At 35.6% G+C, this 144,179-nt stretch overlaps 1 protein-coding gene, 1 long non-coding RNA gene and 1 pseudogene across 2 annotated transcripts; all 3 read right to left on the reverse strand.

The window, feature by feature from the left end:
• Positions 1-35,020: 35,020 nt before the first annotated feature.
• Positions 35,021-68,297, reverse strand: Rgs21 (regulator of G protein signaling 21). The gene is made up of 4 exons (XM_048357307.1): positions 68,230-68,297; positions 63,648-63,724; positions 59,140-59,306; positions 35,021-35,224 (listed from the first exon to the last, which is right to left on the reverse strand). The coding sequence occupies exons 1-4, from the start codon at positions 68,238-68,240 to the stop codon at positions 35,021-35,023; spliced, it is 459 nt and encodes a 152-aa protein (XP_048213264.1). The 5' UTR covers positions 68,241-68,297.
• On the reverse strand, positions 39,554-49,657 carry LOC125359525. Its single transcript, XR_007212570.1, has 3 exons — positions 49,496-49,657; positions 44,874-44,880; positions 39,554-39,564 (listed from the first exon to the last, which is right to left on the reverse strand). It is a non-coding gene; the product is annotated as an uncharacterized LOC125359525 (long non-coding RNA).
• Positions 68,298-77,626: 9,329 nt separating the features above from the next.
• Positions 77,627-105,138, reverse strand: LOC125359882 (annotated as a pseudogene).
• Between the last annotated feature and the right edge of the window lie 39,041 nt (positions 105,139-144,179).

The raw sequence follows: 144,179 nt of genomic DNA on the forward strand, positions 1-144,179 counted from the left end.
CTGCAGAGATGACCATTCAGCAATATCTAAGCCTTGACCTTTCACACACAGGTGAAATCACAGATTATAATCACAGATTATAGAGTTTTCAAATTAAGATGTAGTGTCTACTTATTCTACCTACTCTATACAAACCTCAACAGCTCTCTATGTTTTGGGAATATTCTACATGGGCCATTAGCTAATCTTGAGAACATTTTATTTAAAAAAGTTCTAATCCACATGCTGGTGGCTCATGCATGCAACCCTAGTCACTGAGGAGGTTGAGATGTGAGGGTCTTCGGTTCATAGCCAGCCTAGGCAGGAAACTCTCTGAAGCAAATTAAGTACCAAATACCCAGCAGTGGAGTTGGGACTCAAGTGACAGTCTGCTAGCACTTGGCAAAAGAAGCTCCTGGAGTTCCCGAGGAAGACGGTGGAGGAGAAGCAGAGCCCTTGCAGAGCTCCCTCCGATATCGTAGTTTTCTCACCCCATAGAAACTGTTACTCCTAGAAAGACAGCCAAAGTAAGTTCTAACAGTACAGGGATTCTGAACAGGAAGGAAAAATCGACTTTGCTGGTCTGAAAACACATATTTGAGCTCCAGGCGGCGTCGGCGCCAGCGCTGGCTCCGGCACAGTGCCGGGCACAGCCCCCCCACACTCCGCACAGCTAAAGCGTTAAATACTCCATACGGCAGCTGAGCACGGAGGACCTGACATCGCAGAGACAACGTGAGTACCCCACAAAGTTATCCTCACTTGTGCCCACAGTTCAGCTTCTGGAAGGCATCCCTGTCCCCACCGCCAGAGCAAAGTGCCATCTTTGCTACTGGCATAGGTCAGACCAGACTGGAACTGAACCGGGCCTGGGGAAAGTGAGGTAAAAAAAGCCATCTTTGAAAAGGGCAGGAGGGGCGGAATCAGTGAGAACCAGCCCCGCCCAGAAGAACGCCCCCTGCCCTGGCGGGAGGCGAGTCCGGGGCTTAGCCAGAGGTGCCCCGCCCTGCCCGCCGGAATTTCTAAACTTAAAGCAAAAGCTGCAAGCAGGTACCAGGGGCACAGAAACACCAGATGGAGGAACAAACACTTCCTGGGACAGCTAAACGGGCCTGTCACAGAGAAAGCCCAATTCCCAGCCCTAAACGGAGCTGCATTCCATACCCACCTATGCCAAGGAGGCCGCCTCCCTCAGGCAAGCAACTCTTAGCGGAACAAAACAGGCCAGAGGCGCCCCGCCCTGCTGAGTTCACAGCCTAGTCAAGACCAGGCATCAAAGGCAGCGGCCCCACAGCAGACAGAGGAACCACAGTTCCTGAGACTGCTCAAGTCCCCATCTACAGAGGACGCCCAAGGCCTGCCTGCAAGCTGTGCGAACCTCAGAGACCGACGATTGCACCAACAGGGGAGAAGGTCAGAACAGAACCACCCCTTGCCAACTGAAATCAAGTCAAACCAGCCAATCAGGAAAATAGACTGCAGTCCATTGCAGGGAAACCAGAGACTGGGGAGAAACCACCCAAACAAGGAGGACCCTTTTTTTTTTTTCTCTCTCTCTTTTTCTTTTTCTTTTTCTTTTCAAACATTTTTTTAAACTTTTTTTTTTATTTTCTTTTTAATTTTTTCACATCTGAAACATCATTGGTTGTTTTTTTTTTTTTTTCGGTATGTTTGTTTTTTGTTTGTTTGTTTTCCATTTTTACCGGTTTGTTTTATCAAGTTTTTTTTTTGTGTTTGTTTATTTGTTTGTGTTATTCCTTTTCTGTTATTTTCCTTTTTATTTACGTATGCTTCCTTTTTAAATAATTTTTCTGTTTTTTTTTTTTTTTTTTTTTTTTTGGCCAGTCCTGGGCCTTGGACTCAGGGCCTGAGCACTGTCCCTGGCTTCTGCCCGCTCAAGGCTAGCACTCTGCCACTTGAGCCACAGCGCCACTTCTGGCCGTTTTCTGTATATGTGGTGCTGGGGAATCGAACCTAGGGCCTCGTGTATCCGAGGCAGGCACTCTTGCCACTAGGCTATATCCCAAGCCCAATTTTTCTCTGTTTTGTGTATCTGTCTTCCAGTATTTTTACTTTATTTCTCTCGTTGCATCCTCTTCCTTTAAAAATTACTTTCCTATAAATAACACCTCCACCCTTCTCTGCTAACTCTCCAGTGTCTGTCATTTTAACATTGTTCTTTCTACTGATTCTACTCTTCTCCACATTCCCACATCACTGAAACTAAACCAAAATCACCACCCCCCCCCAATACATTTTACTCTATTCTCTTTACTACCTCCAACTTACCCTCCTGACTTACTGCCTGGACCTCCAAGTTCCATTGACTCCTGGTTATTGGATAGAGGGTATCCCAGCTTAATACGAGTTAATCAAAGGGGTCCATAGAGAAAGCCAGTCCTAAAAGAACTTAATATAAAAACAAGAATTGCATATAGGGTTGTAACAGTAAATAAGTAACTACTGAATACAGGGCCCAGGATCGGTTGTTATATTGAAATTGTATTCTTTAGAAACACCAAATCTATCTTTATAGACAGGTATACAAGTTATCTGTATATAAAAATTGTGAAATTGTAAGATTTACACAACAGTGCTTGGTAAGGGCTGCTTTGGGTCTTAAACGGTGCTCACAGGTGCTGGTAGACTGGCATTCCCAATTCAAATGGGCAGAAGAAACACAAGAAAGATGGCAAACAGTGAAATCTTATCCCCCACTCAAAACAAGCAGGAAGCAGAGCAGTCAATCAAAAACATAGAAGAAAACCCCCAAAATGCTCTACAAAGTCTACTGATAAACATGATAAATGAAAAGTTTGAAACTCTTCAGTCAATTATGTTACAGCGTGAGGAGGCAAAGAAAAATTAATGGAGAATTTCATGGCATCCACAAATAGAAAGATAAATGAGCTTCAATAGTCAAATGAAAAGATAGCTACCCAGCTTAAAGATATGAGAGACAACACTCAAAACCAAAGTAATGAAGTTAATGAAGTAAAGAAGTCCATACAAGACCTAAGAAATGACATGGAAATCATCAGGAAAGACCAGTCAGAAGGAAAAGAGATTCGAAATCAAGTAGCTAGCCTACAGTCCAGACTAACTGAAGCAGAGGATCGAATCTCAGGAGCTGAAGATTCCTTAGATTCTATGGAGAAAGATCAAAAATCAAAACAAATCCAGTCCAAGCAACAAAACAGATCTCTACAGGAGATTCAAGACACGATCAGGAAGCCCAATTTAAGGATAATAGGTATTGAGGAAAACTTGGAGAAAGAGGTTAATGGGATAGACAACCTATTTAACAGAATATTAGCTGAGAACTTCCCAAACATCCAAAGGAAAGGCCTATACACATACAAGAAGCATTTAGAACCCCAAATCGACCAGACCAGAATAGGACTTCCCCCCGACACATTGTGATCAAAACAGCTTCAGCAGAGTGCAAGGAAAAAATACTCAAAGCTGTTAGGGCTAAGAAAACAATCACATATAAAGGAAAAGCAATCAGAATTACCCCAGACTTCTCAGCAGAGACCATGAAAGCAAGGAGAGCCTGGAATGAAGTATACCAAACTCTAAATAAAAATAACTACCAACCAAGAATTCTGTACCCAGCCAAACTCTCCTTCATAGCCGAAGGTCAAATAAAAGTCTTCCACAATAAGGAAAAATTGAAACAATATATCTCCACCAAACCAGCTTTACACAAAATCCTTAAAGATGTACTATACAGGGAAAATAATCAAGATCCCAACACAGACAGAGAAATGAACCCTAATTAGTAAACACTAGATCAAGAAATGGGAAGACACAGCTTTAAACAAGATAGTGATAATGAAAGGAACAAACGATCACCTCTCAATCCTAACTGTCAACATTAATGGACTTAATTCTCCAATCAAATGACATAGGCTCATAAGTTGGATCAAAAATCAAGATCCATCTTTCTGCTGCCTCCAAGAGACACATCTATCCAGCAAAAGTAAACATCTTCTAAAAGTGAAAGGCTGGAAACAAATCTATCAAGCAAATGGCCCCCATAAGCAGGCTGGAGTTGCAATCCTAGTATCAGACAAAATTGACTTCAAATTAAAAAAGGTAAGAAGAGACAAAGAAGGTTACTACATACTAGTAAAAAGATCTCTCCAACAGGAAGAAATAACCATCCTAAATATCTACACACCAAATGCAGGAGCACCCAACTTCATCAAACAAACACTACTGGCTCTAAAAACATTCATAGACCCAAAAACAATGATAGTGGGGGGACTTTAACACTCCACTATCACCTCTGGACAGATCAACACTCCAAAAACTGAACAAAGCAACCACAGAACTAAACAATTGCATAGACCAACTAGACTTAATCGACATCTACAGAATATTCCACCCAGCAAGGACAGAATACACATTCTTTTCGGCAGCACATGGAACATTCTCCAAAATAGATCACATCTTAGGGCACAAAGAAAATCTGTACAAATTCAGAAGTATCAAAATCATTCCCTGCATTCTCTCAGACCACAATGGAATAAAATTAGAGCTCAACTCATTCAGCCACCACAGAAAATCCCACAATTCATGGAGACTAAAGAACACACTGCTGAACCATCAGTGGATCATTGAAGAAATTAAAACGGAAATTCAAATGTTTATGGACTTCAACCAAGTTGAGGACACAAAGTACCAGCTCCTTTGGGACACAGCAAAGGCAGTACTCAGAGGAAAATTTATATCTCTGAGTACATACATCAACAAACTGGAGAAACAGCAACTCAGTAATTTAAGGAAGCACCTTAATTTTCTGGAGAGAGAACAGCAAGCCAAACCCCAAGTCAATAGATGGAAGCAAATAATTAAAATCAAATCAGAATTAAATCAATTAGAGATGAAAAAAAACATCGAAAGAATCAACAAAACAAAGAGTTGGTTCTTTGAAAAAATCAACAAGATAGACAGACCCCTGGCAAACCTGACCAAAAAACGAAGGCAGCACACTCAAATAAACAAGATAAGAGATGAAACAGGTAGCATCACCACAGAAATAACCGAAATTCAGAAAATAATAAGGGACTATTTTGCAAACCTTTATGCCAACAAATTCGAGAACTTGGAAGAAATGGATGATTTCCTAGAAAAAATTGATACCCCCAAACTCAACCATGAAAATTTAAACCTTCTAAACAGACCCATATTCAGTATTGAAATAGAAACAGCAATAAATGATCTCCCATCCAAGAAAAGCCCAGGTTCAGACGGATTCACTGCAGAATTCTACAAGGCCTTCAAAACAGAACTCACTCCAATATTTCTCAAACTCTTCAATGAAATTGAAAGAGAACATTCACTACCAGACTCATTTTATGAAGCCAGTATAACCCTCATCCCAAAACCAGGCAGAGACTCATCACGGAAAGAGGACTACAGACCAATCTCCTTGATGAACATAGATGCAAAAATTCTCAACAAAATTCTGGCCAATCGACTTCAACAGGTCATCAAAAAAATCATACACCACGATCAAACTGGATTCATCCCAGGGATGCAAAGCTGGTTTAATATACACAAGTCAATTAATGTAATCCACCACATCAACCAGAGCAAGGTAAAGAACCACATGGTTTTATCACTGGATGCGGAAAAAGCGTTCGATAAAATCCAGCACCCATTTATGCTAAAAGCCCTGGAAAAACTGGGATTCCAGGGAACATTCCTGAATATAATCAAGGCAGTTTATGAAAAACCAACAGCAAGCATAACTCTAAATGGTGAAAAACTAAAGCCATTCCCTTTAAAATCAGGAACAAGGCAGGGATGTCCACTCTCTCCCCTGCTCTTCAACATAGTACTAGAATTCCTAGCCAGAGCAATTAGGCAAGAAGAGAATATAAAGGGGATCCAAATAGGAAAAGATGAAGTTAAACTTTCTCTCTTCGCAGATGACATGATCCTATACCTAAAGAATCCCATAGACTCTACCCCCAAGCTACTAGAGCTGATACAAAACTTTGGCAAAGTTGCAGGTTACAAAATAAAACTTCAAAAATCAATGGCCTTTCTCTATGCTAACAACCCGAAGACCGAGGCTGAAATCAGGAAAGCAACTCCTTTTGCAATAGCCCCCCAAAACATAAAGTACCTAGGAATAACCTTAACCAAAGAAGTGAAAGACCTCTTTGATGAGAACTTTAAAATCTTGAAAAATGAAATTAAGTCAGAACTAAGAAAATGGAAAAACCTCCCATGCTCCTGGATTGGGAGGATTAATATAATCAAAATGGCAATATTGCCAAAGGCTATCTACAAATTCAATGCAATACCCATTAATATCCCAACACCATTCTTTAATGAAATAGAGGAAGCAATCCAGAAATTCATATGGAACAATAAAAGACCTAGAATAGCAAAAACAATCCTAAGCAGAAAGAACAGTGCTGGAGGAATTACAATACCCAACTTCAAGCTGTATTATAAAGCTATAGTAATAAAAACAGCTTGGTATTGGCACCGGAACAGGCCTGAAGACCAATGGAACAGAATTGAAGACCCAGAATTGAACCCACCGAACTACGCCTACTTAATCTTTGATAAAGGAGCTAAAACAATAGTATGGAAGAAAGATAGCCTCTTTAACAAGTGGTGCTGGCAAAACTGGCTCAACACATGCAACAAACTAAAACTAGATCCTTATAGATCACCCTGCACCAAAATCAATTCCAAATGGATTAAAGACCTTGAAATCAAATCAGGCACCCTGAAAACACTAAAGGAAGGAGTAGGAGAAACACTTGGGCTCCTTGGCACAGGACAGAACTTCCTTAACAAAGACCCTGAAAGGCTACAAATCAAAGAAAGGTTGGACAAATGGGACTGCATCAAACTGCAGAGCTTCTGCACAGCAAAGGACATAGCTCTCAAGATAAACAGAAAGCCCACAGACTGGGAGAAGATCTTTACCGGACATTCAACAGACAAAGGCCTCATCTCTAAAATATATGCAGAACTAAAAAAATTACCTTCTTCCAAAACAAAACCGCAAAGAACCAATAGCCCCCTCATCAAGTGGGCTAAAGACTTACAAAGAAACTTCTCTGATGAGGAAATGAGAATGGCCAATAGGCATATGAAAAAATGCTCTACATCACTGGCCATAAAGGAAATGCAAATCAAAACAACATTGAGATTCCATCTCACCCCAGCAAGAATGTCATATATCAAGAAAACTAATAATAACAATTGTTGGAGGGGATGTGGCCAAAAGGGAACCCTACTTCATTGTTGGTGGGAATGTAAACTGGTTCAGCCACTCTGGCAAGCAGTATGGAGATTCCTCAGAAGGCTCAATATAGAACTCCCCTATGACCCAGCAGCCCCACTGTTGGGTATCTATCCAAAAGACCACAAACAAAATCACAGTAATGCCACCAGCACAACAGTGTTCATCGCAGCACAATTTGTCATAGCGAGAATCTGGAACCAACCCAGATGCCCCTCCATAGATGAATGGATCACGAAAATGTGGTATATATAAACAATGGAATTTTATGCCTCTATCAGAAAGAATGACATTGTCCCATTTGTAAGGAAATGGAAGGACCTGGAAAAAGTTATACTAAGTGAAGTGAGCCAGACCCAAAGAAACATGGACTCTATGGTCTCCCTTATTGGGAATAATTAGTACAGGTTTAGGCAAGCCATAGCAGAGCATCACAAGGCCCAATAGCTATACCCTTATGAACACATAAGATGATGCTAAGTGAAATGAACTCCATGTTATGGAAAGAATTGTTATATCACAGTTGTAGCTACTTTCAACGTCCTATGTGTATGTGTAGTTTCTATTATTGATGATGTTCTTGTATCACCTACCTATGGTTGTACCTACACTATCTCTGTAATGTTATCTGAGTATATTGGAAACCATGTTTACTGGTATTGGAAGTAGGAAATTCAAAGGGAATACCAAATTTGAGAGACACAGGGTAAAAAAGGAGAAATAACTACAAAAGCAATACTTGCAAAACTGTTTGGTGTAAGTGAACTGAACACCTCGGGGGGGGGGAGGGAAAGGGGAGGTGGGAGGGGGGCTTGAGGGACAAGGTAACAAACAGTACACGAAATGTATCCAATGCCTAACGTATGAAACTGTAACCTCTCTGTACATCAGTTTGATAATAAAAATTTGAAAAAAAAGAAGCTCCTGGACATTGCCCAATTCCTATGTTCAAGGTCCAAGCAAGAAAGCAAGCAAGCACATACACAAAATCTATTTTCATAAATACATAATATTAAGACTGTTCTGAAACATCTTGGTAGACATGTTATTACTGAGTTTAGTTAGGCATATTTTCATGCTCATGATATGATTATCATTTATATCTACAAAAACATATGCAATAAAAAATAAATATGCAGTACTAATGAGTGAATAATGCAGCATTTCTGGGTAAGAAATCTCTAAAGCATTTCATGTGGGAAAACTGAAACTTTTTTGTTTGTTTGTTTTTGGTCAGCATCCCTTTTCTTCCTCCACCAGGCCTGGGTGGAGAAAGAAAGAAATTCTACCTCCCTTCAAAAGAGCATGATGGTTTCAGGTTACTCATGGGAACAGACTATGTAGTATTTACATTTGTGTGGTGAGCTTTCTCTTAATTATATCCTTCCCTGATGTTCATCTTTATTGTAACAAAAGACAAATGTTCTTTTATTTTTTTAAGGATTTAATTGTATGTATGTACTATGATTTTCTTTACCCACTCAATTCATTGATTAACCCTCAGGTGTTTTTCACTTCTCAGCTATGGTAAATGATGCTTCTTTGAACAGTAATGAATAAATGTGATTTTTTGTTGGTCATGGGGCTTGAATTCAGGGCCGGTGCACTGTGTTGTTTTTTTTTTGTTTGTTTGTTTTTTTAGCTGTCCTGGGGCTTGAGACTCAGCACCTGAGCTCTGTCCCTGGCTTCTTTTTGCTCAAGTCTAGCACTCTTAACTCTTGAGCCAAAGCACTCTACTGGCTTTTTCTGTTTATGTGGGGCTGAGGAATCAAAACCAGGGTCTTGTATGCTAGCAAGCACTCTACCAATAAGCCACATTTCTCCCACACCTCGCCTCTTTTTTTTTGCACCAGTCCTGGGGCTTGAACTCAGGGTCTGAGCAATGTCCCTGACTTCTTTTTTGCTCAAGGCTAGCACTCTACCACTTGAGTCACAGCATCCTTTTTAGCTTTTTCTATATGTGTTGCTGAACCGAACCCATGGCTTCCTGCATGTGAGGCAAACAATCTATAACTAGGCCATATTCCTAACCCTTTCTTATCTCTTGTACCCCTTTTTAAAATGATTTCTAAAATGCTCATAGTTTTAGTTTTACACATACACAAGAATTATTTTGACAAAAATCATCCCTTTTCATTCATTAGTGCAAACTCCTCCCTCATATTATTCACACTAAGGACAATATCTTCTTTTACATTTCTGTCATTTATGTTGCTTGATTATATGTAGTTGTTGAAAGAATGTTTAACCATGGTATTTCATACACGGCATATAATCGTTTAATAAGATTGAACTCTTCCTTTAGTGTCTCTTTCCCCATATATACCCGTCCATTATTCAACATCTCACAATGAGTTTCATTTTGTTATCTTCAATAACAAAAGAATGTCTTTCACTATATTCATCCATGCCATAACATACTTTTTCTATCCCCTTAGTCCTTCATATAGCATTACAATCTTTTTAATATAACCCATTTGTTTGTGTTCATATGTATGAAAATATATATATGAAAATATATTCATATATATTCACATATATATGAAAATCCTGTGTATGTTCACATATGCTTATCTATTAAGTGTAGCATATGAAAATAAGAGAAAACATGTACTGCTTGCTCTTCTCAATCATTTTTTTTAACATAAGCTTGAGAGAGGTATGGATTTATCCAACATCTAGGTTTACCACGGAAGCCACATGATTTATCTCTAGAGTGGAGGCTGTGTTTTTCTCATTCATTCCCATCTTTACAGGAGTATGTGAACTTGAGCCTTAAATAATTTCCTTGTTTCTTTCTGTCACCATTTTCTGTGGCCAAACATTCTACCTTTCCTATTTCACTCTATTGGTTTTAGGTGATTTCTCAGTTTATCTCATCTTGTTTTTTCTATTAAACAAACTCTTCTTCTTGATAGTTTTAAGTGTTGAAAATTTATATTCTACTATCCTTAGTTTCATGCTATTTTCAATTTCCTTTGTCTGATTTTTTAAACTGATATTTAGAGTTGAAGTTCTGAGGGGTTACAGTTACATGAATAAGGTAATAAGTAATGAGTACAATTCTTTTTGGATTATGTCTTCCCTTCCATTGTTCTCTCTGTCTGCCCCACTCACAAGATATACAGTTCATTTTCCACATAGTGTGTAGAGACCACCACAGTTTTATTTGTTCATCCTTGTTTCACTTTTAAAATACCCCCCTCCCTCCCAGTTGCAAACAAGCTATCAAAAAAGACAAAGGGGTAAAAACTCAACAATGACAACTAAAATATGTGTTTGGATTTTATTTCATTGAATATTATTTTATAAGATCATCTGCACATAGGTAATGAGTTTTTGTCTGCCACTCCTATGCATATCCTCTTTTGGCCTCAATATGTTAATAACTGCTGTTTAAGTGCATGAGTATGTGTGTGTGTGCGTACACACACTCGTGAATGATTTTAATAGCTTGATTTTACTAGGGCTTCTATGCTCTTCATTAACTTTGTTGATGGAGGGCACATCTCCACCATTTGAGGAATGATTTCAGTTTCAACTTTCTTCTGGTAAATTGGTGATAAAGAATGTCACCAATTTGTCTACCTGATTGGCTTTAAACTGGAGTCCTTAGATCTCAGCCTCCTGAGTAACTAATAATATTGATGAGCCACTAGTACTTGGTTTATATCAGCTTACTTCAGCTCTGTAGGTTTGATGTAGCTGGGAATAGTTGTATTTATATTTGATGGTCTATTTTCTCTCTGCCATAGATATCCCATAATCTTGATCTCTAGTAATTCACAATGCGACTTTGTTTAGAAATGAGATTTTTTAAAATTTAATTTTATTGGCAAGGTGATGTACAGAGGTGTTACAGTTACATGTATACAGTAGTGAGTACATTTCTTGGCAAACTTGTTACCCCCTCCCTCATTTTTGTCCCATTGTCCCTCCCCCTCCAGAACCCTCAATTTGTACAGTTAATTTCCAACATATTATCTTGTGAATTTCATTGTTTCATTGCTTCACCCTTTGCCCTTTTGTTGCCATTTTGATGTCCCTTCCCTTCCCTAATTCAGATAAACATATACACAATAACAAAGGTACCAAAATCAAATACAGTGACCACAGGGGATAAACCCTGGGAAAGAAGAAGGAAATAATTTCACATAGTACATTTAAAAATAACAACAACAAGGAAAAACTTCCTATTTCCATATCTTGGAGTTCAGGTTGTAAGGCTTGAACTCTGGGCCTAGGCACAGTTCCTGAGCCTATTCATCTCAAGGCTAGTGCTCTACCACTTGAGCTAAAGCACTACTTCTGGTTTTCTGGTAGTTAATTGGAGATAAATATCTCACAGACTTTCCTGCCCTGGCTGGCTTTAAACTGCAGATGCTTAGATCTCAGTCTCCTGAGTATGTAGGATTATGATAAGCAGATTGCTATTCTGGATTTTACAGATTCACTTCATTTAGAAATAAGGCTTCTTGTTTTTTTTGTTTTGTTTTGGTTTTTTTTTTTTTTTTTTTTTGCTTTTGATAATCAGATACCTATTCTGAATTTCGTAGGATTTTTTTTTTTTTTTTTTTGCCAGTCCTGGGCAGTGAACTCAGGGCCTGAGCAATGTCCCTGGCTTCTTTTTAGCTCAAGGCTAGCACTCTGCCACTTGAGCCACAGCACCACTTCTGGTAGTTTTCTGTATATGTGGTGCTGAGGAATCGAACCCAGGGCTTTGTGTATACGAGGCAAGCACTCTTTCCACTAGGCCATATTCCCAGCCCCGGATTTTTTTTTTTTTTTTTTTACTAGAGTTTTTTTGTTGACTAAAATTCTGGAGGCCTTGGCAAAATTTTAATGGGAAAATGTCCTCTCTGGACTTGCATATGCAGTTTCTCAATTAGAGTTATTTGCTGTGAGGCCTTTGTTTCCTCTGGAGTCTGCATGGCATGCTGAATTTTCCCAGGAATTGTGATTGCTTGTGTTCTTTTCTGTTCTCTGTAGCACTCAGGCTTCTAAAGTTTACCTAGTCCATTAATGCTCACAGAGAGTTGAGATAGAAACCATCCCTTTAAACAGACTTCAGAACATTTGGAATGCTATAGCCAAATTCTTCTCTTATTTTCCAGAGTATGATGCCATGATCTGGACCCCTTCCACCAATTATAGTAAAGCTGTCAACATTATTATGTTTCCTGTTGTCCCCCAAATCTGTTGACTTTGTTCTGTTGTCTGTGATCCCACATCTCTTTTTTTTTTTTTTTTTTTTTTTTTTTTGCCATTCCTGGGGCTTGAACTCAGGGCCTGAACACTGTCCCTGGCTTCTTTTTGCTCATGGCCAGCAATCTACCACTTGATCCACAGTGCCACTTCTGGCCTTTTCTATATACGTGGTGCTGAGGAATGGAACCTGGGGCTTCATGTATATGAGGAAAACACTTTACTACTAGGCCATATTCCCACAACATCGCTTATATGTGAATTCTTCTTCATCACTAAGTCATCTAAGGAAAAAAAAATCCTTATGTGTGGCAGGAGTCAAACAAACAAGATGTTGACTTTGTCTTTCCTTTTCTTTCCTATTCTAGACAGAAGATTAAAGTTGGACTTTTCCTCCCAACCTTGTTCAGTCTGGCTTGGAGAAGTGACTGATGAAGTGAATTTTCTTAACATTTTAATTTGGTTGGGCTTAAGATTTATCTTACCGGTTTATTGGAAGCTTCTGTCTGGGTACTAGAGTTCCTACTATGTTTGTGGAAATAATATATTATCAATAAATGAATTTTCTCTGGGACTAGTTTCCTATTCCATAATCTCCTATGATCACTGCCTTACATCTACTTTTGTATTTAAGCTTGAATTAGCTCTACATAGTAAAATGGTCATCTCCTATTTGAAATATTGGACCTAGATTTTTTTCATAGTTTAAATTTGAGGAGGGTAATGCAGTACACATTCCACGAACAATCTCATTTACTAAGAAGGGTAGAGTGCAGCCCTGAAATCAACTCAAATCAACTGAAATAAAGTTCAATTTCTAAGTTTGTGATACAAATTATAAATATTCATCTGTTAGATTAAGTCAATCTTTTCTATTATCATTTTTGTGAAAAAGCATTTCAAGAATGGAAATAGGATAAAAATTATGAACCAATAATATTTCATTCTCACTGACAAATGAGAAAATAAAAAAGTTCTGTTAATATATTACTATACATATAATAAGCATGTGTATCTGTACTATTCCTTTATGTAACATATAGTATATGGTTACATTCTTAAAAATTCATGTTACAAAATATATTTCTATAAATGCCATTTCTGCTTGGTACTTGGGGCTCACACCTGCAATCTCAGCTACTCAGTAGGCTGAGATCTGAGGATCACAGTTTGAAACTAGCCTGGGCAGGAAAGTCTATGAGACCCTTATCTCTAGTAAATTACCAAAAAAAGCCAGAGTGGCACTGTGGCTCTAGTGGTAGGGTACTAGCCTTGAACAAAAGTTCAAGTATTAGATTTGAACCTAGAGGTCAAGCCCCAGGACTAGCTAAAACAACAGCAACAAAAAGAAACACCTTTTGCAAGAGTAATAGTCATAATTAGTTGATGTTTAGTGGCTATAGGACATGTTGGCAGTATATTATCACTAAGAGCTTTCTGTGGGGTTAAAAACCTATGGATTTCCTATTCCACCATCTCACTTTATACCTACTTTTGTAGAAATAGGACTGAATTAGCTCTATATGGTAAGGTTGACAAACTCTTGTCTTAATACAGAGACACTCTAAATAAATATATTATCTAAGTAAAACCATTTTGTCCTATATGTGAAAATAATATTCTTTTCTTCATGCCTTTGATATTGAGACTTGGTCAATAAAAAGAACAATTTTTCAGGAGGCTATCAACATCAATACAACTTACATTGCTATTTTCTTGGGTGAATTCATTATGAAAGGTCTCTTGGTGAACTTCAATAGTTCCATTTGGGATTCAAATGATGACTACAATGATTTCTTTGTCACAAAATCCACCACAGATGCAGGTTTTATGTGTCAGTTAATGAGATTTATTCTTTAGCTACTCTCTGTCCCAAACATATAGGAAATGATTAAAATTGCTAGCTCAGTACTTTTAAATTTCTCTCTACTTCTTTCTATCAATATTTTGTTACTTCAGTCTCTTTCTGTAATTAATATTTCATGCTAAATGCTCCCTGCCCCCATGACCTGTCTTCTTCTTCTTCTTCTTCTTCTTCTTCTTCTTCTTCTTCTTCTTCTTCTTCTTCTTCTTCTTCTTCTTCTTTCTTTCTTTCTTTCTTTTTCTTCTTCTTCTTTCTCTTCTTCTTCCTCCTCTTCTTCTTCTTCTTCCTTCTCCTCCTCCTCCTCCTCCTCCTCCTCCTCCTCCTCCTCCTCCTCCTGCTCCTGCTCCTCCTCCTCCTCTTCTCCTTCTCTTTCCTTCCTTCCTTCCTTCCTTCCTTCCTTCCTTCCTTCCTTCCTTCCTTCCTTCCTTCCATCCTCTCCTCCTCCTCCTGCTCCTCCTCCTCTGGCTCCTCCTCCTCCTGTTCCTCCTTCTTTTTACTGAGCCAATCTGATACAGGAGACTTTTCATATAAATACTGATCTATACAAAACTCAGGGAAAATGACTTCTTTACTGAAGGCACAAGCATAATATGTTTCAATACTATAGCTGCCACAAGTGCATTCACATCCTGAGATTCAATGAAGTTGTTGGAAATGAAAATTCTATTACATTAAATTAACATTGTTACTTTAAATTTATCATAAAATGATGTTAATTGAAAAGAACTCCAAAATATGGAAATAAAAGGGCTTTACTTTCTTTTTAGTGCACTGTTTCAGTTATTAATTTTTCTTTTATTTTTTCCTTTGGTTTATTTTTGTCACTATTTTGATTTGGATATCCTTTGTCTTGTATGTGTTTGTCTGGTTTGGGGATGGGAAAGGGAATCACAGAAATGGTGAGACAAAGGACAAAGGGTGAATCAATGCAATAGCGATACTTACAAAATAATATGCTGGAAATGAACTTTATGACTTAGGGGGAAGGAAGGGGGAAGCAGGAAAAAATGAGGGAGGGGGTAAACTGCTCAACATGAAATGTACTCATTCCCCTACTTTATGCAACTATAACCCCTCTATACATAACCTCTATACTAAAATAATACAAAGGAAAAATACCTTATTTCTATGTAATATAGTGTTATCTACAAAATCATGTGAATTCTAAAAAATAGAAATTCATTTGATCATTTATGTAAAATTAAAATGAAACCAAATAACCATTATTTATGTTTATGAAAGGTGGTAGTTATTTAAATCCACCTTACCAATTTGTCTATCATTTCTGTCCTAAAGCAAAGAATAATAGAGCAAAGTCAAGAAAGAAATAATGCCCATTTCAAAGAGGAAAAGACCTGAGATCTGAGGTGAGGATGGTGGTTTTAAGCTCACCTGGGCAGAAAGTTTGTGACACATTTACCACAAATTTGTCACCAATTACCCCCCCCAAATACAGCAGTAGATCTGTGACTCAAGTAGTACAGCACTATCCTTGAGCACAAAAGCTCAGGATTAGTGTCAAGCTCCTGAGTTCAAACCCCAAGACTTCCTCCTCCCCCCAAAAATCCAAGGAAATAATAGCTTTAACTTAAATCAATCAGTTCATATAAATTTTATTTACTTATTTCTGTGACTAGTAAATGCAGTATGGAAATTATTAAAATCCCAGCCCAAAGCTGGATGCAGACTCCTTTGCAGCAGGTTTTCCACAAGAATATATTCTCATACCTATTTATTTTATATGCAAAGAGTCAAATCTGATTAGAACAGGATGGTCAGAATTAAATCTGTTTTTAGGTGTTGCAGAAAGCTGTCATGGTAACTAGGAGTATAGTATCTCAATTATTTATAAAAGTAAATCACATAAGTGGGAGTCAGTCACAGACTTACTATTTTACTCCTATCAATGTTGAAAAATATATCCTGGAACATCTTAGTTACCAAGATGTGGGGAAAAAATAGAGAAAGAATACAATAACATACCTTGCCATAACTTTTCAATTATGGAACCATAAAATACATTCATCTGAGGCCATTTGAGATTACTATATTTGAAAAAATGTTGAATATTGTCTAAATTTCAAACAAGAAGGAATTTTAGCATAAAATTATATATTCATATGTATATATGTATATATATATATATATATATATATGAGTTACAGGGTGTCATTTTTAATAAAAAAATTTTAAAAATGTAGCTCTAATTAGTTGTGCATTTATTACGTTGTATGTTTTAGGTTTCTTTATGATAATTCTAACACTAATATTTTTCCTGTGCATTTATTTTGATGATCAAAACCTTAAATAAATAGCAAAAATTAGGGAATGCATTGACATTTAGGAAATAAATTTTATTGGACATCAATCATAAGTGATACAGCCTCATTGTGAAGGCCAAATATGTCCTTTTTGGGCTCAAATTTATTAGGATAAACTGTCATCAAAATGAGTTTGAGAAGCTTGGGGCTGGAAACCTGCTCTGGGCAAAGAAGTCCCTGCAGCTACTGCTGAGCTTCCTGTTGGGATTGGACCCCAAGGCCCTGGTACTGAGCAATTAAACTTAATTGGCTAGCTGTCCTTCCTTGGGGCATTGTGGAGACATCTAATTAGCAGGAAATACTTGATTTTGCTCCAGAACACTCCCACATTCCCTGTTCCTAGCACATACATACTAACTGGATGAAAGTTTAGAAGTGATTTTTTTCTCTCTCCCTAATCATGTGAAATTTCATGTAAGATAACAGGTCAGAGGGACCTCACCCTATGATGGAAGCATTTGCTTATTCTAAAACACTTTTTGTTTCCCACTGGGAATTGCATTTGCAGATTAGCTGTGGAAATTTATGTATGACTGTACTCCCTAAGAAGTGTTTTTGTTTGTCATTTTGCCATCTCATTCTCCAAAGATTTTGGAACAAGCAAATGGGTAAAGAATAGGCTAAGCTGGTATTTCTGAAACAACCATCTAGAGAAATTTTGTCAGATGTTGGACTATTTTAAAAAATCAGTAGTATATATAATGAGAAAGAATGTAATAGTTTTTCGTCATTATAATAAGATACTTAAGCAATCTACTTCTAATGAAAGAAAAAATTGAGAGAATAGATGCACCATGCAACCTCATTCAAGGACATGCTCCTAATTATCTAAGGCATTCCTAGTTTTCCCCATCTCTCAAAAATTCCACAAGCACCACTGTACAGAGCAAGCCTTTAATCATAGTGCACCGCTGGGAGACATTGAGGATTTAGCAAAGTAAACAGCAAAATAAAGGATATTTTAACCTGTTTTCTCTAGTGGAAAACCACCTTTAGGGATTGTGATTATTTTATATACAATTTAGAGAAATCAAAAACCTTTCCAAATTCTTTGTTGTGTTTTCTGGTTCTGGATCAGACATTACAAAATTATTTAACACGTTTTAGCACTGTATAAATCTGTATGTCATGATTCTATGAAAGTGTTGGTTAATGAAGGATTTCATGCATTTCATATACAAAGGAAGTAAAAACAATGGAAAAATGTGGTGAAAATTCTGTGTGTATAAAATTATGCACAAAAATTGTAACTAACATCTGGAATCAGAAGTTTCATTCATTTTTGAGTCACTTCAGTACTACAGGCACTTATCCTTCTCAGAGACAATTTTGATCTTGTCATTGGAGTGCTTTATCTCCTTAAATAGCTTGCTGCTTCCCCTAGCTTAAGAAAGCTTTATCTGAGCTTTCTAATCACTATGTTGGAGCTTGACATATCCTTCCTTGAATTTTGCCTCTTCTTTTAAAATAATATATCTCTTGAGCTTGTTTGAGAGGTAAAATTATTTGTCTCTAATGCTAACCTGTATTTTACAAAGAAGCAGGCATCCTGTCTATGCTATTCATTTTTGTATCCCTTAGAAATGAGCTCATTTTGTGCTTTCTAGCTAGTGTTCAATAATGACTTAGGATTGGGTGAATACTAATTCTTTAACTGGTGGCAAATCTGCAGGCAAGAAAGTGAAGATGAAAGTAGAAGTTGCATTTCTATTTTGTATATACCCCCAAATCTTGGCCTATTATGGCTTACTTACAGAGAAGAGCAGTAAAACTTCTGGGAGCAATATTAGCCACTATTTTCAGTCAGCTATTTCAGAAAGGAAAGCAGTGAATGCTAATATAGAATATGTATATAATATATTATATATAATTATGTAATTATATATAATTACATGTATATTTTAGGTTCCATTTTAACTTATTTTTCTCAGTTTTACTTTCAAAATAAACTTCCTATTCCATGTGTGTGTGCACTCTCACACACATTTCTCTCTCAAAATATCTTCTAATATTGCACAATATTATATATTGTATATAAATGAATATTAAATATATGTGTCGGGGTCTTTAGCCCCCTGTGCTCTCCTGACCTGAGGGAGAGATGGGGAAGCATGCCCCGACTGGGTGAGCCAAACAGGGAAAGGGTCAACGGACTGCCCACACCCAGCCCTCCCTCACCCTAGGACAAACACGTACAGGAGCTAAGTCCAGTGCAAAGTCTCATTTATTGAGGTAGATCCCACTATTAAATAAGCCACAGGAGCCAGTCAGGTCAAAGATTGGCAGGAAGAAAAGGGGTGTACATTCACCTATCTAGGGACTGTGAGGGGAGGCTTGAGCTGTCCATCAAGGGTGGAGGGCCGAGGGACCAATCTTAAGAGGCAGCCTTATTTTACATCACAGCCCACAGGACTGCCTCTGGGTTCACCATCAGGGGCCATCTTGGCCACATGTGGTCTCAAGGCTGGGAGGCGGGACCAGCTAGAACCGCCTTTCTGAGTTCTGGTGTAATAGCCACGAGGCTCTAGGGCTAGGAAACAGGTGGGGCCAGCTAATTATCTCTTTCTGATGTAACATGCCACGGCACATCCCACATTTCCCCTTTTTTGTTTTATCATCAGGTGGCCACCCTACTCGAGAGTGTGCCTGTCTTAGGTTGCCCCCCTTTGAGGAACTTACCCGTCATTGACTACCGCTCTAGCTTTTCAGGCAATCCTACCTGCAGGGCCTGCCAGCCCAGTAGAAAGACTCGGGGGGAGGAATTGACACTCAAGTGGAGGCCCTGTTATTTTTGCCTCATGCCTGTACACCCTCGTGGGGTCCATAGCCAACCTCATAGGTTTCCCAATCAGCTAAAGGCAGCATATTGCTCTCGGACCACCATTAACTGGACAGCTCTGGCTCATTTCTTAAGAAACTGGAGAAGCCTATCAACCACGCAAGGGCCAAATGTAAACACAGGGCCAAATGTAAACACAAGAATCATGGTAACCAAGGAGCCCACAAGGGGGAGAAGGTAAGGGAGCCACCCATTTAGCCCAGTCCAAAGAAAATTGGAGTTCAGTCCATCTCATCGCCACTCTAGATAAAGGCAGGCAGAGTCTAACAAAGCAAGTAACATTCAGCAGAGAAAGGGTAGGGGTGGATATGCCTGAGCGAGGGGGTAGGGCTGGGCAACTGGAAGGAAGGGAGGCTGGCTGCCTCCATTGTTGCCCACAATTGCTGATACACACAGGCAAGTTTCAGAAAAAATCCACCACAGTCTTTTCATTCCTAGAGAGAAACAAACAAGAAATCATACCTCAAGAGGGGGTGCTCTTGGGTAGTTATTCTGGTGAACAATATTTTAGGTCTCTAGCAGGTACCCAAATTGAGCATGGTTCCCCAATCATGAAAATGCATCTAAAGCCCCTTCCCCACACTAATAAGCAGGCCAGGACCTCACCATGATCCAGTAAGGGGGTTCTTCCATCAGACGTCCACCTTTAAATAAGGTGTCTGATTTGACCAATGCCTCTGAAAAGCCATCAGAGGTTGGTCTTTGGAAAAATTTAAAATATTTAATGTAAGCATGGCTGTCCTTAACTGGTCATGGGGGTTGCTTCCCCCTTTTTGTTTTATTATTTGGTCCTTTAGGGTCTTATAATGCCTCTCGATTATAGCTTGACCGATTACCCTAGAGTTGGTAACAAATTGACTACATACAAATGATCAGAAAACAGGTTCATCAGTTTTTGAACATGTGTTAGTGCCAGGTCAACTGCATATAGCTCCTTAAACTGTGCAGACCCTGTAACTGGCTCAAAGTAATGGGTGCCCTCTTCTCTACTGGCAGGGGAGGAAGTAGAGTATATCATCGAGGCAGATCCCGCTTTTCCTCCATCAATAAAAACATTTACAGCTTTAATAAGGGATTTGGTAGAGAAAAGTATTGGGGGAGTCCACTGTAACCTTGAAAATGAGGTTACCCATCTTGAGTGCCATAATAGCAGTCCAACTTCCCCATGAAACCCTCTAAGGCATGGACACCCTATTATGTTTTGTGGTTTTTTTTTGACCCACTCAAAATATGACAGCCGGTAGGGAATTACTAGCACATCAGGATCCTGCCCATAATGTCTCAGGGAAGTATCCCTTCCCTTAATTACCAGGTCAGCTAGCTGGTCTAGCTGGGAGTAGACCCTGGGAGCCCCTCCTACTGATGCATGTACCCATTGGAGAGGCTCACCCGACTGAGTAATGGCAGCTGAGGAAAGCTCTGAGCCGGGAAGGATCCAAAGACAAATTAGGGCCTATAGCGAGCCAATTGTGCCATATTTAAGGCCATTTGACTTTTTTGAAATATTACTTGATGTGATGGAGTTATTGTAATATCAGTGGAGGCTTTATCCCTCAAAGAATCAAAAAGCAGAAGCAAATCTTTTGTTGGTAGGCGAAGCCAAGGCCTTAACCAGTTAATCTCACCTAACAGTTTTGTAGCTCCACCAAAGTATAGGTGCCATCAAATCAAATCATATATCATTTAACCTTACCGGCAGGTGTTAGAAAGCACAAATGATAACAATCAAGAGAGCAAAGGGTCAGGACAATGTAAAAGTCTCAGCTTCAGCGTATCAGAAGTGGCTGTGTCTTCCATCCCAAATCACCAGGCCTCCTTAGTTATGTGTGATGGAGGCAGGCAGGAGAGATGGGTTGGCTCTGCGCAAGGCTGTAGTAGCGTATCTCAGAGTCCCCTGGATAGATTGTCACAGCTCCTGCTGGGTTGCCTGCAAATTTCTACACAGACTGGTTAAAGATATTTGAAATCTCCCAGTATTCCCTGGTTGCTTACTCTGAGTACTATGGCTTTTGTAGGCTGGTACCCTACTGATTTAAGCAGAGTAACAACTTCTAACATATTTTAGAAGGCTTGTGCCTTTGACCATCTTCCTAGTCACAAAATCCACACAGACCAAAGGCCAACCAAGTCTGCTCTCTGCAGCAGTCATGACAGTTTCTGAGACATGGAGGGAGAAGACACCAATGCTACCCCAATGCAACCCTGTGGCCACCAAATACAACTATGATGCTTTTAACCTTGTAGTAAGTCTCAGTTGTAACTTTGTCATGATAGGCCTGCTATAAGCCCAACTCTAAGACAGAGAGAGAGAGAGAGAGAGAGAGAGAGAGAGAGAGAGAGAGAGAGAGAGAGAGAGAGAGAGTAAGGAATCACTAGTAGTGAAACCAGGCAGTTTGGGAGCAGACTGTAGACTGTGGAGGCAGCTTCCTGTAGCCACGGTATGCCACAGTCCACGCAGCTAGCACACATGTCAACCTGCATCCTATAAAGCAAAGTACAAATCCTGGGTCAGGAAAATCGAGGTTAGTAGCTACATTTGTGCACTAGTTCCAAAATAACTCTGGTCCTTTGATCTTATAGAGTTTATGAGAGCACAGGAGAGAAAAATGGAGAAGTAAAATCTTAGTCTATACCAAAGAATTGTCAGGATCAGATGTACACTTGACTTTTAGCATAGATAGACATAAACAATAACACACTGATTTTACATCATTATACTTATACCACATGCCGTATATTTGAACTTTTTGCTCAGAGCAAGACACCTTCGCCTTCCAGCATTTGAATTGCAAGGCACATTTGAATTGCAAGGTACATTGAATTGCAATGCCACAGTTGCAGACTTTAGGGTGGGAGGCAGGGTTACTGGGAGCTGGAGTATCCACATCCCTGTCCAGCCTCCAGGAATTTGGCACACCCATTACCTGGGGCATGGGTGGGAGGCACTTGCTAAAACCCATTCTATTGTCCACCACAAGGTCAATGCTAGAGAAAATTTAGGATGTAGTCAACAACAAGCAGAATTCAACTGAACCTCCAAACTTAGCAAACATCAATAACAAGAACAGAAAACCTTCAAAGCAGATGTTAAGCAAATAAGCACTTCTCCTCCTGGGCAGCCAAGGGGCTGTCTCCCCTCCATCCAAGAAGTGGGAGGAATAAGAGTCTTAAAAGGGCCTTTGCTGTCCCCAGGTGTCCCTTTACCTCATGGGGTGCCTGAGGAGAAACAGGCCTTGAGGGGAATAGGGTCGAGTAGACCCCAAGAGGGGGATCTTCTCCCAAGTTCATTTCCTTCTTCCTCACCACTTGTTCTGCATGGTCCCAAGTAGCCCGGTTGAAAAGGTTGGCAGCCGCCAGCCAGGGCAGGGCGTGCATCAGTCTCCCAGACCTTTTCAGCTTGGGGGTTTGAGATCTCTAAACCTATGCTTATAACCATGAATCTCAGTGCTTTAAGCACCAGATCCTCATGCTGAGTTTGAGATTGCCCCATCTTTTCAGGGATACCCTTACCTTGGAACCTGCTTGGCTTGGCCCGGTGATAGTTTCACTTTGTCTTCCTCGTTGCCTCACATTGGGTGTCATTGTCGGGGTTGTTAGACCCCCCACGCTCTCCTGACCTGTGGGAGAGATGGGGAAGCACGCCTCGACTGGGCGAGCCAAGAAGGGAAAGGGTCGACGGACCACTCGCAACCAGCCCTCCCTCACCCTAGGACAAACAGACACTTCTGGGAGCTAACTCCAGTGCAAAGTCCCATTTATTGAGGTAGATACCACCATTAAATAAGCCACAGGAGCCAATAAGGTCAAAGATCGGCAGGAAGGGGAGGGGTGTACGTGCACCTATCTAGTATGTGCCACACACATGAATTACCATTGCAGTCTTGGAAATTTTTCTATACAGTGCTATTGGTGCAAGTAACATTCTTTAATAAATTGAATGAAGCACATCACTGCTTACTTTTCTACCAATTAACAAATTGAAGCAGATGGGTGCCAGTGGCTCACACCTGTAATTTTAGTTACTCTGGTAGCTGAGATCTGATGATAATGATTTGAAGCCAGCACATGGAAGAATGTCTATGAGACTCTTACCTCCAATTAACCATGAAAAACCCAGAAGTGGAGGATATCCTTAGGAAATAAACAACAGGGTGTAAATTTACTGAACATTTAATATAGTATGTATTGAAAAACACTCAAGAAAAAGAAAGAAGGGGGAAAAACCAGAATTAATACTGTAACTAGGGCACAGAATTCAAGCCCCAGAACTGGGCTTGAGTGCCTGCATGCATGCCCACCTGCACAACACACACACACACACACACACACACACACACACACACACACACAGTTGAACCAATTCAGAAGTTAACTGGGATAATTGATTATCGGTTTAAAGGATTACATATATAGAGATCTGCACTCAGGACTCAGATGAATGGGTTAATCATGGATAGATGGATGGGAGAATGAAGATGGATAAGTAGATGGATAGATGAAGGATAGATGTGTGAAGAGATGGATGAATGCATGGAGTTATATATAAAGAAAAATATGGAGGATATATTAACAGATAGAAGCATAGATGAAAGGATGGATGAGTTTGGATGAATGGGTGGACAGATATATGATAGTGGATATGGATGAATAAATGGAATAAGATAGGTGATGAATGGAGCAATAGATGAATGAATGGATGGATGTATGGATGTATGGATAGATGAGCATAGGTAGATAGAATGAGTACATGCATGGGTTTGTGCCTCATTTCATTATCTTATAAACCTGGATTATTGAATTCTATTCAAATACAAGGTCAAGTAGATACATCCCAAAAGTGCAGGAATTAAATATTAAAGTGATAAGAATAATGGAATACATTGTTAAGCATATCTTAGGTTCTCTGGCATCTATTCTTAGATATTTACTTCACATAAAAATGTAACAAGTTACATAATCTATACTTTATTTAGTGGAGACATTTTTTGTTAGGTTTAGAACACAGAGAACTAAACTGAAAAGGAGAAAAAAATTACAATATTCTACAACTTCAGGGACTTTTTAATATATTTTTAATTTTCATCAAAATTGATTAATATGGAGGATTTATGTGTATATAACTTATATGTCACAGTTATGAATTGATGGATATACAACTATTTTGTCACTGTAACAGGGAATTACATTCATTTTCAAAGTTAGTTTAATTCCAGTACTTGACAATACACACAAGCTGATTTAAATAGAAAGTAGGATGATTTCTTTGAGCCCTACACTCTTGGTCTCTCAGAAATGCAACAATTTAATAAATGAAGCTGGCTTTCATCCTTATATAGCTATAGAGTTTCAAAACTACAAGAAGCTACCACAAGTGTCATGATAGATGTACAATTATATATATATGGCAGACTGAGAATATACAGTGATGACTTGTAGTGAGAAGACAACAGTGAAGAGTCCATTGAGTCATTTCAGGTTTGACATGTTTTAAATGCAATTTGTTTAATCCAGTCTTCCCATATTTTGCTCAGGCATTTTTCTTAACCAAGTGAATGCATACTATTGAAGAGCTCCCAATGGGAAAAATCCAACAGTTGTCAGTTATTCCCTGCTGTCTTCTCAGGGAATGACCTCCAGAAAGTTCAAGTTCACAATTCACAGGTCAACTTATCACAGTATTCTTCTCATGTCCCTTGAAATAAGAATCTTGGAAGATAATTCTCCCAGGGCCTTGCATTTTTTTTTTTTTTTTTTGGCCAGTCCTGGGGCTTAAACTCAGGGCCTGAGCACTGTCCCTGGCTTTTTTTTGCTCAAGGCTAGCACTCTGCCACTTGAGCCACAGCGCCACTTCTGGCCATTTTTTGTATATGTGGTGCTGGGAAATTGAACCCAGGGCCTCATGTATATGAGGCAAGCACTCTTGCCACTAGGCCATATCCCCAGGCCCAGGGCCTTGCATATTTTGAGCCCATCTTGCAACCAGAGGTAATAGCTTCTTTTGGTCAAAGATCTTTGTTTAGTACATGGTCTAGAAAATAATTTCTTTCTCCAGAACAAAAAACCAAACATGTTTAGTACCCATTATGAAACTGATTTCTGAACATCTGTCTTTTTGTTTTGGAAGACAAAGCATTGGGCATATAGATATCATGTAGTTCTCTACCTGTGACCTGAGAAATATGGGCCTCAGAACTGCTGATACTCTGATTACTGTTGCTACTAAAAAAAACATTACTAATTGTATCATGTCATGATTGCTATTTGTGATGATAACTTTTGTAGCTGATCCAGGAGTCTCCTATTATCTTCAAGATTGTAATAGAGTAACCTGTTAGCATAAAAAATATAACATCTGATACCTTTCACAGTATTTTAAAATAAGACATTATTTTCCACACTGTGATGTAGAATTTATTAATGAGTGCTTTCACACACACAATCCTCTACTTGTCACTACATTGTTGAAAAGTTAGAATACTATTAAGAAAAGCTGTTTCTTTTCAATATAAGGTATACACATGTTCACCATGGCAACAAAGTTGTTGTATTTGGATAAAGTAACTCAGTTTCTCACAGATAATGCAATGCATCTTTTTATCAAAAAGGTATGATTTTTTAAAAATTTTTATTGTCAAAGTAAAGAGGGATTACAGTTACATATGTTAGGTAGTGAGTACATTTATTGTTCAACTTGTTACCCCCTCCCTGCTATTTCTTCCACTTTCCCTCCTTCCACGCCCCCCCCCCGAGTTGTACAGTTAGTTTACAACATATTGTCCTCTAAGATTTGCTGTTGCATTGATTTGCCTTTTACCCATTGCCTCCACATTTTAATGTTCCTCTTACCTTCATTCAGACAGACATATATAAAGGTTGAAATTGTACAGTTTTGAAAAGTCATTTTGACTTTTGCAAGTAAAAGTTCTCAGATTCGCTGGGCACCAATGGCTCACACTTACAATCTACCCAGTAGGCAGAGATCTGAGCATCCTGGATCAAAGCCAACCTGTGCAGGAAAGTCCATGAAACTCTTATCTCCAATAAAGTACCAAAAAGCCAGAAATGGAGTGGTGGTTCCATTGAGAGAACTCTAGGCTAGAGCAAGAAGGCTTAGAATCAGCTTTCAAGCCCAAAGTCAAGCCCAGGATGTGCAAAGAGATACCCAACACAGACAGACAGACAGACAGACACACACACACACACATACACACACACGGATTCCTCCCTCCCCCAACCCGCTTACAGACTCAGATTATTTCTATTATAAAGCTTTTAAATCTTATTCTTTTATTTCATGTTTTCAGGAAATTGTACTGCTTCCAAGGTGAGCGTCTGATATACTCATGCTTAATAAAAATGTGGGCTTTTCTCAATCAACACAGGCATATATATTAAGAATCAGATAATTTTCTGGGGCCAGTGATTCATACCTGACATCCTGATACTAAGGGTTGTGTTTCAATGCCACCCCTCACAGAAAATTACATGAGATTCTTATTTCAGTTAAGAGAAAAAGGCTAGAAATGAAGCTTTATCTCATGTGATAGCTAAAGAATTAGATTTGAGCAAAAATATAAGAGACAGCACAAAGGAATTAAGATGGAGGGAGCCCCAGTACTAGTATTCAATAAGTAAATAAATAAATAATAGTTCATATAATTTTATTACTACTATTTCTGAAATTCATGGAATATTTATTTCATATTTCTATGTTTGAGATTATTCCAATAAATCATTGTTGTGTCTAATTTTAACAATATTATCTCAAATACCATTTCATAACATCAATGTTATAATTTTTATTTAGCACTTCCATAAGGACTGAAATACCTTTCTATTTCACACTTTAAGGGCAATAGAAGCAACTCAGCATAATAATTTTATTAGTACATACAGAATTTAAAATTTCTTAATAATTATAAGTGAATCATAATCATGCTTTCTTCATGTAAAGTTAGTATATGTTAATGCTAATCATCACCTTTCACTATAATCTAAGAGAAATGCTTGAGGTTAGTTTGTTGTGTGCATTTTGTAGATTTCTTTCAGTTGTTCTCTTTCCTTTTTTCTTTTGTCAGTCTTGGGGCTTGAACTCAAGGCCTGAGTATATTCCTGAGCTTTTTGCTCTCCTTCTTGATCCACAGCTCCATATCTGGCTTTATGGATGCAGATGGGATATGAGTTTCACAGACTTTCCCATCTGGGCTGGGAATTGTGATCTTCAGATATCAGCCATCGGAGTAGCTGTGGTTACAGGTGTGAACCACTGATGCCTAGCTTCTTAATTTTTAAGTAGGTGTTTTTTTCATTGATGTCTAATTCAGACTACATAGATATGTAAACTTACATTTTAGAATCTTTATTCCTTACCTTGCATTGCACAGTTATGGATCTTTATTTCTCATTTCCTCTTGATTCCCATTGTCTATTAATATTTATTTAACTTCTTTGTTTACTTTTAAAATTAAAATAGTTATTCAATATTTCCAGCTTTTTACTCTTTGCCCAATATTAACGTCCTTGAGAATAGCTTCTGATTATAAACTTCCAATGTTACAACAGGAAAAACATTACTGACTTCAATATTGGCAAAACATATTGTGTTCAAGAAATAAGAAAATAAATGGAATTATTCCTCAAATGGATAATCTGAACACTGTATATTTTCAAATGTGATGGTGTATGTCCTTGCACATGTTCAGAAAACAATAATAAAGAGAAATAGAGTTCAATAAGTCGATGGATATTAACATCTATCCGTGTATATTTATGTTGTTTTAACAGAGTTCTAAATTTATTTTAAACCCCATGTAGTGATGTTATTTATTTTCACTATTTTCTTTTATTTAATATAAAAGCTACATATGGGGAAATGGCTTTAAAACAGCAAGAGTGTAATCATTAACTTTCTAATATTATAGTGTGTTCATTTTTAATAGATTGCTTCTAGGAGAAAAAACTTTCAAAGGAATTTGTAGAATTGTTGAACTTTGGGCTGGGGATATGGCCTAGTGGCAAGATCGCTTGCCTCCTATACATGAAGCCCTGGGTTCAATTCCCCAGCACCACATATATAGAAAATGGCCAGAAATGGCGCTGTGGCTCAAGTGGCAGAGTGCTAGCCTTGAGCAAAAGGAAGCCAGGGACAGTGCTCAGGCCTTGAGTCCAAGCCCCAGGAATGGCCAAAAAAAAAAAAAAAAAAAAAAAAAAAAGAATTGTTGAACTTTTACATTTACAACAAAAATTTATATGATCATTCATGAATTCAATACTGTAAATCTCTTTTAATGTGTTTTTTATTTTTCACAATTAGTGTAGAATCCTGTTAAAGATTCACATTCAGAAATTACTCTTTTGAATAATTATTTTTAAGACCACATTTTTCTTCTCAAATATAGGCATTTTTTCTATCTTTTTGATATTAGCAGAAAACTAACCTGTGGTTTTACATTTATGATTATGAGATAAAAGTAATATTTTTAAATTTTTATTTCTAATTGTTACAAGAGATTTACAAAGGGTTATATAAGTCAGGTAAAGAGTGAATTTCTTCTTGGAAAATACCACCCTTTCCCTCACTCTCTCCCCATTTGTCTATCCCATCACACCCACAATTGTATAGTTCATTTCAGCCTAGTATCTAGTGCATAGCACTGCTGCACTTGTTCACACTATGTCTCTCTACATTTATGCCCCCTTTTGCCCTCCTCCTAAACATTGAATTTGGAAGTGGACTAGAAACATTAATTCAAAGATACCTCACACAAGTTTATTTGGAAAGCCTAACCTGAAAACTATAAGAAGACTGCTTTTGTGTCACCCTACATTATATATGACAAGCAACTTATAGTTTCAGCATATGGACACTTGCCCTATGCCTTTGGGCATGCTGGTAGGAATTTGTGGAGGAGATGAGAGCTTTCCACACCATAATCAACCAGGAATTGAAGAAAAGGAACATAGGAAGGGATCAGCATGAAATACGGCCCCAAAGAACAACCTGCTCTGTGAGCTGCTTCCTGCAGTTTGAGTCTACCTTCTAAAGTTCAGCACACCAGCATAGGGAAGAAGCCTCCAACACAAGAGCCTTCATGGGCTATTTTACATCCCCATTATAATAAGAGTATAATAAGAGTACAAATCACATCTTAAGAAATAAGCATAAGACTATTCAATATATCTGAAATATGAAATATTTAATATTTTTAGTCTTACTAGGCTTTTCTGTTGGTAGTAATAGGGTTTGAACTTGGTGATGATGCCTGTTAGACTGGTGGTTTATTGTTGGTCAATACATCCAGATCTATTTATTTTGCGGGTTACTTTAGAATATAGTCGCTTTCTCCTCATCTCTCACCTTTCTTTCCTAGACTAAGACTCCCCTTAGTTGAGTGGATCGTAGAGACATACTTCCATGTACAGCTTTCTGTTATGGAGGTAGGATTTTGTATACTTTTCTGCTGGGACTTGCCTGCCACAGTAATCCTCCAAATCTCATCCTTCAAGTAGCTGGTGATTCCAAGCAAGGCACTCAGCTTTGGGTTGAGAAGGGATTTTGTGATCTGTTCTGCCTGTCTGTCCTTAAATCTACAATCCTTTCCATCTCATCCGCCTTAGCAGCTATGATAGAAGATGTAAGCTATTAGTGTCAAGCTTTCCCATTAAATTGTTTAGAGGGAATTACTTGTTAAATTTTATCTCAAAATCATCATCATTTGCAACATAATTTTTCACATCACACTTTTCCTAGTACACAAAAGAAAAACATAAGCATTTCAACAAAGAATCCACATCATATCCATGAAGAATGAAACACATCAAAATGTCTCACTTATGCACTCAAAAATAAGTTAAGTGTTGCTAGCCAATACTTATTACCCTAGCTATTCAGGAGAATGAGGTCTGGAAGGTCATGTTTTGTGATTAGTCTGAAACAAAAGTTTACAAAATTCCATCTCCCAAAGTGATATTTGCTTGAGCCACACTTTCAACAAAAGTCCAGGCTGTAATTGTGGCTTGAGTAGTAGAATGCCAGCCTAGAAGCGAAAGCCCCCAAGCTCAGATCCCACTACTATAAAGGAAAGAAGGAAGGAGGGGAGTGGGAGAAAGGGAGGGAAGGAGGGAGGGAAGGAGGGAAGGAGGGAGGGAAGGAGAGAGGGAAGGAGAGAGGGTGGGAAGGATGTTAGGAAGGAAGGAAGAGAAAGAAACTTTCTCTATAAGACAATCAGAAAATGAGAAATATGAATAAAATGTATGGATTTAAGCAGAAAATTTTTATTTAGAAATATTCGTATGATTTTAATGCAGATAAAGCATAAGTATTTAGCAACTACACAATAACCATTTTAGTTTTTATTGAGTATTTCCCCTTTATTCAGTATCCATGTTTTAACTTTTTATTCTTTTTGAAACACGATCTTACTATATCTTCCAGGTTGGCCTTGAGACCAAGATGCTCCTGTTTTACACTCGGTTCTTGGATTACAGGTATGTATAACCAGAACTGATTTATAACCCTACTGGAAATGTGGTATACATTCACAATGGAATTCTGTTTCCATCAAAAAGTAGATAAGCTGACCTTTTCTCCTTTCCTTTTCTTTTATCTTCCATTTCTTATTTCTCTTTATTTTACTTTTATTTTTATGAACAGAGGGATTACAGTTACATATTTAAGGTAGAGAGTACATTTTTTTTGTCAAACTTTTTACCTCCTCTCTCATTTTTCTCCCACTTTCCCTCATCCTCAATCTCCCTTCTTCCTAAGTTGTACAAATTGTTTACAACATATTGTCTTGTAAATACTGATGTTACATTTGTTCACCTTTTACCCTTTATCTCGCCATTTTGAAGTTCTCCTTTCCTTCACTGGTTGAGATAAACATATATACAATACCCAGGGTGCCAAAATCCAATACAGTGATAACAGGGGATAGACCATAGGGAAGAAAGACAAAAGAAAAAGGCATGATTTAAAAAAGTGCATTAAAAATAACAACAACAATGATAAACCACTTATTTCCATCATCTGCTAGGACTATCCTAGACATTAACTAATTATTACCCATAGCATGAAAATTTGTTTCGTTTTCCAATAAACACTGGAATTGATCGCTAATATTAGTCCATTGTTTGTATGATTACAAACACCAGCAAATCAGCTTCCATGCATAGAGGTGAAATGAAGAAAAATTCCCACCATCATGTCCAGTAAAATGGCCTTGAAATGGTCTTGAAGTTCTAAGAAAGAAACCTAGATTATATGTCAAAATTATTGCCTAGAACACTACCTTGGTTTAAAAGCTCAAGATGGCACCACACTTAAAAAAATAGTAGATAGGAAACAGAAAGCCTTTTTCTTTGTTTTTATTAAATCAACACCCATTCTTATCAAGAATATGATAGGTTGACAAGTTTCCCACACCACACAAATTCTGAAAGTCATTGAAGCCATGGAAGTGAGCAGAATGAACTCTGCACATAGATATCTTAAAAATATACAAGCTAGGGAAGATACAGTTCATGATTGTTCACATTTGTAATGCCCTGAATTTCCTGGAGTTGTACAAACAGTACTAGAAAAAGTCTGTTAATTATGTCATGAGGCTAAAATAGATTGTTTTTCTAATAACTACTCCAAACTATATTTGTGTACATTTAAAAGAAACATTATTGATAAGTTAATATGTGACATAAATAAATGTAAAGGAAATTTTTGATGAAATCATGAGTTTCTAGCACTATGATGATTTTTACATGAATTAAAATTCTTTTAGGAAATATATCTTTTTTTATTTCTCATTGTGACAAAGATAAACGATCTTAAAACCTACATCATAAGAATTATCAGGAAAATAGAAAACTTAGGGAAATACACCTATTTTTAAAAATAACAATTATTTATTGTCAAAGTGATGTGCAAAGGGGTTACAGTTTCATACATAAAGCCATGGGTACACTTCTTGTACTATTTGTTACATCCTCCCTCAGTCCCGCCTCCCCCCTCTCCTTTTCCCACCATGAGTTCTTCAGTTGGTTTACTCCAAATGGTTTTGCAAGTATTGCTTTTGGAGCCAGAAATAAACCTCTTCTATTTTACTGATCATTTAATTTTTAATGTAAGTACTTCATTTTTTAAAGCCAATGGAAAGATTTTTAGAAAATGACACAGCAGAATTACTGTGTATTATAATGCATTATAAAGGACTTATTTTATTGCAAGTCAATCTTTTTTATTTAAAATTCTGTCCACAATATTTCTCATTATAACTGGAGACATAAAATAACATGTAGCGTAAAGGGAGACACCAGCATAATCACACTGACTATTTTACTGAAAATCCTCACTACCAAACCCAAATCCTCATTCCACAAACCTGCAATAGTTTTATTTTTCTGAAGTATTGAACTGTTAATTTTGAATCATGGCTCATAATCTGGACTGAGTCGAGGAATTGGAAGAAGGTATTCATAATTAAGATCATTGACTGGGCTTCTTTGAGGTCAACTTAACATCCCATTTTCAACCAAATATTCTGTCAGCTGCTGTGGTAGCACTCTCAAGCACTTACTGCTCTACATGGTGTACACAAGATTTATGGGTTCCTCCTCATCAGGCATCATTAGGCATTAGGGAAAGCTTAGGAGGCTGTCCTTAAACATGCAGAGTTCTCTATGATAACACAAAAGAATTGGCAAACTGTCTACTGAAAGAAAATTCATAATATACAAAGGCAACATGTTGGGGTAGCAATTTAGATTCTTAGGCTTCAGCACAATTCTCAATTAGGAATGGGACTACACTGTCTTTCAGAAAAATGGGGAAAAGTTGCTAGTGAGGTGATGTATACAAACACATATGTATGACCTAAGGAATAACTTCATTTTTTTTTAATTTTTAAAAAGAGGAATGTGATTCTTAATTTCTAGGATTCTCCCTAACCTCAAAAGCTGACTTGTTAGAGTACTATTAAAAGAATTTCCATTGAAATAGAGATAAAACTTGAGACTTCCAGAGTGAATACTAAAAATTTGCTATTTTAAATTTATATCAAGTTCTTCATCACCATTTTCTAGTGTTCTGTACTTTAAAAGATCAACAAATCTACAGGAAGCATTCTGTTTGCATGTGTGTAAAGGTTTATTTTTCATGATGAAGAGAACAATTTTTTTTTTTTTTTCTTGCCAGTCCTGGGCCTTGGACTCAGGGCCTGAGCATCGTCCCTGGCTTCTTTTTGCTCAAGGCTAGCACTCTGCCACTTGAGCCACAGCGCCACTTCTGGCCGTTTTCTGTATATGTGGTGCTGGGGAATCGAACCCAGGGCTTCATGTACACGAGCCAAGCACTCTTGCCACTAGGCCATATCCCCAGCCCTGAAGAGAACAATTTTGTCTATCAAATAAATTATTTTGGAGACCAAATAAGATGTGCAATTTTCCCTCAGATTTTTATAAATTGAATCTCAAAATAGAAAGAGTAATGATTATTTTGAAAAATCCATGTGAAGAAGCATAAAATACAACCACAGACAGGGTGAATATATCTTCTCATATCAATAGAATGTATTCATACTAATTCCAGGATACACATATAATAAAACATTTTTAGAATATGGATATTATATATATATTTTAAAATGGTTTAGTTTTAAGAATGCCTTCTGATTCTATATACATATATATATAATTTAAATCAAAATTGAATAGTGTTGGATTTTCTTTTTGTAATGAAACATTTAGTGCCATGTTTTTTATCATTTAAGAATTTATTGATGTTCTTTATCTGATTTCATTATTGTATATTTGTATTAATATAAGAAAATAAACATGCCTCAATGGCAAGTCTCTTTCCACACATAATTTGATGTGGTGTCATTAAATTGAAACAGTGGTATATAAGAAAATAAACATGCCTCAATGGCAAGTCTCTCCACACATAAGTTCATGTGGTGTCATTAAATTGAAACAGTGGTATATTTTAAATTTTTCTGGTATTGTCATACAACATGAAAACATGCATATATTCTTAAAAATATCATTTTAGTTAACTTTAGAGCCATAGTATATATTGGACAATCATCACACATTAAAAGCACTGTTTAAGAAGAAATAATTAAAGAAAAAGAGCTGAGTACGCAAGACAGGAGGTTGTATTTTGTTTCAGAATTTCTATTGTGACAGAAGCAAGTCTTTGAATAATGCAAATGATATTTGAAATCAGGTGTAGATCTTAAAGAGTCTCCTACTCTGCAATAAAGATATATGGGTTCTTGGTTTTATAAATTCATAAGAATATCCACTCTGGTCAACAGTGTATTTATCGTCATAAATATTCTACTCTCACAGTGGACTCTTAAGTGATAAGATGAATAAGTTCCAAACAAGTGACTTACAAATTCAGATTTGATTATATACAAAAATTCAGTTAGAATAAAAAGTGACATCTAAACTCTAAAAAAAATGTATGTATTGTTTTGGTGCATTTAAAGCATTTTATCCTTCATGTGTAGTGCTTAGTTTCTCTTTTACCTTTCTCACAAGAAAGGGAGCCACCTTTTTTGACTTCCAACCTGTTGGCTTGTCACCAGTTTCTTGTAAATCTCTGACTTCAGAAATCGAGGGAAAGAATCTTTGGCCATGAGACTATAGATTAACTTCTGAGCCTCATCAAAACATTTGAGGGTTGGTTCAGCAATATTCTTTGAGATGAGGTCTCTGGTACTGAAGTCAATGTTAATCTGTGGAAAGCAAGGTTGCATGTCATTAGATTCTTTTAATCAAAGAATGCACTGTTCATTTGGATGAGTAGGCATATATATATTATTTGAATATTTCCCAGACACTGAGCTAATCTAATGCAAAACAGCAGAAAGGTCATGCATTCAAGTTTTAGAATGCAGAACACACTAAGCTTAATTATTTTCCTACTTTGTGAAATGTAGCATTGACAACAGCAGAGTAAAGCCTTATTTACAATTCTTTTAAAAGATAAAGTGAAGAAGCAAACAGTATACTTTATCTCTCTAAATGTCTTTTCACCCTCTTTCTCTAAACTTTGGCCTGAATACTTACATTGAATACATTGACAATGAATACATTGTCATAGGCAAAATGAAAGGATAACCTACTAGTGTTTTCTACATTTCCCATTCTGCTCAGATTGGTTTGCTGTTCCTGTATTATTGCTTTTCTAATTTTATTTCTTTTTGCATGAAAATATGAATCAAATTACATCTCTCTTCACTGATTCTTATCCCCTACCCCAGAAGCTATAGATCAGAATCTATATTTCTGAATCTATATCTCTATCTATACCTGCCCTCTTAACACCCCTAGCATATGAAAGACAGATGAAGTAATGGAACTTACTATTCCTCTGAAAATATAGATAAAAGGCTTCTAAGACCCTCGCCTCCCCTTTTTCTTTTTGCCAGTCCTAGGCTTGAATTTAGGGCCTGGGTGTTGTCGCTGAGCTTCTTTTGCACAAGGTTAGTGTCTACCACTTGAGTCACAGCCAATTCCAGCTTTTTTGAGTAGTTTGTTGGAGATAAGAGTTTTATGGACTTTCCTGCTGGGGCTGGCTTAGAACTATAGTCCTCAGGTCTCTACTTTCTGAGTACCTGGGATACAGGCATGAGCCATCAGCGATGGTCTTGTAAACCCTCTTATGAAGTACTCCTCCAACCCTGTACTTACTCCCGAATAATAAGAAGCAGAAAATGTCTTATCCAAGATAAGGAAGAAATAAAGAAAAAAGGAAGTGTATTATGAAGAATCATCAAAATCCACTATTCTTGAATAGATAAATTCTTACTTTAGGGATTTCAGATAAGTATTGTTCCCACAAAGATCTGTAATTTTACACATTTGATCTTATTGTTTGATCACTCATCAAAGTTCCAGATAAAGAACAGAAACTTCTATAGGTTGCCTTCCAAACTAGGAAAAAAAAAAAAAACTTGCCCCTGCAAGGACATGCAAAGGACATTTAAGATCATTAAAAATTTCATTAATTAATTCTGACCTTGGTAATGTTTGGTGATCTGTTTTCATATTTCTGAGTTTTTGCTTCGTCATTAATCTACTGATATTTACCAGAAGTTACAAAAACTGCGTGCATGTTTTATTCATTTTTAACTTATCTACAGCTATTAGTATCTATTGAATGTTCTTTTTTTTTTCAAATTTTTATTATCAAACTGATGTACAGAGAGGTTACAGTTTCATACGTTAGGCATTGAATACATTTCTTGTACTGTTTGTTACCTTGTCCCTAATACCCCCCTCCGTCCTCGCCATTTCCCTCCCCCCCCCCCCCCGGAGGTGTTCAGTTCACTTACACCAAACAGTTTTGCAAGTATTGCTTTTGTAGTTGTTTGTCTTTTGTTTTACCCTGTGTCTGTCAAATTTGGTATTCCCTTTCAATTTCCTACTTCCAATACCAGTATACACAATTTCCAATATACTCAGATAAGATTACAGAGATAGTGTAGATACAACCAAAGGAAGGTGATACAAAAACATCATCAATAATAGAAGCTACAGATACACATGGGACGTTGAAAGTAGTTACAACTGTGATATAACAATTGTCTCTATAACATGGAGTTCATTTCATTTAGCATCATCTTATGAGTTCATAAGGGTATAGCTATTGGGCCTTGTGATGCTCTGCTATGACTTTCCTAAACCTGTACTAATTATTCCCAATAAGGGAGACCATAGAGTCCATGTTTCTTTGGGTCTGGCTCACTTCACTTAGTACAATTTTTTCCAAGTCCTTCCATTTCCTTACAAATGGGACAATGTCATTCTTTCTGACAGAGGCATAAAATTCCATTGTGTATATGTACCACATTTTCCTGATCCATTTGTCTACTGAGGGGCATCTGGGTTGGTTCCAGATTCTCGCTATGACAAATTGTGCTGCGATGAACATTGTTGTGCTGGTGGCATTACTGTGATTTTGTTTGTGGTCTTTTGGATAGATACCCAAAAGTGGGGCTGCTGGGTCATAGGGGAGTTCTATATTTAGCCTTCTGAGGAATCTCCATACTGCTTGCCAGAGTGGCTGAACCAGTTTACATTCCCACCAACAATGAAGTAGGGTTTACTTTTGGCCACATCCCCTCCAACAATTGTTATTATTAGTTTTCTTGATATATGATATTCTTACTGGGGTGAGATGGAATCTCAATGTTGTTTTGATTTGCATTTCTTTTTTTTTTTCAAATTTTTATTATCAAACTGATGTTCAGAAAGGTTACAGTTTCATACGTTAGGCACTGGATACATTTCTTGTACAGTTTGTTACCTTGTCACTCATACCCACCTCCCTCCTCCCCCTTTCCCTTCCCCCCCCCCCACAGAGGTGTTTAGTTCACTTACACCAAACAGTTTTGCAAGTATTGCTTTTGTAGTTGTTTGAAACACTTGGGCTCCTTGGCACAGGACGGAACTTCCTTAACAAAGACCCTGAAAGGCTACAAATCAAAGAAAGGTTGGACAAATGGGACTGCATCAAACTGCAGAGCTTCTGCAGAGCAAAGGACATAGCTCTCAAGATAAACAGAAAGCCCACAGACTGGGAGAAGATCTTTACCAGACATTCAACAGACAAAGGCCTCATCTCTAAAATATATGCAGAACTAAAAAAACTGCCTTTTTCCAAAACAAAACCACAAACAACCAATAGCCCCCTCATCAAGTGGGCTAAAGACTTACAAAGAGACTTCTCTGATGAGGAAATGAGAATGGCCAATAGGCATATGAAAAAATGCTCTACATCACTGGCCATAAAAGAAATGCAAATCAAAACAACATTGAGATTCCATCTCACCCCAGTAAGAATGTCATATATCAAGAAAACTAACAATAACAATTTTTGGAGGGGATGTGGCCAAAAGGGAACCCTACTTCATTGTTGGTGGGAATGTAAACTGGTTCAGCCACTCTGGCAAGCAGTATGGAGATTCCTCAGAAGGCTAAATATAGAACTCCCCTATGACCCAGCAGCCCCACTTTTGGGTATCTATCCAAAAGACCACAAACAAAATCACAGTAATGCCACCAGCACAACAACGTTCATTGCAGTACAATTTGTCATAGCGAGAATCTGGAACCAGCCCAGATGCCCCTCAGTAGACGAATGGATCAGGAAAATGTGGTACATATACACAATGGAATTTTATGCCTCTATCAGAAAGAATGACATTGTCCCATTTGTAAGGAAATGGAAGGATTTGGAAAAAATTGTACTAAGTGAAGTGAGCCAGACCCAAAGAAACATGGACTCTATGGTCTCCCTTATTGGGAATAATTAGTACAGGTTTAGGCAAGTCATAGCAGAGCATCACAAGGCCCAATAACTATACCCTTATGAACACATAAGATGATTCTAAGTGAATGAACTCCATGTTATTGAAACAGTTGTAACTACTTTCAATGTCCTATGTGTATCTGTAGCTTCTATTATTGATGATGTTCTTGTATCACCTTCCTGTGCTTGTACCTACACTATCTTTGTAATCTTTTTTTTTTTTTCTTTTTGCCAGTCCTGAGGCTTGGACTCAGGGCCTGAGCATTGTCCCTGGCTTCTTTTTGCTCAAGATTGGCACTCTGCCACTTGAGCCAAAGCACTACTTCTGGGCATTTTCTATATATGTGGCACTGAGGAATTGAACCCAGGGCTTCATGTATACGAGGCAAGCACTCTTGCCACTAGGCCATATTCCCAGGCCTATTGTATGTTCTTAATATGCTAGTTCTGGTTTGTGGGGAAAACCAATAGTGAAATAAATTGTTTTCTTAAAGTTGGGCAATGAGAAATCTGTCATGCAGTAATTTAGGAAAATAAATCAACAGAACAAAAATCAAATATTGAATCATCTGTGTGTGTTTGTGTGTGTGTGTGTGTGTGTGTGTGTGTGTGTGTGTGTGTGTATCTGTATATGCTAGTCCTGGGGTTTGACTCAGAGTCTAGTCACCATCCTCAAGCTTTTATGCTCAAATTTAGCACTCTACCACTTGTGCCATACCTCCACTTCTGACTTTGTGCTGGTTAATTGGAGATAAGAATCTTACTGGCTTTGTGCTGGTTAACTCGAGATAGAGGAGTTTTGCAGTCTTTTCTAACCGGTCTGGCTTTAAATCTCGATTGACAAATCTCAGCCACATGTGCAGAATTACAGGCATAATCAATGATCATCTGACAAATGTAAAAACTTAATGCAAGAAAGAGTTATATTCCTAGGAGCCAAATTGTGGAATCTGCTAAGGTGTCCAATAAAAAAATGAATAGAGGGTGGGAATATGGCCTAGTGGAAGAATGCTTGCCTTGTACACATGAAGCCCTGGGTTCGATTCCCCAACACCACATATATAGAAAATGGCCAGAAATGGTGCTGTGGCTCAAGTGCTAGCTTTGAGCAAAAAAGAAGCCAAGGACAGTGTTCAGCATAACATAGAAGAAAGGTAATCCTCCTGTAAGGTTGGAAGAAAAAACAGGCCAAGTTTTGTTTTCTGTGCTAGAGTACTGCATTTTCTTTCCACTGGTATAATAAGATAGACATGGAATGGATCTGAGTACATCCATAGTATGGCAAATTATGTAGTAGCCTAATATAATGCCCACTTCATATTGGGAGTCTGTGACTAGGAGCCACTATCAAGATATTAAGTGAAGTTTAAAAATCTGCTGTATCCGCTATATCCATAAGCTTATTGTGTGTTATAGATGTAAAAATAAATGTGTTTATGTGCATATTATGATTTGCTTTATACCTGCCTAAGGATAAGTATAGTATTTCAACCTAATTAAGCTCTCATTTGGGTAGAGTTTTTTATTTTTTTCATTTTTTGTTCTTTGTTTGTTTTTTTGCCAGTCCAGGGGCTTGAACTCAAGGCTGGAGCACTATCCCTGGCTTCTTTTTGCTCCAGACTAGCACTCTACCCCTTGAGCCACAGCACCACTTCTGGCCTTTTCTATATATGTGGTGCTGAGGAATCGAACCCAGGGCTTCATTTTTATGAGGTGAGCACTTTACCACTAGGCCATATTCCCAGCCCTTGGATAGAGTTATATTGACAGTAAGGTCAGTGAGGCCTTATTTCAGTACTACTACTGCTACTATTACTATTATTACTACTATTATTACCAATCACCACCATTATTATCAGAACAAAACATTTTCAATAACTCCTGCATTTCCTATTTTTTTTTCCTTATTTATTGTCAAAGTGATGTACAGAGAGGTTACAGTTTCATACGTGAGGCCTTGGGGTCATTTGTTGTACTGTTTGTTACCTCCTCCCTCATTCCCCCCTCCCTTTTCCCCTTCTCCATGAGTTGTTCAGTTGGTTTACACCAAATGGTTTTGCAAGTATTGCTTTTGGAGTCATTTGTCTTTTTATCCTTTGTCTCTCAATTTTAATATTCACTTTCACTTTCCTAGTTCTAATAACAGTATACACAATTTCCAATGTACTCAGATAAGATACAGTGATATTGCAGGTACAACCACAGGAAGGGGATACAAGATGATCATCAACAATAGAGCCACAGTTTCACATGGCATGTTGAAAGTAATTACAAAAGTGATATAACAGTTGTTTCCATAACATGGAGTTCATTTCACTTATTATTATCTTATACATTCATGAGGGCATAGCTATTAGGCTCTTGTGATCCTCTGCTGTGACTAGACTAAACCTGTGCTAATTATTCCCTCTGAGGGAGACCACAGAGTCCATGTTTGTTTGGGTTTGGCTCAATTCCTCCAAAACAAAACTGCAAAGAACCAGCAGCCCCCTCAACAAGTGGGCTAAAGACTTAAAAAGAGACTTCTCTGATGACGAAATGAGAATGGCCAAGAGACATATGAGAAAGTGCTCTAAATCACTGGCCATAAAAGAAATGCAAATCAAAACAACACTGAGTCTCCACCTCATCAAAGTAAGAATGTCTTTTATCAAGAAAACTAACAATAATAAATGTTGGAAGGGATGTGGCCAAAAGGGAACCTTACTTCATTGTTGATGGGAATGTAAACTGGTTCAGCCACTCTGTAAATCAGTATAGAGATTCCTCAGAAGGCTAAACATGGAGCTCCCCTATGACCCAGCAACCCCACTTTTGGGCATCTACCCAAAAGACCACAAACAAGAACACACTGAAGCCACCAGCACAACAATATTCATCGCAGCACAATTTGTCATAGCTAGAATATGGAACCAACCCAGATGCCCCTCGGTATACGAATGGATCAGGAAAATGTGGTACATATTCACAATGGAATTTTATGTCTCTATCAGAAAGAATGACATTGCCCCATTCAAAACGAAATGGAAGGACTTGGAAAAAAATATACTAAGTGAAGTGAGCCTGCACTTCCTATTTAAACCTCTAGAATTCTGAAGCTGAAAATGTGGCTTAGCAGTAGATTGCTTGCCTAGCATGCATCAAACCCTGGATTCAATTCTTCAGCACCACATAAACAGAAAAAAACTGGAAGTGATGTTATGGCTCAAGAGTTAGAGTGCTAGTCTTCAGCAAAATGAAGCCAGGAGCAGTGGATGGGCCCTGAGTACAAGCTCTAGGACTGGAAAAAATTATTCAATAATCTCTGATTTTATTATTCATGTTTGTTACAATGTAGTTGTCATTTACAGCTTTATTTTCATTCACGTGTATCCGTTTTTCAATGAATCTGGACAATTACTCTCAAACTCTTTGCATTTCACCAGTGAAGGACATTTTTGTCCCAAACAATCTCTCCCTATCTCCCTCCCTCTATCCCTAGCCCCTCTCTCCTTCCCCCATGTGCAATGGCTTCCTAATATCTGAAACTTTGATAAGGCTCCTCCCAAATTAAGGCTAAATATAAATAGCATCTAACCTTCAGAGTTTACTTGTGGTTTTAATTTTTTGAAACTCTCAAAAGATATTGTTACTTAGAAAATTTTCCATTTGGAATATCTCTAACTAGTAGAGAGTATAAGGTCCCAAATAAATATATGTTGTTAAATCAAGAGAAGTAATAATTCTATATTTGTTCAACATAATTTATATAGTTGAATAAAATAATTCCTTGTCAACATCATAATAATGATATTATTGAAATATAATGTACTTAGACTTCTTACTTGCTCCTTTCACTTTTCATAGTTGCCTGCATTTCTTACCAAAGAGCAGCAAACATAAGCTCTCCCTAGTTAAGTAATAATCAGACACATTGTTCTCAGGAGATGATCAGTTTTATGATGATGTATCTTGAAATTTCACTTTAATGTCATTGACAAACATCACACCCACAAGTTTATGTAAATGTCATTATTTTCCTACAACTTATACAGGCTAGAAACAGAAGACTCAACTTTAATACCTGCTTCTTCTCTGTTCACTTATTGTATATGTGTAAGTGTAGGTATGATGCTATGCCTGTTTTTGTTTGTTTTAATTTTTTATTTGCCAGTCCTGGGGCTCTGACTCAGGACCTGAGCACTGTCCCTGAGCTTCTATTGCTCAAGGCTAGCACTCTACCTCTTGAGCCACAGTGCCACTTTTGGCTTTTTCTGTTGATTTGGTGTTGAGGAATCAAACCCCGGGCTGCATTCTTGCTAGGTAAGCACTCTACTGCTAAGCCACGTTCCCAGCCCAGATACTGTGCCTTTGATCTAGCAGTTTCACAGTGATCATTTTCATTCTCACTTTTATCCTTCCAATTATTCTGTAGTTAACTTCTTCCCTGCCTTCTCTGATGCTTGCATGCCATTTTTTTTCTTCTAAACACTGTGAACAGAATTACTATAGCAATGTTCGACATTATTTATTATGTCAGGAGCCATGAAACTGGTTTACTTTCTGCTTAAAGTGAATTTTTACCTAAAGATTTTGTCCATCACATTTCACCCTCTAAAGCTAAGCCTGAGATCCCAATGACTGTATACTGCATAGATTTCATCCCTCCCAAAGATTTATCTGAATTTGAATTCTTTTCTTTAATCACAGAATAAAAAATGTATGTTTATTGTTATATGTGATTTCAACTTTACAATCTTATGATATTTGATTCTGTATTTAGACTTTCACATAAAATATTCAATTAGTTTTAAGTATTTAATTTTGATGATCAATGTAAGGTTTGTCACAAGGGCAATTCAATGATTAAAGAGATGGAATGCCCCATCAAGAGACCAACAAACCCAACAATCAGAACAAACAGAGAAACACAGGAAATGAAAAAGAACAAAGAAAGAAAAACCTATAATCTACATGGAGCCAGAAAATTTCCAGGGTACCCTCTCCACCCCTGCCCGAACAGGGCCAGGCAGGGAAAGTGGCCCCAGCACTGGTGAACAGGACTGCAGATCCTCAGTGACCACAGAAGTAACAGCGGAAAAGTCCTGCCGTGAGTACAGAGACCAGACAGCAGGAGCTCCACAGGACCCAGACTGGGCAGACCATACCCAGCCAGATGGTGGCATAGGACAAACAGCACGGGACCAGACAACAAGGGAACCAGGCACAGCAGATGTGGAGAGCTGGGGCCGCCACCACCGCCGCCACTGCCACCAAACGATTGCCACACCCTACCCTGGAAAAGCCCATAGCAACACAGGACACACACACAATCCAGGACCAGTAAGTTCCCCATTGCCCCCACCCCACCAAATGGGACATCAGCTCCGGCAGAGACCCAAAACCTGACTTAGAGCTCATCACAATGGGACAAAGAAACTAGAGTTCCCTCCTTATCCCTCCCTGACCCAAGAGAACAAAAAAGACCCATTTGTGGAGGCTCAAGGACCCTACAGCTCCTGTGGAGGACTCAGGAGCTAGTAGCAAATAGAGAAGCACCTAACAAAGTGGCCAGGAGACACCATAGGCTAATGTCCCCCAAAGCACCATCTGGGGAGCCTGAATCTGCCAAAACCAGCCCCACCCAGCAGGGACCTGGGGGTTGGAGAGCATTTGACCTCCACTTGAGGTGCCCTGGCTTGGGTGGAGTTTTTGAACAAGAGTTGCAGGCTTGCTTGTGTGAAATACCAGCCCAGCAGGGTCACCTGGGCACCAACGCATGCCTAGACACTTAAACCTGCTGAGAACCACACATATCGCACCCACAGTAGATTCGTGAGAGGGCACAAGCGCCCTCCAACAATCCAGGGTAGTGCACCGCCTCCCCCAAAAGAAGAACAAGACCTCACACGTAAACACCCACTAGAGGCCCACATCAGCATTCTAGCCCTCCAGCAGAAGGGTCCTGCATCCACTCCCCCGTGGGAGGGCACAGGTGGGTATTCTACTCCCCAGCACAACACCAGCTCTGATAAGTGCACTTGGCACAGGTGGGAGGGCCACCCCTCAACAGCAACACCGGCTCTGACAGAAACACTCCGCACAGGTGGGTAAGCCTCCCCTCAGTGGTAATACTCAATCTGAGAGGTGAGCTCTCTTGACCCACAGCAACTAGTGGGGAATCAAAGAAAAGAAAAGTCTCCACACCACGCTGAATCAGTGACCTCTTAACCCCCAACAGGGGCCTACAAGGGTCAGCACAGTACAGCGGCAGAGCAAGGTCCTGCAGAGAAAGCCACAGAACCTGCCCACCTCTAGCTGCAGTGAGAGTAACTGCCTTGGCAACAACCAAGACGGTCCACTTACCCATAGGGCAGTAAGGTTCAACTGCTGAACTCAAACCCAAAGCCAGGAAACAAACAAGTCCTTGCTGGTGGGCCAATGGGAACCAGCACAAAGTCAAGACAAGGCAGCCACCTACAGGCTACAGAAAGGAAAGGTAGGAAGCAATCCATAACTGCTTTACTCCAGATGCATAAATCATACATCACAAAGAAATATTACAAATTTCATGAAAGGTCAAGCCAACTCGCCAGCTCCAAAAATCAGTATGACCGAAGAGGAGATGAAGAATTAAAAAAGAACTGAGGCTAAGATAGCAGAAATGATCGAACACCTCAGGAAAAAATTCAGAAAACAATTCCAGGAATTTATAATGGAATTCTCAAAGGATGATCAGGAAGTCAAGAAAGAAATGGAAAAAAAAAAATAGATACAGTCTACTCCTCTGTTAAACTAGACCTTAACATCCTGAGAAACAAAATGCATGAAAAAATAGATTCAAAACACAACTCATTAAAAGAAGAAATGACCACAGTGAGAGATGAACTGGAGCCATAAACAGCTCAGTTGCCTCAAAGCAAACCACACTCGAAGCCACATCACAAAGAATTGATCATCTTGAATCTCAAGTCTCTCTTTTGGACGATGATTCAGCTGATAAGGACCAGAAGATTACCTTACTCCAAGACTTTCAAAATCCAGGGCAGACTCATCCAGAAGATAGTGGACAGGGAGAAGAGATATAATCTGCATATAGTCAGAATAGATGAAAGAGAGGAGTACTAGATCAGATGTATACAACAATATTCAATAGAATTACTACAGAGATTTTCCTCAATCTCAAAAGGGAAAACCTCACCCAAATAACAGAAGCATATAGGACACCTGGCAGACTGGACCCTAGAAGAACCATGCCCAGACACATTATAATCAAGGCCTCAGATCTCAGCAATAAGGAGCATATTCTGAATGCAGTAAAAAAAAAAGAAAGAACTATATTACAATGGAAAAAAAAACAAAAACAAAAACAAAAAAACAAAAACAGAATTATGGCAAACCTATCCACACAAACTTACATGCACGAAGAGCCTGGAAGAACACTATCCAAGTCCTCCAGGTCAACAACTGCCAACTTATAATTAGATACCCAGAAAAATTAGGATTTACTTTCGACGGAAAAACCACATCTTTCCATAGTAAAGAGGAACTAAAGGAATATGTGAACAACAACAACAACAAAAAAAAAAAACAGCCTTACAGCAAATTCTAAGAGGGGAACCCCACCCAACAGAAAATGTACAGGACCTCCAGACAGAAACAGAGAGAACCTACAATAGCCAGAGCAGCTCAATAAAGACAAGAAAGGAGGGAGAGGAAATGCAGCCTAACAGGAAAATGGAAGGGAAAAAAAACCACACCTATCCATGATCTCTTTGAATATAAATGGTATAAATTCTCCGATAAAGAGGAGTGGACTGACAGAGTGGATTCGTAAACAAAAAATTGTTATCTGTTGTCTTCAAGAGACCCATCTTACAGCAAGGGACAAAAACAGGCTTCAAATGAAAGGATGGAGCATGGTCTTCCAAGCAAACGCACATACCAAAATGGCAGGGGTAGCCATCCTGATTTCAGACAAGCTAGAATTCTGATTAAAACAGTTCAAAAAGATAATGAAGATCACTACATTTTAATACAAGGAAAAATCCAGAATCAAGGTATCACTGTGATAAGTTTATACTCACCGAACAAAAGAGGCCATAAATATGTCAAATAAATTCTTTCAGAACTACAGAACAAGATAGACCCAAATACAGTCATAGTGGGAGATTTTAATACTCCGCTCTCTCCAAGAGACAGATACAACACACAGAGGATTAGCAAAGAAGCCGAAGACCTAAGTAACTCCATATCTTACATTGATCTTGCAGATCTGTACAGAGTGTTTCACCCTATAGAGACCCAATACACTCTTCTCAGCAGTCCATGGGACATACTCCAAAGTAGATAATGCAATAGTCCACACAAAGAACCTCAGAAAATACAGGAGTATTGATATTGTCCCGTTTATTCTATCTGATCACAGTGGAATCAAGGTAACCCTCAATAACAAAGGATAGCACAGAAAATACACAAATACTTGGAGGCTAAACCCCTCACTGTTATCTAACATCTGGGTCACAGAGCAAATTAAGAATGAAAATGACAAGTTCATAAGCCACAAGGACCATGAAATACATCACAAAGCAACCTATGGGATACAGCAAAGGCAGTGTTGAGTTGCAAGATCATTGCCCTCAGAGCACATACTAAAGAATGGAATCAGAATGTAAATAACCTCATGATGCAGCCAAAATGAATGGAGAAACAAGAAAAATTTGAATCTAAAATGATTAGGAGGAGAGAGATTACAAAGATTAAAGAAGAGATAAATCTGATTTAGAATAGAAAGATCATTTAACATATAAATCAAACTAAAGCTGGTTCTTTGAGAAAGTAAATAAAATTGACAGAACCCTTGCAAGACTTACAAAAAAAAAAAAAAGAAGAGACTCATATCCCTAAGATTTCCCTAAGATTAGGGATTCCATCAGAAAAATTACAACAAATACACAGGATATTTAAACAACCACAGGAAACTATTTCCAGAACCTTTACTCACTAAAGAATGAAAAATTTACAGAAATGGATCAATTCTTAGAGAAGTATACACTGCCCAAACTGAATCAAGAAGAAATAAATCAACTAAATAAACCAATAACTTACAGCGAGATACACGAGATAATCAAGAGCTTCCCAACAAAGAAAAGCTCAGGCCCGGATGGATTCACCCATGAATTCTATAAAACATTCAGGGAGGAGCTAATACCAATACTCCTTAAACTATTCTGCAAAATAGAAACAGAGGGAGAAATCCCAAACTCATTTTATAAAGCTAATATTATACTCATCGCCAAACCAAGCAAAGACCCAACAAAAGGAGAGAATTACAGACCAATATCACTAATGAACACAGATGCAAAGTTCCTTAAGAAAGTATTAGCTAACAGAATCCAGAAACTGATCAAGAAAATTATACATCACAATCAAGTAGGCTTCATCCCACAGACGCAAGGATGGTTCAACATCCGCAAATCAATAAACATAATTCACCACATCAACAGAGCTAAGACCAAGAACCACAACATCATCTCAGCTGATACCCAAAAAGCCTTTGACAAAATACAACATGCATACATGTTAAAAGCCCTGGAGAGAACAAGAATAGAGGGAACATTCTTTAAAACAATAAAAGCCATGTACAACAGACCAACTGCTAATATCATATTAAATGGGGGAGAAACTAAAACCATTTCCTCTAAACTCAGGAACAAGACAAGGATGACCCCTCTCCCCACTTCTATTCAACATAGTGCTGGAATCCCTAGCCATAGCAATAAGGCAAGAAGAGGATATCAAAGGGATCCACATTGGCAAAGAAGAAATCAAACTATCCCTATTCGTAGATGACATGATCTTATATCTGAAGGACCCCAAAAAACTCAGTCCCCAAACTCCAAGACGTAATATACCATTTTGGCAAAGTAGCAGTATACAAAATCTACCCACAAAAATTTGCAGCTTTTCTGTATACCAGCAATGTACAAGCAGAAAAGGAAATTATGGAAATAATACCATGTGGAACAGCTAAAGAAAGAATAAATTACCTAGGGATTAACCTAACTAAAGATGCGTATGACCTATGTAATGAGAACTATAAGACTCTAAAAAGGGAAATCAAAGAGGACACCAGGAGATGGAAAGACCTCCCATGTTCATGGGTAGGCAGAATCAATATAGTGAAAATGGCCATAATGCCCAAAATGTTATACAAATTCAATGCATTCCCCATCAAGATCCCAGCTACATTCTTCACTGGAATAGAGAAAACAACCCATAAATTCATATAGAACAGCAAAAGACCTAGAATAGCTAAAGCAATTCTAGGCAAAAGAAGCAGCACAGGAGGAATCACAATACCAGACTTCAAGCTCTATTATAGAGCCATCATAGGAAAAACAGCCTGGTATTGGTATAAAAGTAGACCTGAAGACCAGTGGAATAGAATAGAAGACCCAGAAATAAAGCCGCATTCTTACAGTCAGCAAAGGAGCTAAAGACATACAATGGGATAAACAGCCTCTTCAATTTCTGGTGCTGGGAAAACTTGGCAGCCATATGTAGGAAAGTCAAAGGAGAACCTAACCTATCTCCATGCATCAAGATCAACTCAAAATGGATTAAGGACATCAACATCAGACCTGAATCCTTGAAACTACTGAAAGACAGAGTAGGAGAGACACTAGAACTAATAGGCACAGGTAGGAACTTCCTGAATATAGTCGCAGGAGCACAACAGATAGAGGAGTGTCTCGACAAATGGACTACTACAAAATAAAAAGTTTCTGCACAGCTAAAGACATAGCCACCAAACTAGAAAGACAGCCAATCATATGGGAAAGGATCTTCACCAGCACAGCAACAAAGGCCTAATATCTGTCATCTACAGAGAACTCAAAAAACTAACCTCCTCCAAACCCAGTAAACCAATTATTAAATGGGCAAAGTAGCTAAAGAGAGACTTCACAGGAGAAGAGTAAAAATGGCAAAGAAACATATGAGGAAATGTTCAACATCGCTGGCAGTAAAAGAAATGCAAATAAAAACAACCCTGAGATACCACTTCACTCCAGTTTGTATGGCCTATACTCTGAACTCAGCCAACAACAAAATTCTGGAGGGGATGCAGGGAAAGAGGAACCCTTCTCCACTTTTGGTGGGAGTGCAAATTAGTAAGACCACTTTGGAGAACATTATGGAGGTTACTCAAAAAACTCAGCATAGATTTACCCCATTACCCAGCTATACCACTCTTAGGCATCTATCCTGAGCAACAGGTCTCAGGACATTGAAAAGCCTCAGGACTGGAAAAATAAATGCAGGAAAGGCAGGAAATTAAGAAAGAAATACTCATTTACATATATTTAGAGAGTAAGAGGGCTAAAATGTGTAACAATACTTATGAGCAGGTATAAGAAAGAAAGTCTTTAAGAAGGGCTGAATTTAAACTGTATTTGAATGTGTTATAGAAAGTGCTAGGAAATGATATGAGACTTTTAAAGAAATGATGAAGAAATAAATAACTACCAATGATCAAGTTAGAACACCATACCTGATTCCCTGAGAAAGGAAAGGCTTGAGTGGAAAAGGTTCTGAATGAAAAATCAGACTCAGCATTTCCTTTGTGCAGTTTGAAATGATCTTTCAGAGGTGAAAAAAAAGAGATCACTGGGTGAGTAAGCTTAGACAGAAAATAAAGGGGGACTGTTTCCTTTCATTATAGTACTTCATGGATTATAACTAGGAAACACTATGAGATTCTTCAATTAACCATCAAAAAAGCCGAAAGTGGAGGTATGGCTCAAGTGTTAGACTGATAGCTTTAAGCCCTAAGCTTAGGGAAAGAATAGACCAGGACCTGAGTTTTACACCCCCCTCCTCACCACACATACACACATTTTGATTTTGTTACTTGCTAATTAGAGGCCTATTCTGGTGACATATTAGAATAGGCTATCCAGGGTACCTTATCTTCTTTCTTTCATTTGTTTTATATTTCAATAGAAAAATCTATCTTCTGCACTGCACATGGAGATGTTTACATAAACTCTGTCCTCAACTTCACATTCATTTGACTCAGTTAAATGATCCTGGATAAATTTCTACCTTATATAGTAAGCCAGATGAGATATTAAACTTTTAGTATACTGAAGACAGAACTCTATAAGGAGGTGACATTAGAAAGGCAGACTTTCCAAGTACATGAGCTAAGAAACGGAACTACTTGGGAACTACAGAGACATGTGGATTATGCTGAGCATCGCAAATCTGTTAGAATCTGAGCATGGGCTGAAGCTTGTACCAATTTAAGAAGTGAAGTCTTACTGGTGATATAAACAATTACCCTTCTTCATATAGATACCATTTAGTTTCAAGGACTTTGGAAACATATAATTTTTTTATTCAAAATTCATAAATCATTCTGCATATCAGTGACAAGTACACTGCCAATCAGAAAACACAATCCAGGATTGTGTCTCCTTTGAAATGACAGCCAAGATGTCACCAAAACTGTTTAGAGACTTTTAAATCCTTTCCGTTTTGAAAAGGCCTTGACATAGCCTGCAAACCACTCTCTAGAAATGTTTGCTTCCTGAATGTTTTTTTTTTTTTCTGAATGTTGTTTTGGTAATTTTTGAATATATATATATATATATATATACATATATGTATATATACACACATACATATATATATATAATACAGACAAGAATATTTCAAACCTCATTTGATTTTGTTATCTGATAGCTATATAAACCAGATTCCATTTTTTGTCTGCCAGCAATTTTAAATCCTTATGGTTTTCCACAATTTATTTTTACAAAAAGAATACATTTTAAAGTATGTATGTTGACTCTCTTATGACTCTACACTGTGATTCATATATTTCTAAATAATTTGAAGGAAAAATTTTCAATTATACTCCAACATTCAAATTAGGCTTTCCTCATTTATAGTGGAAAGTGTAGCAGAAGATGGTCATTATGCAAAGAATGTGTGCATGCATAAGTGAAACAACTTAGAAAAAGAGAACAAGAGGCATCTTAGACTTTATTCACAACTGAGCTTATATTATTATTCAAATGAAAGCCATCCATAAGCATGTTTTGGTGATCTAATTCTATTTGACCACTACTAACATATTAATATTACTTCACTTTCATTTCTTTCTGTTTTGGTACTGAGGCTTGAATCGGTACTGTCCATTACCTTTTTCCCTAAAGATGGCACTCTATCATTTCAGCCCCATCTCCACTGTTATATTTTTTACTGGATAATTGGAGATAAGAGTCTCCTGGACTTTCCTACATACACTGGATTCAAACCATGATCTTCAGCCCTCAACCCTCTGAGTAATGTTATTTGAGATGTGAGCCACGGGCTCCTGACTTGTACTATTTAATTTTTTTGGCATCATTAAAGACAAATGTATATACTGAAATGCATTGTTAAGCATGGCTGTAAAAGTCGAAACTGGAAATCTGCAACAAATCTAGAAGGAACTGAATGCAATTGTTAGCATTGGCGTTGGTGACAAAAATAGATGACTCAGTTGGGCGGTTGTACTAACATCTGTAAAGGATGTAAGGGAACAGAAAGAAATAGAACTCAAGAGCACCTTAGTTAATTAGACAAGTAGTCAAAATAAAGATGGGACTGAATAGAAACCAGATGCCTCTCCCACTCTGTGGCAAAAAAAGAGATGACACATAGAAAATCTCAGTGTATACAGATTGCTAAGAAAAGATGTTTGACTGCCACAGCTATGCGGGAACAGCTGAAAGGGAGTCAAATTGACTGGTTTACTTCTCCAAAAACAACAAAGTAGTCCAAGGTTAGACACAGGATACAAGGGAGTTCAAAAAAAATTGGAGTTTTGTGGTTCTCAATTGAAGTGAATAGATTGTATTTTGAAAAAAACAAATGATACTGCAGATTATTTTAAGAAAGATTCTTGACCCTTGGTTGCTACTAATGCTGTCTTTAAATCTGGAATTCATAGTTTAAGAGGTTATACAAATTAGTATCAAAATGCAAAGTGCATTGTTTATAAAAGAAGGTAGATTCTAAGCGTAAGAAATTTTTATGATTTTGCCTCTAGCACACACATCAAGGATCACAGACTGCATCACAAGAATATAAGAATGCGTAGTAGGTATGGGAAGAGGAATTTGCAACCTAAACACATAAATTTAAGACTTATTTCCCCATGGATTCTAATGACTACAGGCCTCATCATTTCATCTTGAAAGTTTGGTTCATTTTTTTATCTGAAACTTGTGGATGGTTGTAATATCTCCTAAGATAATAAATGTGCAGATGAAATGAGATAATCTACTGGACAGCAGTGGAAGTATCAGTTATAGCTACTTTTGTTTTGAATTTGTCTGTCTGTCTACCTCTCTTCCTATTTCTCTACCTCTTTAAGAAAATATTTGTTTAAATTTTGAAATGAAATAAATAAGAATTCAGGAATCAATGAGATCCACTGGTATATTTTCTTCAAATGTGCTCTGCCACACATCACTAAGCTTCTTTCATTACTGCAGTAATCTAAGCAATGATAAGACATTTCCTGTATTCTTCTTTGTCTTATTTTCCTTTTATATTCAAATTTCTGCATCATGCTTATCAAGTGCTTCTTTTGAGATACATGTATAATCTATTGATCTCCCTGACAGATTTCTGGCCATAATACAATCTTGTATTTTTTTTTTTTTTGCATCACAACACTTAGGAAAGCTTACTGTAATTTATTTTAGCTAGAATCTTCCTACCAAGATAGTTAGGCTATCTATTCAGGCTCTATGACTATCTATATGTTTAGGTACACCAGCTTAATGCCCAGCAAACAGTAGATAATGAACTTTCAATTAGTAAGCAAAACCTAGGGAAATGGAAAATAAGGAAAATCATATCTGACCATAGCTGAGGGAGCACAAGTGATTACCAGGGAGTGAAGTCTCTCAATTAGTACAGAATGCTGGGGAAGTGGTGTTTGAAGAAACAAGACTATAGACTGGAAAGTACACATTTTCATTACAGTAATACAAGGAGTAATTACAGATGATTAGTTTATACGCTTTTCTTTATCAAAACTTCGAGTATATATTTTCCTTGAGAGAAAATTCAATCCAACCTCATTTAAAATACTTTATTTCAATATTATATCTGCACTCCTCACTCATTAGATCCTTCCAGATATGATATACATTCATCTTTTTCCATAGTCACTTATTTCTCTGCCATTTTTCCTGTTTTTATAAAGTTTATTTCCAATAGAATTAGTTCTTAATGCAGTTTGTTAAGACAATTTCCACTGTAGATTGAAAGATTCATTTGAATGGAATCAGTTTCTACTTATGTTGTTTGCTTACATTTCCTTACTGAGAGCTGCCTGACATAAAAATTTGTGGTTTCATTTTATATTTTTGGTTGGTTTTTTTTTAACTGTATTTTTTTGTGTTTTCTTTTTTGGTACTGGGGATCGAACCCAGGACGTTGCACTTGCTAGGCAAGTGCTTTGCCACTGAGCTACATCCCAGCCCTCATTTTATATTTTTGTGTTTTGAGGGAACCTTTTATTATGGAGGGATTTTTAACCTTATGAGGTGAATAGCAGGTGCATTATATATATATATAATGAGAGTAAAATATCAATCACTAATAAATACCATATTACAATAAACATAATAGCTAGATAGAATGATTTTAAAATGTCTTATAGACTCATTATGCTATATTTTTATAAATAAAATGTAATTTTATGAGTTGTATCTTCATATTTAATATCATAAGTACATGCTCCTAGATTCATATTACTATAAAATTGCAGCATATATTTTTTATATTTATATATGTACACAAACATATACATATTTAATGCTAAAGATTGAACACAGGGCCTTGCTCATGCCAGATATGCATGCCAACCTTGAGCTGAATTCCTTACCCTAAGTTAGTGCATTTAAAATCATTACACTATGGTGTGATTTGAAGCTACTTTATAATATTACAGTGTGTGTACAAAATTTTCTCATGAGTCATATGCTTTCCCTCTTCATTGCCCATTTTACTTTTTTAACATTAAAGAGGATATAACTTCCTTGATTTAATTACACACATAAATTGATATGTTGAACTGAAACACTTGTACAGTTACTTCATGATAATAAAACATAAAAAACACAAAATAAAAGACAAAAAGAAAAATGTTGAAAAAAATAAACCTATTATGAAAATTTTAAATCCCAGTCATAGGAAAATATGAAAATATTTATTTTTTCTAATGTAAGTTTTCCTTTAGCCATTTAAAATTATTTTCTAGTTAATTTCCAAATTTATGTAACAAGTGGTCCAAACTGCAAGCTCACTTGCTGTGGTTGCTTTGCCATGCCTTGGTTTTTCTATGTATAAGAAGTTCTGAAATTTTATACACATATTACTCATCTAATACAGGCTATTCTTTGACTCATTTAAACAAAACATCTGATCCCAATATTTTTCCATGGACCATTTTCTCCAGAATTCATTGATAAAAATTCACTTAATAGTTTGCTGTTTTTTTTTGGTCTTTTTTTCCCAGCATATTGTCAATGTTTTGATATTTATACTTTTATTAAGACACATAGTTTGCTCATTTTACAGTATTCATAGAACTTATCTAACAGGTTTCTTTTTGTCTTATAGTCTTCAATGGTATATAGGTATGCAGTTACAGCAAAATGGGGTTGAAATTTCTGAGTATCTGTTTTACATGGTGCAAATGCTAACCATTGTTACATTTGTGTTTTCCATTTCTTCTGAGAAGATTTTTTCCTTTCTAGATGAAGACACTGGAGAATAGGGAGCTGAGATAGTTCACCACAAATTACAGAAGGAAGGCATCAAGACTAGTGCCCATGTTTAGCAATCTTTAAGCATTAAGTTACTCCTTTTCCATAAATAAATGCCACATTAATGTGTCAACCTGATATAAGGTGATGGTTTAAAATAGAGAGCATAAAATAGTTGAAATTTTATCATCAATCACAGAGACTTGAAAGTTTGCTTCTTGTGTGTGTTCTCTGTGTAGGGGACCAGAAAATGACATCCAACATTATTATAGTTTACAGATGTGGTCATTCACTAAATTCAGTATAGTGTAACCCTATTTTTCCTAGGTGAAATCAATAAAACATGTGATGCTATCTGTTTTATGGATAAAGATAAATAGAGATAGGTAGAAAAGAGGTGGATTTAACAATTAGTATAATATGACTTAGTTGTTTTATGTAGAATTTTCTGCCAATGGAAATTGTTTATAATTTACATTCTCTGTAACAATCAGACAACTAAAATTGACTATCGAGAAATGGGAGGAATTTTTATATAAAGCATCTTAAATTATTATGGAAAATATCACAGTTTTAAACTTACAATTCAAATATGTCAACTAATCTTGTCAAACCTACTCAACAAATTTAGGACCATTCCTTTCATTTCTATATCTCCATTGTTGTCTACATATCCAATCTCATTTACCATACTTGTTCTCCCCTTTGAAATATCAAATATTTGTAATTTTTAGAAAATAATAGAAAGCTTCACATATCAATGTTAAAGCAGTTTACTCTCACTCTGACATATTATTTTTTCTTCTTTTCTTTATACTTATAATACAGCGTGTTTTATAACCTACCTACTATGTGAAATCACTCTGTAATATCTGCTCTCTGAATCTCCAGGTAGAATTAATTCTTTTCTACTGTGATAATAATGAGCTTTAAATGTGGTCTTATTGTCATACTTTTTGTTTTATATGCCAATTTACTTCTAGTCTGTGATTCCACTGTGGGAACACTCAAATCAATTTAATAAATCAACATATGAACAGCTACTCTACATCTAGCACATAACACATGAGAATGTGCAGATATATTTTGAAGAATGTAGTTGTATAGTATATAAGTTGTGAATGCCAGAATTAGAAACAATTAATGATAAATAATAGGAATGAGAATGGTTATGTGTTTGAGTATATTTATATAAATACAAGTACTTTATTTTCAATGCAGTTCTCATTTCTGATATTTTAAAAATATTCCAAGTGGACAATAAGTTTTACTTGAAACAATTCATAATTTAATTATATATTATTTAATAAAAAATATTGCATGAGCTAGGTTCCAGTCATGCCGGTAATCCTATCTACTCAGGAGGCTGAGATTTAAGGACTGCAGTTTAAAGGCAGCTCTGGCAGGAAAGGACAGGTGTCTTATTTCCAATAAACTACTCAAAAAAGCCAGAGGTATTGCTGTTGCTCAATTGATAGAGTGATAACTTGGAGTAAAAGAAGCTCAGGAATAGCTCCCATGCCCTGACTTCAAGACCAAAGACTGGCAAATAAATAAATAAGTAAATTGAATGGATGAATAATTCATAAAGACCTATAAAAGTTTTGTATGCAAATATGAATACTATTCTAGTTAGCTAAATTATTATTGTATACAAATTTAATTTGAAAAGAATGTTTAAAAAATAAGCAAAACCATTTTTTGCCAAAACTGCTAATTTATTATATACCTTAGAGTTCAGCTGCCCTTGAAAAGATGAAATTTTCTATTATAAGATATTTAATACATAGTTTGATTATAATGTTATTCCAAAATAAGTAGGGCTAATTTTGTAAACTAATAAAGGGATAAAAATGGTTTGCAAAACAGTATTATCAGAATAAATATAAACTCTTATGATTTGCTTCAATATATTTCCAGAGATGGAACAAATTTATATATATACATTTTCATTTTCCCAGAAATACTGATATTTAAATGGTAACTTTAAATGAAGGCTGCAATAACTTTATAGAAGATTAAAGTTATTTTCTCCTTCTTGTGAATTCCAGCCATGCCTCAGATATTCATTGATCTGTTGATGGTATAGTACCCTAATAACTGTTGCAGTAATTAACATTCATCTAATATTTGGACTACTGATATCTTTATTTACAAATTTGAATAATATTTTTGAATTTCATGTATTCTTATCCCCTGTCCCCATAAGTACACAATCACACACACCATAAACCCTGATTTTGGCCCTGAAATTATAGTAACTACTGATATTGGTAAGAATATATGTTTTTCACTTTTGTGGGTAAGGTGACTGGAACTATGAGTTTATGTGTGTTGTAAATAGTTTTATGTGGCTTCCTGTTTGCTTGCTACTTGTATATTAAAACTTCTTGCTTATATAATATATTTGGCAAAACACCAAAACAGCTTTAAATTACAAATTGTTTATACTTTCCATTTACAATTAACATAAGATTATGGAAATGTTCAATGGTGATATCAGTTGTGCAAATGCAATAAAGTACAAATAAGATGGATCACAGAGAAAACACTTTTGTGGGAGCTGTTGCTGATATCTATACAGATTTTCCTTAAGGCCTTTTCAGTGAATTTGATCTTTCTATAGTACAAATTATGTGATAATTACATCACACTCTTGGTTTATTTTATTTTCAAGTAAGTAAAAGTAGTTGGAAATGCTGCTGGGTGCTAAATACCTTGCTTACATAAAGAGGCTCTGAGTTCAGCTTCCCTCTTTGAGCAGTTTGTGTGGGAGGGGGAGGAGGAAGAAGGAGGGATTGGAGAGGGAGAGAAGAGAGGAGAGAGAGAGTAGAAGAGAGAGGGTCTCCTTGTAGAAAGTACAACATTATTACAGGCAATCAAGGAAGTTTCTTATATATTAAAATTGAATAATTTACAGTGAAAGTGATTTTTCCCTTCCACATGGATTACTTTTTTTTAAAAGAATATCTAAGAGGACTATACAGCACAATTTTTCACTCTACCATTTCCAAAAAAGGATAAAAAAGGAATTGTACTGAATACAACAGTGTTTTAAAATAGGTTTTCTGTCAAGTTGAATTTAGAGGTGTGTATTTTGAAGTACTAGGCACTAATTTTCAACAGTTTTCATATGGGTTAAATGGTGGCTCAAATGGTAGAGTGCTAGGTTTGCACAAAAATGCTAAACGAGAGTGCAAGACCTTGAGTTTAAGTCCCAGAGTTAATATGTACACACACACACACACACACACACACTCACAATCTTGTAAATAGTATTGTCACAATAGAATTTTTTGTCCTATCTGGTCTCTACATAGTAGATGTTCAAAAATATATGGCAAGTTATTTTAAAACAAGATCTTGGCAGAAATTATGTTAAAGTCTAAGGCTAGTTTTCATTCAAAACCAGGGATTGATTACACTTCAATTTTATGGATTTAGCTAATTGTACTCTGTCTTTGAACAGATCAGTTAGGAGATGAGAGCCTCCAATATCCTGAAGGATTTCACTCACCTCTTTTGGTGCATCAGCTACAATAAATTCAGAATAAATTCTCTTGGCTTTGGAAACTATCTTTTCTGCACATTCTGTTTTTTTGAAGTCTTCACAGGCAAGCCAAAATTCAACATTTTCTTCACTAAATTCTGATTTTAGAAATGTTCGAAAAGCATCTAAACCAGCTATAAGACATATGTGAGAAATATTTGTTCAATAACATACAGAGCAGAAAAATGACAAAAAAATGAGTACATTGCGTTATTACAGTGAGCAATTCCTCAGTAGCTGTTAGTAAATATTCATCATCTTACTTAGTTTAACATTTACATCCTTTAGTTTTGAACTTTAGAGAATCTTATTTCTAATCAATAATCATAAACACAAAATATGTAAAAACATATTTCTTCTACTAACTCCACCAACAAAGAAAAATGAACATTTTCTTTCAGGTTAAGAAAAGTTTAGAAATGGCATTTGGAAACTCTTTTGACGGTGACTTCACAGGAATCCCCTTAGGTTGTTTTTTAATCCTGTTGCACTAATTTTAGGCTATATTAATGGTATTATACTAACTGCATAGTAAAAATATCAGTGTTTCAGTTGATGAAGTAACAATTTCATATTCAAAAATTAATTTGTGTCAGGCCTTGGTACCTCATTCCTCTAGTCTTACTCAAAAGGCTGAGATCTGAGGATCTTGTTTCAAAGCCAGCAATGAAAACAGACCCCATGAGATTCATGCTCCACACACAACAAAAATACATAAATAATTTGCATTTGTTTGGGCTTAAGGGAAAAGAACCAATGCTAGAATTGGTTTATGTGACTGTATCAGAAAACTATAATCTTTAAGCTGAGGGTAACTTAATGAGAATACTTCTTTTATTTGGTAATAGAGGTTTTATTTTGAAAGGCAAACAATGGGGCTCTTCCTCAAAATTTCCTTATGAAAATATTGATCCCTTCCATTCTTCTTTCATGTACCCTTTGCACAGTGTTTGCACCATAACAAGCATTTCTCTGGCAACTTTTAACTAAAGACTACAAATGGGTCTACTTACTTGAAGGCTTATTTCCTTTGTCTTTGTTAGTATATGCTTAAAAATGTTAGTAACCAGAAAGATCATGTAATTTGTCATATCTATCCATTTCATCTTTCCCTTTTCTTACTTGCAGCCAAATATAGGCCATTATTTCTTACTCTGATGGATATATACGTTTGTGAGAACCTGTTTAGATCCTTACTTCTCTGCTCTTCTCATCAAAGTGTACTGTGAAATACATTCACTTGAGAAGGTAAGTGTGCTAATAATTTTAAGGCTGAGTAAAGTAAGTCTTTCACTAGGTAATAGGATAGAAAGGTCATATTCCGTCTTCTGTGATGACCAGGCAAATTCAATGTGGTAATGCCAGTTTAGTCATGTTTCTAGTCTCATTCTTCTTAGCATTATCTGTTCCTGATTGAGGCTGTGCATGTGTCAGGGGAGGAAAACACTGTTGTACAAGTCCCTCAGGGGAATTTGCCTTCCAAAACACTGGTAGTTTCTCCTCTGCCTGCCAGGAGGGCCCTTTGCATGCACTCAAAGCATCTCTCTGGAGGCTTCAAGAAGAGTGACTCGATCTGTCAAATATCAAGGTAGAGAAAGGAACTTTATGGAGATATTATGAATAAAGAATATTGACCAGAGTGTAAGAAAATACAAGAATAAACTTAATGGAGCAGAGCTACATCAGTTTTTAGAAAATAGAAGTCTTGTAAGATAAAGAATCTTGAACAAGATTTAGTTGTCTAAAATCATTGGATTAAATGATTTGACATTGTGCTTTATTTGAAATAAGATGTCATTGTGAAAAGTTTCAGGTAACAATTAAAATTCTCAGTAGAAATATTTCAGAATGTAGATGTCATTTATAAGAAAGCACTATATAAATTCAATTAACTGCACATTTCTTGCATTTAAAAATACATCCAGTTTTCTGTGACACAGATTTATATTATAAAACTCCTCAGCAACACTGGATTAAAAATTTCCCTGTTGGGGCTGGGGATATGGCCTAGTGGCAAGAGAGCTTGCCTCCTATACATGAGGCCCTGGGTTCAATTCCCCAGCACCACATATACAGAAAACGGCCAGAAGTGGCACTGTGGCTCAAGTGGCAGAGTGCTATCCTTGAGCAAAAGGAAGCCAGGGACAGTGCTCAGGCCCTGAGTTCAAGGCCCAGGACTGGCAAAAAAAAAAACAAAAACTTTCCCTGAATGTGGTCCAAACAAACATGCACTTGGAAGGGCTAAACAGAATCATATTAAAGCTTATTTTATGCATACAAGATAAAAATATACTTTGTAATAGAGGTAACCTTGCATATTTATACCTAGTATTTTATGTTTGTCATTAAGATGTGTAAAGCTTCTTCCTTTTTAGATTATCTAAAAACATCCAACTAAAATGGTAAGAGATCAAAAAATTTTAATTATGCCATAGTTCTCCTCAGTTTTATGTAAAGGCTACTCTGAACTCATAATGCATTCCTTTCTCAGCTTAATATGGTGTACAAGAGTGTTAGTGCTCAGGGCCTCACATGTTCTCTGGTTTCTTGCTTGACTGACACTGTGTCACTTGAGCCATACCTCCAGCCTGGCTATTTGATGGTGATTTTGACGATGGAATCTCAAGGGGTTTTCTGAAGCTCAGGTTGGCTTCCAACTTTAATCCTTCAGAGGTCATTCTTCTAAGGAGATGTGATTGCAGGCATAAACTAGGGCCTAGCTACACATACAGCTCTGAGTTTTAAAAGATGCCAAATAATTTTGGAAGAGTATACTATATACAATTAACATCATTATTTGAGAGTGTTTATTGAATGAACAGTGAGCTCTCTTAGGTGAAACACAGAGCAGAGTAGCCAAAAATAGGAAGTGAGAGCCGCAGGAGAGAGAGCCCCTACTCAGTGCATGAAAAGTATATGCTCAAATTGACAAAAAAAACATAATTTGGTGAGTGCTTAAACTGTTAAAAAAGAAACCCTGCATTTTCTTCTTTCTGTGAGTTATAACAGAAAATCCTAGGGCTTCTGCAGAGAGGTGTTTGTCTTGATTTCATGGCCTTTTGGCCTTTGTTCTGTGATGCATTTTCACAGAAATCCCTGCCACATCACAACAAGCAGACTTTCTCTGAGGAGATTCAGCAAATGCAATCTGTTTTATTGATTACATCCTTAAGAGAAAACAAAACCCACCATCCAAACATGGCAACAAAGCATTTTTGTATATATCATTAATTGGGTTACAGGATTTACATGGATTATTTATACTAATGTTTCAGGAAGGTCAATATAAATTTATATATAAGTAAATAAGAATGAAAAATTATTTCAGCTTTATAATTTTCAACATTTTCTCATACTATTTTTATTTATTTTTTACTTTAAGTGGAAATTTCATTCAATTAATACATCATTATCTCACTGAACATATTTCTTACAGGAAAGGCATGGGGGAACATGAATGTAATCCTAGATACTCAGAAAGTGAGAAATGAGAAGTGAGAAGTGGAGATTCACAGTGTAGGCTACCCAAGGCAAAATTAAGACATGGCCCGATGTGGAAAAACAAAACTAAATACAAAATAAAACAGAAAGGCTTAAACCAGAAGCAAGGTTTAAATAGTAGTGGGCTTGCCTAATAAATGTAAGACCCAGAGTTTATCCCCAGGAACCTCAAAATAAATGAATAAGTAAACAGATGGGTAAAATAATAAATATTTATATAATTTTATGTATCTTTTTTCTTCCTGGTGTAGATAGAACTGATGCAAGAAATGCTAATAGAAACAGAAGTTAAAGACCCATTTGTGATTATATTTTACAAAATAGTTCATGTAAATAAATCGAACAAGTTGTTTATAACTGGGCCAGATTTTCCCAATTTCACTTGTTATTGAATATAAATATATTTATACATGATAGTACATACATAGTTAAATGTTTTTGTAATTATTAAAGCTGAAAATAATAGAGATGCATATACCTTAAAATATATGTGTTTAGTTCAAAGTGTATGTAAAACAAGAGTATTTTAAATTCTTCAGGTTTTGAAGCAGTTATCTTATATATTAAATGACAGGGAGAACCAGAAAATGAAAAGCTTCTTACTTGCTACTTGTAATTTGTCTTTTGTCTTAATATATGGAGTATCTACAAATAAATATCAGATACAACCTATCTCTATATCTAAACTTTAGACCTTTAAAATTATGGGTCTTTTAAGAGCATTTATTTGAATTACTGATGGAAATCCAATTTCTGATTGAATTCAGACCCTTGGAATTGTTAGTCAGGTACTCTGCCTCTTAAGCCAGTCTGAAGCCTTATTCTGCTCTTTTCAGGTTTAATTATTTTCTGCAGAGAAACTAGTAAAAGAGAGCTTAAACTGACATCAGTACATTGAATGCATGTAACACATATCATTTACAATTTTACAATTAACACATGCAAATACAATGGTATTTTGGTTTGCATCTTACCTTGATTGGCTAAGAGTGTGTCCATTTTTTCAGGCCATGTCATTGCTTCTGTAGTTGGTGACCTGTAGAAACAACATCTACCCTTGACAATAGCATTGTGATCTTTTTATTTTATATAATTTACTAATACTTGAATTATATTCCTGTGTTAAACTATACTATTTATATAAAAAGGCACTAGAAAGATATCATATCTGGGAAGCAATAGGAAAAATGTTCATTTTTAATTGTCCAATGTTGATTTGGTCTGTATCCAAGATGTCCCTCTGATAGCAGTGATAGTGAATGAAACATTTTTGAATATTTCATAGCAAAGAAAAATATCCATTTCACACTTATGTACCACAAAATAATTTTAAAATGCATTAAACATAAAAGATTTGGAAATTGTGAAAATATTTTATTTCAATGTTTCATAAACAGTTTACCTCCTCTGAGTGAGACTTTATTTCTCTTTAGACTGGTATACATTTGTTTGAACAGATAAGAATCTAACAACACAGACTACTCTTTTTTTTAAAAGCAGTCAAAAATTTATAGTTGTAAGTCTCCTGTAGAATGTACACTTTGGTGATATGATGAATAAATAATATATTAGGTTTAAGATGTCCTTTTCTGAGGTGCAAATACATCATACTTTCTCTTTAATAAACGAAGGTCCTAATAAACAAGCTTCTCTACACAATAAATCTCTTCTTGAAGAAAAAAAGAGCCAAATTGTAGCTGTGATACAAATACATAGTTATGATGTAACAAACAGTACAAGAAATGTATCCAATGCCTAACTTATGAAACTGGAACCTTTCTGTACACCAGTTTGATACTAAAAATTTGAAAAAACAACAAATACGTAGTTACTAGAATAGATGAACCAATTTAATCTTTAAATTACAATGATTGAAATAAAATAAGATAGTCTCATACCTAGGAAATCCTATAGAACTTTTGCATCTGCCCATCAAAGAAACAATCATAGACTGGGAACATGGCCTAGTGGTAGAGTGGTTGCTTTGTATACATGCAGCCTTGGGTTTGATTCCTCAGCACCACATTTGTAGAAAAAGGCAGAAGTGGCGCTGAGGCTCAAGTCGTAGAGTGCTAGCCTTGAGCAGAAAGAAGCCAGGGACAGTGCTCAAGCCCCAGGACTGGCGTTAAAAAAAAAAAAAGAAAGAATCATAAATATGATAATGTGAATTGATTACCGTACTCTATGATAATGTGAAATGATTGCCATGGTCTAATTTTCTCCAGTTAGGGGCCCTTTGTTTTTATTTATTTATTTTTATCTCTGGGAATATCAAATTTCCAGGACCGAAAATTATCTAAGACATTATTTTTAAGTGGCACATTTTCATTTACATGGGTAATCAAAAAGATTCAGACTTCTCAGGTTTCATCTTTCATAAGTTAAAGATGAAACAAAATCCTAGACTTAATTTTACTTTATAGAGCAGTTGTTTATTATATTACCTGTTTCATGAAGAATCTATATTTCAGGTATTACATTGTTAAAATTTGTAAAAATTCTGAAATGACCATATGGTCACTTGAAATGTGCTGGTTTAAAAATATTTGTAGTGAGATTTTAAATTTAGTGGTTAGCATGGTATTAGAATTTAAAGCAACTTAGTACCCATGGATGTATGCTAATTCACAGGATAGATAGAAGGCTTGCCACAACAAGATGCTTCCAGTTTGATTAAGGAACACAAGGTAGAGTGAGAAACAGGCAAATTCATTCAACAATAAACATCTCTTTCCCAATTCATTTTTAAATTTTCCAATAACAGTGTTGTTCTCTTCCTGCCCTGCGAGCAGGAAGAAATACTGGTTGAATCTGTTAACAAGTAACCAGTGAATGACAACCAAGCTTTATATAAAGGTAGATATTAAAGCATTCAACGGAAAGGCACACAATGGCTTTCTAGATGTTTGTAGACTATATTTAAAATATTATTGAAAAGTATAGCTACATTGTGGGAGTTAAAATGCCACAGATAGGGTGTTCTGGGTAAGGAAAAAGAAGTTAATGTGGAAGCCTCCCTGGAAGGCAGTAGAACATGATGGAATTCTGGAAGTTGTAGACAATGAACAATATCACATCCATGAAGCAATAGCCAAAGAGAAAAGGAATAGTTCACCCAGATGTTATAAAAAAGTAAAAAGTGGGGCTGAGAATATGGCCTAGTGGCAAGAGTTCTTGCCTCATTTACATGAAGCTCTGGGTTCCATTTCTCAGCACCACATAGAGAGGAAAAGGCCAGAAGTCGCACTGTGGCTCAAGTGGCAGAGTGCTAGCCTTGAGCAAAAAGAAGCCACGGATAGTGCTCAGGCCCTGAGTTCAAGCTCCAGGACTGGCAAAAAAAAAAGAAGTAAAAAATATCTTTGAGAATGAAATTTTCAAATAAAGGGTAATTTCCCTTATTGCTATCATTTGTGTGAGAAACCATAAAAATAAAAAGAAGAAAATCTTGGAGATGATGTTGAACTAACAGCAACTGAACGCAAACACTTTGAATCACAGAGATATACTAAATGCTACCAGGTATTTCATAGATATCCTTGTGTAATATTATAAACAATACAATTCCAGATACTAGCTTATGCTAATATTATATAGGATCCACAAAATGCCATTGGCTGTAAAGGGAAAAGTTACCCTTTAGCTCTTTGAAGGTATGTATCTAATGGGTGTGATTAAGAGAGAAATGCTGAGATCTTTTTCTTTTAAATTATCGTGCACCTACATTGTAGGTAGGGCAGTATTTACTTTTACAAAATTAGATGGCCTGTAACTACTTTAGGGAAAATCTTTGCTCATTGTCATTAACGATTTTTTTTTTACATACTATATTTTTTTTGTGAATTGGTGAAAATGCTAATTATTGGCATTAAGGAACAAACTGAAATATAATACTTATCATACCATTAATATATACAGAACTTCTGGATATACAAAATGTTCACTGCATAGTTTTGTCCATGTCACATTCTTCACTTCATTTAATCTTGAAAATAAGAGTTCAATTAATTCCCATATTACCAATGAGTCCAAAGGTCAGAAATGTTGGTAACTGGAAAAGTATTTCACATATAGTAAAGGGAAGATCTAGAATCCAGACACTGGTGTATGTGTGTACAACTCTAACTCTTTATAATATGACTAAGCTAATGCCTAATATAACTGTTGCTCTTCTTTAGAGCATTTATGATAATTGTAATGAAGTAGTTTTCTTCCATTAGGGTTTTATCATACTTCATGCCAGAGCTTTATCTAAATAATAGTTTGGTTGTGGCAATTGGCTGTTTAATGATTATTACATGGAAAATGTTTACAGTACAAAATAACAATAGCATATTTCTTAGGTTATTTATGGAAAATGCAAGCTTTTTCATTAAATTATAAAAATACTTGGCATCAGTAGCTCTTGCCTGTAATTCTAGCTTCTCGGGAGGCTAAGATCTGAGAATTATAGTTAAGTGCCAGAGTGGGAAGGAAAGGCTGTGAGACTTTTATCTCCAATTAATTAGAAAAAATAGTTTTAAGTAGAGCTGTGGCTCATATGCTAAAACACCAGCCTTAAGCAAAATAAGCTAAGTACAGCATACAGGCCCTGAGTTTAAGCTCCGCCAGCATTAAATAAATAAATATCAGAAAATAATTTCACTAAATAAAGGAGTGGCTGATTTAAAATGATATTTGAGTGCCCGGTTTTTTAACTTGTGCAATCCTTTAAATCACCAAACAAAGATCCATGTTATCATTACATATGTGAATTGTAACATAGGCTTTGTCTGAATCTTCTCCTACATGTGTGTTTATATATTTCCTATTGAATAATTAGAATAGGTTTCTGCATGTGTATGATTAGCCGTGAACATTCACGGTATCTGAAGCCAAAATAGCACTTAGTATTTCATGGGGTTTGGGCTGATTTCCTGTCTCTTTTCTTCATTAAGCAAGTGCCATCAAGGCCAGCAGTCCCCATATTATATGTCCGGAAAAGAGCCAGGCCAGATGGGAACTGCATGAAAGCTACCAGTTATGCTGCTAATTGTGCCAGCTAGAACCAGTTGTATTGCATTAAAAAATGTGGACTCCAACAACTTAGCTGTTCACACTTAATTAGCAGTGTGCTGGAGAATGGAAAATTCAAGCAAGGAATCCTTGTGCCTGAGGAAGTGCCAGCTGCTTCCTTATCCTGCATTTGCTATTTCTTGAAAAAGTTTTTCAGTAAGTTTTGCAACAACAAATACTTTTTGCCAGGTTAATATATTCACATCTTACATGGCTTGTAATTTTTTTGGAAAATATCATATAAAGACATAACAGTGGTCTTTCTCCACTTTATCATCTCCCCATGTCTAGCAAAGCTGCAGAATTTACTGAAAAGGAAAGCCAAATATGGCACATATGGTTGATACATTTTTAGGACAGAAGAAATTTATAGAGAAAGGAGAAAAATCCAGGAGGACAACATCATTGTATTTATTATTAATGAAAGAAACAAAACATGTACAAAACTTGACTGTTTCATTTGTATATCTTCCAAGATACAAGTAGATTTAAACCACAACTTACTTTACTGGCATTTTTCGTCCACTCTGTCACAGATGATGCTAAATTTCTCTTTCTGACTGATCTTCAAGCTGAGGGTAATGTGACAGAAGGAACATTATAATTAGTATGAAAATACCTATCTCTAGGTTACAAATTGGCATTCTCTGAATTTTGTTACTCTCAGCTCTTTCTATTTTCTTTTTAACTTTTCTGTGGTCAAAACATTTAAACTTTGAAGTAACAAATGAGCCTTCCAAAAAAATGTTACATTTTTCTGAGTCTGGCTACATCCATTTCATTTGACAGTTTACATGCTGAACTTGATATAGATTTATTCATAAGACAATCATTGCTCCAAATACTTACTATATTTTAATGTATATTATACTACTATTTGATAATATTTTATAATAATCATATCGTATATATCATTCACATTTAGTATTCAATTTGTCCAAAAGGTCAGTTTTCTTTTCTTTGTTTCTTGGTTCTCAGAATGTGTGAGGAAATATCCATATTCATAATTTCACAGCTGCAATTTTTAAGTAGTTGAGAATGTTTTTTCACATGGAATGAATCTTCTAGGAAAAGCATTCTTTTTTTAACTTATGTAGTTTGGTAGCAGAATAATGTATCTATAACTTTTTACCATAAATCCCATGAAATATATGCTAATATTTATTTAAATATGGTTAAATTTTTAAATATACTAATATGCTTATACAAATAAAAGCAAAATACTGGTATTTTTGGTGGTAGACAATGTTCTGATACACTGTGCTTCATCAGGATTTTATCTCATTGTAGCAGATACGTTTCATAATAAACTTAACATATATACTTTTAAATTTACCATATATGTATATATTTATATGCACATATATGGATCTCCATTCTGATATAGATAGATAGGTAGATAGTTAGACAGATAGACAGACAGACAGATAGATAGATAGATAGATAGATAGATAGATAGATAGATAGATAGATAAATAGATATAGATAGATAGATTTAAGGACATTTCTATCTGTATATCTGTAAAGATATACAGATAGATAGGTAGATAGATAGATATAGCTCTGTGTAGACATGTCTCTACATAGGCTTATATATAGATTTATACAGAGATATATTGATTTGATAACTGTCTTTATCCATCTCTCTTGATCTGTATTTCATTTGTCTCTCTCTATCTGCATATCTCTACATGAATCTATCTGTTATGTAGGTATATGCAGAAAGTGAAAGAGATCTATACAGATATAAAGATATATTCATATATATGTGTATAACTATATAGTTTCGAATATTTAAATATATAAATATTCATGATAACATGTTTTATATGTGAATACACACATACACATATAAATTAAACCCTCAGTATAAATTAAACATGATTATTTGATTAAAGAAGAATGATTTTGAGAGTGGAAAAAAGAAATTAGAAGGATGCATAAATTGTTTTGACCTGACTTACTATTGAAACCTCTCCCTTTATCTGCTTTGTAGAAATGCCTAGTATATGAATGACCTTGAGTTAATGAGACTTATAAAAGTAGAGTAGATGACATGATATGTCAGTGTATTATTAAGAAGGGATATCATTAATTAACTCCATTCATTCATTAATTCAAGCAACATTAATTAATGTTCTCATGATATGCAAAAACTGAAACATTAAGCATATATTTACTTTTACAGCAAAACAATAATGAAATCTTGAATCCATAATACATGTTTTAAAACAATACATTTTAACAAGTTGCTCAAGTTCAAATATTCTGTTTGTGAAACTATGTAAAGTTTTTAAGAAATAGGAGCTTGGCAGTATGGAGATTCCTCAGAAGGCTCAATATAGAACTCCCCTATGACCCAGCAGCCCCACTGTTGGGTATCTATCCAAAAGCCCACAAACAAAATCACAGTAATGCCACCAGCACAACAATGTTCATCACAGCACAATTTGTCATAGCGAGAATCTGGAACCAACCCAGATGCCCCTCCATAGATGAATGGATCAGGAAAATGTGGTACATTTACACAATGGAATTTTATGCCTCTATCAGAAAGAATGACATTGTTCCATTTGTAAGGAAATGGAAGGACTTGGAAAAAGTTATACTAAGTGAAGTGAGCCAGACCCAAAGAAACATGGACTCTATGGTCTCCCTTATTGGGAATAATTAGTACAGGTTTAGGCAAGCCATAGCAGAGCATCACAAGGCCCAATAGCTATACCCTTAGAAACACATAAGATGATGCTAAGTGAAATGAACTCCATGTTATGGAAACAAGTGATATATCACAGTTGTAACTACTTTCAACGTCCTATGTGTATGTGTAGTTTCTATTATTGATGATGTTTTGTATCACCTTCCTATGTTTGTACCTACACTATCTCTGTAATCTTATCTGAGTATATTGGAAACCGTGTTTACTGGTATTGGAAGTAGGAAATTCAAAGGGAATACCAAATTCGAGAGACACAGGGTAAAAAAAGAGAAATAACTACAGAAGCAATACTTGCAAAACTGTTTGGTGTAAGTGAACTGAACACCTGGGGGGGGGAGGGAAAGGGGGGAGGGTATGAGGGACAAGACAACAAACAGTACAAGAAATGTATGCAATGCCCAACGTATGATACTGTAACCTCTCTGTACGTCAGTTTGATAATAAAAATTTGAGAGAAAAAAAAAGAAATAGGAGCTTGGAACAGACTTATTTTATATTAAAACAATAATTGAAGATTTTATTTTAAGTTTGATAAATTGTAATCATGGTATTTCCCAATTTATTCTTGTTACAAACCACAATTATTATATACTTAAATGTATGCTTCCCGTTTTTTCTACAATCTTCTTTTCCTTGTTCAGGATCAGACAAGAATTAGGCATCATATATTTAAATAACAGCCTGAAATATGAAGTGCAAGAGAGGCTAATCTTTTTTCTTGCACCAAATGAGTGTTATAAATTGTTCACTACATCTGGATAATCAGTTTCCACAGATAGACATCATTGGTGCATCTAAGTACCACTAGCTTTTAGTGTAATGGAGTTCAGGTTCAATCATCACAGCTTTTCCCAGTGTGGTTGGTTGAATAATGACTCCTCAATATGTCCACTTCCTAATGTCTACATAAAATACTATCTCTCATGCTAAAGAGAGTTTTAAGGTTTAGCATACATTTTTTTCCAGTGAACCCAGTGTAATTATTTGGAATCTCTTAAAATGGGTGGGAGGAAGATTGAAATCAGTAGTAGAATATGTGAAGATGGGAACATGGAATTAAGTTATGTAAGAAGTTGTTTTCTAGATAAAACCAGCAACTGCTACTGCAATAGTTTGATTTTGTTATTCAAGACAGATTTTCGACTCTGGGACCACTGGACTGTAAGATCATAAGGTGTTCATTTATTTGTTTTGAGCCATGAAGTTTGCAGCTGCTCATATAGGGGCTGAAGGAATGTAACATATCCATAGACTGTCACTCTATAAAATTTGTGAAAGCTGATAAAAGATAGTGAAATAAATACACATTTTGACAGCAGAGCAGTGAGTGCAAGTACTTGTAGACCTTTTACTTCTCATAGTAACCTTGAATTCTTTGAGCTTCTACATTATTGAAATTGGGAGAGTGTTTTAAGATATAAGACTAAGAAGGAAAATACTAAGTCAATTTATTGTACAGATTGCTGTATAGGCTTGCCGTGTTTTCCTTTATATATTTTTACACAATCTGGCTATGATTATGATAAAAAATCTTAAGTACAGTATTGTCATCAAGGAATTAATGGCTTGAGCTTTAGAATTAGTATAGGTGAAACCTTTGTGAGAATACATCTCAACAGAAAAGTCTCGACATGGTGATGTGTGTTTTCATCCCAGCTTTAGTAGGACATAAACAGGAGGCTTATGACATGAGCCAGTCTGCAGTCACAAATAATGGAAGAGAAAAGGAGTGGAGATGTGGCTCACATGCAAATCCCTGACACCTGAAACAATAGTGGTAGCAGTATCAAGAGAAAGAATGAATTTAGGGAGGCAGGACAGTTCACAGTAAAACTGAACTGAGGTGTAAATATGAGGGCTACAATAGCAGTTTACTTGCGGACAAAATAATTTAAAAATTAAATTTGTTTTTATAAACAAAGGAGAATACTCTATTTTAAAAAAATATTTTGTGCCTGCAGTTACTGCAATGTGAGGGACAGTTTTTAAAGCAAAGAGCCTCTATTTGATAGGGCCCTTAAATTATTTCTTGGAGCAATTCTGAAAGAGAAGCTTGAAATGTTTGAGTAATGGCAATATGACGGATACATGTTTCTTCTACCAAATAGTTATTGGAAATGCAATGCTCATTTGTGTACGTGGTGTGTGTGTGTGTGTGTGTGTGTGTGTGTGTGTGTGTCTGTGTGTGTGGTTGTGTGTGTGTATGTGTGTGTACCCTTAGTCTGCGTGCTACAAAATCTTTTACTTTACTTTCTAGTCACACCTGGTGACTGTAGGTCCTGAATGTCTGTTTTGTGTTTTAGCAGAATACCAGTTCTAGACAGTCCAAGAAAATATCCACCTCAATAATAGAGAAATATTTAAAAAGCTTACCAAGACCTATTTTTAATGCCTTAAAAGACAAATGAGGGCTGCGGGATATGGCCTAGTGGCAAGAGTGCTTGACATGAAGCCCTGGGTTCAATTCCTCAGCACCACATACACAGAAAACGTCCAGAAGTGGTGCTGTGGCTCAAATGGCAGAAAGCTAGCCTTGAGCATAAAGAAGCCAGGGACAGTTCTCAGGCCCTGAGTCCAAGGCCCAGGACGGGCCAAGAAAAAAAAAAAAGGCCAAATTAAAGTGTACATTTGGTGGATTTATATACATTATTAATTAAAATTAAATTTGAAACATCATAAATTCTAGTAAAATAGGATTATTATCAAGATTTTAAACAGTGTCTTTGGAAGACAGAAAGTAAATAATGTTGATCTTCATACTGAAATCTCATAGTCTTTATAATATTTGGTATTAATTAGTCCCAAGAAGCTTTTTTCTACTGTTGCTGAGTATTCTAACATACAGATATTAACATTGTAATCATATTATTGGTATTTTCAGCATAGTTCAACTTTGCCATCGACATTTTGTACATAGAACAAGTGTTATAAGTTCTCCAGTTCCAACTTTCCTTTCTTTTCCTGTCCTTTCCCCTTCCTTTCCCATCCCTTCCTTTACCTTTCTCCTTCCTCTCCCCTTCCCTTTGTTTTCCTTTTTTGGGTTTTGTTTGGAACTCTCTTGTAAACAACTCAGTATTTAATGGACAATAATTCAATCTAGGGAGGAGTCATGGAAACATTAATAATGCCAAATAACATATTTTTGGAAGAATTTTAGCAGCAGAACTTACAAATATCCTTTACAAAATACTTTGTAAACTTTATTTCAGCCAAGTAGACTGGGCACTGAAATTCTGACAAGTCAGTAAGAGTCTGCAAATTGTAGCATTTAAAAAAATATTCTAAAAGGCAGGTTATCCAATAATCCTTATAATTAAGGATATTAGTCATTAAAATGAAATGAATCAGGATAAATTTAAGATATATATGTGTGTGTATATATTTAACATATAGATAAATACACATCTATATCTGCATATATGTAGATATGTCTAAATAGATACTGCTAAATAGATATAGCTATAGTTATATCTACATAAACATATTATGTATTATATTTATATACATTTATATAATATACACCTTGAAGTTCATAATTACTTCCAAAATATATGAAACATTGCATACATTCTACTTTATATTATTAGCTCTATTTCTCTTATTGCATGTTATAGTAAATGGAAATAATTGTCTGAGCTATAACAAACATTTCAGTTACTTCTATTATTTAAATTACATTTAGATTCCAACTATGGATAATTTGTCTCATCTTACTTAAGTTTTCCCATAAGACAGAGGAAAGTGGCAAGTAAAATTCTCCTCAAGCCAATCACTTTACTCAACACATAAAGAGATTGTCCTTATGTATTTTGTTAATAACTGGATAGTTTCCTCTAAACAGTAATTTTGCTTCATACTGTCTTAACTTTCAAAGTTAATTACATTTTCTAGAATACAGAAGGAAAATAAGCAGTTAAAGCAATTTGTTCCATCTTAAGATTTAGTTAAAAAAAAAAAGCTGGCATATTATCCCATGAATCCCATGATAGTCATTTAACTTTTTGACAGACTAAATGGGTTTCTCTTAATTCACAGATTATTGCTGAAAGGACATTCTTCTCCACATTAGAAAGATGGGAGGAAGTTATCAAGTGAGCGTGCTGCCGGGAATCACAGAAGCAAGTCTCCCATTGAATTTATCTTTCCTTGACCACTTGAGATGTTTAATCTTCTACTCAAATGGTACTTAGGTTTAACTTATAGACTGACTACAGTAAAGTTAGAAATGTCATACATACATTAGTTTTTGATCAATTTGCTTTAGGACAATATGTCTCAAAAGTAAGAACTTTATACCGGTCGTTAAGGCAGATACTATCACCACAATATGCTTTTCTGTCCAGCACCCCCACCCCATAAAACCCTCAAAACTATGTTTGATTTTTTTCTCTTATCCACTGAGTCGATAATCCCTAGCATACTGATATGGAAATATTTCTTTGAAACATAAATTTTCTATTTATCTTCCATATTGACTTTTTTGGTATTCTGATATGATAACTAGCCTTAGTCTTATTCATCAAATTTGTATTACTTAGAATTATTTGCTATAATTTTTTCTTGTGAAAAATTTCAAGGCATATTTGAAAAGTAACTGCTTTTGTTTCTCCAAAAATATTCCAGCAATAGCCTTCTTGTGGCACATTTGGTTTTACCAGCCATCATTTCCATTTAAAACACTGTGCTGCTATCTTTCTTTTTGTGCATCTTGAAGAAGAGCAGATTCTTGCAATATGCATAAATGAAATGGATATGGTAATGGAAATGGATATGCGTGTGAGTGTGTGTGTGTGTGTGTGTGTGTGTGTGTGTTCTACTACTACTACTATTTAGTACAGGGATGAGGACATTACTAGAATTTCAACTCAAAGCTTCACACATACTAGATGCTCTACCACTTAAGCCATGTCCTCCTACTATTTGTGCCTTGGTTATTTTGTCAAGCAGGTTCTTTTTTTTTTTTTTTTTTTGGCCAGTCCTGGGGCTTGGACTCAGGGCCTGAGCACTGTCCCTGGCTTCTTCTTGCTCAAGGCTAGCACTCTGCCACTTGAGCCACAGCGCCCCTTCTGGCCATTTTGTGTATATGTGGTGCTGGGGAATCGAACCCAGGGCCTCATGTATATGAGGCAAGCACTCTTGCCACTAGGCCATATCCCCAGCGTCAAGCAGGTTCTTGATAGTAACCCTTGATCACCTGGACCATAATCCAGCTATTTATGATTCCTATGCCATGGGATGACAAATAACACTGCAGCTAGTTGGGGTTGAGAAGGGATCACAGTGACTTTTGATCTAAGCTTGGCTTGATATTAATCTTGCATTTACAGAACTGGACACCTGGGCCTGACCTTTACTCTGTGGTGTGTGTGTGTGTGTGTGTGTGTGTGTGTGTGTGTGTGTGTGTTGGACCCGGGTAACTGCAACTGTAGTCAGGACACGGGGGATGCAGAGGAGAGGGGACCAATGCACACTTTATTTTAGGAGGGCCAGGGTTTATATGGGGTTAAAAATCAATTCACAACTTCAAGGGTAAAATTAATACAGCATGATATCCATTTCAATACAAAAGTTGATGTTGCTACTGCAGGGAGGAAACTAATATAAAAGTTTTCTACTACAAAGAGTGGCTACTTCAAAGAGTGGCTACTACAAAGATCTGACCTACTACAAACATTGTTGATATCAAAACAGAGGATAGACCAGTCAAGACAGAACTCACCTAGCTACTATTTCCTCAAGACTTTGACCATGACTTCTCTATTTACTGTGAAAAGACTTCCCTATATACTGTGAAGAGCTTTCGCTAAAGGCAGCTGGTCAAGCAAGTCTCCCCAGGGAGGCTCTGTACAGGGAAAAGGGAGATTCTCATAACTAAAGGTGGTTTCCTTTGGCCATCAAACACAGGAGACATCTTTAAAGGAGATTTTTCCCCAAGGACCTATTAGTGTGTTAATGAGGCATCAGAGTAACGGTGCTGAGGCTAAGTTTTCCACTGGTCACAGAAGTTACTCTCCCACATGTGTGTGTAATTTTTTTCTTCATAAATGGGAATTTACCTATGCTCATATATTCTGTTTTCAATTCTTTGTTCTGTTCTTTGATCTTTATCAATCATATATATTATAAAAATCCTAAATTTATGTTTATATTTGGGTCTTTCTTCTAATGGCTTTAGTATTTCTTTCATCAAATGATTTTTGTAAAATTGAAAAGGATTCTTTTTCAAAATTTAAGACATTTCTCTAGAAATCTTTATTTATTGTGAGAATATGCTGTTTTCCCTTAATAACATTAAGGTGGTCTTCAGTGAATGTAGACAACTATATTTCTAACATATTCCCACTACTTTTAATGCAAAAGTAGACACTTTTCAATCCAAATCTGAGAAAAATTAAATTTTCAATATATTAGGATGTTATAGTACTTATTTTATTATTGTATTTCTAACATATTTTTATAGTTTTATGGTTTTCATAGTTTTATTATCTTACCCAATAATCTACATTGATTTTTTCTTTTTATTATTTTGGTTTATGAGACAGGGTTTGCTACGAAGCTCAAGATGACCTCAAACTTGTTTTTGTAGTTCATGGTGGCCACCAACTCACTCTCCCTTGGCCTGAACTTCTAAGTGTCATGATTATGGGTGTGTACCAGCACACATGATTTGGACTTGGAAGTTATTTCCTCTATGCCACTTATTAAGACAATAAATGTCTTACACTTTCTTAAGATTTTTCTTTAACAATCAGTTTGAATTACATATGTCCACCTTTATTTTAAATAGAAATATTTTTCAATTATATTACTGACAGCCTTTTGAGCCATGAACAAAAGAGACAGTACGTTATGCCCAATTTGCACACAGGCCTAGCCATATAGGACTGAAGAATTCCTACTCACTAAATGGTTCATGAGCTCCATCATGCAGTCATGCTAGCACTACTGCGACATGCTATGTAAGCATTAATTCAATCAATTTTACCTCCCATCCCCATCCATAAGATAGCCAGTTCATTTTCTACATATTCTCTTATTGAGTACCTCTGTTGTACTTGTTCCCCATTGTTTCATCTTTTTTTAACCATCACACAAAATTCATTTGATGAAATGTGAGTGCATATTGTGCATACAGAATTCAAGCAATTTGGCTTGCAATAATCTGGTGAAATTTAAAGTGTGTTATTTCAATTCCAAATAATGTGGCAATACATTATTCCAGAATTTTTTGGAACCTGGAGGCCCATTTTCTAAAAGTTGTTTTGATCACACCGGCATTTTGGACCTCTGCTCTTTCCATTTTCCCTCTGGGTTAGTAACTGATTTTTGTTGATATGTTCTATGTTTGCCATATTTCATAGATCCTTTCATTTGCTCATTCTTTTTGACTCTTCTTCATCACTCTGCCTTTCCTGCTTTTCATTCTCTTTTTTACATATCTCCTGAAATTTCCCTTCTTCTTGCTCATTGTCTACCTCTTCTTTCTCCTCTTCTCCATTCCTCCCATTTTCTTCCCCATCCCTCCTTTCCTTTTCCTCTCCTTCCTCTTCTTCCTCATCTCCTTCTTCATCCTCTTCTTCTTCCTCTCCTTCTCCCTTCTCTCCTTCCTCCTTTCCCCATTCTCCTTCGTCCTCTCCTTCCCCCCTCCTTCCTCTTCTTCTCCTTCCTCCTCTTCCTCTCCCTCTTCTTCTTCCACCCCTTCTTCTTCCTCTCCTTCCTCTTCATCCTCATCTTCCTTTTCCTCCTCTCCTTCTCCCTCTTCTTCCTATTCTTCCTCTTCTCCTTTCTCCTTTTCATCACTTTCATCTTTCCTCTCTCCTTTCTCTTCTTCTTTCTCTTCTGCACCTTCTTCTCCTTCCTCCTCCTCTTCTCCTTCTCCTTGTTCCTCCCCTTCTTCCTCCGCCTCTACCCACTCTCTTTGCTCTTCTTCCACTTCTTCCTTGCTTTGCTCATCCCCTTCTCCCTCTTCTAGTTCTTGCTTTCTTTCCTCCAGGTTGCCTTCATCCCTTCCCTTTTTTCCTCCTTCCTTCTCATTACTTTTCTCCCATTCCTCCTCTTCTAGGCGCTTCTGTTCCTTACTGAAGCACTGCATTGCTTGTCCTCCTTTCTCCTCCTCCCCCTCCCCCTCCCCCTCCCCCTCCCCCTCCCCCTCCCCCTCCTCCTCCTCCTCCTCCTCCTCCTCCCCCTCCATTTGCCACTGTTCCACACTTGCAATACGCTTCTCACAGATTTGGTCCCCTGGACCTTCAGTCCCAACTACTATCTCTCCCATTGGCTCTCCCTTGCCTTCACTCACCTCATCTCTGACTGTAAGGCCATCTGATAACGTTTGTGCTTTCTTCTCCTTTTGGCCTCCTGGTACCTCAATATTTTTCTTATATGTCTCTATTACTTGCTCCTCTATTTCACTTTCTTCTGAATCATCTGCTTCTTCCCGTTCCTCTGGTATCTTTGACAAATGCTCATGAATAAAATCATACTTTCCCATGAGTCTGGACTTTCTGGATTCATTACCATTTCCTTGTGTAAGAAATGTTCTGCTGAACTACAAGCTTTGCTCAGTTTCCACTTCATCATCGTCTTTCTCTTCACTACTAAAATGTACTGACTTGGATTGCAAGAATATGTTAGTTTTGCCTTGCTGACTCTGTTTTTTATACTCCATGTAACTTTTTGGCTCTTCTAGGAAATATGTATTACTGTCGATGATCATTTGTTCAATCCTATTTTTCTTAACATAACCTTTATGTTTTTCAAACACAGAATTCTCATCTTTATCTGATATCTCATAAAAATGTATCATATTGTAAAAATTTCACTTTCATTTTACTTTTGCTTAGATCTTTCACACTTGCCATTTTCTTCAGCCCAGTGTTCTTCACTGAAATTATTTCTCCATCATTGTCTGTGTCTATTTCCTTTTCATCAAGGTGATCAATACCATTGTTATTTTTGTGTCTAAACATCATTTTTTGTAAACCCTTTCCATTGATGTCAGCCCAATGCCTCACCTGATGTGTGCCATTACTTCCTTCGTCATCTGAAAATGCTTCCAAGGTTTCAGCTCCTTGCACCACGTAGATGCCTGATGCCATATGTTGTTTATATGCTTTACCTTCTTGTGTTTTTGACATCTCTTAAAATTCATATCCATTACTATCATCATTGTCAATACAGGTCGTAAGCTGGTTCATTTTGTCAACTGTGTCTTGGTTGTTATGTTTTTGAATTGGAGAAAACGTTGGTGACTTCTCATTGGAACTTAGGCTCATCACATGTGCCAGATTTAAGATATCAGTAGTTTCTTCAAGGCTTTCTGATTCTATTGCTGAAGGAGAATTATCTGTATCAATTTCTTTGGTCATTAGATCTTGGAAATACTCTGACTCCAGTAGCTTTCCAGATTCAAAAGTGGTTTTCTCTGGGAAGTTACACCAAAGCAAACGGAAAGGAAGAGAAATAAGCCCTTCCTTTTTCATTTCCCTCTACTGGAGGCAGTGCTTGCACCGGAGAAGAATTTGGTGTCTCCTGCTCTCTTCAATGCAGAAGTGCCAATAAAATTCTACAGAGTGCATTGCCTGTTGTCAGAGAAGAAACTGGCTGGAATAAAGGCTCACATACTTCATTAAATTCCACTTCTTCTACTACACCAAGTTGAGGGATGGCAAAATCTAGCATGTGTCAACCACCACAAACAATCTGTTGAACTATAAATCTCAAAAAATTAAAACATAAATTGGGAAGGAATTGGTTGGTAAAATTCTCCAGTCCAAGTCCTAATTTTCCATGGAGACCATCTCCAAAAGTAAACATAAGACCTATGTTTGTTACAAAGGCTGAATGGTAATACACACAAGCGATCCAGTTAATTGGTTTACCAATGGTCACTTGATGAGGAACACACACATTAGTGATATTTTTTAAGCCAAGATGTCCTTATGAATTGTAACCCCACGTGAAAAGTTTTCATCTTTAGTTAGTGCAGCTGAAGCATTAGATACAGCAGAGAGCTGCTTAATTTGATGCTGGTTCGTAAAAAAGCTAATTTGATGAAGAGTGTTTCTTTCTTCAGTATCACTAAGTCACAATTGCCCTTAACTATCTCCTCCAGTAGCATACACACTGCCTTTTTCTGTTGAAACAATGTGTGGTTCCTCCCACAGGCAACAAGTTTCACTTTTTCAGGTTTAAGAGCTTTGTTTGACACATGTTGGCTTGTTCATAGTTGACTGTGATCCTAATCCTAACTGTCCCCAGTTGTTACTACCAAACGTAAATTTTATTATTTCCTGTAACAATAGCAGTATGTTCATCTCCACATGAAAGACATTACAGGTATGTCATTTTTTTTTTTTTTTTTTTTTTTTTTTGGCCAGTCCTGGGCCTTGGACTCAGGGCCTGAGCACTGTCCCTGGCTTCTTCCCGCTCAAGGCTAGCACTCTGCCACTTGAGCTACAGCGCCGCTTCTGGCTGTTTTCTGTATATGTGGTGCTGGGGAATCGAACCTAGGGCCTCGTGTATCCGAGGCAGGCACTCTTGCCACTAGGCTATATCCCCAGCCCCCCAGGTATGTCATTTTTAAACCAGAATTTGCTGGGAATATTTTCAGCAAATTTACTTTTTCCAAATGTAAACACAGCACCCGAATCTATACAAAGTCCTTGTCTTGTAATAGGTTTGAGTCAGTGCATGGTTTTAAGTCACTCTTCTTTCATCTTCGTTTAGTCTTCCTCTTCAGACTTCATTCTAGTTTGACCTATGGAATCTAACAGTAATCAAGCAGTGATGGGTATCAGTGTCGAATGTATTTTAAACTGTACAGCTCGAGGGGGTAAAAGAATAAAATAAAACTGGCTAAAAGCTCCCTCTTCTCTAATTTGTCTCCATTTTTTTTTTACTTTATTCCTTCCCCCACTTCGCGCCATAAATACCGACATTGCTAAGGTAAACGTTGCCCCAACCTTCGAGAACCTCATCAAAAACTTTATTTATGTGTTTCATTTTTTATGTGTCCTCTTTTACCCTCACAAATACAACCCAACAAACAAGACAAAAGGAAGAGGACAGAGTTATTGGGCTATTGTAATCTTTTAGTATGGCTAGCCTAAACATGTACTAATTATTCCCTATGAGGGAACCCATAGAGTCCATGTTTCTTTGGGTCTGGCTCACTTAACTTGGAATAATTTTTTCCAAGTCCTTCTATTTCCTTGTGAATGGGGCAATGTTATTCTTTCTGATAGAAGCATAAAATTCCATTGTGTATATATACCACATTTTCCTGATCCAGTAACTCCACGTCATGGAAACAAGTATTATATCATTGTTATGATTATTTTCAACATGCCATGTGAAGCCATACTTTTTTCCCCCCTCTCGTATTCCCTTCCTGTGGTTTTATCCCTGTTATCACTGTATCTCCTGTATCTCATCTTAGTAACCTGGATACTATATATACTGGTATTAGAACTAGGGAAGGGAAAGGGAGTACCAAAATCGAGAAACAAAGGATTTAAAGTAAAACGATTCCAAAAGGAATACTTGCAAAACCATGTGGTGTAAACCAAGTGTACAACTCAAGGGGAGGGGAGAGGCAAAAGGGGAGGGGGAAGTGGGGGGAGATTAGGGAGGAGGTAACAAGTTGAACAAGAAAGGTACTTGCTGCCTAACATAGGAAATTGTAACTCCTCTGTACTTCACTTTGATAATAAAGGGGAAAAAAGACAAAAGAGAACAAAAACAGCAGCAATGGCAAATAAAAATGTCTTTTGGTTCATTTTCTTAGTGTTGATTTCCAATATTATTTTATATGATCATCTTCACAACAGCTATATGAAAATGATCACACTATTTTGTATCTTAAAACCTTGTATGTCTCTGTTACCCAACAAATGTTCTGTAAACCATATATGAGGACTCCCAGAATCTTCCACAATATGCTTCTAATCTGATTTTCTAGATTACCTCCAAAAATGTAGATTCCCACCTCAAATTCCTCAAAGCAGTTTATTTATTAAGAAAAAACGTTGTTTTTTAGTCTACAATGTAACTTTAATTCTGTACTTTTTAAAAGCATGTATCTGTTACACAAAAATACTTCAGGATTAATTCATTGTGTGAATTTCTAAAGTCTATGCATTTACCAGTGTTTATCCTGCAGGGTTTCCTGCTTCTCATCTCCAGAGCCGGAATTGAGCTCTGATCTCTGAACCTTCTTTAACATTTTCAGGACACATCAATGCATTCAAATTTGTGTTCTAATATGCCACAATATCTTACTTCTCCTTTGAGATTTCTTTTTCTGTAAGGATCAAATTCCATTCAGTTTAATCCCCCTCAGCTCCAAACACATTACCTCATATATGACGATAATACTGCTTGACACATTGTACTCATAACATTATAGGATCCAAACATTTAATTCAATAGAATACAAATAAAAAAAATATTTCAGTTGCTAGAATGCTCCCTCATGGCAACATGATTTTAACTTTCAGTGAACCTGTCTACAAGGTAGGATTTATCTTTGAATTATAATGCTTCTAGTAAAAGTAAATGAGTCATTGACATTAATCCTGTTTAAAATTTTTTAAAAATACAAAAATGTATATTTTGTGTAAAGATTTGGGGGAGGCAAGAGTAATGCATTTTTTCCATTTTGCTGATCTCCATTTCTCATTCTATTTTACTTCAGGCAATAAGACTAGGACACAAAAATTGGCTATGATTTTACATTGATTACATGACACATTTCACTTGAGCAACATCTGCCTCCTAAATAGAATCTATTAAATTTCTTTAATCCTTTGCTTTCTCTGACACAAACATTCCCTACATCAAGGCTTTTTTTTTATATGTAAGTCAGCTTTTTTCTCTTGAAACATGCAGTGTCCATCTATACCTTTTACTCTTAATAATAACAACAACATATGTTTGTAAAACTGTCCACATTTTTTTCCTTTTCAGAAATTGCCATTATAGGGCTGGGGATATGGCCTAGTGGCAAGAGTGCATGTCTCTTATACATGAAGCCCTGGGTTCAATTCCCCAGCACCGCATATACAGAAAATGGCCAGAAGTGGTGCTGTGGCGCAAGTGGCAGTGTGCTAGCCTTGAGCAAAAAGAAGACAGGAACAGTTCTCAGGCCCTGAGTCCAAGGCCCAGAACTGGCCAAAACAACAACAACAACAACAACAACAACACACACACACAATAAAGAAATTGCCATTATAAAATAAGAAATGTAGCTTCAGTAGGCAAGAGATTTGATTAATCCCATTTCTTGAGAAATACAGTTAACAATGATCTAATATTAATTCTATAGTCACAATGAAATTATGAATACATAAGGCAAAACATAATAGGTGTTTGAAATTTATGTACATGTGGTAAGATAAGTACCTGCTACCTACTTTTGTGCATTCAATAAAATGCAGAAGTGTGTTGTCTACATATTTCCAGTTTTATTTGACAGAATTGGTTGCTTGTTTATTGTTTGCATGAGGTTTTGAGCAGAAGCAGTTTGATTGCTAGAGCAGGTGTTTTGCCACATTAGCCATACCACCAGCCCCTTTTTGATATAGCACATTTCAGTTAAAGTCTCCTGTTTTGCTGCATAATAGCTCCTGACTATGATTCCACTTCCATTTAGCTGACAGAACAGATGCATATTGCCATGCCCACTATGTTTTATTAAGATGCAATGTTGCTAGTTTTTGCTTAGGCTGTTCTCAAAATTGATCTTCCACATCTCCAGTAGCTGTGATTACAGGTGTGAGCCACTGTAAACAGCTTTTAAAATAGTAACATTGTAATTGTTATTTATTAGATCACATGTTTATTTATTTATTTATTGTCAGAGATGTAAAGAGGGGTTACAGTTTCATACATCAGGGAGTGATCCAACTTATAAACTCCTCCCTCATCCTCTGCCCCTCCCACCCCCTGCCCCGCCTTCCCTCTCCCTTTTCCCTCCCCTCCATGGGTTGTACAGGTGGTTTACAGAATAAAGTTTTGTAAGTATTGCTGTTGCATTGGTGTTGTTTTTTTTCTCTCCATTTAGCTATTCCCTTTTCCTTCCCTAATTCCAATAATGTATATACAATATATGTCATTATTAATGAAAGTAACTTTCCTAGTTTTGTTTCTTTTAAGGAAACAACAAATGGCTCATGGAATTGTAAGTCTGTTAGAAATAACTTTCAATTGTATAACATTATACCATAGTAAATTAATTGTATTTAATCCTATTTTGAGATATTATCAGCCTTGAGTCTTTCTATAACAGTAAATATACTTTTTGGTCATGATGACAAATATCTGTAAATTATCCTGTAATTAACTTAATATAGTATTATAAGTTATTTTCATTGTTCCTTAGTGTAATTATTATTCTGTAGAACTTCCTTATGTGCAATTAGGGTTAAATCAATATAAATTCTCAAAAATGAGTTGATCAAAGTTTTTGTAAAATTTATACCTTGATCCTTATTGGCAAACTAATTGTTGGAAATGCCTTACTAGGTGCTGCTTACAAGGACAAAGTAGGTTCTGGTGATATGTGCTGGGGTTTGAGGGTACTGCTTCAGAGCCAGCCTATGGAGACAAGTTCACGAGACTTCCCCAATTAAGCAGCAAAAACCCAGAACTAAACATGACTTAATTGATAGAGTGTCAGCTTTGAGTGAAAAAGCTAAGCAAGATAGAGATGGTCCAACTTCAGGCCCCAGTACTTGCAAACAGAAAGGAAAAACAACTTCCTTTTTCTCTTTTTTTTTTAATATTGTTCTCCTTTCAAATTTTCCAACCATGAAGTTTTGCTATTATATATATATATATATACATACACACACACACACACACACACACATATTATCAAACTGAATTACAGAGAGTTTACAGTTTCATGAAGTTTTGCTATTTAACAAAAGGCATTCTGACAAATAAAATGAGGTATCATGGGTTTGCCTGAGATTTTTATCTGGAACTTGGGAATATGTTTGATTTAGAAACACACACAGACACACAGACACACAGACACACACACACACACACACACACATACAAAGAGAGAAAATATATAATGCAATTAGGAAAGAAAGTTAAATTGCAATGATAAAATTCATATAGTTCCAGGTAAGTGAAAGATATTTACGTTAACTTTGATCTCTGATTCTTATACCCCTAATTTTTACAATCTGATCACTGAGTTAATATTAATATACCCCACAAATAAAATTAATGTGTCAATGGACCTCTATTTTTGCATAAACCTTTTTGTCAAATTCATAATGTTGCATCAATTTTGTTGATAAGGTATACTTCATATTGCTAATTAATTGGATTTTACCCATCAAAGTAAAACTAAACTTATTGGTGATTAAGAAATATGACTTATTTATTACTAAATAAACATAAAAAGGTCTAGGAGAGACCTGCCAGGAGCACAATAGCTCAACAGCTACATACATATGATTATATAAGATGAGGCTAAGCAAAATGAACTCCAAGAGATGGAAACAGGAGGATTTTACTGTTTTCATTATGTTTAATGTACTAGGTGAATTTCCTTTGATGTACCCCCTGTGGTCACTGTATATGATTCTGGTACACTGGATATTGTATATATGCTTATCTGAAATAGGGAAGGGAAAGAAAAATGAAGGAAGGTCTAACAAATATGACAAGAATTGTACTCACTACCTTATTATGTAACTTTACCCTCTCTGTAATCACCTTATCAATAAAATTTAATTAAAAAAAGAAATATGACTTAAAAATAATAAGCGCCTTCTGAAGAATTAAAGAAGTCCTTATGAATTTAATTGCTACAGATGCTGAAGTATGCGTCCCAATTTGTTGTTGTTATAGTTTTCCTCATGTCATAATTTCGTGCATATGATGGTGTAAAAAAGACTGTTTTGACCAAATGCTCCCTTAATTGATTAATAGGACTTTTAAGAATGCCTTCTCCTTCCTTTAACAAATGTAACATTTACAATCACATACTTCTCTTTTGATTCAGCCCTATGGTGTTTTTCATTTTGCTTTCTTGCATTTCTACATTTTGGACACTGTATAATCTGTCTATTGCTAAGAATGGTTGCATTGTCCTTCTAACCTTTTGTAACCGTCTGATGTCATTTTCCTAACACTGCTCATTACATGCTGTGTTTCTTCTCTTTTACACTCAGTGATTTTGTATGTGGCTACCTCTTAACAGATTATGAGGCCAACAATTTTGTAAAGCTTAGCAGTTTATCTATTACTTATTTATTGAAAGGTTTACAGGAAATGAAATTCTCATTACTTTGAATGAAATGGCTGTCAGCCATATCACCAGAACAGTAGGTTGATTCTTCCATTTCACAGTGTACTGTGAAGCAGGGCCAAGAGGCAGTGGAGGGCATTGCATGCTAGGTCTTTGGAAGTGCTCCTATGAAGTCACTCCCAGCCATGTTGGAATTCTGCAGATATATATACTAGTATATATTTTACCCTGTGATGGAGGACTTTATATCATTTCTGTCTAAAATTTACATATCTAAGAAATTTACATAAAATTTACATTGCTGGATATGAATATTGTTTTTAAAAAGGTTGTCCATAGGAAAGTAATATTCATTCCAATAGGATGTTATCATTATCTGCCATTTTCTAAAGGCAATAATCAGAGTATTGCCAAATGATGGTGGCTCATGCCTATATTTCTAGCTACTCGGAAGGGTGAAATTTGAGGATTGTGGTTTAAGGCCATCCATTGCAGGAAACTCAATGGGATTCTCATTTCCCATTAATCATCAAAAACCCAGAAATTGAGCTGTGACTCAAATGTTATTTTGCTAGCTTTCAGGAAAAAAAAAAGTAGTCAGGTTCAGCAGCCAGGCCTAATTTCAAACCCAGGACTGTCACAGCAATAAATAAAAAAGTGAAAGAAAAACGTGTTGATTTTGTGATTGGAATAGAATTCCCGTTGATATTACATTTCTTATTCTCATGAAAGAAAACACTATATTGTTGATGTTTATGTTGATTAGGTGCTATGATTGAACCATGAATCCATATGTATGTGTATGTATTTAGTCTTTTCTTACTGTTTTTTGTTAGACCTATTTGTTCAGTTGGTACTCTACTACTGGAGCCACACCTCCAATCTAGCTTTGCTTGCTATTTTGGGCATCAAGCTTTATACTATGGCTGGCTTTGAAACATTCCTTTGTGTATCAATGTTCTGAGTGTGTAAGATAATATGCATGATAGTGCTCAGCTTTTATTTTCCAATAAATGCAGTTATCTCCTATATCATTTCAAAATCATTCCAATAACTTTGAAATAAATATTGTTTTCTATGCTTTCTCAGCTGTGAATATTCATTCACTTGGTTAAATAAATAGCAAGCTATTGTGCTAAAATTGGCACACATTGTTTTAAATAATTTTGGGATATCTAATTTAACCTTTAGTTTGTTCAATTAAGTTCAATAGTGTTGGCTATAACCCTGTTAGTTATCTCACACCATTTAAAATTATGTGCCAGGAGAGGAAGGGTAAGTTGAGGGCTTGGTCTCAGAGCCTGGGCACTGTCTCTGCACTTTTTTGCTCAAGGCTAGTGAGTGCTCTACCACATTGAGCCACATCTCCACTTCAAGCTCTCTGGTGGTTAATTATAGGTCAGAGTCTCATGGAGTTTCCTGTCCAGACTGGCATCAAGCCATGATCTTCAGATTTCAGCCACCTGAGTAGCTAAGATTACAGGCACCAGCCACTGGTAGCTGTCTCCATTTAAAGTACTTTCAGATAAGATTTAGGGAATGGGAATATGGCCTAGTGGTAGAGTACTTCCCTTGCATACATGAAGCCGTAGGTTTGATTCCTCAGCACCACATATATAGAAAAAGCCAGAAGTGGCGCTGTGGTTCAAGTGATAGAGTGCTAGCCTTGAGCAAAAAGGAGACAGTGCTCAGGTCCTAAGTCCAAGCCCCAGGACAGGCAAAAAAAAAAAAAAAAAAAAAAAAGAGAGAGAGAGATAAGATTCATTGCATCAAAATGGAATATATTTTCAGTTCCTGCCTTGGTTTGTCATCTCACAAAGACTGCAATGATTTGTGAACAAACATAGGCAGTATCATTTCTTATCTTTGGATGTAAGTTGTAATGTTTGTAGGATTCATGGCTTTTGAGTATTAATTTTTAATCATGGAAGATGCATCTTTTAGCTCCCTACTATAATAAATCTTTCAACAACCTGCCATGGAGAATATTACTTTAAAAAACACAATGTGAAGGGGCTGGGGATATGGCCTAGTGGCAAGAGTGCTTGCCTCCTATACATGAGGCCCTGGGTTTAATTCCCGAGCACCACATATACAGAAAATGGCCAGAAGTGATGCTGTGGCTCAAGTGGCAGAGTGCTAGCCTTTAGCAAAAAGAAGCCAGGGACAGTGCTCAGGCCCTGAGTCCAAAGCCCAGGACTGGCAAAAAAAAAAAAAAAAAAAAAACCACAATGTGAAAATATGTACATTCTTTGCATAGAATCTCTTTCTTTCAACTTAGCCAAAGAAAAATTATTCCTAGTATGAGGCTCTTTCAAATTAAAAGAGTAAAATACTAAGACTCTCTCACCCTCATTCTCAGGGATGAGTTACGTTAAATGAAGATAAAAGGGTAAGATATATGCTTTGTGTGATCACTAAATGTTCATTCATATCTAAAATGTCTCATCTTCTCTGTTTACTTTTTTACATACTAGTTTCCCATTATTGACACTCAGTTTCTAGGTGAAAACCTTGTAGCACAATATTTGTTTGCATGGGATAGACTGTCCAGGTTTACCATTGGAAGATATATATAGTACATAGATGCATATAGTATATCGGAAAAGTATAATATTTAATAAATATAAGTAGAACCCAAATGATCAGGGTCAGGATATTAATGTAATAAATACATATATATGTATATGTATCTATACATATATATATAACAAGCATATCTCCAAGTGTGATGTAATAATGCATTTATTATGTCTATTTTACTAATGTTCAGTTCACATTAGGTGACACAATATTCCTGAGGGAACAGTAAATCATGTCTTTGACTCAATTCAGTTTTACAATTAGTGCAAATCAAATTACTGTTAGGTACACATGATAATACCTTACCCTTCTGTGAATTAGATCACACACACACACACACACACACACACACACACACACGGAAAATTATATCTAGATAACTACCCATAATCAAACTGAAGTAAAAATTATCCAAATGAGGTAATTATTTATGTATCTGATATAGTTTTTCATCATCATAGGAATTCACTAACTTGATTTTAACCAAAATGGGACTGTAGAAGTGGTGGATTATGAAACTGAGTCAATGAAGAAAATTCCCCAAGTTAAATTTTAGCCATATAGCCACAGAGAATTATACATCTGTCTATGAAAACCATTTTTATATGTGTATTATTTCTCTGTATTTAGCTATAAAATTGTTTTTATTTATCAATTGTAGTATTTCTGACTGGTAAACAGTAGAGCAAAATTTAGACATTTACATATGGCAAAGTTTAAAAATACACTATCCAACCAGTATCTTTCTTTCTGGAAGAAAGTCCCTAGCTTAATGCTGTAAACTTTTCTTATAATTAACATGTTAAATAACCTGTGGATTGTATGCTCTTATATCTTGGAAGTTGATCTTTTTCTCTTCTGATCTATCCTTTCATTTTGTATCAGTAACTGTGTGGGTAACTTCCATGCTACCTTAAATTTGCCTAGTGTTCAGTTTTCATGTGAAGCCCATTTCCTTCTCTTCATCATCTTACCCATACACCACTACTCAAAATTGCCACAAACTGTTCATTTCCATTTTTTACTCCCCTGTGTTCTCTGTCCAAATATTCCTTCCATAACCTGGACAATTAGACTTTTTCCATTCTCTACAGTGACCTAAGAAAAAGATCTCAGACACTTTGTTTTTGCTCTTCCTTATGTTTTACTATATCCTACTTAATTTCACATTTGTGATGTTCCCTTCACCTACTTTTTCCTTCCTTAGTGGATTGAAGCTTCTGTCTAATGGTTCTACACAGCTTGTTAAGTGTTTAGCTCAGGTTATCCTCTCTTGCATGCTGAAAGCCACACCCTCATAATGTAACCATGGCTCTTTCTCTGAAAAGCAAATCTGCAACGGTGTCATTGCCTGACCAGATGGCATGCAAAGTAATACAATTTGCCTCATGTCCAAAGTCAACCTGTATGCAAAGGAGAAAAGAAGTAGCTGCCCTTGAGAGGAAAAGCAGATTGACAAACTTCCCTCTTCATAGCCATTGTTATTATTTTTCCTCCTTTTTAATAATCTTTAAGTAATTGTAAGCATACAGTTCAATTCAACATGTCACATTATGAGTGCAATGCATCTTGATCAATGCCATATCTTTTGTAACTCTCCCCTTTCTCTTTCAACCTCATCATCCTCTGGATTTTTCAAGCTCCACTTTCACGTCTTGTTACATCTGGAATTTCCACCTTTCTTTTCTTTATATGCACGTATGTATTTCTTACAAAACAAAACAAAACAAAACAAAACAAAAGACCAGTTAACTTTAAAGCAACTCCTTATTGGAACTTGTTTTATTTTTCAGGTTAGTTACAAAGATAATACTGACAATTCTAAAAGAAGTCTCATCCATGTTTCTCTCCTCACATTTTGTATCCACTTGGTATGTTGGTCAAAATTAAGAATACAAAGGTGGCACATTGCTCTCATCTAACCGAAATGTACCCATATTCCACCTGTTTCCCTACCAATTTCTTTGTTCTTACTTTAGATTCAATCAAGAATGTCAATGTAAGTTTAAATATCACTTCTTTTCACAAAACAAATCATGTTTAAGACACTCTTTTAGAATGATTAACTAATAGGAAAATTAGTAGTGAAATTATGTTTTAGAAAAATATACACAGAGAAGAAATTGATTTGTTTTTTATTCAACCTTAGCATGGAAAAGTAGTTTATCATATAGGCTATTGACTACATGTACAGATTTGATAATTCTTTGCTAGCATTGTGGCATTTGAAGAGCCTATTGGTCTGAGAATGGAAATATATATTCTGAATTTTTGAGTAATTAATTATTGCTTTGCCCTGATAGAGATATTTCTTTTGTTTTCTCCTGTTTCAAAGTTTATAATCAAACTTAGGCATTTGAATGTCATGCTTCTATATTTAAATGGACATTCTCAGGTTTGGTCAAGGTCAAATAAAACTTCCTAGTTGAGTCATCTCCACAGCTTCTGAGGGTTCAGTTGTTTCTCCTGTGAGACAGGATATTGGATCAGCTGTTACACTTTTGATTTCCTGGGAACATACTGTGTAATTTTATATGAAAAAAATGTTCATTAAATTACTTTCTCAAATGAACTACGTAAATGTTTCACTTGCTGAAAAGTGCTGGTGAATATGTAAATGTATGTTTATGGTTTTAACTCTTAAGCCATTCTTCACTTTTTGATAAAATACAAAGTGAAGAATTCTATAAGAATTGAAAATGTAAGACATATCTATCTCTAGGCAAATTACCTTCAGATCAGTTTTTTTTTAATGAAGTCTTTGCATATATGGGATTAATTAGAAAGTAGTCTGACATACTGTTATGCATCTATTCTGTAAGTCTTTTAAGTTATCATAGTTTTCATATAGTGTATAACTGTGCAAATAATTTACATTAAAGCCATCAGAAAGGCATAAAATAAAATCAATATGGATATGTTTGTTCTTATGAGAAGTCAATAAATTTCTCATTTACTGGTTTTGTGTTTAGAAGCTAAAGTTATAATTAGAAAATAGCAAGGATCCTGGTGATTTTATATGAATTGTACTTCATCAACATGCCTGTGGACTAGAAAATCCCTAGGTCATAAAACTTTTCTCGGGGCTGGGAATATGGCCTAGTGGCAAGAGTGCTTGCCTCGTATACATGAAGCCCTGGGTTCGATTCCCCAGCACCATATATATAGAAAACGGCCAGAAGGGGCGTTGTGGCTCAGTGGCAGAGTGCTAGCCTTGAGCAAAAAGAAGCCAGGAACAGTGCTCAAGCACTGAGTCCAAGGCCCAGGACTGGCAAAAAGCAAAACAAAACAAAACAAAACCCAACTTCTCTCTATATACAGTGAAAATTCAGCCCTAACATCAAATCATTATAAATGTATTAGGTTCTTGTCACAACACTAGCTATAAATAAGTTCATTTTATATTCTCAAGAATAAGAAAATTAATTAAACTGATGGTTTCATTAGTTCATGGACAGTTTTAAAAGGCTTTTATTCTCTTCGAAAATCAAGGTATATTGTCCTCTCATCTTTTAAAGAATTATTCAGTGGGAAAATGGAGATGAATAGAAATCAAAATCTAACAGAGAACATTTCATTATAAATTTTCACTTAACTTTTTTAGTAAACTTATTGTACACATTTTAAATATGTAAAGCTTTAGCTTCATAATTTGAATATTAGGTTTTTCTTCATTAATATGTGAATTCAATTTAAGAATAGATATTTAATTACCTGAATTAAAGACAGGAGTCATAATGATATTATATATTGAACAATCAATCCTATGAAAATCTAGTAATTGCAGCCTTTATGACATGAAGACATGAAGATTAAAATCTTTGTAAATCCTTACACAGTATAGTTACACTTTATAATATATTTTTCTTTTGCTGGACAAACTTAAAAAACATATGAATGATTTATAGTCAAGACAATTTTTCACTATTTGTTTAGCTAATTTTAAATTTGTTTTGATCCTTCTCACTTTTAAACTGGTCTATATCAGTTATTTGAGGGAGGGGTCATTGTTATTTATTCATATATTTGAATACTGTATTCAAATCAACTTTATTCTCTCCATCCTATTTCCTGTACCCGTTCCTCTAACAAATAACATCACCACCAGGTTTCTTGTTTCTTTTCCAAAGTTGCAAGTAATTTATTTCAATACTGTTCAATCTTCTGTATGTTATTTTCTTTATGATATTTCAACTATTCAATCTACTTTATGCTATTTTCTATTCACATTGCTTACTGAAACTGCTAATGAGACAGTGGAAAATCTAATTAATTACATAGTATATAAAAATGTCATATTCCATAAAGGCCTTGGTTTATTATTTTTGGTAGACTTGCTTTAGATCGAATCATTTTCTTATCAGGAAAGCTTTGAGAGCTCATGTAACCTATTTTCTCTCATGCAGCTTCCTGTAACGTTTCATCGTCTGACTTTGTGATCTTCGGATGTTCTAAATTCTTAATTTCTCATGCAACTATTGCAATGGGGAACATTTCGTATGCTTTATATTTCTGCTATTTTATAGTTATTCATTTTAATTTAAATACACAGCATCCTGTTTCATACTTCACCCTGTTTCTTAGTACCTTTCAACATGTGTTGTGCTTTGTAAAGGATTCATTCTTGTTGCTGTGCTTCTTTTACTTAAAACTGTTGAACCCTTTATATTTTCCCTGCACCTAGATGCTTTCACCTCCAGCAGCTACAGCTAAAGCAAAGGTCAATTGAGCATCATCCCTTGTATCACCTTTCTCATGATTTCATAGATGAAGAAAAGGTATGAAGAGTTGACTGATGGCATGGCTGCCATTTAAAGCCTGACAGTCTTCTTTCAGATCCCTCACCCAACTCCTAACGCCTACAAGCATAATGCTATGGTTTGGAGGCCATCAACTCAGTGAACTGCTTGTTTATATTATATTCCAAATGCCTATGACCAAAAGAAATTTCAACCTAGACCATTTCATACATTTTAGTCACAAGATTCAATAATGGAAATGCAAATTCCAGTATTTTTATTGTCAGCCACATAATATGGAATGAATGGGTACAAGTTCTACTTTATATAGCTCTGATCAAAACTGGAGCAGAAAGATAGCCAAGAGTTATTAAATATTTACTTCATATTATACACTGTTGTTGACTTTCATAGTAATTTACCTTGGTACTTATGATGTAGCTGAAACAAATCAGAGAAATAGTGAAATATCTGCTCTCAGTAAAAATGTTCTTAATAGGGGCTGTGGATATGGCCTAGTGGCAAGAGTGCCTGCTTCATATACATGAGGCCCTGGGTTCGATTCCCCAGCACCACATATACAGAAAATAGCCTGAAGTGGGGCTGTGGCTCAAGTGGCAGAGTGCTAGGCTTGAGCAAAAAGAAGCCAGGGACAGTTCTCAGGCCCTGAGTCCAAGCCCCAGGACTGGCCAAAAAAAAAAAAAAAAAAAAGTTCTTAATAGTGGTCATCCTCAAAAATTACCCCTTCTTACTAAACTACTGTTCATTTTAAGGATTTATTCTTGGATTATAAGGTATTTTTATTTAGTTTGGGTAAGTTGCAAGCACAGTCTTAGACCAGGATTTTGTGAAACTCTTATGAAATGTTTAATTTTCTTATTTTTAGTATAATCTATGACAGCAAAAATAGAAGACATGTTTTATGCATCATATTGTTTTATATATGAAGTGAGTAGTTGATTCTTTTAAAAAGCAAACCTTTTCAAGGCTAAATCAGTATCATCAAACTGTTTTCTTATGTTAACCTAAAAATTGCTGCCCTCCTTAAAGTGCTCTGAACTTTGTCCCCATTCTGTTCCTGAGTTTTACAGATGATGCCACGACTACCACAAGCATTATTGCCAATTTCTATTTACTCCTATGTGAAAATAACGAGTAGATCTTTGTAGTGATTATGTCAGAAAGTTATTATAAGACCAATGTTAAAGAAAGAAATTATCCACCCAATTGGGAAGTAAATTACATTTGATCCTAGAGTATGTCATTATTTAACACATATACACCATGTCCCCTGTGTTTCTATTGGAAAGCCAGTCTTGGAAGAGATAAGTTTAGTGAAGAACCAGAGGACACACTTGAGTTGGACATAAAAATTCTGACAAATACTGTTGCTCTTGCAGGGTCAGGGTGCAGCCCCAAAGAGAAGGAAATTTAAAAATGGACTGATGAGGTGAGATCCCATGATTCCTTTTGCAAATCAGAAGCAATTATCAGAAATAATTAATAGTGTTACTTTTAGAATGCTCTGACTGCTTAATTTATTTTCAAATCAAATGGAAAATTGTAGTGTCTCTTTAACAACCCCAAAGGCATACTTGACATTTATAAGTTTAATTGATATGTTTTTATTGATATCAGTATTTTTTAATTGTTTAAAAAGAGTTTATCAATTTCTTTAAAAATCAGATATTCAGTACCAACTGTAATATTTAAGACTCTGAAATACATGATGAAGGGAAAACACCTGCCACCATCATTTGCCATAATTTTTAAAGTGTGATAAAAACTATTAACATAAATTGTGTGTACACGTATACTGGGTTGATACATGTGTGAGCAAATGCACAAACAATGTGACCTCAATTATTCTTGAGTTGAGAATTCATGCGTTGACTACCAAAAACTAGACTGTGATTTAAAACATGTATACTTTTCCTAAAGAACTTAAAAATTCATAGCAGTTGTAATTGTATTTAACATAATATAAAGAAGGTGCAATTTTCAAAGTTATTTAAAGAACAAAATTGGAAGAACAGTGAAAATATTCCTTTTACTACAATGTTAAAATTATTATACATATTAGAAGTAAAATTTTTATTCTTTCATCATTTGAAGCATATGTAAATGCAGATATTAACAGTAATTTCATATTAAATGTGTTATCTATTCCATTTAACATCTTTCTCGTATTTCTTTTACATATAAAGTGAATTATTTTAGGGTTTGGTTATTGACTATGTAGTAAATACGTCCCTGATTAAGATTATTTATTACTAATTCTAGTCCAATGTTTTAAAGATAGTAAAGAACAGTGGTGTTTTATATTTCCTTTATCTATAAAATTCTATATATTCTATGCTCCATTGGATGGTCTCATTTCTTCTCCAACTCCTGTGATGTCTGAGTGTATTAACTCATATTTTTTTTTTCTCTCAGCAAATTTGAAACAAACTATTTGGCAGCATGTCAGTTTTCTGACAATCTGTGACAATATATTATTTTGCACCCATGTTACCAAATGAATAGCTTAGTAAAGTATTTTTTGGTGATTCTAAACTTGCTGACTTTGGTGAATAAAATCTAACATTTGGCATTTTTTTATCTTTATATGTAATTATTTAAATATTTGTAGCAAAGTTTACATCTTGTATACTCACACCAGTGTAACGCAGGCGATACCAGTTTATCTTCTTGCTCTCTTGAGAGGGTCTTTGTTGCTTTGCTGGCAAGGAGAATCTTTGCTTCTTTTTGATGATGCTTTTCCAAGTAGTAACTTTTCTATATTAACATGCTCCCTGTTTCATATATATATATATATATATATGTATGTATATATATATAATATTTCTTTTATACACTTTCCTCATATAACCACATTGTTTTTTAGGTCAAGTTTAATATCCAAATACCATTGAATCCATTCCATACTCAAAATATTCAGATTTTAGTTAGTTTTACTTTAAAAGGTCTTGAAGCTATTACTGTCAAGTTGTAATGAATCAAATCCAACCATTACCCTGACTCTGTATTTCTTTCTCTAATGTTCTAGTGCCTGTATGCGTCTTGGAAACTTCACACTGTGAAAGCACTTACCATATAATATGGAAAGTATTTTTCATTCAAAAATATGTAAATCTTTACTTTGCAATCTTGTGCTCACCACAAAGCTCAAGTTGAAGAGGAAAAAAAGTCAAACCATTATTTTTTCCACCAAAGGAATAATTTGCATAGCTTTTATATAGTATAAATGTTTGCATAGGAAATTTATCTTTTGTTTTATATCTGCATGTCTTATGGCCTTTCAATGCCTGAAAGCTTATGTGAAGGGCAACTAAAATGCTTAAGAGTGATGCACTATTATCTTTTGATTTTAGCTAATCAGAAATAACTTCCAATACAGAAATGACATCTTGATCAATTCAAATGGACCATGAAGGGAAATTGTCAAACCATGGTAGTTTATTTTTATTTTTATTTTTTTTTCAAGATAGAGAATTGTTGAGGAAATGTGCTTGGAATGGTGGCAGAGGAAAATCTGTGCTTCTCACATAATTTGAATCATACACCATAAAATATAATCTGTGGCAGAAATGTCAACTATAGTGCGCTCCTTGAAGATCTAAAACAAAGCAAAATGGCTCCGTCAAAGCTCAGCTTAAGAAAAAAAGAAAGGAAACACTCTATTAAAAAAAAGCTTTTCCTTCTTAATTTCTCTCCAATGAGGTAAATTTCATTTAATACATAGTGAAAGTAGCTAATTATGCCTGGCAGATGAAAACAATTTCAAATTGAAGAAGAAACTTTTACATGTGAATACAGAAATATTGTCTTATTAGCCATACTTTAGACTATTTTTCAGAAGCAGTTCAAGCACAAATTAAGCTCCCAGATACATATTTTTTAAAGAAAGTTGATGAAATCTGTGCTGAATGTAACATTTTTTTGAACATTCAATATAATATGACTGCTTAGGGTAAACACAGAATAATATGGTATATATGATTTGGCTATTGCAGTCCACATCAGAGTTAAACTTTATTCCATGGACGTCCCTGACTCAGTTCTTTAAACCTTTACATATTACACAGTTCTGACTGTAATACATAGACTGTAGCATTGAACTCTTAAGCTTGCAATGGGAGCAAAGAAATAATCAGCCATTTACCACACTGATTACTCTTGAATAAACATCAATTAATACTAGGTATTACTATTAAGGAAGGAGAATTTTAAAGCTAAATTCAATATAAACACAAAAGTCAAATAATGTTTGCCTGTACTCATAAACTGATATGTTGAATTGAAACCCATTTTTACAAATACTAAGATAATTAAAAATCTATAGAAATCTATTAATGAAATATGGACTAAAATATTTAGAAGCATAATTTATAGCAAATATTTGTGAAAGAATAGGATGTGATAGTATTATATTACTTCACTACATGGAAGAAAGGGAGGTGATTAATAGAAAGAACTAGCTTACTCTTCCCAACCTAATGCCTGCCAGGGAGATTGTTAAAATCTGAAATAGAGAGAGGTCTCAGCAGAGGGTTAGAAAGAAAGGTCACCAGAGTGAGAGACTTATGCATATTGTCTACAGATGCAGGATTGTGAAACTGTGATTTACGGAGTTTATAGGGAAAGCAGTCAAGGAAGGCAGAACTAAGATAGGAATGAAGGTTGCAGTGGAGGCATAGTTTAGTCCAGGATATGGGTGTTGTGAGAGAAATTTTAAGGATGGATGTGGTAATATATATGAAGCACTCTCTGTTCCCTGAGAGAAAGGTTCTATAAAAACATAACATATTGCTGATTCTGAGAATTAATGGTGAAGGTAGAAAGATTTTCAGGCAGAGGTAAAGGGCACATTCACAATCCAGTGAGAAGCAAAGGGTACTGAAAATTGAAAGTCAGAAATAAGTAGAAAAAAAAGAAGAAAAAAAGAAATAAGTAGAAAAAATATCAGAAAAATTGTAAAGCTCCTGAAAACACACATGTCACACACCAGACACACACACACACACACACACACACACACACACACACACACACACTTCTGCAGCTTTAGGAAGACTATAAAATTCTATATTGCATAAGAGTTTTTTTAAGGATTATTATTTGTAAGATAATCACTTATAATTGAATAATGTAAGCATCTAAAATTAAAATAAAATAGTCAAAGAACTAAGGAGTGAATTTGAGATGAGCATCTAAGGCTGTACTTTCATAAAAGAAAAAAAAAGTATTGTAGGTATAGTTTATGAGAAAGATAGGATGTAGCTCGGTGGTATTGTGCTTCTTACCTTGATACTCAAGACTCTGGTTTCAAATCATAACAGCAAAAAAATGTTCAAACAGAAATAAGATTTGAATAAATGTTCAGTTTAGCCTCGTGTTTTGTGGAATAGAAATATTTTGGAATTGTTCCCAAAATGTCTGATACAATGTATTGAGTAATAGCTTGGAAGAAAGGTGATGCACAAATTTAGGTGTGTAAATAGAGGTAAAAAAATTCAAGAAGAGTGTGCCACCAAGAGTGGCTCATTTGAAGTTATTAATGTCTTGGCTGTATCTCAGAAGTGATACATAAAGGTTTCAGGTAGCTTCACCAACAGGATGCTTCTGAAGTATATCAAGCATTTCTGTTACAACCATCAATGAAATATAAATATCACTGAATATCTCTTTGCCATTAAATAAAGTAGTCTGGATATAATACTGAGGCTCTGACTAATTGGGCTATCATATTGATTTTTTACTACGTAGTATTTTTAATTCAAATTTTACAGCTGAATGAAATAGGGCCCTAATAATGAGTGGCCAGTGACTTGAAGAAGAAGCTTTAGAAAACCCATGCACTGAATGGCACATCAGAAATATTTCAATGTTTTGTTATATGACTGAAATATATTTGGAAAGATAACAATAGATTTTTCACTTGTAGTTACAATAGTTGTAGAAACATTTTAAAGGAAAGAATTCAATACAATTGAGTTTAAAATATTGATAAACGAAACTTTTGAATATTTGAAAGTGCAAATAAAAACCTTGAAGAGGTGTTTTTTTTTTCCATCCTGGTTCTTCCAGAGGTAATACAAATTTGAATTTGTTTATTGCCTTGTCTTTTAACTATTTTTTTTGTCTCACACATTTCTTCAGTTCAGTTACCAAATTATGCCTATTCCACTTTCAAAATATACCCTATTGTCCATCTCCATTCACATTAGAAGGTTTCAGACGCAAACCATCTCACCCCTGTATTACCATAGTTGCCTCTGAGATGTCTCCTTGCCTGCATTAATTAATTAATTAATTAATTTATTTATTTATTTATTTATTTTCTAAGTGATGTGCAGAGGGGTTACAGTTTCATATGTAAGGCAGTAAGTACATTTCTTATCCAATGACAGTTCTTTTAAAAATGTAAGTGTCAGGCTGGGAATGTGGCCTAGTGGTAGGAGTGCTTGCCTCGTATACATGAATCCCTGGGTTCAATTCCTCAACACTACATATATAGAAAAAGGCCAGAAGTGGCGCTGTGGCTCAAGTGGCAGAGTGCCATCCTTGAGCAAAAAGAAGCCAGGGACAGTGCTTAGGCCCTGAGTTCAAGGCCCAGACCTGGCCAAAGAGGAAAAAAAAAAAAAAAAAGAAAGAAAGAAAAAAGAAGGGAAACAAGCATGAGACCAACCATATTAGGTTGCCATCTTTCCAGTGAATGATTGATTTGCCTGGTTTGGCTATAAATTTAAAAATTAAAAAAATAATAAAAAATGTAAGCGTCATCTCCAGTCTACTCTTGCACTCCTATGGCACCTTAAACTCACAGTTAAAGCAAAACCTCCCTCTGTAACTTGTCACCAATCACCTTTGGTTATTATCTTCTGTTACACAACATGTATTCACTCTGCTTTAATCCCATTGTACTACTTGCTGCTTTTTCCAAAGAAACTTCTTTCTTGCCAAATTTACACTTGTTTTTTTGTATGTTTGGCATAGACCTTCTACAGCCACTCCTTTGCCTTTTCACCTTTCCTGACTCACTTAAAATTCAAGTGAAGTCTTACCTGGCCAGCAGGTTTGATATACCTGACCCACTGCCATTCCTTAGCCTTACTTATCTTTCCCATTTTATGCAGTTTTAAATCGTTCATAACACAGAGTAGAAGTTATTACCCTCCAGAATATTATGTAGTTTTTGTTCTATATTCTCACAAATTCCACCAGTACTAGGAGCTCTGTATAGGTTGTATACTTTTGTATCATAGAACTCAACACTGTTTACAGCATGTAGAGACTTTCAAAATACCAGTCACATGTGAATTGAAGATGGCATCTGGGGAAAACCTTCTTGCCTTGAGCTGTTACAATACAGCTCAGGAGAGCAGGGATGAGTCCCTTTATAAAAGTCCAAGAATTTATACTTGTATGGATAAGAAAGGAGAGGAAAAAGGTGTGATAAAAAGAACGAAGCAGGGTACTAGTTTATTATAGATATACTTTTAGCTACTCTAGAGTATATGTACTGAGAATCCCAGTACAAAGATAGTGAGGGTAGAGATAAGTCTTTGAGATCAATGTCCAATTAACAAGCAAAAAAGCTGTAACAAGAGGGACGAATCAATCAGATAGTATAACACTATGAGTGTAAAAAGCCAAGTGAGAGCATGAAACCCCAAGTTCAAGAATCAGCAATGGCACCATTAATAAGTAGGTAAGTAAGTAATAAAATGAAACTCCAAAAATATGCTCAAAGGAATGTAGATCTGATTCCCTTGAAAATGTAATATGCCTTCTCATTTATTTTTTCTAACAGTTAAGAGTATTATATATTTGCTAAAACTATCATTCGGTAGAGTATTCCAGCTTCATTCCTTCCTTCCTTCCTTCCTTCCTTCCTTCCTTCCTTCCTTCCTTCCTTCCTTCCTTCCTTCCTTCCTTCCTTCCTTCCTTCCTTCCTTCCTTTGTGTGATTTTTGGCAATCCTGGGGCTTGAACTCAGGGCCTGATCATTGTTCCTGGACTGTTTTTGCTCAAGGCAGCACTCTACCACTTGACCCACAGCGGTACTCCTAGATTTTTCTATGTGGTGCTAAGGAATCAAGCCCAGGGTTTCATGTATATGAGTGAAGCACTCTACCATTAGGCCATATTCCCAGCACAGTTACTTTTTCTTAAACCAGATGAATAATCTTTTGTGACAACAGGGTTGATTTTCTGTTTGATTTGTGATCTTATTAGTAACAGAAAAGATGTCAAATTATTCACGCAACTTAATCTCTTAATTTCACTCTGAATTACTTTATTTTAAGTGAATGCTTTTATATAACTTCATTAAAACTATAGTTGAAGATCAAATTTAAAATAAACTTAGAAAATTCATAGAAAAACAATTTAAAAAATACTGTATTTTTAGGTTGACCAAAATTTGCTTTCTTATTTCTGCCAATAGATGTCAGTGATTGACCACATTAGTGAAATAAATGCAGACACAGTAGTTTTACAGTTTACTTTTTAGAAGTCTCTTGGTTTTCCAAAGATTATTAAATATTTCACCTTAGGAAGTATGATATCGTAGAGTTAATAATAGGAAGTCCTAAATTACTCCCTAATTTAATGAAGGCTTTAAAATATTTAAGAACTATAAGATATATTCTAATAATTAAAATGAATATTTTAAATGGTTATTTTTATATAATTTTATGTAAACTTCTGAAATTTATTTTTCAAAATACAGGGAAATTCTATATATATGAATGCATCTATGTGAGTCTCCTCTTCATAATTTTTTATGAGTGTTAAAGCCTGCTTTTTTGTATGTGTAATCAATGGAAAAGTTACCAAGGCCTGAACAATTCAAAACTTTTCACAATTATAATTTATTTTCCATGAAAACTGTCCTCAATGGGGTAAAGAAAATACAGAGGCAATATTTGGTTAGGTTTTCACTGAACAGAATGGGAATTCATGCTATCATTCATTGATTTATTCTATATAAGTATATACACATACCTAAGCATATATGTATATATTTGCTTTATTATTATTATAAATGTGATGTACAGAGTATTACAATTATCAGAGTCAGGTAATGAGTACATTTCCTTTAGCACAGTGTCATCTGTTTCCTCCCTTTCTCCCAGACCCTCTCGTTCAATATGTTTTTACTGAATTCTTATTAGGTGACAGGAAATGTACATGATTTATTCCTTGCTGTTGACTATTATCAGGTAAAATAAGGTTTTATGCTTCATTTATTCCATACAAAATGAGTGTGTGTTGATTTTGATGAAACTCATTGAGTGTGTGATAATTCATGCTATAGAGTAGGCAAAAGTATTCATAATATTTAGTCTGGTAGAACATGTACATACAGAAAATTAGGAGATTGTAACAATCATAAAAATACATCACATTTAAAATGTTACTGGTAACAAAGATAAACCAACATACTTCATAAGAGTGTATAAGTCACCACTATGTCTATAAAATTATTTTTAACAATATTAGTCATTAGAGAAATACAAATTAAACTTCTATATATTCACCATCTGCAAAACGATGATGCTTATTGGTGAAAGACATCATCTGAGTGCTGAAAAAAGTAGACATTTCATCTATGTATCCTAAAATTGTTGCTTTTGTCTCTGTCTACTCATTTCTTTTCTTAATTATTTTATATATGTAATAGCAAGGAATTTAACCCAGAATTTTATGAATGTTAGCAATGACTCTACCATTATTTCACATCCCCAGCCCCATCTTCCAAATTCTGATAAAGCTTCTTACTATAAATATTGCTCTAAGTCTGTGTTGATGGAGTCCCCTTGCAGTGTGTTGTCACTGATTCGGTCCAGAGATAGATCCTTGTGTAGAATTTCCACAGATCAACAGTTTTGTTGTTGTTCATCACCAACTCTTTTAGTACTTAATAGGTGGGGCATCCCTGTAATCCTTCCCCCAAGACTGAGGCAAAGACACTTCAGATACTCAAAGAATTTTGCATAGCTCTGGGTAGAAAATGCAAGTAGAAGGGCCAGCCCCAGGCCAGTTAAGCTTCATCATTGCAATTCTGTGTCATATTTGGTGTCCCAATAAACTTGTGACGAAAAAGATCAATGCCTATTCTGGGCTGCCTGCTGGTGAGGTAGACATGTGGCCTTGACTTACTGCAACAAGCTACCCACCGGGATGGAAATCTAATGGCTTTGGCTATAGGTTTCCACTGACACTGAATCTGTTCAAGAGTTTGCATCTTCAGGCAGAACTGTGGTTTAGACACAATAAGGATCTTGCCAGTGTGAAGGCCAGAAATGAGTGCCAAACATTATCTTTTTTAAAAAATTTTTATTGTCAAACTGATGTACAGAGAGGTTACAGTTTCATACGTTAGGCACTGGATACATTTCTTGTACTGTTTGTTACCTCGTCCTTCATTCCCCCCTACTCACTCCCCCTTTCCCTTTCCCACCAGTGAATTGTTCAGTTCATTTACACCAAACAGTTTTGCAAATATTGCTTTTGTAGTTGCCAAACATCTTATCCCTACCAAATGAACAAATTTTCTACATCATGTTTCTAAAGGCTAAGGTAGTATTTGTGATGGTAGTTTCTTAGTTACCGAAGCAGACACTGAAGGTGAGTTACAGCTGCATTTTTCAGAGGTTCACCTAGGCCTAGTCATTACTGGTGTTGTCACAGATTGAAACACGAGTCCATCTCACCAGGCTAAAGGTCTCTTTTTGGTGCCATGGACGGTCTAGATGTTCTGTCCATTAGTACTGATGTAGACAAAAGTGTTGTCTGAGGTCCGAAACCTTGGATCAGAAACAGAAATTCCTTGGGTAACAATACTTTCTTAGGTAGCACCTGAGAGACCACAGTCACCTTGCCTAATCTTGTCTAATCTTGTGGGAGGATAATGCCTCAAATCCATCCCAATGACGGGAAGGATTTTAATGATCAAGGTAAAAAGAAGTCAATAACTACTTCATTGGATTCCAGGATACCTGAACAGGCTCCATCTGTGGGCTGTAGTGTAGACACAGAGACATTCTGTTTCTGCCTAGTGCTGGTTATCACCACGATCTCCTTGAAACTCATCATAAACAAAGCATTCAGATATTTACAATGTTCCAATATTATATTGCTTTATAAATTATATGTTTACAAATTTTGTATATGTTTCTAAGAATAGTAAAAGTAAAGGTGGTTATTAAGAAAATTTGACTTTATTTCAAATGTTCATTTTCTCATTCTGTAGCTTTATGTAATGTTTTTCTAGGGTTTTTTATATAATAAGGAGAAAATAACCATTTATGAATATAAATGTTTCTCTTCAATGTAGTCATACTCCTTGGGCAACAATCGTGGAAGTTAACAAACTTGAATTTTTTTACAAGGTAAGTAAAGGTAATTTAATGGTCAAGACCTTGTCAAAGAGAATAGATTTCTTGGAGCTTTTACAGTTGGTAAGCTTGTCAGTGTTAAAAGGCAATTGAGAGACCAAACAGAAAAGACATTCTTAAAACTACTGAAGGAATAGACTAAACACTTTATGAAATGCAAAATTACAACATAAAACTCCCATTTTTATTGGATAACACCTAGAGCAATGTAGGAATTCCAGTTGGCTTTGGATTATAAGACATAAATTGAAATTTATATTCTTTCTTTTCTAGCTAATTTTTTTTAAATGACAGTCATTTTTGTCCCTCAGTTTACCAATAGAAGAAAATGGAGAGTTAGAAATACACACTTGGGAGTTTCTGTACAATTCTAAAGTGATATCCAAATTCCTAACAAATTTATACATAAGAAATTTAAAATGCTTTATCAAGTATTTATTTTATTTTTTTTGATGTAAAAAATCTACACATGGAAAAATCTCCAGTATATACCACAGAATTGAAAAGGGAAGGATGGGCCAAAGTTAAAGTGATGACATAGATCAAGGTACATTGTGTACATCAACTCTTCTGTTAAATGGAAAAACAAACAAACAACAAAAAAAAACCCCTCAGTTACCTAGCATTACAATAGTAATGGAAGGGATGCGTTGGGAGGAATGGGTGACAATATTGAAAGGGATAAGATTGATCATGGTGCTCTATATTCATTAACTGTTTTGGTGAAAGGCAACGCTTTTGTACAACTACTGAGAATAATTTTTTTTTGATCTACTCATAAAGAGTTCACAGTCTAAAGATCCACTTATTGAAATACTAAATATTAAATGAAAACTTAAATTTATCTATATATTTTCTGGCTTTGCTTTTACTTGTATGGAGTTGTAAAATAGGTGCAATAATATATAACTTTTGGCAAATTTCAGTGAAATTGAAAAGATTTATAACTTTCTTAACAAAGACCCAGAAATGTTACAAATCAAAGAAAGGACGGACAAATGGGACTGCATCAAACTGCAGAGCTTCTGCAGGGCAAAGGACATATCTCGCAAAATACACAGAAAGCACACAGCTTGGGAAAATGTCTTTACCGGCCATACAACAGACAAAGGCCTCATATCTAAAATATATGCAGAACTAAAAAATTATATTCCCCCAAAACAAAACTGCAAAGAACCAATAGCCCGCTCAACAAGTGAAATAAAGACTTAATAAGAGACTTCTCCGATGAGGAAATGAGAATGGCCAAGAGATATATGAAAAAGTGCTCTACATCACTGGCCATAAAAGAAATGCAAATCAAAACAACACTGAGTCTCCACCTCACCAAAGTAAGAATGTCCTCTATCAAGAAAACTAACAATAACAAATGTTGGCGGGGATGTGGCCAAAAGGGAACCCTACTTCATTGTTGGTGGGAATGTAAACTGGTTCAGCCACTCTGTCAAGCGGTATGGAGATTCCTCAGAAGGCTAAACCTGGAGCTCCCCTATGAGCCAGCAGCTCCACTTTTGGGCATCTACCCAAAAGACCACAAACAAGAACACACTAAAGCCACCAGCACAACAATGTTCATCGCGGCACGATTTGTCATAGCTAGAATATGGAACCAACCCAGATGCCACTCAGTAGACGAATGGATCAGGAAAATGTGGAACATATACACAATAGAATTTTATGCCTCTTAGAAAGAATGGCATTGCCCCATTCATAAGGAAGTGGAAGAACTTGGAAAAAATTATACTAAGTGAAGTGAGCCAAATGTTTTCTTTTAAGAGTGAAATCAAATGGTATTTCTCACTGTTTATGATATTACCTTTAAAAATATCTAGAAAATCATACTGCACTGATGTCTTTAGTGGGAATGCCATATGACCTTTACCTTATTTTTCCCCACTACAATTCAGTAGTTTTGGAGACCATCACTGTACCACTGTTACTTAACTGTACTTTCTTTCAAATTCCTAATATATTTTTGTTTGCTATATAATTTTCACTGTTTCATCTGAAAACATAAGGTTGTTCTTTTTTAAAATTGGTTTGTGCTACAACATCTTAAATCTGTCTCACAGTCATCATTTAAAAAATTTCTTTATTGAAGGAAGTGCTGAGCTTTTGCTAAGCACCACTTATCACTAGTTTTCTAATTACTGAAGGTATGAGATTGGGATGTGGTTCAAATGATAAAATTAGAAATGATATTTTCTAGTTTTAGGTAATAATTTTACCAGAAAGTAACTTGCATTCCAATTTTCCTTTTTCCTTCTTATTGGCTGAATTGTAGATACCATAAGTTAGAGAGAAACATAAAGTTAAACAGATTCCATAAAGAGATTCCTTGATGAGCTTCTAAAATAATTATTGATGAAATTTCATAATGAGCTTTTAAGAGAATTCCATAATGAGGTTCCGTAATGAGATTTTATTCTTTTATTGTTATTGTAAAAGTGATATACTGAGGGATTAAGTTTACATAAATCAAATAATGAGTACATTTCTTTCTGAACATTGTTACCCCTTCCCTTGCTCTATCCCAGTTTTTTTTCCCCAACACACCATCCCAAGTTGTATAGCTTATTATCATTATTTATTTATTTTCAAAGTGTTATACAGAGAGGTTACACTTGCATACGTAAGGCAATGAGTATATTTCTTATCCAACTTGTTACCTTCTCCCTCACTTTCCCCCATGCCTCTCCCCTCCCCATTCCCCTCTTCCATGAGTTGTACAGTTTGCTTACACCATATAGTTTTGTAAGTATTGCTGTTGCACTGGCTTGTCTGTTTATCTTTTGTCTCTCAATGTTGTTGTATATACGTGTATAGTTTATTTTCAAAAATAATGTCCAGCGAGTACCACTGCCACATTTGTTCACCTTTTGTCCCACTGTGCTCATCACTTACCCTCTCCCAAAGAGATAAACAAGACAAAAGGTACAGAAAACAAAAACACGATCAAAGGAGAAAAACAACAACCACAACAATGCAAAACACACACACACACACACACACACACACACACACACACACACACCCAAAAAAAAACACAAAAAACCTGGGTTCCATTTCTAGGAGTTCATTTTGATAAATATCATTGTATATGATCATATGCACATAGCTATTGAGCTTCTGTGATCCTTTATTAAATATATCCTTCTTTGGTCTCACATCATGAGATTTTGAAGAATTATATACAGAGATTTTGCACTTGTTGCCATCACTGGAGCAGCTTTTCAGATATGTAGACCTCTATGTTGGCTGAAACATTGCATTTCATCATACGGTTGTAACATATAATGAATTAATTGTATATAAGTAAAATCTCATTACAATTTCTACTAGAAGATCTATAAAGTTCTATAGAGGTTCATGCCACTGATAAATTTTATTGTCAATTTTATCTTTAATCTTTATTCATTCTCAAATAATTAAGAATCATTCATTGAAGGACAACTGAGGGCATCTTAGTAAAATTTATTATATATTAATATAATTCCTTTGTAAAAGAATCAAAGCATATAAACCAATAAAGATAAATAAGCTTAGTTTGGGTCATAAGAAAGCCTACATATTTTATCACATTTCGTGATATCATTGTCAACCCCAAAGTATTTGAAATCAGTGCAATGACTCTTAACTAACAAAATAGTAGGATGTAAATAATTATATAATATATGTATAAACAAATTTTAAGATTTACTACTTGATTTACATGTGCAGTGCATGGACTTAAATACTTTCAACATTGATCTAGAGTGAATATGAATAGTTTGTATTTTAATCATGTTTTGTTGGAGTTATGATAGATGATTAAACTTCATACTTATTAGTAATCACTTTTTTATGTTTGCAACATGTCTAGGAGATACATGCTTTAATTTTTAACATAAATTGATATTTTTTCTTTAACAATTTTAGTACAAATGATGTAAGGTAGAGGTCTTTCCCTTTCTCCTTCAGATTTTATTAGTCACCATTTTATCTGCAAAGCACACAGAATTTAAAAAGGAACAGTGAAAATTACACATATGCAAGTTTTTGTCATTACTATTTGAGGAAGTTTAACCATGTTTAACCAATTGATTTTTACGTAGTAAATAATCCCAATCTGGGTATCATGGATGATTTAAAAATGAATCAGCAGAATTGCTTTCTTTTTCCCTACTTCCATATAAAATAAGAACAATCTGAAAAACTGTAAAAAAAAAAAACAACAGATTAAATCAGTTATATTCTTCATGAAGACGCTAAGAGTCTGTAGGAATAATCTTAGGGGATCAGAGAAAAGATCATCAAACAGAGCATATTATACTACACTTAAAATTTAGGAGTAGATTAAGAGAATAAGTGAAACATGGAGTAAGGTTAGAAACAAATGTGCAGATATAAAAAGTAAGGTAATTATTTTGTTTGTCCTGACAATAGAAAATACTGTGACATGGGAATCCCAAAGGGAAAGTTATGTCATCGAATTATAAGTAATTATGTACATCTGAAACTGCATATTTTTCTTTGGACTGTAGAGAGTCTGTCATGAGTGGGATATATCTCTATTCAATAAAGTAAATGTGACAACTATGTGTGGCATGAATCAAGAATGAGAAAGATCTGCTCCATTACCTATGAGAAATTAATTTGGGCAGGGAGTTTGGGAACAAGATAATTAATCCATACAAAATAGTAAATACAAAAAAAAGTGCAGAAGACTAAGTATGTTATGTATGGGTCAGAGAAAGATGAATATAATTTTATGGCAAGGAAAGTATATAATTCTTTTCAACTTAGAATTGATTAATAGACTGTGCTATAGCCATTATCAATGTGTATTTCTTGGGATAAGAAATATGGATAATAATACTTGTAGATATATTATAATAGATGTAATCTCACACTAATATAGATTAAATTTATTTTAGAGCTTTTAATTTTGTAGAGTGAAGTAGTGTCAATTGGTGATTAAATTTGCAAAATTAGGCAATACTACCATAATTATCTCTACTCTGGAACAATGCCACTTGCCCTCTCCTGGAGAAGCTAATAAAGTTTTATTCTTGACAGTGCTAGAGAAGCTGCCTTTAATTCTGCTTTGTCTTTTATCCCTTGTAGTTATTGAAGCCCTTTGGCCTCTCCACCTTAACTCCACGGGGTCCTTGTATCAATTATTAAAGGTGAAATTAAAGAATTATATGAATCAACTTGTATTAATCTTAATAGTAGAACACTTGGTGAATACTTTCATCCCTACACCAGAGTAGGTATTATTTAGCCATTTGTATGCTATTATTAAGTATCAGAAGGACTACAAGGAGGACAGTTTCAGAAGTGATGGAAATGTGGGAAGAAGAAGTGATCCTGGATGGCTGTTTGCATGTAAACCCAACACTTTTGCCAAATATTTATCCTTTCTACTTGCATTGGAACATGGGATCCATGTGAATTAGGCATGACATTCCATTAACTTCATGGAAATATTGAATTGCATTATACAGACAGGACAAAATATATGTACCCAATCTACCATAAGACAGACGTCAGCAGCTATCATCTCATAAGTAAAACTGTGGCAATATACCCAAATGCTTTGCCTACTAATGTTATATAACTTGGAAAAAAATCAAGTGTGATTGTGAATCATAGAGTGCTATAAAATATGTAGAGTTATTGTTTGTGGATATAATGTCTTCAAAATATGGTTTTACATGAAGATTATAACATGAGTTTCCTAGTATGTCCTTCAATATGTTCAATTTTAAAATCTTTTCAGTTACAAATGATACTAAGACTATAATTGGATTAAAAAAATCCCCTATTCTTTCTTGCCAGCCTAGCAATTTCATGAGGAATCTTTATTATCATAAAAGAAACATGCAAAAAGAATGAAGAATTCCACTTGATATACATTACAGATGCCATCTAACAGAAAATCCCAAATACTGATGCTAATTGGACTTTTAAATGAATTATTAAAATAAATGTTTTGAATATTCAGTTTGTTGCAATCAATAGGTCAGTAAATTATTGTTGAGAGAATCTCTAAATCTGAAATGGGTTATAATAAAAAAGCAAAAAAGTGTGTCAAAACTTTTCAAAATCCTCTTTATCCCTGTACAAACTGCAACAATCAGCTATTATATGGTTTCTCTCTCTTTCTCTCTCTCTCTGTGTGTGTGTGTGTGTGTGTGTGTGTGTGTGTGTGTGTGTAAGACAGAGAGAGAAAGAAAGAGAGAGAGAGATTGGGATGAATTGAAAATGCAAATGCCATGAGTTACATGTAATTAATTACAATAGACTTGATTTTTTCTTACCTCTTGTTTAATAGCATCTTGTGGCTAAATAGATCTGTATAGATAGTTTTCTAGTCATTATGATTAACAATCCAGAAGTGAAAGAATGTATATGTACAACAGGGCAAATAGTATAAAGGTATTCTCAAGTAGCAACAGATTTTAAAGGGCATCAGACAGGTCTTAATCAAGATAATTGCAGTATGTCCAATGTTTTATTCATACAGAAATCAATGATGAACCAATTGTAAAATTTTAATCCAGAAAAATCAGTGTGTGTGTGTGTGTGTGTGTATGAGGATTTAAGCACAGGGGCTGCAGGCTACCCCTCAGCTTCTGTGCTCAAGGTTAGCACGTTACCATTTGAACCACAAATCTTCTGTGCTCTTTTTGGTTAATTAGAGATATGAATCTCATACACTTTGTGGCTTTGATCCTTGGTTGTCAGAATTTGTCTTCTTGAGAAATTAAGATTAAAGGCATTAGCCACTGAGTTATGGCCTTAGTAATTTTTAATTTCACTTTTGCTGCTGCTCTCATATTGCCCAACACAACACTGGTATATGGTTATTTTCTAGTATCACAAGCTATACATTCCTCAATTATGTCCTCACAACTGGGTTCAAATACATTAGTTAGTGTATCCATTTCTTATCTATGCTAACAAGAATTTTAATGTATGTATCAATAGTCTTATTTTGAAAAATTTTTTAAATTATTTACCATACTGTCAGGCATTTTGCTGGGAATTGTGCATAAACTCTTATAAATGAAATATTTTCAAAGAGCTAAAATGTGTATTTTCCAAAACCAGAAGTAACAGTAAAATACATATCACAAATTAAGACTAACTAATTTTTATGACTTAAAATATAACATAGATATATTTTCAAGACAAATTTGAGGGGTTGGGAACATGACCTAGTGGCTAGAGTGCTTGACTTGTATACATAAGGCCCTGGGTTCAATTCTCCAGCACCACATATATAGAAAATGGCCAGAAGGGGCTCTGTGGCTCAAGCGGCAGAGTGCTAGCCTTGAACAGAAAGAAGCCAGGGACAATGCTCAGGCCCTGAGTCCAAGGCCCAGGACTGGAAAAAAAAAAAAAAAGACAAATTTGATTTCTCAGTAATCATCAATGAAGTCATTATTATAAAGTATATATGTAAAATATTGTGGAATATTTTTACACAAAAATGCATCCTCAAATTTAATAGTATCTATGATTTTAATAATATATTTTTTTGGAAAGTAGCTGTCACTTGGTGTGTGTGTGTGTGTGTGTGTGTGTGTGTGTGTGTGTGTGTATTAATCCAAGTGATATTTAAAGAATAATATTAATAAATGATTTTTATGTTCCTTACAGAATAATTTTCAGAGAATTATTATGAATATGTCAGGTTAAAACTCTGATTTTATTGCTCTATTTTGTCTGTCAAGGATAAGAGTATGAATTTGTTTACATACAGTGGTTAATTGAAGAAGAAATATAGTGTGCATGTCATAGAATAGAAGATTATTTTAAAAGAATCCAGCATTGAAAGAACACTTAACTACTTGTGTCAATAGTAAAACTCTTGAAAACTATACCAAAGTTTATGTGTGACCCACAAATACATGTTTTGAAATTTTATTTCTTGACTTCATAAGTTAGTAGCATTTGGATATGGAGCTTGTAGACCATGAAGGTATAAGTCCATGATGACATCCATGGGTTTATAAAATATGTATATTTGTTCTCTCACGCTAGACATTTAGCAATGTTATAGAAAAGCAAGGATACACTTATCCCATGTAAACATTAAACATTTGGACATTCCAGATTCCAAAATCACCATTTAATAATTTACTAATTAAAATATTTTAGGTATTTTTAGTAACAATGATGACTAAGGAAAATAAAAATCTGATTTTACAACTAGAAAAAGAAAGCAAGAAAACCCATTTAGTGAATATAAATCTTAAAAAATCACTATACTATAGGGACAAACTATACTACTTGATTTTTTTTTTGTTTGGCTTACAAACAAGAAAAGTACATGGGAAAGTAGTCAATTACAAATTTCATAGAAAGTAAAAAATAAATTGCAGCAATAGCAAGCAATTGCTATTTCAATGGACATGTACTTGTTTGTCCTTTGCTTAAGAAATGCCTGCAATGAAATTTACTGATGATTTGTTGTCCAAGAGCAAGTTCAGATGAAGCTTAGGGAGGAACAGGATGATTATATTCAGTGATGGACCAGAAAAAAATGTAGGTAATTACTAAAATGCACTTTCTGTCTCAAAATTCTCTATAAAATACATAGTATCATCTATGGGCACATATCAAAACACATTGATTAGGTATGTTTAATTACTTTAGTTATTTTTAAAATGTTGCTTTAAACTACAGAATAGGATTGTGATGGCAGAGTTAAGTACCACCTACACATCTCTTGATGATTTATTTTAATTTGAAACAAAGCGGCTGACAGGTAGGCATGAAATTTTCAAACCTTTTCAGTAAAGTAAAAGCAAAAGTCAGAATTGCTTATAATATTCTGCTTACACTACTTTTCAATTTAGAACCTTTGTAGTTCTTCATTTCCCAAAAGGTAAAACTAATCCCTTTAACCTATCCTTTGTAATCAGCCTGATTTTCTCATTTTGTGAATTCTTCTCACTGGCTTCCTTTTCTTATATCACATAGCAAATATAACAGCCCTCCTATTTACATCAAAACTGAGTCGTTGAGAATGTTGGGCTGCTCAGTGTGGGAATCCTGAGAGATACAGCTTTCAATTTGCAATTCTTGAGAGAGAACTTGCATTAATATCTGCCAAAGGTTCTAAAGTCTTGTTCACGTACTTGGTACTGTATTCTTGAGTCACTAGCCCACATTGGGCTTGATTTGTAGCTAAAACACTTAGGAGACATCTTTTACTGTAAGGGTATTTAATTATGTCCTCTTATGAATCAACACACATATTTTTCTAGCCCACCAATTTACGAAGTGCACTTCAATTATTTCAGTTTGCAAAGGTTTGGGTTGGGAACTTCCTCTTCTCATGCAAAGTTGCCTCCCTTGCTTGGGTGTTCTTAGAAACCTGTGTCCCAGTTGCCAGAACAGGAAACCTGGATATCTCTCACAGATATTCTATTCCATCCCATTCTAGGAAGCTTAGTTATTGAGTAAAAATATTTGTTATACTTGGCCAGAATCTATGGGGTTTTCTTGTTGTTTGGTCTGTTGTGGGGCTTGATGTAGGACCTTGTTGCTGTCCGTGAGCTCTTTTACTCAAGGCTAGCACTCTAGCTCCATTTTGGTTTTCTGGTAGTTAATTGAAGATAAGAGTCTCATGGACATCCCTGCCCAACTTGGCTTTAAACTGAGACCCTCAGATATCAGCCTCGTGAGTAGCTAGGCTTGCTGGCATGAGCCATTAGCACACAGTGAATTTGTATTTCTTCTATTTTTTTCTAAGAATTTTTTTTGTTTGTTTCTCTTTCTTCAGTACATCTTAACTGGAATTTTTCCAAAACAGAAAACCACAATTATTATTAAAGGGAATTAAGGAGTAAGTAATTCTTCTCCGTGAAATTGAGTACATTCTGGATGTAAGATACTTTTAAATAGATGCAATCGATTTCAGGACATATTGCTTAAAGTATGTACACAAAAGCACAAATTTATAATAAACTATAGAAATTGTCTTTATAAACTCTGACTCAATATAATACCATTTGTTACAAGAGGCTCTTGACCATTTGAGATATAACTAATATCCTTTTGAGTTTAATTTTATTCAGTGTCAATATTACGAGCACTATCTGCATATTATCAGCATACTAGGCTGGGTGTTTTAAGTATACACTTATATAAATTGATATAGTGGTTGAGAAAAATGATTTTGATTTTCTGTTGGAAAGCAATAATTAAGGAAAGAAAGTCTAAATAAAAGCAAAGACAATGAAATAATGAAGATATAGGAGAAGAGAGAACTGAAACAACTAGGGGAATAAAAATACTGTCAATGGACTGAGTTTGTTTCTCTCCTTTGAATGTGATCAGAACACCTGAGGAACTTATAGCAACACTGCTAGGCTACATGCTGAATTCATGAATTAGTGATTCCCAGGTGTAGAGATGACCCCAATACTTTGCATTTTTATAAGTTCTTTTCAGTACTGACCTCACTGGTCTGACGAGAGAACTAGAGACCTATTGGTCTACTGTCAAAGAGTTCTCAGTACAGTCATGGATGTTTCACAACAAGGAGCAGCAGTTTGGACTTGAACACTGGCAGCCTACTTTCACACCACCTCCCCCTACTTTGCTCCTTAGTGCCCGGCAGGACTGATATCATTTCCCTAGAGATGCACACAAAGCTATTTTTGGACAAAAATTAATTTGTTTATTTTCTTACCTACACTTTTGTATTTGCACCATTTGTAAGCAATTATTAATTAAAGTATGAAATTTCTTTCTTGGTAATAAAAATATTTCATTGTAGTTCTTAACCAATCCCTGAGTTTTGTTAACTCTTATTTGCAAAAGAAGAAGAACTAGGAGGAGGAGAAAGAAGAGGATGAGGATGAGGAAAAGGAAGAAGATGATGATAATGATTTTTATTTCAAATTAACTCTTTTCTAATTTCAATTTTCACTTTATTTCTTCTATGCCAGTCCTGGAGTTTGAACTTAGGGCTTGGGATGCTATTTTGCTGAAAGCTAGTATTTTATCACTTGAGCCACATTTCCACTTTTGGCTTACTGGTGATTTTTATTTTTATTGTAAAGGTGATGTACGGAGGAGTTACAGTTCCTTTCATTACTTCTGAAATTAATACAATTCTTGTAAAATATTGCTATCCCTTTTCTTGTTTTTTCCTGCTATCCTTCCCCACTGAATCCCTTCCTCCCCCACACTGTGAAATTCATTTGCAACATAGTGTCTTGTATCACTGTTGCATTGATGCACCCTTTGACCCTTGTCTCGCCATTTCTGTGAATTCCCTTCCCATCCCCAAATCATATAAACTTATGTGCAATACAAAGGGTACTGAAAACAAAGACAGTGACAACAGGGGGCAAACCAAAGTAAAATAATAAAAAAGAAAGGAAAAGGAAATAACTGAATACTGTATACTAAGGAAAAAAACAAAAAAAAAACCTTGTTTCCATATCTTGTAGTTCATTCCAACTCAAATAACTTTATAAGGTCATATATACATAGCTATTGAGCCACTGTAATCCTCTGCTAGGACTATCATAAACATATTCTAATTATTACATATGAAGGAAACCAAGGAGCCTATGTTTCTTTGGGTCTGGCTTGCTTCACCTATTATGAATTTTCCAAGTCTTTCCATTTCCTTATGGTAGAAGCATAGGATAGCAAAAATAATCATTAGCAGGAAGAGCAGTGCTGGAGGAATACTAATATCAAACTTCAAACTCTACTATAAAGCCATATTTATAAAACATCTTGATACTGGCACATTAACATGTCTGAGGATCAATGGAATATAATTCAAGGCACAAAAATGAACCCAAAGATCTAAGGCCATATGGACTTTGATACGGGAGCCTTAAACAGAATGGAAGAAAAACTACCTTTTCAAAAAATGGTGTTGGGGGAATTGGCTACACACATGTAGAAGATTGAAGTAGCGTGCTTATATATCCCCCTGCAACAGAATCAAGTCCAAATGGATCAAAGACCTCAATGTAAAATCAAATACCCTGAAGGTATTATAGGAAGGGTAGGAGAAGCACTAGGGTTTTGTGGCACAGGTAGAACCTTTGTCAATAAAAAGCCAGAAACACAACAAGTCAAAGAAAAGTTAAATCAATGAGATTACATTAAACCACATAGCTTCTGCATGGCAAAGGAAATAGCAAGATAAATAAGTTTTGGGGCTGGGGATATGGCCTAGTGGCAAAAGTGCTTGCCTCATATACATGAGGCCCTGGGTTCAATTCCCCAGCACCAAATATACAGAAAACGGCCAGAAGTGGCGCTGTGGCTCAAGTGGCAGAGTGCTAGCCTTGAGCAAAGAGAAGCCAGGGACAGTGCTCAGGCCCTGAGTTCAAGCCCCAGGACTGGCCAAAAAAAAAAAAAAAGATAAATAGTTTGGGTAGTCTTCACTAGCCATACAACAGACAAAGGCTTCACATGTAAAATATACTTAGAGCAGAAAATATTAACTCCACCACCCAAAAAAATCCTCAAAGTAATAAAAGTCGCATTTACATGAGGGCTAAAGAATTCTCTAAAGAAGAAATAAGAACAGCTAATAGATACATGAAGAAATGCTCAATATCTCTGGTCATGTATTAGAACTAGGGAAGGGAAAGGAAATATGAAAATGGAGAGACAAAGGATAAAAATACAAACGACTCCAAAATCAATACTTACAAAACCATTTGGTGTAAACCAACTGACCAACTACCGGGGAAGAGGGAAAGGGGGACAGGGGAAGGGGTAAATGAGTGAGAAGGTAACAAATTGTAAAAGAAATGTACCCACTGCCTAATGTATGAAACTGTAACTCCTCTGTACATCACTTTGACAATAAATATGTAATTATTTTAAAAAATCCGAGAATATAAAAAAAAAGAAAAATGGAAATCAAAACATTGAGATTCCACTGTACTGCAGTTAGAATGGTATTATCAAGAAACCTATGAACAACATAGGCTGGTAAGAATGTGGCCAAAAAATGATGCTACACTCTTGGTGGGAGTGTAAACTTGTTCAACCACTCTAGAAAACAGTATAGAGGTTCCTCAAAAGGCTAAACATAGAGGTCTCCTAAACCCAGAAATTCTACTACTGGGTATTTTCCCAAATGACCACAAAGAATTCCATGCTAAAGCTATGCTCACAACTATGTTCAATGCAGCATTATTTACCATAGCCAAAATGAGGAACCAACCTAGATGTCCCTCGATGGATGAATGAATCAAGATAATGTTGTATACATACATAATGTAATTCTATACTTCCATAAGAAAGAACTGGTCGAATTAAGTATGGGATGGCAGAGGAACAGCAGAGCCCCAGCTAAGCTCCCTCCAATATCCCAGTTTTACCACTCCAGAGAAACTTTTACTCTCAGAAAGACAGACCAAGTAAGTTATAACAGTATAGGTATTCTGGCCAGGAAGGAAAAATTGACTTTGCTGGCCTGAAAACACAGATTTGAGCTCTAAGCAGTATCCTACTGACACACTGGTACTGGCACCAGCACAGCATCTGGCATAATGCGCACCTAAAGCACGCAGCAGCAACCAGGCAGAAATCCCCCAGAAAGACGCAGATCACACGCTGAGCAGGGATGGCTGAAATCACAGAGAAAGTGTGAGTATCCCAAGAAAAACATTCTTATTGGCACCCAAAGAGCAGCTTCTGGAAGAAGAGAAGATACTCATATCTATAAGATCCACTGGAAAAATTACAACAAATACACAGGATATTCAAACAATTATATGGAAATATTTCCAGAATCTTTACTCACTAAAGAGCAAAAATTTTACAGAAATGGATCAATTCTCAAAGAAGTATAAACTGCCCAAGCTGAATCAAGAAGAAATAAATCAACTAAATAAACCAATAAATTACAACAACACACAGGATGTAATCAAGAGCCTCCCAACAAAGAAGAGAGCAGGCCCAGATGGAATCACCAATGAATTCTATAAAACTTTCAGTGAAGATCTAATACCAATACTCCTCAAACTCTTCCAAGAACTAGAATCAGAGGGAGAAATCCCAAACTCATTCTATGAAGCTAATATAATATTCATCACCAAACTAGACCAAGACTCAACAAAAAAAGAGAATTACAGACCAATATCACTAATGAACACAGATGCAAAGTTCCTTAATGAAGTATTAGCTAACAGGATCCAGAAACTGATCAAGAAAATTATACATCACTATCAAGTAGACTTCATCCCACAGACGCAAGGATGGTTCAACATCCTCAAATCAATAAACATAATTCATCACATCAACAAGACCAAGAACCACATCATCATCTCAGCTGATACCCCCCCAAAAAAAGCCTTTGACAAAATACAACATGCATACATGTTAAAAGCCCTGGAGAGAACAGGAATAGAGGGAACGTTCTTTAAAACAATAAAAGCCATGTACTACAGACCAACTGCTAATATCATATTAAATGGCGAGAAACTAAAGCCATTTCTCCTAAACTCAGGAACAAGACAAGGATGACCACTCTCCCCACTTCTATTCAACATAGTGCTGGAATCCCTTGCCATAGCAATAAGGCAAGAAGAGGACATCAAAGGGATCCACATTGGCAAAGAAGAAATCAAACTATCCCTATTTGAAGATGACATGATCTTATATCTGAAGGACCCCAAAAAACTCTGTCCCCAACCTCTGAGACCTAATATACCATTTTGGCAAAGTAACAGGATACAAAGTCAACCCACAAAAATCAGCAGCTTTTCTGTACACCAGCAATGTACAAGCAGAAAAGGAAATTATGGAAATCATGCCATGTGAAACAGCTAAAGAAAGAATAAATTACCTAGGGATTAACCTAACTAAAGATGTGTATGAACTATTTAATTAGAACTATAAGACTCTAAAAAGGGAAATCAAAGAGGACACCAGGAGATGGAAAGACCTCCCATGTTCATGGGTAGGCAGAATCAATATAGTGAAAATGGTCATATTGCCCAAAATGTTACACAAATTCAATGCATTCCCCATCAATATCCCAGCTACATTCTTCACTGGAATAGAGAAAACAACCCATACATTCATATGGAACAGCAAAAGACCTAGAATAGCTAAAGCAATTCTAGGCAAAAGAAGCAGCACAGGAGGAACCACAGTACCAGATTTCAAGCTCTATTGTAGAGCCATCATAACAAAAACATCCTGGTATTGGTATAAAAACAGACCTGAAGACCAATGGAGTAGAATAGAAGATCCAGAAATACAGCCACATTCTTACAGTCAACTGATATTCGACAAAGGAGCTAAAGATATACAATGGGAAAAACATAGCTTCTTCAACTACTGGTGCTGGGAAAACTGGGCAGCCACATGTAAGAAACTCAAAGGAGAACATAGCCTATCACTATGCACCAAGATCAACTCAAAATTGATTAAAGACCACAACATCAGACCGAATCCTTGAAACTTCAGAAAGACAGAGCAGGAGAGAGGCTAGAACTTATAGGCACAGGTAGGAACTTCCTGAACATAGTCCCAGGGCACAACAGTTAGGGGAGAGTCTCGACAAGTGGGACTACTACAAAATAAAAAGTTTCTGCACAGCTAAAGACATAGCCACCAAACTAGAAAGAAAGCCAACCATATGGGAAAGGATCTTCACAGGCACAGCAACAGGCAAAGGCCTAATACCCATCATCTACAGAGAACTCAATAAACTAACCCCCCCAAATCCCATAAACCAATTATTAAATGGGAAAAGGAGCTAAAGAGTGACTTCACACTAGAAGAGATAAAAATGGCAAAGAAACATATGAGGAAATGTTCATCTTCCCTGGCAGTAAAGGAAATGCAAATAAAAACAACCCTGAGATACCACTTCACTCCAGTTTGCATGGCCTATACTCTGAACTCAGCCAACAACAAATGCTGGAGGGGATGTAGGGAAAGAGGAACCCTTCTCCACTGTTGGTGGGAGTGCAAATTAGTAAGACCACTTTGGAGAACATTATGGAGGTTACTCAAAAAACTCAGCATAGACTTACCCCATGACCCAGCCATACCACTCCTAGGCATCTATCCTGAACAACATGTCTCAGGATATCAAAAAGACATCTGCACATCCATATTTATCGCTGCACAATTCACAATAGCCGAAACATTGAAACATCCTGGATGCCCCACTACAAATGAATGGTTCCAAAAAATGTGGTACCTATACACAATGGAATACTACATAGTGATTAGAAATGATAAAATATTGGTATTTGCAGGGAAATGATCAGAACTTGAATAATTAATGTTAAGCGAGACAATCCTAGAACACAGAAAACAAAGGGGGATGGCCTCTTTGATATATGACTGTAATGGGGGGTGGGGACTGTAGAAACGAGGTCTGCAAAGCAACAAAATTCAAATGGTATTTCCATAGGTTTGGGTCAGCAAACTTACATTATGTATCTAAAACCAAACAACTACTAAACATAAAAAGGTATAGAACAGACTTATCAGCGGATTACAATAGCTCAAGAGCTATGTACACATGATCACATAAGATGAGGATAAGCAAAAACAACTTCAAGAGAAGGACAAAGGAGGATTCTATTGTTGACATTACATTTAAAGTTCCAGATGAATTTCCTTTGGTGTATGCTATGTGGTTATTGTATATGATTATGGTACACTGGATATTGCATATATGCCAACCTGATCTAGGGAAGGGTGTGAAAACTTGGGTGTAAGATATCACAAGAAATGTCCTCACTCCCTTATTATGTAACTGTACCGCTTTTGCACAACACCTTGTCAACAAAATTTAATTAAAAAAATCACAATACACACAGACAAATGAACCCTGAATAGAAAACCAGAATAATTGATCAAGAATTGGTAAGACACAGCTTTTAATAAGTTAACTATATTGAAAGCAAGCTATATTGAAACAAACGATCATCTCTCAATCCTAACTCTCAACATTAATGGAATTAATTCTCCAATTAAACGACATAGGCTCATAAGTTGGATCAAAAATCAAGATCCATCTTTCTGTTGCCTCCAAGAGACGCATCTATCCAGCAAAAGCAAACATCTTCTAAAAGTGAAAGGCTGGAATAAAATCTACAAATCAAACGGCACCCATAAGCAGGCTGGAGTTGCAATCCTAGTATCAGATAAAATTGACTTCAAATTAAAAATGGTAAGAAGAGACAAAGAAAGTTACTATATACTAATAAAGGGATCTCTCCTACAGGAGGATATACCATCCTAAATATCTATACACTAAATACAGGGCCATCCAACTTCATCAAACAAACACTACTGACTTTAAAATCACTCATAGACCCCCCCAAATTTATAGTTGAAGAATTTAATACTCCACTGTCACCTCTGGACAGATCAACATGCCAAAAACTGAGCAAAGCAACCACAGAACTACACAACTGCATAGAACAACTAGACCTAACTGACCTCTACAGAATATTCCATCCAGCAACATAAGAATACACATTCTTTTCTGCAGTACATGGAACATTCTCCAAAATAGATGACATTTTAGGGCACAAAGAAAATCTGTACAAATTCAGAAGTATCAAAACCATTCCCTGAATTTTCTCAGACCACAATGGAATACAATTAGAGCTCAACTCAAACAGCCACCACAGAAAATCCTACAATTCATGGAGACTAAACAATGCACTGCTGAACCACCAGTGGGTCATTGAAGAAATTAAAATGGGAATTCAAATGTTTATGGAACTCAGCCAAGTTGAGGACACAAAGTACCAGCTCCTTTGGGACACAGCAAAGTCAATACTCAGGGGAAAATTTATATCTCTGAATGCATACACCAACAAAGTGGAGTAACAGCAGCTCAACAACTTAAGGAAGCACCTTAAGCTTCTAAAAGAGAACTACAAGCCAAAACACAGACCAATAGACGGAAGCAAATAATTAAAATCAAACCAGAATTAAATCTAGTAGAGTCAAAAAAAATCAAAAGAATCAACAAAATGAAGAGTTGTTTCCTTGAAAAAATTAACAAGAGAGACAGACCCCTAGCAAATCTGACCAGGCAGCACACCCAAGTAAACATGATCAGAGATGAAACAGGTAATATTACCACAGAAACAACCAAAATTCAGAACACAGTAAGGGACCATTTTGCAACCTTTCTGCCAACAAATTTGAGAACCTGGAAGAAATGGACGATTTCCTAGAAAAAATTCATATCCCCAAACTCAACCATGAAGATTTAAAATTTAAGCCTTCTAATCATGTGCATATCCAGCATTGAAATAGAAACAACATTAAGAGATCTCCCATCCAAGAAAAGTCCAGGTCCAGACGAATTCACAGCAGAATTCTACAAGCCTTTCAAGACAGAATTCACACCAATATTTCTCAAACTCTTCAATGAAATTGAAAGAGAAAGTTCACTACCAAACACATTCCATGAACGTCTTCCCAAAACCATGCAGTGACTCCTCATGGAGAAGAACTATAGACCGATTTCCTGGTGAACATTGATGCAAAAATTCTCAAGAAAATTCTGGCCAAGCAACTTCAATAGGTGATCAAAACAATACTACACCATGATCAAAATGGATTCATCCCAGGGATGCAAAATTGGTTCAATATACACAAGTAAGTTAATATAATCCACCACATCATCTGGAGCAAGGTAAAGAATCACATGGTTATACCCTAGATGTGGAAAAAGCATTTGACAAAATCCAGCACCCATTTATGATGAAAGCCCTGGAGAAACTGGGATTCCAGGTAACATTTCTGAATATAATAATGGCAGTCTATGACAAACCAACAGCAGCATAATTCTAAATGGTGAAAAGCTAAAGCCATTCCCTTTAAAATCAGGAGCAAGACAGGGATGTCCGCTGTGTCCCCTCCTCTTCAACATAGTACTAGAATTCTTAGCAAGAGCAATTAGGCAAAAAAAAAATATATATATATATATGTATATATATACATATACATATATATATATATATATATATATATAAAGGGGATCCAAATAGGAAAAGATGAATTTAAACTCTCTCTCTTTGACGATGACATGATCCTATACCTAAAGAACACCATAGCCTCTACTCCCAAGCTACTAGAGCTGATCCAAAACTTTGGCAAGGTTGCAGGATATAAAATAAATCCTCAAAAATCAATGGCATTTCTATATGCTAATGACATGAAGACCGAGGCTGAAATCAGGAAAGCAACTCCTTTTGCATTAGCCTCAAAAAACATAAAATACCTAGGAATAAACTTAACCAAAGAAGTAAAAGACCTCTATGATGAGAACTTTAAAAACATGAAAAACAAAATTAAGGCAGAACTAAGGAAATGGAAAAAACCTCCCATGCTCCTGGATTGGGAGGATTAATATAATCAAAATGGCAATATTGCCAAAGGCTATCTACAAATTCAATGCAATACCTACTAATATCCCAACATCATTTTTTAATGAAATAGAAGAAGCAACCCAGAAATTCTTATGGAACAATAAAAGACTATGAACAGCAAAAACAATCCTAAGCAGAAAGAACAGTGCTGGAGGAATTAGAATGCATAACTTCAAGCAGTATTATAAAGCTATAGTAATAAAAAAAAAAAGCCTGCTATTGGCACAAGAACAGGCTTGAAGACTAATGGAACAGAACTGAAGACCCAGAAATGAACCCGCAGAACTATGACTACTTAATCTTTGATAAAGGTGCTAAAAAAATAGGATGGAAGAAAGATAGCCTCTTTAACAAATGGTTCTGGCAAAACTGGTTCAACACCTGCAGTAAACTATAAGAAGATCCTTATATAGCATCCTGCACCAAAATCAATTCCAAATGGATCAAAGACATCAATATAAGACAGATACCCTGAAAACACTACAAGAAGGAGTAGGAGAAACACTTGGGCTCCCTGGCACAGGACAAAACTTCTTTAATAAAAGCCCAGAAATGCTACAAATCAAAGAAAGGTTGGACAAATCAGACAGCATCAAACTGCAGAGCTTCTGTAGGGCAAACGACATAGCTTGCAAGATAAACAGAAAGCCCACAGATTGGGAAAATATCTTTACTGGCCATACAACATACAACAGACAAGGGCCTCATATCTAAAATATAGGGAGAACTAAAAAAATAAATAAATAAATTCCTTCAAAACAAAATCACAAAGAACCAACAGCCCCCTCAACAAGTGGGCTAAAGACTTAAAAAGAGACTTCTTTGATGAGGAAATGAGAATGGCCAAGAGACATATGAAAAAGTACTCTACATCACTGGCCATAAAAGAAATGCAAATCAAAACAACATTGATATTCCACCTCATCCAATTAAGAATGTCCTTTATCAAGCAAACTAACAATAACAAATGTTGGAGGGGATATGGCCAAAAGGGAACCCTACTTCACTGTTGGTGGGAATATAAACTGGTTCAGCCACTCTGGCAAGCGGTATGGAGATTCTTCAGAAGGCTAAACCTGGAGCTCCCCTTTGACCCAGCAGCCTCACTTTTGGGCATCTATCCAAAAGACCACAAAAAAGAACACACTAAAGCCACCAGCACAACAATGTTCAATGCAGCACAACTTGTCTTAGCTAAAATATGAACCAACCCAGCTGCCTCTCAGTAGAAAAATGGATAAGGAAAATGTGGTACATATACACAATGGAATTTTATGCCTCTATCAGAAAGCATGACATTGCCTCTTTAGTAAGGAAATGGAAGATCTTGGAAAAAATTATTCTAAGTGAAGTGAGCCAGACCCAAAAAAACATGGACTCTATCGTTTCCCATATAGGGAATAATTAGCACAGGTTTACTCTAGTCACAGCAGAGGATAACATCGGCCTAATAGCTATGCCCTTATGAAAACGCGTAAGATGATGCTAAGTGAATTGAACTCCATATTATAGAAATGAGTGTTACATCACTGTTGCAATTACTTTCAACATGCCATGTGTAACCATAGCTTCTATTCTTGATGCTTCTTTTGTATACCTTTCTGGTGTACTCGCGCTATCACAGTATCTTATGTGAATACCCTAGATTGTTTATATACTGTTATTAGAACTAGGGAAGTGGAAGGGAATATCAAAATCGAGAGACAAGGGATAAAATGGCAAATGACTCCAAAAGAAATACTTGCAAAACCATTTGGTGTAAACCAACTGAACAACTCATGTGGGGAGAGGGAAAAAGAGAGGGAGGGCGAGGGGGAATTAGGGAGGAGATAACAAACAGTACAAGAAATGTACTCACGGCCTAATGTATGAAACTGTAACCTCTCTGTACATCAATTTGACAATAAAACAAAAAAGAATGAAAGAACTAGTCCCTAAATTACTTCATATCCTAAATAAATGTGTTCTCATGCTCCCTTGTAGTAACTGTTTAACAAAATGAATATCCCTCCCAAACATGGAGGGAATGATTACTTCATTCTGATTTTCTCCTCTTTATTTCTTGCAGTTGGATGTGACACTTGGTACTACTGAATCTACCTGCTCTTTCTCAGCTTGTCTTTAGGTAGATACCAGGGAACAATGAAGATACAGAAAGCAAAGTCCTGCAAACTAACGCCCATTCTACCTCTTGACTTTGAATTATAGGAAATAATATGTCAAGACTTTCAATAATTTAGATCCATTTAGTTGATGTTCATTTGACTTGTTATTTAAGGAAGAAATCTCCTTAAACTGTTATCTTCAGGATATGATGATGAAATATTTTCATATGACAAAAGTTAAAACTAGCACTCTTACTTGCTCCTGAATCTACCATGCAAACATTAGAAGAAATTAGCTTATGAAATCCTGTATTCATTATTTTCTTGATTTTAGTAATGTAAAATTGTGTTTACATGTTAATAACCTTATTGACATCTTAAAAACAAAGAATATTGGAAGATATCTCCAGTCACCTCTTTTATCAACTGAACTGTGAACTGTTTAAGCATATAAAATATTCTGGTATTATTCATAATAGAAAATTTGTCACAGAACAGTTTCACATGAAGTCTTGTGCAAATATTTATGAAGGAACAAATCAGCACTATTCTTAAGCATCAAGATTGATGCTTTTCTGTACATCACTTTTATAATAAAAATTTTTAAAAAAGAAACAGAATACTCACACAAATCCCAATTTCTTTGCTGATGTTATTATACCAAAATTTAACCTATATGCTTTATTGATTTATCAAAGAAATATAGAAGTCAAAGAATTGTTTCTCATATTAGCTGGTTGTAATGATTTGCAAGTTTTCATTTTTCCCTGATGGCTTCTGTTAGTCAACAGATCCATTATTTTCCATCTTCCTGATTAAATGAAATAAAACAATAAATAAGTGACCATGGACATAGCAGCTTTGCAATAACCCCTTCCTATATATTTTTCAAATAAAAATAAAACTTTCTTTTTGCCCTTTGGCATAATAAAATTCTAATTGTTAGGGTAGCTTTTCCAATTTTTGGACATATGATAGCCCAACAAAAACTAAATATAACTTGATGATAGGGGAGAGTTGACAACATAGACCTATCTGTCCTATGATAAGCAGAAGCCTTGACTTTCAATTGGCAAATAAGTCACATAATAAGCATGAGCATTGTGAAATTTTATTATAGAGTTATCAAAATGAGAAATTATCCTTTCCCAAGTGTCTTGGCCAATTTATGCATATCCATGCTCTCCTCCCTCTTTGCATCAAATTATACCACACAAATATGATACTCATCAAATTTAAGTCTAACTTTAATGAGATTCCATGGTAAACAAAGAATGCAAAGGGAAATTGCATATAAAGTACTCATAATATATCTTATTTAAAATTGCTCTAAGATTAAAAAATATTTTCTGAAAATATTTGAATGGGTATAAAAGAAACCATTCTGTTATGTTTTGTACATTTGAGACTTCCTAATAACTAATTTAAGATTTCGGTAAATACCATTATATAATACATATAAAAATTATATATGTAAAACACATATACACACAAACACACGTATGTATGTATGTATGTATGTATGTATGTATGCATGTCTGTATATCTTAGTAAAGACAAAGAGTTGGTTATTTTTCAGTTCCAGTTATATTTTTCTAGATCCAGACATTCTTTTGGAAATCTAAATACTAAATACTAAATACTCTCCTTTTTCTTTGTACTTCCTGGAATTTGGAAATTCTTGGCTCAAACTTCCATTTATATACCAAGAACTACTAAATATACATAAACTCATTATTCTAAATGTGCATATTTATCTCCCTACTTGAATATTTCATAAGCATTTCAAACCGACATGTTCAAATTTTAATACATGCAATTCCTCTCCAAACTGAGCTCTCATTTCAGTGATTGGCAATAAAATCCACTCAGGTTAACAAAGAAAATATTTAGGCATCACCATCAATCCTTTCTATCCCTAATGTTTCACACTTCTAATTCTAATGTTATTTCACAGGCTTAAGAATTTTTTATTTTTTTTTAGGCTTAAGATTTTTTAAAATAGTTTATTCATAAATTTCTGCACTGTGCAGTTCATTTCTTTCAAATTCACAAGTCAATTCTTAGCATAAATCACAAGTTTGTACAACCATCATTACTATGTAAATTTAAGAACTTTTATCCCGCCCACCCCCCAATACAAGTTATTCATCATCCTCCCTTTCCCTCTCTAAGCTACAGGCAACTTGTAGTCTATGTTCTATTCCTGCAGTTTTGAGCGTGTTTCTTTGCCCCCCCCCACATGTGTATGGAGTAACAAGATATGAGTTTTTTTGTGATATAAATTTAGTGTATAACCATGGTTCATTTATGTTTTAATGTGCATCATTATTTTATCTCTTTTCATACCACAACAGTCAACTAAATAATGTGATTTTTATTAATTATTTGTTTAATAGTCTTTGAACTATTTTGAATAAGGCTTCTGTAAATATGAATCGTAATGTTCTTGTCTATATAGTTGGGACTACAACTACAACTACTACATCAAATATTGCAAAAAAATATTCTGCAAGATTTTTGGAGGGATATCACTCGGAGTTCTTCATATTCCATGCAAATTTTAGTTTCAAGTTGGCAGTTTGCTCAAACATTCAGATGATATTTTGTAAGCCTCTGAATCTGAAGTTCAATTTGTATAGTATTGCTATCTTAAAAATATTATGTTATGTTACCAGATCTATGACCATGTTCCATTTATTTATGTCTTTATTAAATTCAACAAGTTTTATATCATTCAGTGCACAAGTTTTATAATCATTATGTTAAATATGTATCTAATTACTGAAGCAATTTTAAATAAGATAGTTTTTAAAATTTTATTTTCAGAATGTTAATTGGTAGTGTACAAAAATGCAATAAATTTTGGATATTGACCCTAAATTTTTAATCTTGCTGATTGAGGTGTTGTGTCTTATTTGATGTTTCTTTTAAAGTCTCTGTCTTCTCCTTTGAATCATAACTACACTTATGCTTCATTTGTTCAGACCTATAGGTATAGTTTTACATTTATTCTTTCTCTGTATAGAAATACCTATATATACATATATTTTTCTGTGTGTGTGTGTGTGTGTGTGTGTGTGTGTGTGTGTGTGTAATTTTCCTCACCTGAATATGGAGCCATGATTTCGGAATATCATTTCTGTTTATATTTCCTTTTATTTTCATTTTTAAATTTTATTTGAATGTAACATTCATATAGTTATGCAAATAATAATTGTACAGTCCAACTTTTAAAAAGTACCAGATCATAAACTAAGAGGAGGGATATGAACAATTACCAAGAACTGTCCTCAATCTTCCAATTATAACTCACACACTAAAGAAATCTCTGTTAGGATATTTAACACAGAAGGTAGCTTTACTTATTTTTGAATTTCATACAAATAAAATTATTAATATTTGACCATTTTTATCTGGTTTCATTGTGTAACATCATGTTTGAGTACTTCATCTCCTCCTCCTCCTCCTCCTCCTCCTCCTCCTCCTCCTCCTCCTCCTCCTCCTCCTCCTCCTCCTCCTCCTCCTCCTCCTCCTCCTCCTCCTCCTCCTCCTCCTCCTCCTCCTCCTCCTCCTCCTCCTCCTCCTCCTCCTCCTCCTCCTCCTCCTCCTCCTCCTCCTCCTCCTCCTCCTCCTCCTCCTCCTCCTCCTCCTCCTCCTCCTCCTCCTCCTCCTCCTCCTCCTCCTCCTCCTCCTCCTCCTCCTCCTCCTCCTCCTCCTCCTCCTCCTCCTCCTCCTCCTCCTCCTCCTCCTCCTCCTCCTCCTCCTCCTCCTCCTCCCCCTCCTTCCCCTCCTCTCTCTTCTTTATTATCAAGGTAAAGTACAGAGGGGTTACAGTTTCACATGTAAGACAAGTATATTATTTATCCAACTTGTTATCTCCTTCCTCATTTTCTCCCATCTACCCACTCCCCAGTTCCCTCACCCCCATGATTTGTACAGTTAGTTTACACCAGTTGGTTTTGTAAGTATCACTTTTTCAATGTTTTATCTTTTTATTCTTTGTCTCTCAATTTTTGGTATTCCCTTTCCTTGCCCTAATTCCAATACACATCTATACATTATCAGGGGTACTAAGATCATTTAAAGTAATGGCAGGACTAAAACCACAGGAAGGGAACATGAGAGAACAAAGTTAGTTTCATTAGGTATGTTGAAATTAATTACAGCAACAATATACCACTTATTTTCATAACATGGAGTTTATTTCACTTAGCATTATCTTAATCATTCATATGGTCATTGCTACTGAGCTGTTGTGCTCTTCTGCTATGTCTATCTTAGATATGTACTACTTATTCCCTATGATGGAAACCAGAGGGTTTATGTTTCTTTGGGTCTGGGTCACTTCACTTAGTTCTTATTGTAATATATTTTTCTAATACTTGATTATTCCACAATTTTTATCAATGGTCTGTGGTTAACAGTGAATTGTTCCGGTTTTCTGTATTCTGAATATTCATGATATTAACTTTGAATTGATTAACTAATATTAATTTGAATTTAAAATAATTTAATTTGAATAAATCAATAAATTTCTGGACCTATCTTAGGCTGACAATGGTTATATATTTGTTTAAAAATTAATTTTCTAAAATAGTTGTACCAATTTATATTTCTAACAGTGGTGTGTGAAAGTTGCAGTTGTTCCAAGTATCATCTGTCCTTTGCTTGGCATTGCCAATCTTTTTAATCTTAACTATTCTAGTAGGAGTAATATGAAATGCCCCTTGTGGCCTTTCTGCTTTCCTGAACAATTTGGTCACATTTTAAAAATTTGAATATCCCTATATATGTTTACATAAACGTTTTGCCCATTTGAGTGCCTTTTTCCTTATCAATTTATAGCTTTGCTTGCATTCTGGATATGCCTTTTTATCAGTTTGATGTTAAAACTCCCCAAGACAGCTGGATGCTGCTGGCTCATACCTGTATTCCTACCTGATCAGAAAAGTAAGATCTGAGGATCATAATTCAAAGCCAGCCTGGAAAGAAAGTTGGTGAGATTCTTACCTTCCTACAATTAGGAAGCAAAAGTTGGATGTGGAAGTGTGGCTCACTTGTAGAGTAACAGCCTTGATTGTAAAAGCTAAGAAACAAGTTCCCAGGCCATAGGTTGAAGCCTATGTGTGGTTTTGATAAAGATTTAATCTGTGGCAGTCAGTTTCCATTTTATGATGTTAATTGTTCTTTGCCTGTTCCATTTCTGCACATTTAGGCCACTGTAATCTTTTCTAGATGAGTTTTGATCTAGGTAGTTGCTGATGTTACAATTCTAGAAATGTAAATAATTTGGCACTGTCTACAGCTACATATGCTCCTCACACTAATCACTGTTGACATGTCTCTGTCAGCTACTTGTCATTTTTTTCCCCTCCATGGTGCACACTAGATGCTTGCCTGGAGCCTTTCTCTATTCTCTCCTAGATAACACATCATTCATTATCCTTCAGAAACCCTCATTTTTGTTACCTCAAATGTTTTTGTTTTATTCTTCATGATGAAACATAGCTTTTCCTTAACAAATTTTCATGTTCATATTTGGGCACCTACAGAATTTAGTATTTAAAAACAATAACAGAAAGTGTGTGATTATGTCCAATTTGATCAAATATGTGTTTGGCACCTAGAAATACTCCAAACAAAAATACTGAAGTAATGTGTTTATACACAGAGTACAAACATGATTTCCTGTAATTATTAGTTTTGTGAAAGGGAGAGGATGCTATTCTTGTTAACTCTAAAGAGGATAGCATGATGGATGGAATCTAACTAGGAGATTTAAGGTTCAGAAATTTTCAATTGTAACTCTCAAATGTGGTTTTAGAAATATTTTCTCTTGCCTCAAGAAAAATATCATATGATTCATACCAGATATCCTTTTGAAAATATTCTTTTAAAAACGAGGACTATGACCTCCAAAGGAGTAATGCTTCGAAACAGCTGAATGTCTTCCTGAATAATTTAACAACTTTGAGCCTTAGGTCACAACTCATTGAAAAACCTGTCTGTGCTGATTGTATACAAAATGACTAATCCACAAAAATATTAGTTTCTTTCCCCTTTCTGACTCTACTGATCCTATCATCTCTACCCTAAGGATTTTCATCCTGAAAGTACATTTTAAGCTAATTTATAATTGTTAGAATCATTGGTTTTGAAAATGAAATTCAAGCATTCAAGGATCATGATGCTAATGAAAAATACTAGAACTTTAATTTTTAACTTTTTTTTAAATTAAAAAAAAATTTTTTTTGCCAGTTCTGGGGCTTGAACTCAGGGCCTGCGCACTGTCCCTGACTTCTTTCTCCTCAAGGCTAGAACTCAACTACTTGAGCCACAGTGCCACTTCTGGCCTTTTCTATATATGTGGTACTGGGGAATAGAACTCAGGGCTTCCTGTATATGAGGCAAACATTCCAACACTATGCCATATTCCCAGCCTTATAACTGTTTTTATTTAAAGGAGGACACACAAAAACTTACTATACATAAGGATGAAGATATTCTCAGTTGGTGTTAGTAAAGGCTGAAATTACAGTTTCAGTTTTCAATTTCAACACAACTAACCTTCCTTCACAAAATTAAAAAGATGAGTACGAAGGTTACTGCAATGAAAGCTCAGGTTAAAGACAGATTCTGGAGCTGGGCCTTTAGCTTCGTATTTGGCATTGGAGGGGTCAGAAAAATAAAATGACTTTCTAACTTAATCAAACCGCATACATCTCACACCTTTATTTTTTAATCAATCGTATATAGTTAGATTCTTCTTCATGGAAATAATTATTTTTCAAATTAAGACAGAAATCTATGTAAAATAAATAATATTTAAAGACAGATATTTGGAGAAACTGTTACAAATAGGTTACTTGTATTAAAATAACATTTCAACTTGCAATAAAACATCTAAAAACTTGTGAACTAGTGCTCTAGAATAACCATTGGAAGACTAGATAAATATAACATAATGTCAAATTTCAAAAAAATTTTCGCTCAATTATAAATGGATTGAGTTGTGTATGTCATGATAATTAATACAATCAGTAATGTGTTTCTTCCACTTTAAGGATCTTCATATATTTTATTTTTCAGTAGAATAGAAATGATAGTTCTTAGGACTAAGGACTAGCATACATTCTACACAGGACAAATTTAGAATGCTTAAATTTGGGGTTTTTTAATGGAGAAACACGTGCATACTTTATGTATACATATCACATAAATGATATATTGTTTACCTTTGGGAATTATATTTTATTGTTACTGAAAGTATGTGAATATGTAGGCCAATAATATATGAATATAATTTAAATAAATATATCTATGTATATTGAAGAGTTATTCTGCTTTACTTTTTTTTCTCTTCTCTAAGAGGAATGAGTGCTCTGAAGAGTTTGGTGAATACTAGCAACAACTTTTGTATAGAAAGGTCCAATTGTACAGCTGTGAAAATTGTGTAAAGTCCATCATTTTTTCAACCTGTGTTTCAAATTCATCAGCTTCAAACTCTAGTGTTATCCATCTCATTTCTTTAAGAATTATGGGTTCCTTTCTGACTTTGTACTAGCTTATACCTCCCATCTTTCTGAAGAATGTGTTATTATCACTAGGTTTGAAAGTGTTTTTATATCTTTCATCTTCTCTAGCAGGAGATCAGCTCAGGCAGTGAGATAAATATAGCCCAGACCTGCAGGTCACTGGAACATGTTCCTTAGTATCCATTACTGGTGAGAAACCAGTTGAACTATTTTCTTCTTCACTTTGTAAACACTGCTCTTAAACTACTTCACTTTTCAGGTAATTTTTGCATTAGTAAATAACCTTAACTGGAACTAGAGAGATAGGAAGGAGGTACCAGAGACATGTTAAAATCTCTCGCTTGTTGTTTTCTCTTAGGCTTGTTTTCACCTTGACTCTGAAGGTATTTATGCTTTTCATGTTTTTAAGCATAAGTCAATATTGTAATCAGTGCTGGTAGTTCAGGATTGTAATTTTAGCTTCTCAAGTGGCTGACAGCCACGGAATCACAATTCAGGTCCATCCCAGGCAAGTAAACTCTTAACACTAACCTGAGCTAAAGAATTGGCTGAAATGGTAGAATGGCAGTCAGGAGAGTAAGTCTTTGTTCTGTATATTTTGTAATTTCTATTAGGGTCTTAAAAAGGTTATGTGAAAACAAGAGTTGGTCAAAGCTAATGAATTTAAAAGTAACACAGTCAAATATAGTAAAGTTATAGGCATAATACTCTAAAATCGTTGTTTGATCTTTTTAGTAAAGTATTAATTAAGACAGCTCTTCTTGGTATTTTTTTTTCTTTTCTGAATGGCATTCATCTAGCAAAAATGAGGAATGGTGGTTGAAAGTATGAAAGGGAAGGTTCTAGCCATAAAGCAAAGACCTGTTGAAGAAATGAGTAGTCACCTATACCGAAGATGATCAAAATGACTGGTACTTTATTCTGAATATTCTCAGACTCTAACCTTTAAACAAAGATTAGAATATGGAATGGAAACTTGTGTTCAAAATCTTAGGAGACAGAAAGGTGAGTTAAGAGTGATTTGATGAATATGGTAAGTCCACCTCATGGCAGCTAGCATTTCACCTTGATTCTGCATGTGCTGGAGGGAGAGTTCAGAGTTGAATCTAGCTCTCTGACAGATATTGTGCCTGCAAAAAAGGAATCTCAGATGCACTGGTCTCTCAAATTGACAGTTTGAATTGAATTCCCTTTGTACAACCACTTAAATTAAGAAAACTTGACAGAAATAAAAAAAAAATTAAGCGATTATTTGGCTTCATAATCCTGATGGTGCTCAAACCTATTATCTCCTTCTTTAAAACCCAAGTTGTAATGGAATATTTTAACATTTATGATTGATTGCTTTCACATTCACATAGCTTTCTTTTAGCACATTCCCATAAATATTTATGCAGAAAGTTTACCTCAGTGAACAATATCTCAAAGTTATCACATTTGTTTTGCAAAAGCCTGTACATTCACCTTGTAAGTCATCAGATAATGGCACAGCCATAGGTAAGATCTTGACATCAAAAGACCAGAGGTCTGGTCGCATAAAACAATCTCCGACTTCCTATTGATTCTATTCATTTACTAACTGAAAATATGTTTAGGTTGTTGGCAGTTTATCAAATCCAGAAGGAAACTTGACTTACTTTCTAGAGGTGAAAATAAATCTGAAAGTTCAGAAAACTCAAAATAGCACTTACCTTTAAAATAAGTGAAATGTATTTAAATTTAAAGCATACTTACCCTTTTGATTAGTAACTTACAGTCTATAAAACATGTGGTATTGCCTCAGGAAAGGTGTCACATAAAAAACAAGTACAAAGATGAGGAAGTGTTGTGTGAAATTATAACTGGATTTTAAATGTCTTTTAATGCCGATTTAACCATTTGAGGAAAAACATTGGAAACTTTCAGGATAAAATTTTCAAATTAACTAAAAGTATTTTATTTTTCCCATTCCTGGCTCTATGTAGAATGTCATTAGGAAGGACTAACTTAATCAGTGGGTGTGTTGGTATGAATACAGATTCATCAACCAGAACTATATTATTACTTCACTATAATCTCTTAAATCAACAAGTGATATAAATGAAAATATAAAATTAGCATCTAATCAGTTATGTTCTGGGATCTGATAACAATGCATTGTGATTAAGAACCTTTCTGTTATTATTATTGGACAACAAAAGCTGGTTAGTGAGGGAGAAATGTGTTATATAGGACTTTTTCCTTTCTTGTGTATTTCTATTCTAGTCTAAGCAAAGATTCTCCCAGATTTTTGTCTCAAGTTCAATGTGCAGAGAAAGACTGATATGTAGAAAGAGACCTGATCGTGATACACTGACCAGTTCAAAACAGTTTTAAAAAATGCCATGGATAATGTGATAAATTTAGAGGATAACTATAAGAAAATGAAAATCATTGATTATATAGAGATATTGAGAAACCATGTGTGCCTGAGCTCAGAGTCCCATTCTGTCACATTTGAAAATTGATTAAGCATTTATTGTCAGTGTTACATTTATGCTATGGTGAGGTTCCATTCACAAGTTACTGATACCTGGTGGGCTATTTTTTTTTTTTTTTTTTTTTTGGCCAGTCCTGGGCCTTGGACTCAGGGCCTGAGCACTGTCCCTGGCTTCTTTTTTGCTCAAGGCTAGCACTCTGCCACTTGAGCCACAGCGCCGCTACTGGCTGTTTTCTGTATATGTGGTGCTGGGGAATCGAACCTAGGGCCTCGGGTATCCGAGGCAGGCACTCTTGCCACTAGGCTATATCCCCAGCCCGTGGTGGGCTATTCTTTCCTCCATAGCTTCCCCCACTGTGGCACTCAATCAAGTGATGGAGAAGTGTTCAGAAAGTAGAAAACTCTTGTTTCATATATATATATATATATATATATATATATATATATATATATATATATATATATATATAGCATGATTTGCAGTTTAAACATATGCACTACACTAGTTTGAACTAATTGATTTGCGTCTATTCTTTGAAAGATTATTAACTTTACTATGTTAAGTAATTAAAGCTTGAGTTGGTTTATTTTTTATGTTCTGCAGAAAGAGTCTCATGACTGATGATTATAGTTATTCATAAAAGTAGAAAAGATCTTCAGAACAATCTTAGTATAAGGGGAAGTATATAACAAAGATAACATAAGAAAATTCTTAAATAAGCAGAGATACATTGCAGCCTGCCATAAACCTATTTACTCAGTAGACACTCTTAGTAATAATGAGTATGTCTCTCTAATTGACATTTAAAGGGACTCCATGTTGGGGATATGTGCTTTTCAGTAAGGTAACATGAGTTTTACAGCTATCTTTCATTTAGAACACTTGCTGACTTGTTCAGATAAATAGTCTCTAATTACTGAATATAGCTGAGAGCTCAATCTCTAAAGTTCTGGCTCCTTTAGTTTTCCCCATTACATCGAATTCATTTTTATACATCTTTACTGTGCTCCACACTTTAGGCTCTGTGTTCAATTCAGGATATTGTTTCAGCTAGCATTTAACTTTCATTTTGATTTCCCCCGGGGAAAATAAAATCAAGTGATATGTGTTTTGTAAATAACTTTAATATTTTGGAACACAGGTCAGCATTCATTTTTCATGTCAAATCACAGCATCCAATTGGACACCTATATGATAAAATTCAAATAAAGCTAATAGATGTAATTCAACGTGGGTGGAGAAGGCAGATGAAGAAATTAGTGATGGATATTAGTAGGATCATGTGGGACAAAACAGATACTTGCTTTCTGAAAAAATGCTAAATTGCTAAAATGCTAAATTGCTAAAGTGCTATTTTTTTTTTTTTTAGTTTTAGAAATGTTAGAGAATGGTAACATTGCCAACACTGCAGATTGTGGCTTATATATAGACAAGACTAGAAACTTAGTAGCTAGGTCAAATGAAGTGACAGGATTTAGAACAGAGATTCTGAGGGCAAAGGCTCTGGTAATGAAAGTAGAGAAGGGAAGCTAGATTCCAGAGACATATTTGGATATGAAGAATAAGAATGGGGGACAATTTTGCTTTATGGTTTTAAGAAGCCAAATGCTAACTGTAGTTATAAAACGTAAAATAAAATGTGTGGAATGTCTACAACATGGCAACTTCAAACATAAACATTTTAATTTCTACACAACATTGTATTCAAAATCATATGTGCCTATAGAAAAAACATCAAAATAACAAAAAGACAATGTTGTGTGGATCCTATGTGTCAAAATTCTTTCTTTGTAGTCAGATATTTTCAAAGAAAAAGAGGTTGGCAGTTATCCACCACTTTTTGTTAAACTATCTAACTGAAAATATTCATGTGAATTGCAAACTAAGCCAAGTAGATTAAACTGAGTCAAAAATTAGGTGTTATTAAACACATTGATTATTTTTTAAAAGCCTGAGCCAAAAGACTTTACCTCGAACCTTTGAAGGCTCTAAAAAGGTAAATATTATTTTAAGTGAAATAATATTCTTCTTTATTATTGGAGTGCTTTCTTGTCATCTTTGATAAGTAAATTAAACCCTAGGGACCATGATCTCTCTATCTGTAAAATGAAAACTAAGAACCATTTTCTCAAAATGAACCCGTTTATGCAACTAACCAATGCTAATAATATAAGAATCAAGTCTTAATTTTCTAGAAAGAATTAAATAAAATTAAACATATTGCAGAGTATCTGTAAAAGATGGTTGGCTGAAGAGAATTTAGTTTAATTTTCTCTGTAAAATTAAAAAAAAATATATACATAAAGTAAGAAAATACATGAAGGGCTAGATGTTCACATATCTGTAATCAAGCAAGTTGGAAAGATTGTTTTGCAAGACCACCATTGGCAGAATGTTAGCGAGACCTCCTCTTAGTAAATATGTTACTCATGGTATACAACTGTAATCCTGGCTATGTGGGTAGGAGAGGAAGGAGGTTTGTGGTCTGTGGCACGTCCCAGATGAAAATCCAAGGTTATTATCTAAAGTGTAATTGAAAGAAACTGATTTAATGCATGCTGAAGTAGTAAGATGCTTGCCTAGCAAATCTGATCCCTGATTTCAAACCCTACTACCTCCCTCCTCCCCCCACCAAAAAAAAAAAAAAAAGAAATATTGGTAGTTCCCATCCTTAGAGGAAATACATAGAGTCACAATAATTCAGATTTGACCTGGGAGTTTACAATAAGAGCTTCTCATATGCTTGTGACAGAGATGAGGGTGCAGCTGTCAAGCTGGGTCACTGCAAATATTTATAGGGATCCAGAGCCAGAGCAAATGCCTTTTTCTTGGAAGAGTTCCCTTTTGATGAGGCTCCACTATGTTTCTGTGCATGTTTATCATAAAGTCAATTGCTATATAGTCACTGAAGTAGAGTTAGCATAGCATGTATGTTGCTTAGGAACAAAGAAAAGGATGCAAGAAACTTAATATTTGAAAGGACGTTCCTTCGTGCAATCTCTGCTTCAAGCATGATAGGAGAGGCATTACTATCTCTGAACAGAGCACATTCATTGAGATCTCGAAGATCTAGAATAACTGGGTGTGGCCCTTGGGCTTCACTGACTTTCTCTTAAGTGTGCGCATTATATAAGGTACCCAGTGAACATTCAGATAATGCATGCAGGCTTCTCTCTGATTTCCTGGCATAATGTCTGCCATCAGTTCAGTCTTCCTTCTTCAGGACCCTCATCTGATTTTCTCTTGGTAGTTTAATGACTGAAAATGAGATCTTGGGGCAGGAGGTGCTCATTTGTCTCAGTGGTTTATGGAACTGGAAAGAAAGAAGTACCCTTGGCTAAGATTCTCTTACTTTATAGCCCACATACATTTCCCTCTCATTGCAATGAACCTGAGAGAAGGAAAAGAGGGAAACATAAACCAAAAGGATATTATCGCACAATATCTGCAAAGATTTGACATTCAAACTCACAAATGGTTTCAAAAGTGTCACATTTTGTAATCATGCTTTTAATTCCAACCTCTATCACCAGGCAAAAGCATACTACTGCTCCACAAATATCTTATTTGTCACAAGGTGTTTCATTGTGATATTTTCATATATAGAATTTACCCTGGTGAAATGTACCACTTTTTTCTTGCCCTAATTATCCAATTCTCTTTTTACCACAGTTTCAACTGATTATATTGTTCAGTTTCATACATTCAGAGGAAGTACTTTGACAATATTCACCCTCCCCTTCTTACACTACACTTCTTTTTGAGCTATGATATTCAGTTTTTAACAAAATGCCATAAAAAGTATTGTGCTTAATGCTGATTTTGGATGCATAGAGAGATTATCCACAGCAAGAAACTAGAATAGGGCAGTAAATATAATGGAATTTAATGCCTTGACATAAGATCTCAAGATTGTAAATGTGGAATGTCATTGAAAAATAATTTTGAAAGGTCACTGACAAAAAGAAAATCCATTTGTTTGATTATGGAACTGATTCTGGTACAAAGGAAAATCAGGGACAGGAGATGTGGCTCAGAGATCCACTATGTCCTTAGCTTGCATGAGAGGCTGGGTTCCATACCCAGTTCCAAAAAACAAAACAAAAACAAATAATAAAAACACAACAAGCTCCCTTATGTAGTAAATTGAGATACTTGTCATGAAAATTCCTCTAAATATCATATATGAGCTATTATTCAGTTACTATTGTGATAGTGCTGCATGCAACATAGGCTTCAATGGCAAGCACACAGGCACTCCTTTATATGTGGTTTGGTTATGGTTCTCTGTGGTGGGCTCAACTCAATATTTTGGTTTGGTGTACATCTGATCTTCTTGACCAGCAGCTAAATGAAGAAAAACACTGAGCACAAACTGAAGCCTACAAGTCAATATAAAACCTACATTCACTTTTGATCCTCCAACATTCTATTGACTAGAGCAGGTCACAATTCCAGTGCATCACTGAGGGAAGCATGGGATTCTGAGGAGGCAGGGACAATGCTAAGGAGATAATATGAACCATATAAGGTTGCTTTAAAACCTTTTATTGGAAGATTAAGATGATCCAACTAACAAAGAAATATGACCTTTTAATAAAAAATTATGACATTTGAAAATAATTCCATTTTGAAATCATCATATTTGATTTATTTGAGAATGTATGTATATATGCATATATATGTACATGTGAGTATATGTAACATTCATCACTATATATAATTTGTTGTATTTTAATGTACATGTATGCATATATTATAAGCATATATATTCATATACATATAAATATACATATATATCCATTAGTGGAGTCTGAGCTCAGGGCTTTGTACTTTTTCCGTAATTTTTCTACCACCTGACCACCTGGGACAAGTCTTCAGTCTGGCTGAAGATAGATCTTGCTTTTTGCCAAGACTGACCTCCAGGAATTATCTCCCTATCTATCCGTATTTCATATCTGGGATCACAGACACTTGCTGACACTTCTGGATTATTACTAGAGATGGATCCTTGGTAAATACTTACTCCTGTTACTTTCAAACTAAAATCTTTCTAATCTCTCCCTTATAGTAGCTGGTATTGCAAGTATGGATTACCAGGCCTGGCCAATATAAACCACTCTAAAAGTTAAACAACCTATGAAGAAAACACTGGGCAATTTGTTAAACTACCTGGTTGAATCATTATTTACAATAGTGAAGCACAAAAATTTAATGTAAAAATTTATTTGCTATGTAATACTTCAAGAAAAGTTATACAACTCATCAGAAGTTCTATGCCACTATTCTTTGGCACACTCTGCTGAGAATAATTTCATGATGGTTGTTCCTATCCAAGTTAAGTAGAAGGACTAGAATGTATTACTTATACTTTTGTGCATTGGAAAATCTACTCCCAAAGGAAAAGGGAAGTCTTTCCGAGCTGTGCACTTTAGAAAAATAATTACACGAGCAAACAGTTTAGCAATCTTTGCAAATATTGCTGAAAATCAATACATTTCAGTGCCTTGGGGAAAATGTTTATGTCATAGGGAATGTGATATGACAGTGATATAGCATGTATTTCTTTACATATACACATATATAACATTTTCAAAATATTGAAAAATATGAGTATATTAAAGAAAAACATTACCAGTCAGTTAACTCCTTTAACAACAATTACCTAAGTTGTAAGAGAGGTCAATGGGAAGTAAGGACAAATTCAGCAAGAAAATCCTTAGTTTTTAAGCATAAGGCTTTATTATTAATGTGATAAATCATGGTAAATGTTTAATAAATGGGATAGATTTCACTAACAAGAACATAATAACCCTTCTTTCAATTCTACTATAGACACAGGTTTTAAAGCTGCATATATTACAGCTTTAAAAGAAACTTTCATTCTTGGATGTAATTCTTCCTTTTAACCTCTCTTTTTTCCTTTTCCTGCTGGATTTTATTCTTGTGGTTGTTTCTTTGTTTCCTTGGGATTGAATTCAGGGTGTAGACATTGTCCCTGTGTGTACACACACACACACACACACACACACACACACACACACACGTCCTGAGCATTGTTCTTAGCTTCTTTTGCTCAAGGTTAGTCCTCTACTATTTGAAGCATAACTCCACTTTTAGCTTTCAGTTGTTGTCGTTGTAGTTTTGGTTGGAGAGTCTTACAGACTTTACTGCCTATGCTGGCTTTGAACCGCATTCCTCAGATCTCAGTCTCCTGAATAGTTAGTATCATACGCAAGAGACACTGGTGCCCAGCTTCTCTTGTTTCAAACGTCTTTCAGTTCATAATACCAATAAAATTTTGCATATATAACTAATATTGTGAGCCAAACCCAAAGAAACATGGAATCTTTGGTTTCCCTCATAGGGAATAATTAGAACAGGTTAAGGCTAGTCACACCAGAAGATCATAAGACCTCAATAGCTATGCCCTTATGAACACATAAGATGATGCTAAGTGAAATGAACTCCATGTTACAGAAATGAGTGTTATATCACTGTGTGAAATGGTAGCTTTTTGTTGTTGATCCTCTTGTATCCCCTTCCTGTAGTTGTCCCCACCCTATCACTGTATCTCATCTGAATACCCTGGATACTGTATATACTTGTATCAGAACTAGGGAAGGGAAAGGGAATATGAAAATCGAGAGACAAAGGATAAAAAGACAAATGACTCCAAAGGCAATACTTACAAAACCATTTGGTGTAAACCAACTGAACAACTCACAGGGGGAAAGGGAAAGGGGGAGGGGGGAGAAATGAGGGAGGAGGTAACAAATTGTACAAGAAATGTACCCATTGCCTTATGTATGAAACTGTAACCCCTCTGTACATCACTTTGACAATGAATAATTATTCAGAAGAAAATCATAAAGTGACATGCAATTGAATCCAAAAAAACACCTAATTTTGTACTTTATCAATTTTGTGCCTAAATAAATATTTTGACATTAGTGTCAAGATTTTAAATAACATAATAAAGTAATATGTTTTCTAATTGTATGTAACTTACATGAAACTCCAGTTCATAGTGAGGAATCACTGTGTGGGCTTCCATTATAGGACAAGCATTTTGTTCTCTAAATTATCTGGTTTCATTCCACTGCAAAATGCCAAATTTATAATTATTTTTCTCCAAATGTAGCCATTCTAAAATATTCAGTGTTAGCTATGCTTTTTCTTCTGTATTTAAAACTATTCCTGCATGTAAATTCCTTCATACATGGAAAAA

This window comes from Perognathus longimembris, chromosome 11, assembly GCF_023159225.1.
Source record: "Perognathus longimembris pacificus isolate PPM17 chromosome 11, ASM2315922v1, whole genome shotgun sequence".
Lineage (NCBI taxonomy): Eukaryota > Metazoa > Chordata > Mammalia > Rodentia > Heteromyidae > Perognathus > Perognathus longimembris.

Excerpts from the sequence above, each read along its gene's own strand:
- Rgs21 (XM_048357307.1), bottom strand. Across the intron at positions 59,307-63,647 it reads CACACTCTTAGCCAATCAAG|CTGGTTTAGATGCTTTTCGA; the intron begins GTAAGATGCAAA and ends TATGTCTTATAG. Across the intron at positions 35,225-59,139 it reads TAGCTGATGCACCAAAAGAG|ATTAACATTGACTTCAGTAC; the intron begins GTGAGTGAAATC and ends TGCTTTCCACAG.